Here is a 115,761-nt window from a genome sequence, read left to right on the forward strand (position 1 = left end):
GAGTGAGCCAAGACTGTGCCACTGCACTCTACCCTGGGCAATAGAGCGAGACTCCATCTCAAAAAAAAAAAAAAAAAAAAAAAAAAAAAGATTTCAGTGTTAAAACAAGGAGCTTTCATTTGTGTCCTGTCTTGCCTCTGGTGGAGACGCAAGCATTCTCCAGGTTGGAAGAACCTGATCACAACATCAGCTGCTGGAACGTCTCCTTCTCAGAGTGGCCACTTTGGTCAAGAAGGAAATTTTTCATAGATATCCCATGACTAATGTTTCTATGAGTTTCCCTCTCTGATGACAGGTGCAACAAAATATGGTTTCAAAGATTAAGGTAATGAGATTTTATGGCCTTGGTCCATCAGCTCCATTATTTCACAGACTATTTTAGAGCTATGCATCAGGTAGACACTATTACAGATTCTTCACATACATTATCTCATTTGATTCTCGTATTGTTCCTAGCAAGTCAAGTTTCATTATAGAGACGCCTATCACTTTTTTTTATTCTCACCTTATCATCACATTCCAGGAAGGGGTACAAGACCCTGATCCACTAGGTCACAGTTGACTAGACCAGAGTTAGACACCTGATACCAGGTAAATTGTGCCAATCAAATTCATATTTGTAGGAATTTGCAGTTGAATATATAAAATATTGGAACGAATAAATGCTGTAATTGAGGGGCTATATTTGATCTATTTGTAAGTCTTTAGAGAGAATAAAAAATGATGTTGAGACAAAAGACCATTTGTCTCTAAGACAAACTTACTCAGCACTCACATTAATGCCTGTTTCATTTCCTAGATTGACTTGTTTCTGAGGCCTAACATACTTCATGTCCTTGGGGGTTCACAAGGCACCATGTATCTTTACAGTTATTTCTCCTTTCTTCTTAAATTACCTTGAGTAGATAAGGTCATCTACTGAATACAGTCAATACAACCCAATGGTCTCTAAGAGAGTATTCTTATCCTCATTTTACAGATAAGGAAACAGACAGAGAGTTAACAAGTTACCCGAGATCATGCAGTTGATAAAAAGTGGAATTCAAGCTCAAATCTATGTGACTCCAAAGTTTGTGCTTTTCACCACTAGATTAATTTAGATCCAAAAATTTTAATATATACCTTGCTGTCTGTTAAAGCTGTTTAAATCTAAGCTAGAGGCTTTATGATTTACAAAAGTTATTGCCATGTCTTAAGAGTTTAATATTCAAAACAACTGCTCATTGTAAACAGACAGACACAGAGTATCCATATTTTCATCTACATCATTAAATCTAGGGAAGTGAAACTTCCTTCTTTCTGGCTGAGTTGGCCTTCTTCCAAGGACTCCAATTCTAATTGCTTTTGCAGAACATGTATATTTCCAATATGTTAGACTCATCTGCTTCCAAGGAAAATTTTGATTTTTTTGCTGGTAAATTTGCTATGCACAATTTGTCATCACTAGACCATCCCTATTGTTTATCTTTATGGACAGTTTCCCAGATGAAGCTGACATAGTTTTTTTTTTTCCTCTATCTAGCCATGAAGCTAGAGTTACTCATGTAACTCTTCAACAGCTCAGCTCTGGAGTTTAGCTATTAGCCTTCCTATACGGAGAAAAACACGTCACTTAAGCAATCCTATTATCATTTCTGAGCTGTTTTGGCTCTTATCCTGGGATATGGGGCCTCACCACTCTATCATCCTACATAACTGCTTAGCTTACAAGAATCTGGACTTGGGCCACTCCGATTCAATGATTACTAAAACGGTTTAGGTTTTTATTGAAGTTCAAGCAAAAAAACCATCACTTGCTTTAAATCCATCAATTTTGGTTACTTTAAACTTGTTATACACATAACATTAAAACATCAACAAGAATTGGCAAAAATCATCCAGATGTCCACCACCCCAAGAAATCACCTTCTTTAGTTTTCCTGTATTATTTTGTGTTCTGTTTGTAGACATGTGTACATTTTACCTAGTTTTAATCATAACAGATTGCTACTTTTAGTTAGCTTTCCTTCATATGTTAGCAATTGCTTTTTTGAACTGTTAATTCTTTTAAATTATCATTTGAGTAGCCACATTCAACCATGTCAGATGTTAAACTTTGAGTGTTTCCAGTTACTTCTTTAAACAATGCTAAATCTGGTAACCTAGCCTTTGAGGTGACAAGCTCATGCCTATCCCCCCTCACCATGAGTGTTGACAACCATTGGCCACATGTAAGCAACAGCTAAACTGGCAGCAGGAGAGCTCATCCCAGGATATTGCCAGTTTTTCATTTGCCTGGCAAGGGATCAATATGCACCCATCTCTTCCTTGGCAGTAATCTAGGCAGATTTGGAAGGTTTCCATCATACTTAACTTGGGGTCCAAAAACAACAACAAGAAAAAGCAGCTAGGGATCACTGCAACAACACCTTTCATACTGAGAGCAATATGGGTCAGCAGGCAACACGCAGTGCAAATTAAAACTAGTGTTTTCTATAAGCACTCAAAGTTTTATGCCTCTATCTTATCTCCAAATAGGACCCAAATCTGGTACAGAAAAATCTAGGATGGTATTTTCCCCCTTTGGACTACAGCTGAGGCTCAGAGTGACTTGAGGTCTTTCTGGTACTATTAGAGTGAACATCTTTGAATTTTTCTCCTCTGGATCCTCAGTCAGTGCTTCTAGAACTGCATGCCTCTTTTGGCTACTGGAAAAGGCACAGTGATTTAAACCTGGAGAATGTAAATCCGGGCAACCAACAACCTACCATCTATTCTTAAAACACATATACGCACACTTTTTACACAAGTCAGTTCATTTTCTTGTCAAACGCAAATAAATAGAATCACGCAGTAACAAGAAAAGCAAAGCGGCTGGGGGTAGATAAGAGGTAACGTACATTTCCTAAGGTGTTTATACCGATCATCCCTCAGCCTTACCTTTACAGGGGGAGTCTCTCTTAAGTCAGGTTGCAGTGTTTAAAAAGCTACGCCATTTGCTGCTTTGTTATCAGTTTCCAAAAGCCACAATCTACTCAGTTCACCTGTTCTGAATCTTTCTTGATTCTCAGAGAAGTCTGTCTCTAATGAGCTCCATCCTTCTGGATCACGCTTCCTTCTGATATGGGGCCTCTCTCTTCTGTGAAGATCTCTGTTCTACTCTTTCTGAAGCAACCTGAAGTACCCTTCTTTCTCTGCCTTTTAAAATGGCCACAGTGATGTCACTCTCAGCTGTTTCTGAGCTGGTTCCTAACCTCAAGATTGAAGGAATGACTCAGCTGGAATAAGTAGTAACCTTGCCTCTAAAAGGTCAGACTGTTTTGAACCACAACTACCACAGACAATGAAGTCAACCCATTTACCAGACAGATATAAATTAAATACAGGCATACTAAACGTGTTCTGAATAAAAGACATTTATAAAGGATGGACCATTGTTTGCTAAGAATAAAAAAGTTTTAACTTTGAAATTTCATCACAGTCTGTTGAGAATGGCAGACATTTTTAAGCTGCGAGGGAACTCCCAAAACTAAATTCAGTGGGCTTCCCTCTGACCTCATCTTCCTTGACCACTAGGCCTCAGAGTCCAAAGGCTGGAAGGCCTGAAGTTCTGATGTCCAAAAGGAGACGAAGATTGTTCCAGCTCCAGGATAGAGAGGGGAGGAGAGAGAGAAAGAGACTAGCACTTGATACAATTGTCCCTCTAAACTTCCATTCCTATTTTGGCTTCTCTGACACCCACAAAGCCAACTAGTTTTGTTCTCATTCCTTTTCTGTTCCTTCAGGTAGTTTACCCATGCAAAGTGCCTGCAGTTACCACCTGGATGTAGTTTCTTGGTATTATTTGGGTGTTGCAAGTAATAGAAACCTAACTTGAACTAGCATAGGTTTTAAAAAGATATTTAATGATATTAGGCAAGAATGAATCTGCCTAAATAAAGAATACCTCGGATCAGAGACACAACCATGTGAGTTTTCTACCAATTTTGTTTTCTTTGTCTGTGTGACTGTTTCATTTTCCTGTGTGCAGACTGTTCTGAGTTTATATCTCTTGTTCTAGAGAGCCTGAAGACTGGGTTGCAATGTCTTGATCTCAAATCCAGATTTCTAAGAAAGGATATTTATTAGCTCAGTTTAGGCTTAGGCCTTGAATAAATATCAGCACGAGGTACAGTCAAGGGAAAGGGTGAGGTGATCACCTTGGATCAATCAACCATGGCTAAGTGATCTTAAGAACATGGTGTCTCTAATGTCACTTCCAGCTTAACCTCCCATCTGAGCACATAAAGAATTTGCTATATATTGTTGCATGCTCCCATCTCCAATTTAACAAGCCTGAAACTGATCTCATAATTTCTCACCCAAACTACAGGTCACCTTTACTATTTGTGAATGAATACTATTTGTGAGAGAATTCATCATTCTCTCATCATCCTTGGCCCAAACCTTGACTCATCCTGTCTCATTTCTTTCTACTCCCAGGGCAGTTATCAATTTGTGAAATAGTAATGATTAATATATATATATATATATATATATATATATTTTTTTTTTTTTTTTTTGAGACGGAGTTTCGCTCGTTACCCAGGCTGGAGTGCAATGGCGCGATCTCGGCTCACCGCAACCTCCGCCTCCTGGGCTCAGGCAATTCTCCTGCCTCAGCCTCATAAGTAGCTGGGATTACAGGCACGTGCCACCACGCCCAGCTAATTTTTTGTATTTTTAGTAGAGTTGGGGTTTCACCATGTTGACCAGGATGGTCTCGATCTCTTGACCTCGTGATCCACCCGCCTCGGCCTCCCAAAGTGCTGGGATTATAGGCTTGAGCCACCGCACCCGGCCTAATGATTAATATTAAATGAATATTTACTGTATGCCACTAAATGGTATACGTATTATCTCCTTTAATTCGCAAAACAAACCCCTGAGATAGATTCTATTGGTAAAGCTATTTTAACAGATTAAGAAACTAAAACGTTAGCTTGCTCAAGATCATACAACTACAAAGTAAAGGGATTTAGAAGTAAATTTAAGTCTGTTCAAACTCTGAGCCCAAGTTTTTTTTTTTTTTTTTTTTTTTTTTTTTGAGACCAAGTATCACTCTGTTGCCCAGACTGGAATGCAGTAGCATGATCTTGGCTTGGCTCACTGCAACTCTGCCTCCTGGGTCCAAGTGATCTTCTGCCTCTGCCTCCCAAGTTAGCTGGGACTACAGCCATATGCCACCATGCCTGGCTTTTTTTTTTTTTTTTTGTATTTTTAGTAGAGACAGGTTTTCACCATGTTGGCCAGGCTGGTCTCGAACTCCTGACCTCAGATGATCTGCCGGCCTCAGCCTCCCAAAGTGCTGAGATTACAGGTGTGAGCCACAGTGCCCGGCCTAAGCCAAAGGTTTTAACAATTATGCAATACTGTCTCATCACTTCTCTAACATTTTTGTTACATAGTATTTCTGATATCTCACACCCTACAAATCCCTCCCCAATCAGCTTGTACACCCACAAAAATGCCCTGGCACTGCCATTGCCCTATAGCTGGAAAGCTAAAGTCAAGTGTGAGAAACTCAAACTCTTTCAATGGTTGCAGTGCTATGTTCCTTGACAGTTACATGTTAATTTTGAAAACAATTTGTTCATTTTTTTTTTTTTTTTTTTTTTTGAGACAGGGTCTCAGACCTGTCAACCAGGCTGGAGTACAGTGGCGTGATCATGGCTTACTACAGCCTCGACTTCCTGGGCTTAGGCGATTCTCCCACCTCAAATAGCTGGGACTATAGGTACATGCCACCATGCCCAGCTAATTTTTGTATTTTTTATAGAGACAAGGTTTCGCCACATTGCCTAGGCTGGTCTCAAACTTCTAGGTTCATGTGATCCTCTTGCCTCAGCTTCCAAAAATGTAGGGATAACAGGTGTGATCCATGGTGCCTGGCCAGTTTTTTTTTTTTTTTTTTTTTTTTTTAAGCAGTGAAATGTATTAGCTTGTTCTATTTCCCTTTAGATCATTTATTCCTCTGTTATCTTTTATATTTTTCATTACTCACTGGACACCTACAAAAATTCCGTAGTATAAAGTGCGTTAGATAGATATAACTACTTATTGTTGGCCTATGTGTTGCATGTATCATATTTTCCTTGACTACATGCCCCTCACTGTTAGGATTATTCCTAGGAAAGACTTCCTCATTATGTGCCTCAATTTTCAAGTCTGGTGAACCTCGCAAATCCTCTGCCACGGCACGTTTTCTCTTGGAACATGACAGTGTAGGTATCTTCGCACATACAACCTTTTTGCTGGCCTATGTTGAATTTCTGTTGCTTATGGGTAGTAGTTATAGTAGGGACACTTTTAAATGGTGCCCAATGACCCTCTCCTGATCTTCATTCCTTTGTTTAATCTCTTCTCTCAAGCGTGGGAACCTCATGGCTTGCTTCTACGCAAAAGGATACAGCAGCTGCTGAATGTCACTTCCAAGAGTGGTTACAAAAGATGGTTACTGCTGTCTTGCTAGGAGACTCTGCTTCATTATTGGCTTGTACACTTTGATGAAGCAAGCTGCTACATTGGAGAGGCCCATATAGCAAGGGAATGAGCAAGAAATCAGATCTGCCTATCTACCACTGTAAGCTTGGAACCAAATCCTCCCCAGTCAAGACTTGAAATGACCCTGGAAATATGAAATCCTGCTAAACCCTTCCTAGATTTCTTTACTCACAGAAATTGTTAAATAATAATGTATGGGTTGTCTTAAGCCTCTAGGTTTTATGAACTTTAATAATGTAACAAAATTCAAAACATCAACTCTTCCTCTATCACACTGATGTAATCGTATATTTGACTCCTTAGGAAAAATTATTTTTTACAACTGTTGAACTTTTATTTGGGCCAGACAATAAGTATTTTTGTCCATCCTTAGAGTGTTTTCAGTTGATGACTTCCAGTATCCCATGCTAGGAACAGGGAGAGAGGCCAACATGTGGCTCCTTTTCTCCTAACATGCAAACATTTGAGAAGCTGCAGTGGCAGGTACACCTCCAACATAATTATGTGAGCCTTTCGGTGTGACTTCTTACCAGTCCAAGCTTCCTCAACCAACATCCTTTCTGCCATCAATTTCTTCTTGTAATATTTTTCCTACTAAACACACACTAAAAATTTAAAAAATTTCAAAACTGAAGTATATAGCATATTAGTTTAGAAAACTAATGAGAACAGTAGGGAAAAAATATAATCTGAAATGACTCCAAAATTAATCCCAAAGCGCATACAATTCAGGCTGCCAAGTCATCTATTAGTTATCAGTTGCAGCGAATAAATTATCAACTTCTTCTTATGATGTGATGACAGCTTTGGCTTTAGTGACCATATTCTCTGTGATAATAAAGAGCAAAGAGGCACCCACTACCTGTTTCCTTAGATGTAAAGTGTTGTACTCCTATTTTCACAAATTACAGAAAGATAACTGTTTTTGTGAATTAGTTTCTTGGGAACAGAATTTTCGCACTGATCCTGTCATCAAAGGTTTGTATTCTATATAAAGCAATAACCAAATTTCTGTTTCTGAAGAAGATAAACATTTACTGTTTCTCCCTTTTTCCTCCAAGAAACACCACGTTAAACCATATATGTGTGTGCACCCCCATAAACCATCAAGTATAACATTTGCCGTTAGATGATCTGTTTTAGGGGAGAAAAAGGGTTAGAAGCCAAATAGCATCTGCATGTAAAAAGTACCTTATTTCTCAAAAAAATAAGAAATCTAACTTGAAACTGCATTTTAAAACCAGATCTTTTTTAGTACGCATGCAGGTTTCACTAAGTAATTCCTTGTCTCAGTCACCCCAAGTATCCAACACTGAGACCGACTCTTAACACTCCTCACAAAATATGTTCCTTGTAATAAACTGCAAAAGGCTTTCATGGGATGGACAATTGGTTAGAGACGATGAATCTGTGCCACGGAGTATTTGGCCAACATCAATTCCAGCTCCCACACCACCTGTTATCTTTGGAATCCTGTCTTTGTTTTAACTCATTCTTTCAATGCACATTCGAAAGAAGCACTAAGGAGTGGCAAACCTAATTTGTTGCACTTTTTGTTTTATACCTTGGGAGAATATCTACACAAAGAGATGCTAATATAAAGACAGTATTTTTAATAGAATAGTTGGTTTATGTTCCTCCCATTTGCTCAAAGTACTAACACATCATTAACATTCAACACTGAAAAACTTAGATTGACACACACTTTTATTGTCCAACATAAGTGTTAAGAGAAAGACAGCACAGATTTGCATTCATCTCTTTCCTGTCCCCAGCATAGGTTACTGAGAGCCACAGATTGGAAATATTCCAAGGATGAGCAAAAAGAGCTTACTGTCAGACTCATACATGATAATTAAACATAATTTTGTCCAAAAAACGTTGCTGTGAGTCAATCACAAGTAATATTTTAAAATTTAAAATGTTAAGTCACACAGTATTCCTGAATTTACATTTGATCTTTAATTCATAGTCACACTTAAAAGCAGTATTATCAGGTAGGGCAGTGGCAAAAATCAAATTATGGTTTGAGAGTCTACCAAGGTCTTATTACAAAAAGAGATCTCTGTAGGAAGAATATTATTTTGTATTAAAACTATCAGTTTAAACAGCTGTCAGTTGAAAAGAAATTTACAGCAAAGAATGGTAAGTGATGTATATCTTCTTTTCCTTAGTCAAGACAACACAATTATTTTTAACCACATACAGTGTGAAGGGGCAAATAATTACGTTTCTACATTAAAAGAGGCAAAGTACACAAGAAAGCATGGCAAAAAGCAAAACCAAAAATAAAACAAGTTTCCACTAAGATCTAGGTTCAAGCCAGTTCCCATCACTTGCTAGTCATGTGGCTTTTAAAAATTAACCTCCGTAGATTCTATATTCCTGTTCCAATAAGTAAGATTCCTTCCAGTTCAAAAAGTTCTATATTCTAAATCCTGCTTCAGATTCAGAAAAGCAACGACAGTCTGTAGCTATTGTACTTTCTGTAGATTTCTGTATTCGATAAAATCATTTGTAAGTGGTTAAGCATATTCTAGAAACAACAGACATTAATGCAAATGACATTAATAGTACTTTGTTTTGTGGGCCATAATACAAGCTGGAGTAGGTTTTGGTAAAAACAAAATTATGGCTTGAGAGCTTACCAAGAGTTCTAAAATCTTAATAAATTAAGAGTTTTAAAACTGTTCTAAAAAAAAAATAAAGAAAATGAGAAGTCAGAGGAATGATATATGATATTATAGAAGGAAAAGAAAAAAATTAACTTTTCTCTGAAAAAAAAAAAATCCCCTGAAATACAGTAGTTTTGAGTAAGTGGGGTTTTAAGTGCAACAGGTGCCCTTTATACTATTTTTCATGAGAATTTATTAACTGAATTAATTTATATTTACATCCACATGGATTACGTTTTTCTCATTTTCCCTGCATATTATTCTTATCTGTTCTGCCACTCTCTTCATATTATTTAGGTCTTCTATCACTGTGGTCAAATCGTGGTATTTCTAAACAGAAAATCAAAATAAGTTACTGCTACTTTCAAGTTCAGAAGGTCAAGTTTCAAACATGGAAGTTAATATCAATAATTACACAAAAACCCATGTAAGAAGTCACTCTGGAACAAGATTTTTAGCTGTTGAGCCCTGAGTCTATTTTTATTGTTAAGTATTTCGTGTTTATTTTTTTCTCATACTCTACAAAAAAGCAGAAGTCAGCATGTGATGACCAGCCCTTTTTAAGTTACACTTTTTGCCTTGGGGCATTAGAGGAATTTTGTATGAGTAACTCTCAAAGTGCCTTCCATACTACTACTACTAAGATGCCTCCCACAGCATCTTACTTTCTGGATAGCATGTATTTACTTGGAAAGAAAAAAAGTAACCCATAATTGGCAACACTAATCACTGTTTCAGAAAACACAAAATATTCTAGGTTGCATTAAAAGGTATATAGAATGCATAAAGAATGAGGTATTGGTTTTTGTTTTGATATTAGGCAAATGTTTACTATTACATTTGGAGACTCCATAGCAAAAAACATAATAAAATAATTCAGAAAGGACTGTAAGTAAAATCTCAATAATGAGCAGAATTTTAGGAGGCAAGAATTCATACAAAAAGTTAATTTATTATAACATTTATTTCTATTTTGAAAAGAAGATATTTATCACTTTTTGTACCTTAACATTTATGAGGAGCTCTCTGAATACGATCAATTACATAGATGCTAAAAACAAGCTAAAATTTTTTTTTAAAAAAACTGGCATTTGATTTAGATATGTTAAGTCTCCTTTTTTGGAGATCCTTAAAATAAACATATTCTTTTATTTCAAAGATATCACATGGGCCTTTGGAACAGAGCAGAGAGACGCCCCTCAAAATGCTTTCAAATGCAGTCTTACAATGCTGACAAGATGCAGAAGACCTGTGATTTCCAGGAATCTAGTTAACTTCTCTCTAAACTTCACTTAATGTAATAAGTAAAGTAGAAAGAATATTTGTCTTCCTCACAGGATGATGTATCTGTTAAATTCAATGAACATGAACTGTTAATGTGCAAAACAATAATGCAAAAACATTGTCATAAAACAATCTCTGCTCTCAGTGAGTTTATAATCTAGTAGAAGAGACAAAATGAACAATTCTGATACAAGTCAGAATGACCCAAATACTATCATGGAGGAATAAATGAACAGTGCTATGCAGCTGTCACAGAAATAAAATAATTGTTTTCAGTGTGAAGGGTTGGGGACAGAAAAGGCTGCATTTGAGCTGTACTTTGAGGATAAGTAATAGCTTAAGAAGCAACATGATAGAGTGAAAAGGGCATTAGTCTTCGAGTCAAAAGCCAGAGCTCTGTTCTACTTCTGCCCCTACCACTCACTAGAAACTACCAGGAATTCCTTGCACAGAAGAGGCTGTGAGCATATGGTCTTGCCTGAGTTGCTGTTGTTCAGACAGGAAGAGACAGCTAAGTCCACTTACTGATTTCACAGTGGGCTTAGCTGTTTCTATCCACCTGTGGACAGAATGCTCCTAATGCATGAGATTCTGGCCGGAATCCTAGTATTCATGTTCTACTCTCCAACTGGGGAGCAATCCTGCGTTAAGATGGTAATCCCTGGTCTTGCCAACTACTAAGTTCTCCTAGTAGACCACAGATGCACAATCAGCCATCCAATTTTAGCTGCTTTACATTGGTAAGACTCATTGCTTGGCATTCTGCATGATTCCTTTTAAAGCTGTACTGATATTACTATTTAGCCATTTTCAATTTACAGTGTTATTAAAAGCTTAAAATTTTTTATCTTATTTTCATTCTTAACCTTTAAAGAGAACAGGAAGCAATAACATAATAGGGATGGTACTACAGCTAGTCCTGTCTCAAACAGGGAAAATTAGCATTTTCCAACCCTGGCTTCCTTAGTTAGCTTAGCATAATATTTTCAGGGTTCAGTTTAGATTTCTGACTTGAAAGTGGGCTAAACTCTTTAAACTTGGATCCAGTATTTAGGATCCAAACTTTGTACCTCGAACTAGGGATTACCATTATAATTGATAAAAACATTAAGATCTAGTGGATAAATTGACAAAGAAAAGACAAAGAACATTCATAGAAGACTATGGCTACTAACTATCTAGGGAAAAAATTAAACCTATTATAAACAATATGATAATAATAAAATATTCTATCCTAGGAAGAATAGGAAAGAAGAAATGAGAAATCTCATATATTGCTGGTGGCAATATACCTTGGAATAACCCTTACAAAAATCTATTTGGTTATAAAATGTGCTATCTCTATTTCCACCTTAGGAAATTTACAGAAATCTCATAATCTTCTGGTTTCCATCCCTGCCCCCACCCCCAGCACAATCAGTTTTCAATACAGCAGTGGGAATGATCTGCGTCTTTGTTCAAGACCCTCCAGTGGCTTCTCATTTTACCAGGGTAAAAGGGCAAGTCCTTAGATGGCCCATAGGCCCCACCTGATTTCCCTGCTCCCTCCGGGGCCTCATCTCTGCTTCTCTTCCCTGCTCCCTACACTCCAGACACACAAGCCTCCTTGCTGTTTTTGGACTCTTGCTCTTGGCCTTGCTACTTCTATGCTCTAGCCTGAGACCCACATAGGCTCACTCCTGCTTCTCTTTACCACTGTGCTCAGCTGTCATCTTCCCAACGAGGCCTGCCTTGACCTACTCAATTCAAAATTTAATTCGCTACTTTTACCCCTGAACTCAACCTGGATTCCCAATTTCTCCTTACTCTGTTCTTCCTATCACATATCAGACAAATTATTATGTTTAAGATATGCCTTCCCCACACAAAACGCGAGTTTTACAACAGCAGGGATTTTGTGTGTTTCATGCTCATGTATGCTAAAAACTTAAAATAATAGCACCTGGCACATACACATAGCCAGTCAATAAGTAATGGCTGAATGAATTTTTACAAAAGCATAAATAATAAATCATGTCTAAAAATAGCAGACTTGTGTAATAAAATCATTGTAATGGCACGGCTTCTGGATGGATCCCTCTTATCTTTCTGCCTGATTCAATCTTTTGCAGCCAGGTACTCAAAAGAAGAGAAAGAGCCCCAACTATCTATGTATTGGGTATTCTTGGAGAAGAAACACTGACATTTTTCCTCTCAGGGTGAAAAAGGATCCTTTTAGAGTCTTGCTATTCAGATTATGGTTGACAGATGCATTGTTGGATCTGACACAAAGAGAGCTCAGTTATGTTTTGACTGAAGGAAAGAACAGACTATGCCTTCCTTCCTGACTGCAATGGGCTACTCGTCATATTTTGGAGGGGCATAATTTGAGAAGTGGAGTCTGGTCCTAACAGGTCATCAGAACAGGGTAAAATGTCAGGTCAACCACAGAAACCCTAATCTGTGACTAGGGCTTGCACATTTTACAAAGCTCTTCTATCTTCTGTGGCCACCACTGTCTCCTCTCACATCTGTTAGAGCAGAGCCACCTCTTCACTGTTCTACCTTCTCCAAGGCTACCACATCAGAAACCGAGGCTTATCTCTCATTGCATCCTAGGAAGACATAAGCCTGGGTGTGGAGCTGATAAACAGCCCAATTATATGGGCTTACTTTATCTAACACAGTTTGGTAACTTAGAAAACGAAGTTATTCTCATCAAGTAAATTTTCAAATTTTAACCTAAACCACATTTAATGTTTAATACTAAACTTAGTGCAACTTCCCCCCCCCACCTTTTTTTTTTTTTTAGTACAAGAGATAATGATAATATTCTTTGTATGAATCTACTACAAAGGCAGACATCTCATTTTCTTTCTCCTCTTCTTAGCAGGGAGATAAACTCAAGCAGAACATTAACACTGAAAAATTCCCAATATGATCTATCCTGTGACTATCTAAGCTAATGGGTTTAAAACGTTATAAGACTCATGGAGGGAAAGAAAAATGATTGTGGCCCCACCCCAGAAATTGATTGATTCGATCTTTAGGGAATCCCGGGAATTTGTACTTTAAGAAGCATTCTTGGTGATTTTGATGCTGGTATTTCATAGAGCCCACTGACAAAACAGAATATGGAAAGAAGGATGAAAATAATAGAAGCTAGCCAGAATTTAAAGATTTGATTCACCATGTAAGACATTATAAGACACTATAATAAGATAAACCAGTGGTGGCAAGACATACCTTGGCCTATGGCAAGACAATGAAACCCCTTCTGAAACTAAATCATCATGTTATTAATAAGCCACGTAAACTGCTAAAAATGTATGTAGTCATCGATGGAGGAACAGACTTTAAGTGCTCCTCTGTAGACTGAATAAATGCTACTACATATATCATATATGAAATGATTGTCTTATGAGAACAATAAATGAAAGCTCATAAAAAAATTCAGATATTTGTAGTAATAGCAAGTTTAAGAATGATTCTTGGATACTCCACCCGCTATACTTTTTCACATTCATGGGACTGGCTGTGGCTATTAAAATTGCATCTATGGATCAATTTTAGTTTCCTAATTTGTTTTAGGCAGTTTTAACAATGATTCATTCTGTATTTTCCCAGTAGTTTTCCTTTAAAAGTATTTAGTATAGTATCTATTCAATTTGCTCCATGGGACTGGACTGGCAAAAATTAAATTAACTAGTCTGAAAGACATTCTGAAACAATCATGAAAGAGCCACTCAATGAAATGTAATTGTCATCATAACAGTGATGACTATGTAGCAACATAGAAAGATGCTTATAATTTAAAACACTTTCAAAATTCTATACTAAGATTATTATTATGTAACATCGCATACTATGAAGACAATTATGATTAACTGGAGTAATGTAGACAGATGGTATATTAGTTTGTTTTCGTGTTGCTATAAAGAAATACCTGAGGCTGGGTAATTTATAAAGAAAAGAGGTTTAGTTTGGCTTATCGTCCTGCAGGCTGTATAAGCACAGTGCCAACATCTGCTCAGCTTCTGGTGAAGGCCTCAGGAAGCTTACATTGTGACAGAAGACAAAAAAGGAGCAAGTGTGTCCCATGGTAAGATAACAGGCAAGACAGGGTGGGTGCAATAGAGCAAGAATGGGAGTTGCCAGGCTCTCCCATGTGAGCTCTCACGTGAACTACCAAAGCAAGTGATATGGGCTGGCTGTGTCCTCACCCAAATCTCACATTGAATTGTAATCCAAGTTGCAATCCTGTGTGTTGGGGGAGGAAGATTGTGGGAGGTGATTATATCATGGGGGTAGTTCCCCATGCTGTTCTCCTGGTAGTGAGTTCTCACAAGATCTGATGATTTTATAAGGGGCTTTTCTCCCCTTAGCTCTGCACTTTTCTCTCCTGCCGCCATGTGAAGAAGGATATGTTTGCTTCCCCTTCTGCCATAATTGTAAATTTACTGAGGCCTCCCTAGCCATGTGGAACTGGGAGTCAATTAAAACTCTTTCGTTTATAAGTTACCTCTTTCCTTTATAAATTACCCAGTCTCAGGCAGTTCTTTATAGCAGCATAAAAATGGACTAATACTGTGAGAACTTATTCATTACCATAGAGATTATATTTCACGATGAGATTTGGAGTGAACAAAACATCTACACCGTATCAAATGGATTTACCTGTCTAGCAAGGTTCACTAACTAGGTAGCATCCAAGTTCTACTGACTGTGAGGAGGAGAGGGGGACAAATACTAGCTGTGCCTTGTCCCACAAGAGGACCACCAAACACAGCTTCTCTCTTCCAACTTTTGAGACACTAACATGCCACATGCCATGAATCCATTGTCTATCCCTTGATAAGTCCAGCTTACTTTTTACAACTGTTGTAAGAGTAGTACTCTATTTTCTATCTTTCTATAAGTTTCATTTTCACAATTTAAAATCTTAATATATCAATAAAAGTGAAAAGAATTCATTCTTCTCTTATACTCATTGTTGTCCCTCAAAGAGGTTCCAAAGACACTTCGAGAGAATATTTACTCCTGGAATAATCATTTAAACTCTCTGCACCTATTTTCTTATCTATAAAATAGGAGGGCTCTGAACTTTGCCTATATTACAAGGCAGTTGTATGTGAGAAACTGCATGCATAGAAGGATGAAAAAATCATTCAGAGTCACAGAGTCATGGGTTCTAATCTGGACTCTGAAACTGAACTACCTGTGTGACCCTGGGCAATTTATAGAACTTCTCAGAGCCTCAAGTATGGGGCATATGGGGTATCTATACACATAGTATCTGAAACAGTGCTTATGATATACAATAGATGCTCAATAAACAGTAACTGTTATCATAATAGTGCTTTGTAAACCACAAAGCACTTTTAACCAAATTTAATTTGTTAATGATGATATATAGAAGAAGGGAGAAAAAGTAGTGACAAAACTGGTAAGAGAGAAGTGCAGTATTCGGAGTGTGAGAGTTTAAGATGTGTTTGAGGAATGAGTAGCATTGTATGGCTGCAGGATGGGTTTCCTGACTAAAGGAGAGAGTCTGATTTTTATTATCAAGAATCTAGAAATGGCATTTTGAGAAAAGCATAGCAAAATAGGATCTATGCTTTAGGAAAATCAGTTTAGAAATGTGGAAGATAGCATGGAGGGAGAGAAGTTGGAGGCAGGACAACCACTTGGTTAGGAGGTAAGAGTGCATGATACTGATCTATAGCAATGGGGATAAGGCGAAGGAGCTGGATCTCAACATCATGGAGAAGAGATAGGAGCCTGATAACAAGAGACTAGTGAAGTAAGGGAAAACCAACAAAGTAGGGGTGTCAACAAATGAGGACAACAAATAAACATTTAGATTACCTTCCTGAGTAAAGAGGGGTTCCATATGATTTCAAGGCTTCAAGTGGAAGATCTAGAGAAAGTTATTCCATTGTTCAGGAACAAGGAGAGAGGAGCATATGTGCAAGTGAAGATGAATTCAGGTTTGGACAAGAGAAGTCAAAGGCATTTAAACTGATGACCAATAGGCAGACCCCAGAAACAGATCTGGGCTTCTTATGGAGATTTGGGAGTCATTGCTATCGAGGTCACCACCATAGAAGGAGTCATCACCAGAGAGGGTCATCCCACAGAGGTAATGAGAGTCATCCTGAGAATCATCACCATAAAGGGAATGAATGAGAATAAAAAGGATATTAGGACTTCGAAAACAATAAATTACAGGAAGGACCCTTAATAAATGTTAACGCAGTTACACAGGCACTAATAAGAAAATAGAGGTTGGCTAAATATTTAAAGCCTCTACCAGCAATGGACTTAAAAAAGAATAATGTAGTATGAAAAGGAAAGTAACAGTCATCTACGCAAATTTTTTTCATTTATTGAATTTGTGATTGTTACATCCAGTCTATAGAAATAAAAACTAATAAAATCTTTGGGTTCCTTTAGGTATAGAAACTAGAAATGGTCAACTTAATGCCTCTAAATTTGTGCTATGAAATTAAACAAAATATCAATAAATGCCCAAAGGAGAGTAATTCAAAAATCTTACTGTTTATTTATATATTGCATATCTCAAAAAGTTTGAAAAAAAAAATGAAGTTTTGACAGGAAGTCAGTAAATGCTCATAGACCTGCCTTATCTCTGGCACTTGGGGAAAAAAAAAAAGTCTTGAAGTCCTTAGAAACTGGAATCTTGACAGCAGAATTTCAAATGTTCCAATCACTTGCCAAGGAAGTGCCACACTTGCTCTACATTTAAAATGGGGAAGAGGGCATTAGGGAAGGGATAAAAGAAAAAAGGAGGGAGGAGGGAGGGATTAAATAAATTTAATTTAGGCTTTTAGGAAGTATTTAGGCAGATACAAACAGTCATAAGCTCTCTATTTAAAGCTGCATTTCTCTATTATAAAGGTATTTCCCTTTAAATTTTGTCTTAAGTTCTCTCATTAGGCCCAAGCCTTATATAAAACTACATTAAAAATTCTAGACCCTTCCTACTTTATTTCTTGTATCTTTCTGGGTCTTTTAGTCTCTAGCAGACAACACAAAAGTACTACAGCATGAAAGGTTTAGAAAAAGCCCATACTGTAAAATTTGACTACCCCAAAAATACCTCAAATGGGATAGTATTGCAAAGACACAATTTGTTAGCTTACCATATAAGGAATACAGTTTGCTTTCCCATGAAATCATGTCTATGGATTTACCCCTTTCTAAACATGTCATACTTGACTCACAGTAAAAAGTTCTCATATTTCTTCCAAATTTGCAAGTTGAATATTCTTTCAATATCTTATATTAAAAGAAAAAGCCAAAAACCTTGCAATATTTTGAAAGACAAATGATAGATGCACATGTTTAAATTTTGAAAATTTTACTACAGAGAGCTCTACTTATTAAAATGGGTTCAAATAATGGTAATAAAAATATTGTATTTATTTTTAATCCTACAACAATATAGGTTTTGATTTAAGATCTTCAGCTAAAGTAAGTTATTAATTAAAATAAGATAAATATCTGAATGTAAGAGATATTTATCTCTGAATGTAAGAGTTTTTTTGTTGTTGTTGTTTTTTTTTAAATTAGGTCTTTTAAAATTACATTTATCAGAACTGGCAGAATATCTCAGTACTTCACCAAAAAAAGTCACTGCAAAATCAAATTATTTTCTAGTCTAGAAAAGTAGTTAAATGCTTTCTCCTCATTTTCTGAGAAAACATTTCATCTAAAATTCGAAAATCTTTAAAAATATTTCACTTAGCTCATACAGCTTTTAAATTAATCTATTTTCTTTTATTGGCTTCCACTACTGTAAACAAACATATTTATACACCTCACTCCTCCCAAACCAAAATATACCATACCTTCATTATTACTTTCTTTATTCTTTATCATTGGTGAAGATGATACCTGAAAATAAAAACGGAAAGAATCTCTATTACAATAAATATTTATATGTGGAAAGTACATCCAGAAAAGTTTTTTTCACAAAATTACAGAACAAAGTTTACACACAATGGATCTCTAACCTGAAAAAGGTAAATACTCCCCTTTGCTTTTCATTATCATTGTTCATTCTTTCAGATAAACCACAGAGTTAGAGTAAAATAAAAATACTTGAAAATATTTTTTATCTTAACCCATGGAATCCACTGAAGGTCTTGCAGCCAGGAATGAGAAGAGAGGTTTTCTTCCAATTTCTTCCACAGCTGATGTCTTGAAAGTAAAAATTAAGCACGCCTGTGTGTGTGCACGTGCACACACACACACACACACTCTCTCTCTCTCTTAAATATATATGCTTGCTTATGCACATACACGTGCTATAAAATTTATCTGGCTTCTAGAACTTTAAATTATTGTTTCTATTTATTCTGATGGCTGGGCCAAGGTTCTTGGAACAGACAAGTTTGGAGAAATATTTTTCTGAGACAGTTTTTTTTTCCCCATAAGAACAATATTTTTTAACATTTTGTTGGAAGATCCATTTTCCATAGAGAATAAGCCACAAAGACCATTTAGTTTAAAGGATCATTAGAATTTACATCTATTTTAACCACTATCCAAGTAGAGAAATGAAACTTGCCAGGTCCCTCCCCAGTTATGATTCCTTCCTTCATAGTGATAACCCATCCCTCCATCCTGATTTTATAACATACTTTTCAGATTTCAAATTCGATAATTAATTTCTATTCTCTGAATTTGCTGACCTTCAATACATAGGAAATACCTGGCTCTAATGTTTGGTAAGTCTGGGACAGAGTTACAAATACATATCTAAATATTTAAAAGTTACAATAACTCAGGCTAACGAGTGATTAATATACATGTTGAATGTGTTCCATCCTACCACCTTGATAGAAATACCTTTGTAATGACCAAGAAGCTCTCATTTAGGATTCCAGACGCCTTAAAGACATGGGTCTGGATGTGGCAGAGGAAGGAAAAGAGGCCCTCATGCCACTCCACTTCTCTCCCTATTCCAGGCTCCTTTCTGCATTGTGAGGGCCTCATCTGCAGATGGGGAGAAATTTAGTAGCCCACATATCTAGGCACCTTTTACCTTCAACCAGCCACCCACTCGCCCCTGCAGAAGTATCAGTGGGTAGGAGACGTGTGGCCTGGTTTCTACACAGGCCTCAGAAACAGGCTTGAACCTGTCTGGGCAGAGCATTCCAGGGTCTTGGGCAGCTAGGATGTGGTCTAGAATGGGGGCATACCTCCTGGTGAATCTATAACTTTGGCCCCTTGGTCTTCTTGTCCTATGGTGAGGTATGTGACTGAATATCGACCAAAGCATGACCCTCTAAAAAGGAGTATCTGAGGAAGGCTCTCCATGCTTAAATTTAAAGGCAGTACTGAATAGCTACCATTCCACAAGAAGAAAGATTTACATTTCAGCAATATTAAAATATTCCCTATGATAGCTAATTTTATGTGGCAACTTGGAGGGTGTTTTTAGATGAGATTAATACTTAAATCAGTGAACTCTGATTAATGCAGATTGCCCTTCATAATGTGGGTAGGCCCCATCTGATTAGTTGAAGGCTTTAACAGAACGAAGACTAGACTGTCCCAAGCAAAAGGGAATACTCCAGCAGACGGCCATCAGATTTTATCTGCACAACTGGCTCTCCTGAGTCTCCAGCCTGCCAGCCCAACTGCAGATTTTGGACTTGCCAAGCCACTATAATCATGTAAACCAATTTCTTATAATAAATCTCTTTCTGTACATGAACATCCAATTGGTTCTGTTTCCCTGGAGAATCCTAATACATTCCCCCAAATAATAAATAGTTTAAAGTTATCACCATTTCTACTCTGTTTTAAGAAAAAAGAAAAATGACTTTGTTTTATTTTCTTTATATCAAAGAAAAGGTTGGTGTAACCATGTAAATAAAATTACAATTTTATCTTTTTGTTGTTGTTGTTTTCAAAATGGAGTCTCGCTAAGTTGCCCACGCGGGTCTTGAACTCTTGGGTTCAAACATTCCTCCCACCTTGGTCTCCCAAAGTGCTAGGATTACAGGCATGAGTCACATGCCTGGCCTAAAATTACAATTTTTAAAAACATCCTTTAGTTTTTCAGAGTACTTCAAAAAAAATAAAATCTCTACTCAGCTTGTGCACAAAGAAAAATTATTAATTATCATTGGTTGTAAGGATGGTAGGATTTAAATCTGGGTATGACAGTAACACAACATAAAAACTGTACTCCTTGAGATTAGGCATTTGGGATCTGATGGCTCTATTTTTCTAAACATTCCATAAAACAGGGTAACCTGCTTATTCTATGAAATTGCTATACACTCCTTAAATTGTGCCGGATGCCTATTTGTGTCCTGCACAATTTAAGGAGAGTATAACAATACAAATTTTTTTTTCAAAAATTAGCTGTTTAGATTTCCTGCTTAAAATTAGCAGCTGCTTCTTGTTGGAGCTGCCAAATATTTCAGAAGAATAAAATGTATAGTGTATAAAAATAGAATAATTGAGCAACTTCTCGTTAACCTAAAAAGTATTACAGAAAAGAAATGGGCAAACTACTCTAAAACATTTATCATTACATTTTCTTTTAAAATAATTTCCAGAAATGTTTTATTTATTCATTCTTCAAATATATTTCTCAATTGATATATTCAGAATATAGAAAGTCATATGATATATATTTAAATACACACATACGCATACACACACACACCAACATCATAGGTAAGTTTGACATTCAGAGATAATGACAAAGTTTGAAGGTAATTCAAAAAAACCATATTAAAAGAGAAACTATCATTTAAATTTGAAAAAAACAATAATAACAGATTCATGATAAGCATCAGTTATTTAACTCTTAACCTACAATCAATGATTTCCTGGTGCTTAAACATAATGACAAATATAAGACTTACAGAAAACAGAACAAAGAAATGTATGGAGCGGTACCCCAAAGAGCCCCAATCCCAACTCTTCACTCTCAGGGGATACTATGATTACATTTTCATTTTAAGAAACTAAAAGAAGAACTTTTAGTTATTTCTGATTTCTTTTAATGGAGTTACTTACCTCATCTAATTTCTTAGTAGGAAAAGAATGTGGACATCCTCTACTCATCCAAGATAAATTATCCACACAATAATGAGTATTGTTTTATAGCCTAACTTTAAAAATGCTATCTCCATGGCTGGGTATGGTGGCTTATGCCTGTAATCTTAGCACTTTGGGAAGCCAAGGTAGGTAGATCCACTTGAGACCAGCCTGGGCAGCATAGTGAGGCCTCCTTGGTCTGCCCTCCTTGGTCTCCTTAAATGCTGGGATTACAGGTGTGAGCCACTGCACCCAACCAGTCATTGTCTTTTAACAAAATAAACAAATACATAAATTATAAAAATTATAAAAATACATAAATTTAACAAAATACATACATAAATTATAAAAATGCTATCTACTCCTCTTCCTCATCCCCACAATCTTTCTCATTATCTTTATGTCTTTAATTGCTTTCAAACAAATCTAATGGTTTTATTACCAAAATATTCATTTCTTTTCTATTTATACATAAACTACATTTTAAACTAATATAAACTGTTAATAAAACTGCTCTGTACTTAAGTGTCTCTCTTTCAAATAACTCTATCAGGTCCCTACAAGCATTTTCACATGCAAGTTAAACTTGTTCAAATGAACAGACATGACACACTGAACCAATATAAAGTATCCTGCTTTACTATATGTAACAAAGGGATTGACATTTTGTCATTTTACTAAATGAGTTCAAAATTAAAGGCAAAAAACATGTTTCCAATTTTTCATTCAGGTGATGAAAGGTTTTAGTTGAATTAAAGTGCCTTGGACATTGTCTTTCTTTTTATTTATTTATTTAATTTTGAGGCAGAGTCTCACTCTGTCACTCAGGCTGGAGTGTAGTGGCACAATCTTGGCTCACTGCAACTGCCGCCTCCCAGGTTCAAGAGATTCTTCTGCCTCAGCTTCCCAAGCAGCTGGGACTAGAGGTGTGCGCTACCACGCCCAGCTAATTTTTGTATTTTCAGTATAGACAGGGTTTCACCATATTGGCCAGGCTGGTCTCAAACTCCTGACCTTGTGATCCACCTCCGTCAGCTTCCCAAAGTGCTGGGATTACAGGTGTGAGCCAACGTGCCTGGTCCTTTTTCCTCTCTTTCTTACTTTTTTTTTTTAGAGACAAGGTTTCTACATGTTGACCAGGCTGGTCTCAAGTGATCTGCCCTCCTTGGTCTCCTTAAATGCTGGGATTACAGGTGTGAGCCACTGCACCCAACCAGACATTGTCTTTTTGCATTGCATTTTCATACTTCATAAGGCAGTTATGCTATATTCATTTTACTTTTCATCACACAATGCTTTTCTGATTTTTTGCTTTAGAATCAAAATATGTCCAATTCTTTGTATAAAAGTATTTTAAGCTCTGTAAGATTATTAATACTTCCTCTTCAAGAATGCATTTAAATGGCTAGTGGCTAACTAGATTATTGATTTTACTTTGACTGACTTTGTCTACCATCCAGCAGTAATGCAGAGTAAAATTGTTAAGGGGCAAAAAGAGAAAGAAGAGGCAGAAATAACACTAAAATAATGTCTTTTCTTCATAAGTCAGGGTTTGATTAGAACCAGACCCTGACTTATGAAGAAAAGACATTATTTTAAAATTTTTTCAATGAATTCCCATAAGAACGTTTATTCTCAGGGTCATAAATAAAACAAATCTGCATGACACTGTATTGTGACCTTATTAGAAAATTACATCCAAAGATCAGTTCTACTCATAAAGAAAATACGGTCCTCTTTGATGGAGATATAGTTTTGATTAAAGTGCATGCCCATAGAGGGAAGTATTTCTTGTCTAGGTAGTCTGAGGGGTCAAAGTAACCCTGGTGATAAGAGGGCATCCCAGCCAGACTAACTTCAGAGATTAGTTCTGAGCTGGCTCAATTTCAATAACCAGAAGCCAGGGAATGCCTTCTCCTTGTGGACCATGCAAGGAAGCTGTTACTGTCATATTATCAGGAAAGCCCTAAATAGAGATAAAGGCTAAGCTCAAAGGAACCATTTGAGGAACATGCTGTTACAAGTCCTATCTAAGAACTCGACAATGAACTTCACCATTCTTCTGCTGGTAATTACTTTTCTTACTTATAACTGTTTAAAAATATTAATTAGTATTTTCTTATTAGTATGCAGAATTTCTAAAAGTTTGGTTCTAAGCCTACTGCTTTATTAATCCATCTTGCTGTGATCCTCAGAAAAAATAAAACATGGCTTTAGTGTGAATTGTTTTAAGTGCTATTATTTTTAATGATAACAATGCCTCAGACTCAAATGAAAAGCTTACACTGATGTATTCACTTAAAGTCCTTCACCCGGATTCATCTTTGGGTTTCCACATAAATGCCAATATCCATTTATGGAACCACTGATAACATTTTGGGATGAAACAGATGGCCACACTACATGCTGATGTTAACTGCTTCACATTATGGGCTTCACATTATGGCCTTGGCCTCCTGAATGCACTGCTTTTTTACAATTCAGCTAAGAATTCCTGCATCAACTATACAACAACCATTCAATTTTATATAACACTATGAATACTGTTTCTTTACTGAAGAAATAAGATCTACCAAGTGTAGCCACAAATAACATTATATTGAAGTTCTAATTCCCCCTTGACTTGACTTCAAACCACTATCCATTTTGCATCTCATGTACCATCATCACTATTATTTCTGAGTCTTGTGTGCTGCAGGTTCATTTGAGACTGGTTTTAGTGGAAATCTGTACATGACTAGGCAAAAACAAAGTCAGACTGAGGCTGCTGAGACCTCTCTGGGAGGCATTCTAGGCATTATCTAGAGGCACACCAGGCATTATCTGATTGACAAAAGAGATTCTATCTGCCCAGTTTTAGAAGTCTTTAACCCAGGCGTCGCCAAACTTTTTACACAGGGGGCCAGTTCACTGTCCCTCAGACCGTTGGAGGGCCACCACATACTGTGCTCCTCTCACTGACCACCAATGAAAGAGGTGCCCCTTCCTGAAGTGCGGCAGGGGGCTGGATAAATGGCCTCAGGGGGCCGCATGCGGCCCGTGGGGCCGTAGTTTGGGGATGCCTGCTTTAACCTTTTGAATTTTTTCTATCACTACTATTAGCTAGAGGTTCACAGTGGCACAGATCTGGTTCCCAAGAACTGAGCAAGTGTATAGCTACTTAGTCTTCCTGGCCTGAATTCTAGATTATAAGAGTTTTAAATCCCTGGAGTTAGGCTGAGCACATGTCTGAGGCTGGTCTGGTAATCTTTTAGTACTGAATATGTTTCTCTCCTCAGTTCTATATGCCCTGAGTCTGTGTGTGAAGCCTCATAAAGTTCAATCATTTTTCCAGTAAAATGATTACAGTACCAGGTATCAGAGAACATTACACATTGTTTAATTCAAATTTCCCCCAACTAGAATGTGCCATTTCCTCAAAGAGGAAAGTGCTTAAAGCACAGGGGAGAATTTTGGGGAAAAAAATTCCCAGATGAGAAGAGTAGTTTAACTACTTTTCCCCTCCACCTGTTCCACCTCTTCTTCCCCACTTTCTTCCTATTCGAGTCTGAAAGTAGGACTAATTCTCATATGTCTAGAAAAATTAGTCTGACTTTTCCAATATCCAACAATGGACTGGGTTAACTCACAAGGAAGTGATATTCTCATAACTGGAAGTATTCAAAGAAGAGGCTGGAATAGAAGGGATTTCTCTCTCTGTGGTCAGTTTAACTCAACTATACTTACAGCAGTAACGACAATAAAACACAACATTTATTGAATATTTTCTATCTGCTGGACATTTTTACCTTGATTAGCTCATTCAATTCTCCACAACGGCCTGATAAGACACTATTATGATAAGTCCCATTTTATAAATAAGAAATCCAAGATGTAAATAAATTAAAATTTTCCTCAGATTATAAATTATAGAACTAAGATTTGGACCTAGACAATCAACTACAAGAAAAAAAATTTTCTTTTGAAAAGATGTGTCATTAGACTAACGCTGACCTGAAATAAACTACATGTATTTAAAGTCTGTAATTTGATCAGTTTTGACATACATATACTCATGAAGCCATCAATATAATTAAGATAATAAATATATTCACCATTATTCCTAAAAGTTTCTCTATGCTCTTATAAAAGAGACTGTAAAAATCCCTTCTTCCTGGCTCTCTATGGTTTGCATTATACATTAGCTTACATTTCCTAAAATTTTATATAAATGGTATGATAAATTATGTATGTCTGTTTTCACTCCATATATTTTTTTCAGATTCAGCCATGTTGTGGCATATATCAATAATCTATTCCTTTTTATTACAGAGTAGTAATCCTCATAAGTATACAAGTTGTTTATCCATTCATCCACTAATGAACATTTGGGTTGTTTTCAGTTTCTATTACAAAGAAAGCTGTTGCAAACATTTGTGTACAAGTCTTTGTATGGACATACACTTCATTTTGTCTTGGGTAAATATTTATGAGTGGATGACTTGATTGCATGGTATGTGTATGTTTAACTTTTCAAGAAAATACCAAACTGTTTCCAAATGGTTGTGCCATTTTGCATTCTAACCAGCAGTAAATGAGAACTATAGTTCCTCCATATCCTTGCTAACAATTAGTATCCCCCATCTTTCTACCTTTAGACATTTTAAAAGTGTGTATTAGCATGCACTGTCGTTTTAAATCTGCATTTAATAGCTAAAGTTGAGCATCACTTCATTTTTTTTTTTTTTTGCCTTCTGTATAGCTTTGGTGATCATTCATACATTTTGTACTTTTTAAAAATTCTTTTAAAAATTCATCCATCCATTTACAGAGCTGATTTTGTACATTTTTAAAAAACTTAATGCTTTGTTTTTAAAAAACAGACTGCTTTTTTTTCTTGAGTTGTGAAAGTCCTTTATACATTCTGAATATAAGTCCCTTTGTCAGATATATAATTTTCAAATATTTTCTCATAGTATGTAGCTTCTTTTCATTCTCTCAAGATGTCTTTTGCAGAACAGGAATTTTTTATTTTTATTAGGTCCATTTTATCATTTTAAAGAACAGATTGTACCCTTGGCATCGTAACTAAGAAATACAGTCTAATCCAAAGTCAAAATAGGTTTATAGTTTTGTGCCTTAAATTTAGGTCTAGGATACATTTTAGACAAATATATACAGTGTAAGACTGAAATGTTTTTAAAAATACGAATAACCAATTATTTAAACACTATTTGTTGAAAAAATATTATTTTGAAAATCAGTTGTCCATAGATACGTAGGTCTATGTTTAGACTTGGTTACACTAACCTATCTTTATGCTATTACTATACTCTCATTATTGCAGGTTTTTTTTAAAGCCCTGAAATCAGGAAAAGTTATGATTCTAACTTTGTCCTTTACCAACGTTAGACTATTCTAGGTCCTTAGAATTTATTTATATCAGCTTAATTTCTACAAAAAAGTATATTGGAATTTGATGGACATTGCGCTGAATCTGTAGATCAACTTTATCAAAATTATCAAAATACTGAAATACTGTAATATATTACATGTAATACTGAATACATGAACATTATTAACTCTTCATTTACTTAGTGCTCTAATTTCTGTTGGCAATATTTTATACTTTTCAGGGTACAGGTTCTTTGCATACTTTTGCCAGAGTTATTCCTGTTTCTTTTGTATTTTTGTTACCACTATAAATAATGTATTTTTAATATTATTTTCCAATTGTTGCCAGTATAAAAAAAAGTTGCTTTACACACACACACACACACACACACACACACATATATATATATACACATATAAAAGAACACATATATATACATAAAAGAATGACTCGTTTCCCAGGCTGGAGTGCAATGGTGCGATCTTGGCTCACTGCAACTTCTGCTTCCCAGGTTCAAGTGATTCTCTTGCCTCAGCCTCCCCAGCAGCTGGGATTACAGGCAACCACCACCATGCCTGGCTAATTTTATATATACATATATAGAGAGAGAGACAGAGTCTTGCTCTGTTGCCCAAGCTGGAAAGCAATGGCACGATCTTAGCTCACTGCAGCCTCCACCTCCCAGGTTTAAGTGATTCTCCTGCCTCAGCCTCCCAAGTAGCTAGGTTTACAGGAGTGTGCCACCACGCCCAGCTAATTTCTGTATTTTTAGTAGAGATGTTGTTTCACCATTTTGTCCAGGTTGGTCTTGAACTCCTGACCTCAGATGATCCACCCACCTTGGCCTCCCAAAGTGCTGGGATTATTTGTAGAATTTGTTGAATTTTCTATAGAGACATACATGCCATTTTCCTCATAATCTGAATGCCTTTTCCTTCTTTTTATTGCCTTATTGCACTGGCTACAACCTTCAGTACAAATGCTAAACAAAAGTAGTAGAAACAAATTAGAGTTGTGTTTATAGAAAGGTTTTTAAGTACAAATTTAATTTGTTTATTATACTTACTTCTTCAGTGAGCTTTGGTAGTTTATGTATTTCAAGGCATCTGTCAATTTTATCCAAGCTTCCAAATTTATTGATATAAAATATTTTCACAGTATTTGTCTTATTTTTCTCTTAATATCTGTAGAATTAGCAGTGATATTACTTGTTTTGTGTCTGACTTTGAAAATGTGTCTTCTTTCCTGATCATTTTGCCTAAAGGCTTATCAGTTTTACGGTCTTCTCAAAGAACGACCTTTGGGCTTGATTAATTTTCTTAGATTGTTTTTCTGGGGATACAAATTTTTAAATTATGAAATACTTCAAACATATTCTGTATGCAGAGACCATTATAACACATACCTACTTAGCTATAGAAGAGTTAATATTATTATTTCAGATCTTTATAACTGAAGTCTTTCTCCCTATTTATTAAAAATAAAAATCTTATTTAATCCCCTCTTTTCTCAGAGGTAACTTCTGGCCACCGTGCTGAAATTGATGTTTACTTTTCTTACCTATGTTTCTAAAATGTAATACCTATACGTAGGTATTACATAAAAAATTTTTACATAAAAAATATATGCTATTGCTTTTTAAAAAATACATAAATGGTATATACTGTATGTATCCTGCTATTTTCACCTCATCTCTTATCAATAGACTTTTAATTCAGTTTCTAATTTTTCCATTTCTGATTACATAAACGCATGCATAGTCTCTGTAAGATGTGTACCTAGAAGGCTAATTTCTGAGTAGTGAATTATAAGCATCAAGTTTACTAGAAATTACTTAATGTTCTTCAAAGCAGTTGTAGCCATCTATACTCCTATCATACTATCAAGTATGAAAGGTCCCTTTCTACAGTTGACTAAAAACTCTCGGTATTAACAGACTTTTAAACTTTTGATAACCTACAACTATAAAATTGTATTGTTTTATTTTGATCCCATTGATTACAAGTGAAATAGAGCAAATTATGTTTAGTGGTCATTTTATGTTTCCTCTTTTGTGAACTGTCTATTCATGTTGTTTATACAATTTTTTTCTACTGGGTTATCTTTTTCTGGTGGGTTTGGATAAGTTGCTTATTATTTTAGATGCTAGTCCTTTTATCATTTATATGAAAATATGTCCTTCCAATCAATGACTCATCTTGTAACTTATTTTAAGGTTTTTTGTTTGTTTGTTTGTTTACAGTTTTCCCCCCTTTACTTAAATTTATTAATCCTTTCTAGGTTATTCCTGTCTATGGCCATACCACCCTGAACGTGCCTGATCTCATCTAGGTTATTCCTGGCCCTTTACTATTTCATATACATTTTAGAGTCACCCTGTGAGGTTCAGTGAAAATCTCATTGGAATTCTGATGAAAAAAATAGACTCACTTTATTAATTAACATGGGAAAAATTGCCACCTTCATGATTAAGTATTGTTTTACAAGCCTATTTGGGTTTTCTGTTTATCCTTGATTTAAAATTGGCAATTTATATTTTAAGCAAAATTATCAATTCATCTTTGTTTATAAAGTTATTGTAAAAAGCTTTTCGGTATTCTCTCTGATTATTTAAGTATGTCTTCTGCCTGTAGTTATGTCTTCATTTTAGTTCTTGCTACGTTTTATTTATGCCTATTCTATTTCATCATCCTTCTTGGCACAGGTCTATATAATTAGTCTTAAAAGAAAGAAAAGCCAGCTTTTGCTTTCCTTGATCTTGTCATTATTTCTTTGTTTTCTGTTTCATTAAATATTTACACTACTCATTACAATCTTCTTCTAATATAAAAAGTCAGAAAAATGAACAGAGCAATTGTTAAATTGAACTTCCATAATTATCCTTCATTTCTACCATATTGTATACATTTAATTTCTCAGGAACTATTTTTGCTGCATGACGTAAGTTTTAACATACACTGACTCAGTTGTCTCTCAAATTAAAATATTTTAGTTTTAAATATAAAACATTTATAATTCATTTTATGAGCCCTGACTTACTTACCTTTAAATTTCCAAACACGTGAATTTCTGCTTTTATAATACTTTCATAATTGATTATATTATAGACAGAGGATGTGATATGCATGACAAGTCTTTAGCAACTCTATCTGTGGCCTAATATCTACTCAATTTTTGGAAATGTGTAAATATATTTGAAAAAATGATGTATTCACTAATTACATATATCCATTAGATTAATCTTATACATTTTATTTGAATCTTTTCAATATTCTCAAAATAATATTTAACTAAAGGGTCCTAAAAGTCACATCATAAATTCCAATAGTCAAATAACTTTAAAGACTACCAACAATATTATCTGAAAGGCAAAATCATGTGTTTGCATACACATATACACATGCACACACAAACACTCTTTGTTCTCTATATTTAAGTCTTGCTCCCTGAAATAAAGAGCCAACTGTTGGTCACAAAATTCTCAAGTATTTGGGAAGAATCTCACATCTTTTGGCTGTAAAATCAAGTGAATGTTAAAAACTTTACAAAAAGAAATGTAGGCTGGGTGCAATGGCTTACACCTGTAATCTCAGTGCTTTTGGAGGCTGAGGTGGGAGGACTGCTTGAGGCCAAGAAGTCTGAGGCCAACCTGGGCAATACAGTGAGACCCCATCTCTACCAAAAACGATAAAAAATTCACCGGGTGTGGTGGCACACACCTGTAGTCGCAGCAACTTGGGAGGCTGAGGTGGGAGGATCATTTGAGCCCAGGAAGTCAAGGCTACCATGAACTATATGATCATGCCACTGCACTCCATCCTGGAAGGCAGAGTGAAACACTGTCTCTCAAAAAATACTAATAATAATTGAGTAGTCCTGTAGTGGAACTATTACATACAGAGTATTAGTTCTGTTGCCAGGGCCACATGCTGTAGCCCACTCAGAGCACTCTCTCTGTCTTTTATGGATCCCTAGTGTGTTGGGATCAAATGAAGAAAACTTGTTTATGATAGTCATGCTTTTTGTGATTAAACAGAATTCAAACATCTTACATTTGTAAACAAGCCCAGTAATCATTTTGATCATTTAAATTCTCCTTCTGAAATCTTTTCAGATCTATCCTTCTTAAGATCTCTAACTTAAGTATGATAAATTACTTCTGTAGATATTTTCTATTTTGTTTCTAAGAGGGGTCTTAATAATATTCATCAATTTGTTAGCTTGTATTTTATCTTTCTTGGATAGTCTAACAATATTTTTCAATATTTTTCCTAGCTGATCTGTACATATTGTTGGATGACTAGCAATATTTTTAGCCTCAATGTTACAATTAATTGTGTTTTGATCAGTATATGTTCATCCAGCATATACTTCCTAAAATAGTTCTATTAATTACCCAAAAGTTTAGTCCATTTATTTTGTCTATTTTAAAAGTACAAAGCAGTTAACCGTATTCTAAAATTTCAGTCAACATATCCCGAGTATTCTAGCAATATGCATCTAGAAAGTGAAAACCTCCCTTATTGTCTGGCCTTCTAATGACCATACTTCAGAATCATTTAACATCTACAGGTAGTCTCAAGACAATATTACTTAGGTACTTAGACTTGTTAATTCACTTATTCTAAGCTCGCTAACAAATTTTGGGTCTTCTAATTTGTTTTCTTTGTTTTTTTTTTTTTTTTTTTTTTTTTTGAGACGGAGTTTTTTGCTCTTGTCACCCAGGCTGGAGTGCAATGGCGCAATCTCGGCTCACCGCAACCTCCGCCTCCTGGGTTCAGGCAATTCTCCTGCCTCAGCCTCCTGAGTAGCTGGGATTACAGGCACGTGCCACCATGCCCAGCTAATTTTTTGTATTTTTAGTAGAGACGGGGTTTCACCATGTTGACCAGGTTGGTCTCGATCTCTCGACCTTGTGATCCACCCGCCTCGGCCTCCCAAAGTGCTGGGATTACAGGCTTGAGCCACCGCGCCTGGCCGGGTCTTCTAATTTGTTTCATACAAACCCAGGACTTGATATGGTCTGAATCTGATCAAGTATGACGGATGACTTCTGTGTCTTCAATTATTCTAAGCAATTAGAGTACAAAACAACAACAACAACAACAACAACAACAACAACAACAACAAAAACCTGACAGCACTTTGAAGACTGTACAATATTCGGTATGCAGCAAAATGAAGAAACATGGAAATATACACCTAAATGATTCAGATTCAAACACTTCAATGTGATTCTGAAGAAAGGAAATTATGAGACAAAATGCTTTTATGATAAATAATTTTGCTATTACAAATTAAACTCTATATGAGAAGGTTGTTAACTAATCTGGGCTCTAAGAATCCTGAATCACTAATGAGGGTGCGCTAATAGGGCAATTATTTGACTTACAAATATTAAATAATAAAAACTGGCATACATGAAGTTCCACTGAGCTAGTGAAGAGGGACTTCTTCACTAGCTAAATTGTAAACTGGAAATTTCTAAATTTCTCTAAATTGTAAATTCCTGATGCAGTATTTTCAGTGAAAAATTATTCAGTATAGTACTTTCTTCATTATTGTAAAGCTCAACCAAGTTACCAAGCTGTGTAATTAAAGTCGTATGTTCACCTTTCTGAATTCTAATCTTATGCCTCTAATCTAACTAGATCATATATATGTCCTCCAATTATTTTTTGACTGTTTTGCCACTAATATGACAGAAAACAATGAAAAAGCAAAAAAGAAAAATGTAATATAGAAACTTTAAGCTTGTGACTAATTTTAAGATGAGTATCTACTATATTATTTATGAATCTAAAACTGAAATACGTGAAATAGACTTAATCTGAGATTAGTGAGACAGATTGCTTGTATAAAGATGAAAAGTTTTCGTTTTCCTTTATTTTACCCTTAAATAAGTAACGAAAACCAAATTCTGAATATAATCTACAGAGATACAAAACTGATAACTTGGAGAAAATAATGTGGCCTGCATCATTGTGACAGCTTCCCTGTAACTTCTCTGATCTAATTATGGCCTACAGTCCATTCTCACCAATGCAGCCAGAATAATCTTGTTAAAATCAAAGTAGATTAGACTACTCCTTTGCTGAAAATATTTTAATGGCTCCCTAACTCATTCAGAATAAGAAATGCAATCCTTAAATTACCTGCACAGAGTCTTTCATAATCACCCCCCATCTTTAAACCCAGATCCAAACATTTCCAATCTCATCTCCTCCTTTCTCCCCCATACCTTCTCTACTCTACCAGTCACTATTGTCTCCTTGGGTGTTTTTTTTTTTTTTTTTTTTTTTTGATTGATATAATCTTTATTTCTTTTCCATCTTATTAAAGATTTTAGAAACATTTGGGATCCTATTAATTTTAAACATGAAGCAATTTTCTTCAAATATATAAAACTTAAAAACAATAGCATTTATTGTGGCACATACATGCCATGGAATACTATGCAGCCATAAAAAAGACAGGGTTCATGTCCTTTACAGGGACGTGGATGAAGCTGGAAACCATCATTTTCAGCAAACTAATACAGGAACAGAAAACCAAACACTGCATGTTATCACCCATAAGCGGGAGTTGAACAATGAGAACACAGGGACACAGGGAAGGGAATATCACACATTGGGAACTGTCGGAGGGTGGGAGGCTAGGGGAGGAAGAGCATTAGCAGAAATATCTAATGTAGATGACATGTTGATGGGTGCAGCAAACCACCATGGCACGTGTATACCCATACAACAAACCTGCACGTTCTATACAAGTATCCCAGAACCCAAAGTATAATTTAAAAAATAGCATTTCTATACCTTCTTACTAAATGAATAGAAGAATAAATAATTGAGAAATACATTACTTTTATGACTAACTACAAATTAATAGCTATAAATTTTTTTTTAATTGCATTTTAGGTTTTGGGGTACATGTGAAGAACATGCAAAATTGTTGCATAGGTTCACACATGGCAGTGTGGTTTGCTGCCTTCCTTCCCCTCACCTGTGTCTGTCATTTCTCCCCATGCTATCTCTTCCCACCTCCCCACCCCCGTCCCTCCGCCATTTCCCCCCAACGGACCCCAGTATGTAGTGCTCCCCTCCCTGTGTCCATGTGTTCTCATTGTTCAACACCCGCCCATGAGTGAGAACATGTGGTGCTTGATCCTCTGCTCCTGTGTCAGTCTGCCGAGAATGATGGATTAAAGACTTAAACATCAGACCTAACACCATAAAAACCCTAGAAGAAAATCTAGGCAAAACCATTCAGGACATAAGTGTAGGCAAGGACTTCATGACCAAAACACCAAAAGCCATGGCAACAAAAGCCAAAATAGACAAATGGGACCTAATCAAACTCCACAGCTTCTGCACGGCAAAAGAAACAGTCAGTAGAGTGAATCGGCAACCAACAGAATGGGAAAAAATTTTTGTAGTCTACCCATCTGACAAGGGGCTGATATCCAGAATCTACAAAGAACTAAAACAGATCTACAAGAAAAAAACAAACAAGCCCATTCAAAAGTGGGCAAAGGATATGAACAGACACTTTACAAAGAAGACATACAGGAGGCCAACAAACATATGAAAAAATGCTCATCATCACTGGTCATTAGAGAAATGCAAATCAAAACCACATTGAGATACCATCTCACACCAGTTAGAATGGTGATCATTAAAAAATCTGGAGACAACAGATGCTGGAGAGGATGTGGAGAAATAAGAACACTTTTACACTGTTGGTGGGAGTGTAAATTAATTCAACCATTGTGGAAGACAGTGTGGCGATTCCTCAATGACCTAAAAATAGAAATCCCATCTGACCCAGCAATCCCATTACTGGGTATATATCCAAAGGATTATAAATCATTCTACTATAAGGACACATGCACACGAATGTTCATTGCAGCACTGTTTACAATAGCAAAGACCTGGAACCAACCCAAATGCACATCGATGATACACTGGATAGGGAAAATGTGGTACATGTACACCATGGAATATTACGCAGCCATCCTTGGGTGTTTCTTGAATACCTCAGACATCCTCTTGCCTCAGGGCCTTTGGGAGTGTCGCCTTGAATGCTCTTCTTTCACCTGACTCACGCCCTTACCTTCTACAAATCCTTGCTCATATGTCGGCCCTCTTTGTAGTGAGGCTGTGGCTGACCACCTTTTTAATGATTTCAACTCCCATCCCACTTCTGGCACTTTATCCCTGTGTTCCTGCTCATTTTTCAGAAGCTCTGAAACGTTCATTATTTTACTTGCATATTTCTTTCTTATCCATCTCTCCAGATAAAACGTTAGCTACACAAGGGTAGAGGTTTTTGTATCTTTTCTTTAATACTGCATTCCCAGCACCTAGATCTTACCACATAACAGGCATTAATTAGACAGCTGATACATTAGTGGGAAAAAAAAAAAAAAAAAAAAAAGCAGCCACAGTAATCAACTAACATTTAGGAACATTTTAGTTGTTCTTAATGTAAAGATCTAAATTCACTAGTTTCTAAATCTCATAGTTTTTAAAAACTCTTAATTTGATTCTATCCTAAGATCACTCCTAAATATACTTTATATAAACAATATTACTTGATTATTTGAATATAAATTTTCTTATTTAGTGATCTCCAAATCAGTCATTAATTTACTAATAAATTCAGTTGACTATGCAGCATTATCACTGACATGTAAAAATCCAAGGATATCATCTTAGTTTACAGAAGGAAAGCATGTGAGACAGCTAAACTAAGGGAAATAAAAAGCAAAGAGTCTTACCAATTTTGTTTTTCTTAAAGTGAAAAACATAATTTTATTTTTAATTTTAATTTATTTTCAATTTATTTATTTATTTATTTTTTTGAGACAGAGTCTCACTCTGTCACCCAGGCTGGAGTATAGTGGCACAATCTTAGCTCACTGCAACCTCTGCCTCCCAGTTCAAGTGATTCTTGTGCCTTAGCCTCTTGAGTAGCTGAGATTACAGGCATGTACCACCAGGCCCAGCTAATTTTTTCTATTTTTGGTAGAGATAGGGTTCTGCTACGTTGGCCAGGCTGGTCTCAAACTTCCAGCCTCAAGTGATTCACCCGCCTTGGCCAGGAATGAGCTCCCATGATGGGCCAATTTTATTTTTCTTAACCTGGAACTGTGCCAATAGCTAGTTCCCATGTAGACACTGGACAGAAGATAGTTCATGGAGATATGACAGTACAAAGGAGAACATATTTATATAAACAATAATAAACTGATAAGAAAAACAGCCTCATATGAAATTAACTAAATGGTTAATGTACTTTCAAATGCAGAATTTAAAAAGTCAACTAAAAGGTTTTAAGTTTTTCATTTAAATTCCTTGAATTATAAAAGTAGATTTCAATGTGATTTTTAAGCTTTATCCTTCTCAAAAGGACTCGACACATTTCATTGCTAGAAATTTCAGAATTTCTACTACACTTCCTATGACATTTATAAGACTAAAGGATGTCTTGGATGTTTGCCCCTTACCGATTCAACTAATGATCTTGCTTCCTCTTGAGTGCAATGAAAAGGGCTATCAGATATCTGAACATTTGTGCTGGAGAGGAAAAGAGAATGTTATTATTAAACAGGATAAAAAGAAACAATTACAAAAAAAACCCCAAAAACTAATTCCAAATACTCCATATCAGTTGTATACTTTCAACCAATGAATGGAAACTGAATGTATAAAAATTACGACAATGAAAATTATTGTATATTCTTTCAGGCAAGGTTATAAGTATTGCTTAGTCCACAGCAAAGCACTCTCTAGAATGATGAAAAGATGTTTAAAAGTCTTATTACACAAATCCTAATAATTTCTAGGTATATATAAAAAGCTCCACCACAATTGCACTTCACCTTTACTGAAGAAAAGAGGAACCAAATTTGACCCACAGAATGGGACTACAAAGATAAATTTTTCTCTTAATTGAGGTGACAAACACTGTAATTAGCTACTGAAAGCTGTTGCAGAATCTCTTTCACAGATAAGGATATTAAAGAGAAAACTACATGAACATAAAGTTCGTTTTCTTATACGTAGGGAAGTTCAGCCAGGTATAAGAATAGCAGCTTCTTCCCTGAGTAGGGAAGGCTCCATGGGTCAAATGCCTTTCCTATACCTCTAAAAGCATGCCACTCATTACATATTGCCACCCTCTAGAGGAAAGCAAAAGCATCTTTCCTCTGAAATATATTAAGATTGATTTTTAAAAACTTCATTAAAAGAAAAGACAGATTAAAATGGATATAGAAATCGGTGGTAGAGAAGGGAGTTAAATTTAGCCAAATTAACTTTTTAAATAGAAGAAAAAGTGATTAGCAGATTCCTAAAAGATAACAATAATAGTTAAAACACATGTAAACATACCCCCTCAAGTGAACCTAAGGATATACATTATCAAATCTATTTTCACAATAGCTTGTGAAACATGCTGGGATATTGTGATAAAACATGTGTCTAGATCTGTCTGTAATTGATGACACTGAGTATACGGTGATTATAATAAGTGGTCATTTTGGCTTCTATCCAGACTCATAATGTGGGATCCATTTTCATTCTGGGCATAAATAGAATTTGATGAAAGTTAATGGCAACATCTTTAAGACTGTTTTTTTGCCATCATGGCACATGTTTCCTATATAACAAAACTGCACATCCTGCACCTGTACCTTGAAACTTAAAAGTTGAGGGAAAAAAAAGACAAAGTTTTTTGTGCTCTCTTTTCTACAGCTCATGTTTAAATAAGCTGAAAATGGAAAAAGGTAGAGCCTTGTAAGTCAGATGTTTTCTTGATGAATGTCAAAAATAAATTTTAAAAGAACCAGGCAAAATATTAGACACTGCAAAATCTTAAGTGTCAGTCCTGTGAAGAAAGTATGGCATACAAAGTACTAATTACAATACATACAATGCTTTTAATATTATAACTAAACCAAAGTAAAATATTCCTTGGAAATTCTGGGAAAATGATGGTGAGAGAGCCGGGGGGTCGGGGGGAGCCTTTTCTAGATACAATTACCATATAAAACACAGAACAACCAATTACATTTGAATTTCAAATAAGCAGCAAACTATTTGTTAGTATGAGTATGTTCCAAATATTGAAGGAGACACACACACTTACATGGAAAAATATTTGTTATTCTGAAATTCAAATTTAACTGGTGTCCTGTATTTCTAATCTGATAAATCTGATAACTCTACTTCTAAAGTAATCTGCTACTCTTACAACAAAATGAAACTATGAATGGAATCTTAGAAAAGAATGACAATATTAAAGCCAGCACTGTAAAATTTGAAAATATTTTTTTATTTTAATTTTAAAAATTAAAAAAATTTTAAAAATCTCTCTGATAAAATGTCTTGACAAGTAGCCAGTAGTGATATCCCTTGAGAAAGTAAGCTGACTCTGCTATTTTTCACCTTAAAAAATGTATGAGCAGCCAGGGGTGATGGCTAATGCCTATAATCCCAGAACTTTGGGAGGCCAAGGCCTGAAGTTCAGGAGTTCAAAACCAGCCTGGCCAGCATGGTGAAACCCCATCTCTATTAAAAATACAAAAATTAGCCAGGCGTGATGGTACACCCTTATAATCCCAGCTGCCTGACAGAGCAAGACTCTGTCAGGAAGAAGGGAAGACAGGAAGATAGGAAGAGAGAGAGAAAGAGAGAAAGAAAGAAAGAGAGACAAAAAGAATGAAAGAGAAAGAAAGAATGAAAGAAAGAAAGAATCAGCACCACTGTTTTAAGAATGAAATGGAAAGCATAGACACATGACCTTAATTGTAAGATTCTTACAAGATATACCGATACATAGGATGAAAGATTACAAAGTTCCTTGTTAATATTTCTCAAATAGGCTCTTCTATTAGTCTTTTATCAGCTAAAAACAGTGCCAACAACCTCACTGACATGCTTCTAGTTGATAAAATATGTAATCTGGGTTGTAAGGACATATATGTGTGCAAATATGGGTGTGCATACATATATGTACTTTACCCCCTCTTGGATTTAATAAAGTTATTTGTACTTTGAATGTTTAAAGATGTAATAAAAGGCATGATATGAAGAAATATTTTTATTTTTTTCTGAACCGGCCTTCACATAAAAATAGTTGTTTTACGTTGATTCATATTTATTTGCCAATTCAAAAAATCATACTACATGTCAGGGAGTTTTCCAGATACTGGAGACACAATATTGATTCATGGTGTCCCCAAGGAGCTTTTAATCTTTAAGATTCTTTTTAGTTTTCAAACCATGACTATGACCTGCTGGAGGAAATGCAATATAATCATTTAAAGAACGGATGCTGGAGGAAATGCAATATAATCATTTAAAGGACTGTTAGTGCCTAAGATAAATGAAACTTTATAAAAAAACTAAAAAGAATGCACTGCTTTCCTTTTTATATTAAGATACTAAATATTATATTCTAAATTTATAAATGTTACATAACCTATATGAAACCTTGCTGACTAAAACAAGTAGATGACGTTAGAGCAAAAAATCAATAAAACCAAAAATGCTGTGTACAACAAACCCAAATTACATATAAAAATAATAAAGTATATTAGTAGACAAATAATAGGTAAAATAAGTGAAAAAAATGGAAAATTACCTGCAAATAATAAACAGACAAATAAAAGATGAAATTTACAGGGCCAGTAACATGGAACTTTAATGAAGGGAAAATCATTTTCTTCAAGTAAATTTCAAATCAAACAATGTCTCACACTCATGTGAATCCTCAAAAACAGTGTCCAGGATAAAGACTTGTCAAGACTTCTCATTCTAAAGCAAAATAGTCAAGAAAAAGGGAGAGAGAAAATTTAAAGAAATAAGAATGACAACAATTTTAGACCATAACCTCCAAAGTTTATAGAAGGATGTGACCTTGGGATAAATGTACACAAAGCTAAAACAACTGAGGCTATCAATACGTAAAGAAGTACCAGATTACTGGTACCAAAACAGATATATAGATCAATGGAGCAAAACAGTGACCCCAGAAATAACACCACACATCTACAACTATCTGAACTTCAACAAACCTTGATAAAAACAAGCAATGGGGAAAGAATTCCCTATTCAATAAATGGTGCTGGTAAAACTGGCTGGCCATACACAGAAAACTGAAACTGGACCCCTTCCTTACACCTTATGCAAAAAGTAACTCAAGATGGATTAAAGACTTAAATGTAAAACCCAAAACCATAAAAACCCTAGAAGAAAACCTAGGCAATATCATTCAGGACACAGGTATGGGCAAAGACTTCATGACTAAAACACTAAAAGCAATTGCAACAAAAGCCAAATTTGATAAGTAGGATCTAACTAACTAAAGAGCTTCGGCACAGTGAAAGAAATTAGCATAGAGTGAACAGGCAACCTACTAAATGGGAGAAAATTTTTGCAATCTACCTATCTGACAAAGGTCTAACAGCCAGAATTTTCAAGGAACTTAAACAAATTTACAAGAAAAAAAAACAAACAATCTCATCAAAAAGTGGGCAAAGGATACGAACAGACATTTCTCAAAAGACATTTATGCAGCCAACAAACGTGAACAAAAGCTCATCACTGATCATTAGAGAAATGCAAATCAAACCACAAAATACGATCTCACTCCAGTCAGAATGATAATTATTAAAAAGTCAAGAAACAATAGATGATAGTGAGGCTGTGAAAAAATAGGAACACTTTTACACTGTTGGTGGGAATGTAAATTAGTTCAACCATTGTGGAAGACAGTGTGGCAATTCCTCAAGGACCCAGAACCAGAAATCCCATTTAACCCAGCAATTTCATTACTAGGTTTACAACCAAAGGAATATAAATCATTCTACTATGAAGACACATCCATATATATTTTTACTGCAGCACTATTCACAATAGCAAAGACATGGAACCAACCCAAATGCCCATCAATGATAGACTGAATAAAGAAAATGTTGTGTATATACATCATGGAATACTATGCAGCCATAAAAAGGAATAAGATCATGTCCTTTGCAGGGACATGGATGAAGCTGGAAGCCATCATCCTCAGCAAACTAATGCAGGAGTAGAAAACCAAACACCTCATGTTCTCACTTACCAGTGGAAGCTGAACAGTAAGAACACATAGACACAAGGAAGGGAACAACACACACTGGGGCCTGTCAATGGAGGGAGGGAGGGAGATTATCAGGACAAATGGCTGATGCATGCAGGGCTTAATACCTATGTGATGGGTTGATAGGTGCAACAAACCACCATTGGCACATGTATACCTATGTAACAAACCTGCATGTTCTGCACATGTATCCTGGAACTTAAAGTAAGGGGGGAAAAAAAGTACCAAATACAGCTTTCTCTAGAAATGTAAAAACAAAACAAAACAAAAAACTTCAAGACCTAAATAATTTAGAAGAATTGAATATATTTCTTTATTCAGTAAGCATATTTAGACTACCTACTGTGTCAAGTCCTGTTATCAAGTACTGAGGTAAAAACTCAATAAAAAGTATTAAAAAAAAAATCCACCCCTAGTTCTAGATAGAGATATGTACAGCAGTGATATGACAGCCCAACACAAAAGAAACTGTGCAGAGGTGACATCTAAACTGCTTCCTGAAAAATGAAGCTGTCGGAAGAAAGATAAAGAGATGGGAAGGAATAGCCCATGAGGCTGGAGAGGTAGGTTTGGACATACTAAGTATGGAAGGGTTGGATGAAATTCACATTGTTTAAGGATGGAAGGGTTGGATGAAATCCATATTGTTTAATGATGGAAGGGTTGAATGAAATCCCATATTTGAAGGGAATCATAAGATGTTTTTAGACATAAAAATGATAGTCATATTCATACTTTTGAAAGATCATTCTCGCAGTACTATACAGAATATATTAAACAGGAGAATGACTGTTAATTAAAAAACAGTTTATAAGTAAAGCAATGCTAAGTAACTGAAATAGTTTAGTTTTATAACTAGAAGGCACTCAAGAATCAATCAAAACTTGAAAAATGTATAAGACAGATGGATCAAGATAAATAATGGTTAATAAAGTAGTAAACAGAAGAGTATATTTCTGATTTCTTAGTAAGGTATATCAACTGGTTGAAGAGAGAGTGAGAGAGGACTAAGGAATAAACTCCAATGGCAAAAAATGATTTCCCCCAGAATCGAATTTAAAGTTTTCTTAGGTACGACTAGAAATAATAAAATTCTCTCTTTTAAAAGAATATTTAGCTTACAGAGTAAACATCCAGCAGTGGAAAAAAGAATACGCAACAATAACAAAAAATCTTATTTGGAGAAAGAGAATTTTCAAGGTATCAATTAAAAGAACTTAATAAATCCAGTGCTGCTAAAAAAAAGAAGAGTCACTACCTGGATTAAAGAAAACAAAAACAAAAACAAATGTCTGTTGGCTTTAAAATATTATTCAACAATTTACCCTGACAGATATTTATTGAGTGGCTACTCCATGCCAGGCATTAGGAATATAAAGATGAATCAGGCATTTTTATTCATCTGCTTTTCAGGAACTTATATTCTAGAGAAGAAGACAAATTCATGAACCAAGTGCATTATAACTGTGACAAATGTAATGACACAAATCCAAAGGGGACAAGGAATACAGAGAGTACTGGCACTTAAGCTAGCATGGGGCTATAAGAGGAAATGTTTCCTAGAGAAGACGACATAAAAATTAAATCTTAAAAGATGAGTAACTCGGCCACTTCAAGAAATGAAAAGACAATCATGGCAAAAGAAACAAAATTAGTAAAGGTCTAGAGATCACTACAAGCACAGTGTGTGTAAGGAGTGACAAGTGGCTTTCAGTTGTTGTAACATGAAATAAGAGACAAGAAGTGACGTAAAATGAGGCTAGAAAGGTTATCTAAATCTTGGAAGGCTTTGTTTCTCCATGAGAACAAGTTTGGATTTTATGATTCTTAAGGCCAGGCACCAGTGGCTCATGCCTGTAATCCCAGCACTTTGGGAGGCTGAGGTGGGTGGATTACTTGAACCCAGGAATTCAAGACAATACATAGCAACATACTGAGATCCTGTCTATACAAAAAATTTAAAAAGTAGCCAGGTATGGTGGTGCATGCCTGTAGTCCCAGCTACTTGGGAGACTGAGGTGGGAGGATTGTTTAACTCTGGGAGGTTGAGGCTGCAGTGAGTTATGTTCATGCCCCTGCACTCTAGTCTGGGCAACAGAGCAAGACACTGTCTCAAAATAAATAACAATAATAATAATAATAATAATAATAATAATAATAATAATAATATGGTTCTTAAGCAGAGAGGCTCATCAGAATCACAAAGGGGGCTTTAAAAACATATATGTTTAGACTCTAATTCCTAAAGATATGAATATACTAATTTAAAGAAGGCGACAATGTATCTGAGTTCCATAATAATGTCCCTAGTTAATTCTGTGTATTACATACACATTGAGAGAATGTCTATGATAGTATAGACCTAAACTGAAGTAAGTGAGAAAAACAGGTTTCAAAAAGGAAGGCAGAGGAAGTCTTGTCAATCTATAATGGCAGAGTTTAAGGAATTAAGAAAGATAGGCAATTTATTATATAAAGGCAAAAAAAATAAATAAATAAAAACTAACGACTCTGAATGTATTTTCAAATTAAGATTAAAAAATAAGAGAAATATGGATTAAAATGAGTTAAAATTTTGAAGATCTTAGACTTTAAATTTTCTAGGTGCACATGATTTATATACTGAAACTTATATTCTGAAAATTCTTAGGCTGGGCACGGTGGCTCACACCTGTAATCCCAGCACTTTGGGAGGCTAAGGCAGGCGGATCACGACATCAAGAGATCGAGACCATCCTGGCCAACATGGTGAAACCCCCATCTCTACTAAAAATACAAAAATTAGCCAGGCATGGTGGCACGTGCCTGTAGTCCCAGCTACTTGGGAAGCTGAGGCGGAAGAATTGCTTGAACCTGGGAAGCGGAGGTTGCAGTGAGCTGAGACTGTGCCACTGTGCTCCAGCCTGGTGACAGAGCAAGAATCCATCTCAAAAAATAAATAAATAAATAAAAAAGAAAAAGAAAATTCTTCAACTAAAAAAAGTGATTTTATTGCAAAAATGTAGAGGAGGCAAAAGAATACAGCTATTAAGACTGTAAGGTTTAGGCCAGGTGCAGTGGCTCACGCCTGTAATTCTAGCACTTTGGGAAGACAAGGCGGGCAGATAACTTGAGGCCAGGAGTTCGAGATCAGCCTGGTCAACATGGCAGAACTCTGTTTCTAATAAAAATACAAAAATTAGCGAGGCATGGTTTCAGGCACCTGTAATCCCAGCTACTCGAGAGGCGGAGGCAGGAGAATTGCTAATCACTTTAACCTGGGAGGCGGAAGTCGCAGTAAGCCAAGATCGTGCCACTGCACTCTAACTTGGGTGACAGAGCAAGACTCCACCTCAAAAAAAAGAAAAAGTAAGGTTAAATCCTGGCTCTACCATGCATTGTGTGACCTTAGATAAGTTAACCTAAATATTTATGTGGACTGAATTTCCTCATGTGTAAAATGGAGATAATAACGATACATACTTTATAGGATTCTTGAATATTAATTTCGTAACATACATAAATCACTCAGAACCTGGAACATAGTACAGAGTTAATAAATCTCAACTCTTACTGTTAATGTAATCCTTATCATTACTCAGGAGACGACAGCAAAATGATTCCAGAGCTTAGAAATAAAGTTACCTTCACAGTAAGGAAAATTAGACTCAGCACAGAAGGTATGAACTCAGGTTGTAGAGATACTAATCAAACAAACAGTCTCTAGCTGTGTAGCTGAGGAAACCTGGGGAAATATTCAAGTCTCATCAAAGACTGCATAAGCTTTTTAGAAAGTACAATTAGGAAGGAGACAAGACAGCAAAGAACAAGCAAATATATCTCAGACAGAGACCCCCCCTTCATATTGGAGGTACTCATTACACTGGGAGTTTCACTTTTAGACCATAAAGGATAGCTCAGTCTACCAGTTACTAGGAGAGACAAGACTAGAGGACATTCAATCATATCCAGCTTTGCTGTTAATAAATTATATTATTTAAATTAGAAACAATTATCTACTTTTTAAGATTATGCTTAAGAAAAAAAGAGAGTGCTCTCCATAAGAGGTAACAGGAGAAGGCCAAGGAATTGACAATGTTTCTTTAGTAAGCAAGAGAAACAGAATCAATAAATTGAATGTTCAAGCATTTGTGTTGTAGGTAAAACGGCCCTTCTTAATGACTTAGATAAAATAGTCATTGAAATTAAATAATTCTTTATTCCATCTGATTACCTTATTCTAATGATTTCTTAAACATCCCTCTTGATTCCCAGACCATGCTCAGAGAGCGCAGGGACCCTATCGTATTCATAGCAATATCTTTAGTACCCCCACAGGACCTGCTTTTGCCTCCTATACTTAGACTTACCAAGAGTCAGTTGTTTTTGTTCCTAAATGTGTTTGTCACTTGTACTTGTTACTATAATTTCCTAACTTAGGTATTAATTATGTTCACAGATGAACTGTGAAAAAGTGTGGAAGAACTGTTTCTATAAACATTAAGTAGGTTATAAAAGGATCAAGGCTTTAAACAATACTGAGGCTCTAAAAAGCCTCAATGAAGGTGAATCACTACAGAAACTTGGTGTCAAATTTGGTGTGGATAACAAAATTTAAATGATTTTTTTTTTTTTTTAAAAAAGAACCCTAGGCTGGGCGTGGTGGCTCACGCCTATAATCCCAGCACTTTGGGAGGCCCAGGCGGGTGGATTACGAGGTCAAGAGATCGAGACCATCCTGGTCAACAAGGTGAAACCCTGTCTCTATTAAAAATACAAAAATTAGCTGGGCATGGTGGCGCGCGTCTGTAGTCCCAGCTACTCGGGAGGCTGAGGCAGGAGAATTGCCTGAACCCAGGAGGCGGAGGTCGTGGTGAGCCGAGATCACGCCATTGCACTCCAGCCTGGGTAACAAGAGCGAAACTCTGTCTCAGAAAAGAAAAAACAACCCTAAAAATCTGTCAGAATTTTTAGTTATAAGGAGCTTAAGGATTACAGGATCTTTATTTTTTATCCTATGTTATGTTAGAGTAGGTGTACCCAAACTGCGGCCTGCGGGCTGCATACGGCCCCCTGAGGCAATTTATCTGCCCGCCCCCCCCCCACTCCCCGCCCCCCTGCACTTCAGGAAGGGGCACCTCTTTCATTGGTGGTCAGTGAGAGAAGCACAGTATGTGGCAGCCCTCCAACGGTCTGAGGGACAGTGAACTGGACCCTGTGTAAATAGTTTGGGGACGCCTGTGTTAGAGTATATATAAAATCTCTATGGAATCTGTATTAAAAAGGGCTTAGCCCTATATCCAAAGATGGGTGAATATACATTTAAATGTTTTAAATTAAATATTTGATTTATGTTACTATTACTTAATTCCTCTGAATCAATCAACTAGTGATCATGTTGGATAAGAAGGCTTTTACTTTCTAAGAAATTATAGTAGTTATTAGATAAATAAAATAACCGTATAGATTTGCCTATTGAAAAATTGCATTTTTCATCTTTGCACAATGTATTCAAATTAAATGTCCACTTATTTGTCAGTATTTCCACTAAATTATAAAATTATAAATCCCTTGAGAAAAAAGATCATGTCAATTCCTAGCTTAATAGCGCCCAGCACTCAAATGCCCAATGAATAGGTAGATACTCTGTATTGTTTAAATAAAAAAAACCATGCAATTCTGTTATTAAAAAATCTGAAACTAAGTAGTATTATATGGCTGTTTAACACCAATTAGTAATAAAATAACATTACTTACATAGAAAAGACAAATTCTTACCAATTTATAGTCCCTCCATTACATTTCTTCGTAAGCAATGCTTTCCAACATTGATGAGTGGATTTAACAACTTCAAGAGCAAAAGCCTAGCTCCAAACAAACAAATAAAAAAAGATGTATTTAATATCAGTCACACTGTTATACTAACACAAAACTAATCTTGTGACAACATTTAATCGTTAAGAGCACGAGCTCCAGAGTCAGGCAAAACTTGGTATAAATTCTGGCTTCCCTATTTATCAGCTGTGTGACTTTGGGCAAGTTACTCAGGCTCGCTAAGCCTGTTTCTTCACCTATGAAGTAGAATATAATAGGGATAATCTATATCAGGGGCTGGCAAACTAGGGTCTTTGAGTAAAATCCAGCCTGCCACCTGTAAAATTTTACTGAACAGTCACATTTGTGTTTGGCCTATGGCTGCTCTAGTACTATAACAGCAGAGTTAAATGCCTGTGACAGAAATTATACAATCTGCAAAGCCTAAAATATTTTCTACATGACCCATTACAAAAAAGTTTGCCAACCTCTGCTCTAAGTCACAGAACTGTTGAAAGAATAAATAAGATGACATATGTAAAGTGTTTAACCCAGTACCTGGCTTGTCAGTAAGCATGCACCTATCCCCTTCAGCATCACCAAAACAGCAGGCAGTCTAAATGTAGTTTTGTTCAGTCTAAGTAGTTTTAGACTATCCACTGTCTGAAAATAGTACATCTCCTAGACATTTATGACAGTGTCTAAAAATGCATAATCAACAATACATATACCTCTTGTTAGATATACATCCAGTAAGAACATATGACGAAAAGTTGCTTTATTATTCCAAAGCAGAAAGTTCTTCAGATTCTTTTCCCTCAAAATGTTGTTTGTTTTCCTTAAGGAGAGTCCTTACTGGTTAGTTCACATTAGCTCCTTTCTTCTTCAACAATAACTAAATACATTATGATAACTAAACAAATTATGATAATAAAGAATCTTGGGAACTGAGATATAGTAATAATGGGAAATTTATCCTCTGAAAAGACAAGTTCTCTCAGGTCTACTATTGTCTGTGATGGAGGATGGCTTATTTCTCAATGAGGTAGTGTTGTGGGGTTGTGGGGGGGGGGTCTCACTTCAGATATAGGACAAGAAATCCAATACATTTTCTGATTATATAACGATAGAGTTTTAAATCAAATTATTTGGATAAATGTGATTATTTAGAATCAATTCCAATACTTGCTTAGAGGAGTGGCACAAAAAACCTAGAATAAAAGAAAGGAGCCATCTTTCCAACCATGTTAAAGAGGGACAACTTAATTCTTGAGTTACGCTCTGCTATAGCTTGAGGGAATCTGTCCTCTCAAATCTCGTGTTCAAATTTGATCCCCAGTGTTGGAAGTGAGGCCTAATGGGAGGTGTGTGGATCATGGGGGTGGATTCCTCATGAATGGCTTGATGCCTCCTCAGAGTAGTAAGTGAGTTCTTGCTCTGGTAGTTCTCACAATAACTGATTGTTACAAAGAGCCTGGGTACCTTCCACCTCTCTCACTTGCTTTCCCTCTCAGCCTGTGACATGCCTGCTATCCCTTTGTCTTTTGGCATGACTGGAAGCTTTCTGAGGTCCTTAACAGAAGCAGATGCCAGCAGCACACCACTTGCATAGTCTGCAGGATTGTGAGCTAAATAAACCTCTTTTCTTTATAAATTACCCAGTCTCAGGAATTCTTTCACAGCAATACTAAAGGAACTAAGGCTCTATATTTTAAATAGTAGTAGCAAAAAGCAATGCATAAAACAATTATTTTCTCGAGAGGTTGTATAAGTGACCTCATCTTTATACAGAAAAAAACTGCTATTTGTCAACAACTAAAACAAAACAAAACAAACAAAAAAACTGCCTCATTCTTTACAAATTCATGACTTGGCGGACTTACCTTAGGCAATAAGGAGCCACAAAAATACTATATAGGTTTGAAATTTCAATTATCTCAATAATAAAATGCAAATTTTTTGAAGAAAAAATAATTTATTGTACACATTTTCAATATTTTAAGAAAGAGAATTTAATCTAAAATAATTTTATATTTATATTTAATAATTCCAGACAAAGCCCTCAAGATTTGAAGTGTTCTTTTAATGTGCTTTCAAAAAATATTGAGTCCAGCAATCAGTTCTTTTACAGCAAAATACCCATTATGAATTTTAAGTTTTCATTAACATGCCTTAGTTCACTTAGAAAACATACTTACTGGAATCCAATTAAAAGCTGGTTTCAAATGTTTAATTCACCTAGTGGTAATAACTTAAAAAAAATTCCATGTTTTAGACTTTAATTTCTTGGCCTGTTCTCTCCATTTGTATCATATTAGAGTTACTCTGTGGTAACTCTGTGGTATTCTAATAGAAAAATCCTATGACAGTAAGATAATTCAGGTGTCCATTCAATTGTTAACCAGCTGAGTTCTGTCATGGTAGAATGAACACTTAGAAGGAAGGCTCCTGTGGACTTACGTTAAGGGTGAGTAACTTTCTCTTCCACAAAACAGTAAATAGAAAGTTTTTCTATATACACAATTTGCAAAATTAGACTGATCATAAAATTCCTTCATTTTCTAAGATGAAGGAGCTATAGACAGATAGATGGAAATAGATATTTTTTCAGCCTTGTTGATTCACTTAAAAGAGCTTCTGAAACAAAATTTAAATAATAAAATCATGTTTTTGAATATGTAAGTTTGTTTTTCCTTACCATGTTATATATAGATATTCACCTAAGAAACTCCCCAAGTGAAACGAGTATTGTACAGATATCAGGAGGTACATTTTAAAATACAGATTTTCATCTTCACCTTGTTTTTGAATTCTCCATTGAAAGCAAACTGGTTTTCTGGTTTTCCATCTGGTACCTTATATAATCTAAACCAATTAAGGGTAGCTTCAAGGTAACCCGGTTTGAACTTCTTAACATCATCAATATCTGTAAAGAAAAAACAAAAAAGATGTTTTGTTAAGAACCAACACTCATGCCATTTAATGGCAGAGCATTGGACTAAGGGAGCCAGCAAAGACGGAGCCCAGTCTAAACAGCAGCACAATCGATTAGGATACCTAGGGCAGCAGCACTGTTGACACATACCACCTTCAGACTTTTGTGTTTCTGTATGCATAACACTATTCCCGCTCTCTACAAGCATTTACAAAGCATCTTCAGACAATGTGCTATGCATGGAAAATAAATGGATGAATACAACAAAGTTCTTTTCATCATGATACTCAGAGGTTTAACTCGGGGAAAGAGATAAAGAGGTAACAAATTGCAATTAAAAGGCAATGAGGTTTTAACAGAGATATACACAAGGAATGGAGTAAAAGAAAGCATTATAAAAGTGACAAGTACGCCACTAATTGGACAAGACGGGGAAAGGTAGAAGGAAGAGCACACATAAAAGCAAGGGACTGCATTTCAGAATATACAAAGAAAGATGGGTCTGCATGGCTAGAACATCACTGTCACGTGGGAGTAGAGTGTGATAAGACACCTAAGAAAAGCCAGTCACTGAGGATATACACAGTAATCTCCCTTTATCCATGGTTTTGCTTCAGTTACCCAGTCAACTAAATCCAAAAATATTAAATGGAAAATTCCAAAGACAAACAATTCATAAGTTTTAAATTGCATACCATTCTGAGTAGCCTGATTAAATCTTGTGCTGTCCTGCTTCATCCTGGCCAAGATATGAATCACCCCTTTGTCTAGTGCATCCACATTGTATACACTACCCACCATTAGTCACTTAGCAGCCCTCTCAGCAGATCCACTGTCTTGGTATAGCAGTGCTTGTATTCAATTAACCCTTATTTTACTTCAGAACGGCCACAAAACACAAGAGTAGTGGTGCTGGTAATTTTATTACAGTATACTATTAAAATGATTCTGCTATTATCACAACAAACAGGAATGTTTTGCAAAAATTAATTAATTTTGAGTTCGTCCAACTTATGGTTTTCTTATTCAGAGAGGAAGAAAAATCTTTTAGTCTACTGGCAGTGAATATCTAGAAATGCAATTTAATCAGTGCCCAAGATAAATGATTTTCTAGGCCGGGTGTGGTGTTCACACCTGTAATCCAAGCACTTTGGGAGGTCAAAGCAGGTGCATCACGTGAGGTCAGAAGTTAAGACCAGTCTGGCCAACACGGTGAAACCCCGTATTTAAAAATACAAAAAAATTAGCTGGGCATGGTGGTGCTTGCCTGTTGTCCCAGCTACTCGGGAGGCTGAGGCAGGAGAAATGCTTTAGCCTGGGATGGGGAGGTTGCAGTGAGCAGAGATCACACCATTCCACTCTGGCCTGGGCAACAGAGCGATAAATCATTTTCTGTTGCTTAAATCTGATTTACAACTTTATCACTGTACCTTATTCAAACTATCATTCTCTCTTCCATTGTATGTAACTTATACAAATCATATAACTTTTATATAATTGCTGTTACTTAACTTACTGACTTCCAATGAGAAAGAAAAAGCTAATTATCTAATATCTATCTCAGTCTAGGAGGCTTTCTCCCCAAAAGTTGTAAAGAGGACCTATTAAGCAAAGACACCAATTAGAAAAAAAAAATGAAAATTTTATAACGGAAATAGGAAGTATAATTCTCCAAATCTAAGATAAACTTTTCCATTCTCAACTAATTATACCCTAAGAGAAAACAGCTGCATTTTCCCAAACAACAAAACAAAAAAAATTACAAAAAGAAATGTAAACATTTTTGGCTGGGCAAGGCTGCTCACGTCTGTAATCCCATCACTTTGGGAGGCTGAGGCAGGCAGATCACGAGGTCAAGAGATCAAGACCATTCTGGCCAACATGGTGAAACCCCGTCTCTACTAAAAATACAAAATTAGCTGGGCGTGGTGGCGCACACTTGCAGTCACAGCTATTTGGCACACGGAGGCAGGAGAACTGCTTGAACCCAGCGGGCGGAGGCTGCAGTGAGCTGAGATCGTGTCACTGTACTCCAGCCTGGTGCCTGGCGAAGAAACAAGACTCTGTCTAAAAAAATTAAAAAAAAATTTAAAAATGTAAATATTTTTTAAAACCCCAATAGCAAATGCCTAAAGCCAAATTCTTTTATCTAATGCCAACAGTCAGTTCAATAACCCCTCTGAAATTACAAAAAGTTCTAGCTAAAATGTATAAACTTATTTGTGATTTATGAAAAGTATACATAAATATATATAAAACTTAACTGTTCTTCATGAAATTCCTAAGAGTTAAGAACAAGTATGTTTGTATTCAAGAAAACTACAGATAAGACAGCTTAAAGGTTTGCCAAAATTTATCCAACTCACTCGTGATAGAACTAGTACTATATAAATACCTCCAATTCAATAATTTCTGCTTTTTCTTCTCTACTGCACAGTAACACTGCTCAAAGTTTTTATTTACATTTAAAAAATGTAGTAAAGATGTATTATTTCAGTTCTTTTACTGTGATAAAATATCCATAACATAAAATTTGCCATGTTAACCATTTTTAAGTCTATAATTTAGCGACATTAAGTATGTCTACAATTTTGTGCAACTATCAACACTATCCATTTGTAAGACATCTTTTATTTTTTCTTTCCTCAGCAAGGCAATTTACTTCTATAGAAGGGTGCGGCTCACAGATGGAATAATGGCAAGCACAAACCTATTAGACGTATTTTTTACAATCTATGTTATTTTAAGAAAAGTGGCAATTCTCTAGTAGTCATTTATTCCCACTCTTGGAATTACTTTTATATGAAAGAATTACAGGCAATTATATCATTTATTTTAAAGATGAATTAAGTTAGGATAATCTGAAAAAGCTATATATGTAATCAAGCTAAATCTATTTCAGTTTCTAGTTTTGATTAAAAATTAAGATCTTTTAACTGAACTCTACTTGATCAACTTACTGGACTGAAGACTCTACTTGTGCAGAACATTCTGACTAATGTTCACGTATTATGTATGCTGACTCTGGCAGAGTACTCTAGAATGAAGCCCACATTTCTGCTTCCATCAGTCAAGTTTTAGCTTTACCAAGCATCAGGTATGTTTATTCCCAAAACATTTATGCTAACTGTATCTTTTATTATAATTATGAGATATAATTAAATATTATACACATCAGTGAATTTACGGTTACAAAAAGGTTTTTGTTTTTATGAAGTTAATTTGAATGTTCTGAAAGAATTCAGTAAAAAGCTTCTAAAAATATCTGCTGTCAAATTAAGCCTGCAGCTAGGTGCCATGGCATGCCCCTAATCCCAGCTACTTTGTAAACTGAGGTGGAGGATTGTTTGAGCCTAGGCGTTCAAGACCATTCTGGGCAACACAGTGATACACCCATCTAAAAACAAAAATAAAAAACTAGACCTGGGTAAGAAAACAGTTAAATATTAGGAAAAAAAAAAATCTATAGTTATGCATATAGGCTGCTTTCCAAGTAAGGTAAGAGGAGAATTTTAGATATGAGAGGTTGGATATATCCTCTGATGAAATCATTTTAGTAGAGTCTTGGATGAACTGCGGGAGCAACTCATTCAGGTATCTGAAAGAAGTGCAGTCTGGGAGGAAGAGTTTAAGTGCAAATATTCTGAAGAGTACAATTTTAACATTCAGTGAGAGAGTAAGAAAGTCCTACAGCTACAGCATAGTGAAAAAACAGAAAGTATTAGGCGAGAAGATTAGAGAAGCAGCCACAGGCCAGTCACAAAGGACTCTAGGGGCCATACTAAGGACTACGGCTTTTACTTTGGGATAGTTTTGGGTAGAGTAAATGTTTTAAGATCTTTCTATCTGCTATGTGAAGAAAAGACTATATAGACAAAAAAAAAAAAAAAAGAAGGAAGCTGGAAGTCCAGTAAGAGGCTACTGGGAGAGTCTACTTAGGTGAACTATGGTGAAGGCTTAGATAAATGTAGTTGTATGGAGGTGGTGATGAATGTTAAGATTTTGGATATATTTTAGAAAGTAAAACTGAGAAGAATTACTAATGGGAAAAAAATAACAGTAAAAAACCAGTAAAGATGAGACTTAGATGAGATTCAAAGTATCAAAGAGCAGAAAAGGATAAGTCTATAACATTAATAACCTAAATTATAGTAAAACTAAAAGCAATCCTCAAACTTTTTCTTTTCTTTCTTGCTTTTTTTTTTTTTTTTCCACCTATTGTCTTTTTCTGTCACACAGGCTGAAGTGCAGTGTGCAATCACGGCTCACTACAGCCTCGACCTCCAGGACTCAACCAATTCATCCACTTTTGATTTCCAAGAAGCTTGGACTACAAGTGTGCAAGCACTATGCCTGGCTAAATTTGGTTTATTTTTTTCAGTAGAATTGGGGGTCTAACTTTGTTGCCCAGGCTGGTCTTGAATTCTTGGAATCAAGTGTTGCTCCTACCTTGGCCTCCCAAAGTGTTGGGATTACAGGGTGAGCCATTGTGTCCAGCCTATCACCCCAGATTTTTTAAAACAGCTTTATAAAGTGTGGTAACTTCTGACAAACAGTGTGCAGCAATGATTTACTTTCAAATTTGAAAGTTTAATTAACAAAGATTATATAGAGTCTCCTTAACGGAATTTTTACATTAAAACTATAAAAATATGTTTTATAAATAATCATAGTTTTATATAAACAGATTGGAAATAACTGGTAATAATGAAGCAATATAACAGACAAATCTTAAGGTTACATTGGGTTTTTCCAAGTCCAGAGCTCTCATTTTAATTTAGTTTTTCTTAACTAACTTTGATTTATGTTTCTGTAAAAGAAAATCTAAAATAACTTAATCAAAATCTACCATTTTATCTCTGGAGACACAAGATAAATCTAACACAATATTTTCTAAGAGCAACATTTATGACTTAGTTTTTTCCTTCATGGCCACAATGCATGAACATATGAAAATCTCAGATGAGGAACACAGACTATAAAACTTCAAAAAAAAAAAAAAAAAAAAAAGCAAAAGGAGGAGGATCTGAAATGAAAAATCAGGTAGGCTTAAGAGCAGAACATGGATACAGGGATACTATGTATCTTTCTAACCAAATTTCCTGTGTAAACCAATTCACTTGTTTCTAAAATCTAATTAGAAAAGTCTTTCTACTCTTTTTTTTTTTTTTTTTTTTTTAAATCCAAAAATGCACTCTGTCGCAACAGGGGGAATTTCTTCTAATCACCTATATTTGCTAAGACTTCAATATTCCCCAAACGTCAGAATTAAACATACAAGTAACAGTAACGATATGACTTCAAAAACCAAACTCATAAGGTACATTTTATATAAACAGACCATGAGCAGTATATATGAGAGAGAAATCTAGAAAGAGTATGCAATCTATTTAATCTAGAGACGTATTAAAACAATAAACTTTAAAAATGATTACATACCAAAAACAAATAAAATGTTAAAAAATTTTAAACATGAGAAAACTAACACAATACATTCTATACGTACAATACAATCAATTTAAAGAGCAACAATAAACAAATTTAAAAACTCTTGCCTACTGAAAAAGAACCACCCCCAGTTCCCTGATTTTTAAAAATACTATTGAAACACAAATATTAAGAGCAAATAAAGAAGAAAAAGTCTAACTAAATAATTAATTTTTGGTTCCAAAAGAAAATCAAAACTCTAAAAATATTCAGAAAGTAATGACAGTGAGAACACTCAGGAAGTTTCTAAGAAGAACTAAAGAAAAACATGTTTTGAATCAGACAGCACTAAGTTTAAATTCCAGTTGTGTATCATCTTGGGAAAGCATTGCATCAGCTTGGGAGAATTTACTACTTTGTTTCTTCAAATCCAGAATGGGGAAGAAGAAATCAAGGTTGTTATAGGGATTAAATAATGGGTGAAAATCATCTAATAAAAAGGAATAATTCTTAACAAATATCAATCATTCTCTCTCCATTTCCCAAAAATTTTTCCATGCATGCAGCCAAAGTTATACTTACAGGTAAATGAATAGCCTTATAAGCTTTTATCTTTCAAAAATAAATATAAAAACATGAATTAGTTAGAAAAATACTAAACAGATTTTCATTAATATTGACAGTGACTGTAATTTGTACAATGCTCCTGAAAAAAATCAATATACCTGGGCATAGTAATAAACAAATGCCAACAAAGACTAAAAATAACATATATAAAAAGCATCTGGGCATACATATACACACATACACATGAATACTTATTAATAACCTTTTCCTATAAACATATAGTTTTTCACTTAAAGACTCTAAATGAATTTGTAATTAATTTCTTATTCAACAACAGACACATTTATCTCTAATATTATTACAATTTAGTTCTTACAAATTTATTTTTTCTGATGTGTTGAAATTAAATTAACCCCTTTTTTAAACATTTGGAATGGAGAGGGAATATATAATTATTTGAGTGAAATACCACAAATATTTCTGAAATAAGCCTTTCACTGAGTTCAAGTGTATTAATGAAATTATCAGCAAATAAAAACACTCTTTAAGTTTCCAAAGCATTTTGATTTGGAAAAAATAGAGACCTTTGACAGGAGGGGCTCTAAATTAATGTTTCAATATACTCCCTCTGGCTAACTTACCTAAAATAGATACCTTATAAAAAGATAAAAGTTAAAAAGACTCAAAAACAAGTAACTGCAGACCCAAGAGAGAACAAAAATACAAAACAGATGTGGGACTGCATGCAGGGGCACATAGGAATCCTGATGGTGCAGGCAGGCAGGACGGACTGGAAGGCTGGCTCCTATCAAGTAAAGGCAAGATGACTATGTGATTTATTGTATATACTGGAATATTTCTGAGACTTGTATCAAGAGAAAAAGTAGTCAACAGAAATAATTCCTTACCCAATCTATGCAAACAAGAATTTTAAAGTAGCTATTATGAATATGTGCATGACTTTCAGGAAACATCACCCCAAAGCATGAACATATGAAAATCTCAGATGAGGAATACAAACTATAAAACTTCAAAAAAAAAAAGAACCAAAAGAAGGAGGATCTGAAATGAAAAATCAGGTAGGCTTAACAGCAGAACATGGATATGCAGGAAAAAAACCAGAGAAGTAGAAGACAGACTCACAGAAATTATCCAGTCTAAATAACAGTAAAGAATAAAAAAGATTAAAGAGACAGGAAGAGTGTTAGTGATTTGTAAGACGAGACAATAAAAAGTAGCCTAAAATATGTGTACTTAGTTTCAGAATGCAGGTGAGAGAATGGAGCCCCCAAAGTGAAAAAAAAAAAAACAATGGCAACAATTTCCCAAATATGGTTAAAAAAACATGAACTTACAGATCCACAAAGTTCAGTATACCCTAAGCAGAATAAATACAAAGAAAAGGAAACCTTAGCACAGCATAGAAAAAAAAAATTGCTGAAATCCATGGGAGAAAATCTTTAAAACAGTCTGAGAAAAAATAATACATTATACACTAGTAACAAGGTATACATGAAAGATTACTTCTGGGACTACCACCTGCTCCCTCAAAATCCATGCATACCAAAATCTCACAGTAGCCCTGCAGAAACCAGCTATGTGAAAAGTAGATTCTCATTATACTGGGTTTTGCAACATGAGAATACTGTTATTTTCAATCCATATTTGGTTAAAAGAAATCTATGTATGTACAGTTAAAACCAATGTTGTTCAAGGGTCAACTGACAATACAAATGGCTGTTCACTTCTCATTGGAACCAACAGTGGCTGAAAGAAAATGGAACATCAATATAAAGCTTAAAAAAACCTACAAATTTAAATTCACCATCAAGCAAAACTATATTTCTAAAACAAAGGCAAGAAAAAATATTATTTTAGATAAATACAAATGAAGAAAATTCGCCACCAGCAGGACTCCACTAGCAAACTGACACAAGAGCAGAAAATCAAATATCGCATGTTCTCATGCATAGACTGGTGTTGAACAATGAGAACACATGGACACAGGGAGGGGAGCACTACATGCTGGGGTCTGTTAGGGGGAAATAGGGGAGGGACAGTGAGGGGTAGGGAGTTGGGGAGAGATAGCATGGGGAGAAATGCCAGATATAGGTGATGGGGAGGAAGGCAGCACATCACACTGCCATGTGTGTATCTATGCAACAATATTGCATGTTCTTCACATGTACCCCAAAACCTAAAATGCAATAAAAAAAAAAAGACCAAAAAAAAAAAAAAAAAGAATATGTGAAAGTCCCTGAACTGAAAGAGAACAACACCAGATGGAAACTGAGATCTACAGATCTTCAGGAAGAAATAAAATACATGCTTCTGAAAATGGCAAATATGTGGGCAAATATAAAAGGTACATATGCACAGGCACATATATTTCTCCTAATTTCTTTAAAAAACATTTTGTTATTTAAGACAATCTGTAATAAAATATAAAGAATGAATGGAGATTCTGGGAGCAACTGGATACACTGCTGGTAGAAATACAAAATGCTAGAGCAACCCTGGTAAACAATTTGACAGTTTCTTACAACATTAAACATATAATTACCATTTTACCCAACAATATTATTCCTGAGTAATTTCCCACAGGAAATGAAAACATGTTTACATGAAGATTTATACTTCACTGTTCACAGCAACTTTATTCACATTAGCTCAAAACTGGAAGCCCAAATTTCCACCACCATGTGAATGAATAAACTGCGACATATCTAAAAAATTGGAAAACGATTCAGTAATAAATTAGGAAGAACTACCCTGATACATGCAACAATATGCATACATTTTCAAAGCATTATGCAAGAGAGATAAATCATATACCCGGCCATGTGAATAATGACTGATGCCAGAGTCCATTGATAGGTAATTCTAGAAAAGGCGAACTATTGTGACAGAAAGTAGATCAGTGTTTGCTAATGGCCAAGGGTATGAAGAAGGGATTGACTGTACAGGAGTATGTGGGAATTTTGGGGGTGATGGATATGTTTTGTATTATGATTGTGATAGTTGCTAGAAGACTACATATAGTTATCAAAACTCACTGAATTGTATACTTAAAATGGGGTGAATGTGACTGTATGTAACTTACACCTCAATAAAGCTTGCTAAAAAATAAATATGAGAGATAGTCCCAGCCTGGAAAAAGTCCATAATCTAGATAGGTGGGTAGATAAGGAAACAAACAAATTACAAATCTGTGAAATCAAAGACATTTCACAAAAGCAAACAAAATAGCATGGAAGCAAAAAAAGTGGCAATCAAACAACCGCCTTTGCCTTGCAGAGTTAAAGGCAGTTCATTGAGGGTTGATATTTAAACTTGTTCTCAAAAGATAAGACCAATAAGGTGCAAAAGTACCTGGTATATATAAGAAAGGGAGAAAAGCTCAGTGTGTTAAGAACTTTGGATAAATAGTGGTTAGGAAAAAAAAGTATCTTAATAAGTTAGAGAATCTGGATTTTTCTGTAAGCTACGAGGAGTCAAAAGTTTACTTTTAAAATATGCTTTCTTTAAAATAAGTTAAGTCTGGTAAACAGTATGGAGATAAATTTTTGTGTCAGGAGGCTAACTAGAGAAATGTTAACACTGTTTCAATGGAAAAGTAAGATATGATAGTTTAAGACAACAGGAAGAAGGAGGAAACAGACTTAAAGATATTTGAGCTCAAACTGAGAAAATCTGGTAACAAATTGTGGTACTGACTTAGTAAGAAAGATCACTAAAGACCAAGATGACAAAGTTTAGAATGTATATATGATTAAAATACAACTGCAATAGTTAAAAATGGCACAATTAATTCCAAATACAAATGAATGTTTTCTCCCTTTAAAGTAAGTTCAAACACACCTATTTATTTTCATACTGTGCTAAAAGATATACAAGATAAAAAGACATACAAGAATTCCTGAATAAATCAGAAACATGTATATTATATCACCTGATATAAAAATTAATATTTTAAAGATATCAAAAATCCTTGACAATTGGGATTCTAAAATCTGTACACAAGAATAAAGGCCTAAGAAAAAACAAGTTTGAAAAAGTAGAACAAAAGGTGGAAGATTAGTCTCATATATGTTTAATTACAAGGCTTCATAATTAAAATAACATGACACTGGCAGGGATTCTATCACAGAGAATCCAGAAACAGAGTCCTGTATAATGAAATGTGTAAGAAAGACATTCTGAAACAGTAGAAAGAAAATGACCTTTTCTGTTCAGCAGTGTTGGAAAAAATGTATACACAGAAAAAATAAAAATAAATTCCACATAAATTCAAGACTAGATTGTAAAGATAATAAAATATAAAAGTGAAAAGAAGGTAAAAACATCTTTCTGACCAAGAGGTAAGAAATCTTTAAACAAGAATCAAAACACTAAAGTTATGCATAAAAAGATTGATAAAATGGAATACATCTGTAAGCCAAAAGTCAATATAGCATCTCTGCAGATAGAGAATATTTGCAACCTAAATAATAAAGGATTAATATCCAAAAAACTCTGAAATAACAAAAGAACGTCAACTCCAATATAAAAAGGGCAAACAGTTTATAGAATTCACAGAAAGGAAGATACAAATAGCCAATAAATATATGAGAAAGATTCTCCACCCCCGTAGTAAGCCAAACAGAATTAAAACAAGATACCATCTTTTATGTATCAGATTGCACCCCCCCCCCCAAAAAAAAGTAAAGAGTTATTTAAGAAGCATTTACTCTCATACACTGATGATACAATCACTACAAAAGGCAATTTGGTAATATCTGGTAAACTTTTGAAATATTTTAAACCTATGGCTCAGTAATGTCACCGGATTCTTCAGCTGTCGCTTTTCCAGCTGGAAACCTCTGTGGCTAGTGACATCTTTTCCCCGAGTTTTGCTCACTTCCACCCACTCAGCTGGGCCGGCTGCGCTCCGCTCACGCTAAGCCTGGCGCCCATGCCCGCCAAGGTACGCCAGGCACGGATTGGCAAGGGGCAGGCAGCTCTCGGAGCCAGCACAGGCACTGGCTCCTGCGAGGCCACAAGCGGACCAGGCAAACAGCGCAAGCGGCTTCCACTGCGGGCTCGGGGAAACACGGTGGCACTTAGAAGCTTGGAGATGCCAGGAAGTGCAGAGCCCCCAAGAGGGTGTCACAGCCCTAGAGCAGGGAGCCATTAGTTCTGGGATCCCTGAAGGGGCGCAACTCCTCTCTTCTCCTTGTTGGGGTGGGCAGGATGTGGAGGCGCCATGTTTCAGCCCTGTTTGTGTTAGGGCTCTTTCAGTTCAGCCATTGGCAGGCGGTGGCGGGGCGGGGGCGGGGGGGGGGGTCCCGAATTCTTCTCCCATGTATAGGAAGAATGACGTATCTGGACGACTGGAGAGTGAGCAAGGCAAGGTGCTTTACTGACAGTACAGCTCGCTGGAGATCCGAAGCGGGTAGCGCCTATCCACAAGCAGGTCGTCCCACTGAGCCTGAGACACACTGAACCTGCAGCCCTCAACGGAGAGGAGACCCAGAGTGGGCAGCTCCTATCGGCAGGCAGCTTGTCCCTTCTCCCCTAGTCTGGTTGAATCCAGGGATTTTATGGGCTCAAGAGAGAGGAAATACGTGCTCAATGGTCCATGGGCAGCCATGGATGGGGCCAAAAAGGCAGCATAGGTTCTCACTCCAGGCCGGGGGTTCCACCAGAAAAGACAGCTTGGTTCCGAGCCTTCAGGCCATCCCTGGCTTTAAGGTGGGGCTTCACTGTGGATCCACCCTTTTCCACCCAGGAGCCTGTCTCCACACTCAGCCCCAGCTATCTGTACATCATGCACTGAATCCAGGCGGTTTGTGCCAAGGGGCGCTTGCAGGCCTGCACCAAGCCACCCTTAGCATCCCCTTGGCCCCCCTCCCTTGCACATCAGCACCCAAAGTCCAGGGGAAGCCAAGGCAGCAAGGGGCTGGCTTGTCAGGGAGCTCTGAATGCATCCACCACACCTGGCTGGGAATGCAACAGCACCCAGGCTCGGCCTCGACTTCATTTCAAAATCAGAGTGGGGAGAGTCCAGGCAGCAGTGGCAGGCATTTCCCAGCACGCAGGGGTAGGGAGGGCTTCCCAGGCCCCCCAGAGTGCAGGGATGCCCAGGTCCACAAACGTGGCTGGGTGGCTGCGTGGCTGCAGCTGTGTCCAGCAGGGTGGGGCTCCCATTCAGGTAACTCGGAAGCGGGTGGGTCTCCCGCCTGTTCCTGGCTCCCACAGCTCTGTGGAACACACAGCTCTGGCCGGGCTGCAGCCAGTCTTGGCAGCGGCAGCTCCAGATGGGCTGCTGCTGCCGACAACAGTATGCCATTTAAGCTTCACAACTTGTAAATTAGGTATTGTTTATCTCTTTAATGCAAATGAGTTAGCTGGGACTCTAAAAGGTTAAGTAATTTGCTCAAGATTTCAAAGGGAACCAATATACTAGCTTTAAAAATGGAGTGACAGGTGTGCGAGGGACAAATATCAAATTTAATTAGGTAATTACATCTAAAGGCCTTCTTGTAACTGAATAAATATCAAAATTGTTACCAATTACTCTATATCCAAAACTAGAATGTCCAACCAGCAGAAAAGAACTGTTAATGGAATGGTTCTCAATTTGAAGGAACCTATCAGAATCACCCAGGGAGCTTTATCAGACTACATAAATTCACGTCTTTTAACATTTCTATCCACTTCCAAATATTAAGAACTACCTACACTTCCACAAAGATCAGGAGAAAAAAAAAAAGCATTAAAATGCTGCTTTACCTGAATTATTTCCACCAAACCATAACACAAAGTGAAGAAAACATGCAATTAGCTGAAAATTTTTTATTTTTAGATAAAAATCAGTGACATAAAAGTAATGCCCTATCTTTTTGCCCTTATTCGATAAAAAGGGGAAAAAGACAGCAGCAAATGGCCTTATGCTAAAATTTTGTCCAAAGGGGAGGAAAAAAGAAAAATGAAAAAGGAGTTTCCATTTTACCTGTTTACAATAATTTCATATGATGAATAAAATGAAAACCATACCACTGCCTTGTACATGGAAGATATTAAAATATTTCTAATCTAATTTTTATTTGAAGCATATAACCAAGTGGCTAAATGCACAGGCCTCCGGTCAAACCGACCTCCGTTGAAGTTCCACCTTTGTCACTTAATAGTTACGGTAAAGCACTTAAAAATGTACCCATGTCCCCAAGAAATCTTGTAATCCTTTAATTTAAGCTGGGTCTCCTATAGCACTAACTTGGAAGACAATTTAGATCTTTCTACCAATAGAAGACAACAGGCTAAAAATAATGGACTAAAAATATTTCCGAGAACAAACATTTAGAGATGAGAAAAACCCTAGAGATCTTTTACTGATTAGAAGATCAACTCTACAATTTTAAGAAATAAAGAAACAAAGGTTTTGAGAGGTTATGACTTTTCCAAGGTCAGATAACTAATAAACAAAGGATTTTAGAAATTAGGCCCCCATACTTTACTACATCATGGGAATAACTGAAACCTAAAAAAACTGTAAGAGGTCAAGGTTCAAAAACGAGACAACAGGTTCTTGGTGATTTAATTCCATCTTAATTATAATATATTTAACTCAATTTATCTTTGTTCTTCAACTGCCTCCTCCCACAGCCCATCCTTACACACATACACCTATTAATAAGAGGAGTAAAGATCAAAAGAGCTATCTTTTCACTGGAATCTCTATTATCCCACTGATGCCTAAATTACTTAAGAGCAACGGTCAGTACTCTCAGAAAGCAACAACGTCTAAGGCCACAAATACAGCTGATTACCCCCAGCATTTTTCAGAAGAGTGATGTGATACAGCAATGAAGAACATGGGCTATGGAGCCAGACTGGATTGGAATGGCTGGCCATGTGATTTAGGCTAGTTACTAACCATGCCTTCCACCAAGTGCTTCAGTTTCTCTATCCTTAAAAAAAGAGAATAACATATCTCAATTGAAGTTGTAGGAAGATTAAACATATTCCAAAAGAAGTGCTTAGCATAGTTACTTCCTAGGCATATTGCAATCGTTCAACAAATGTGACAGCTCTTAGGTGGATGATGCTGATATGCAAACCCCTTTCCAAGCCGAAGAGTACATTCTACTGTCTTCTAACAAACACAGGAAAGCAAACTGAACTCTATTATTCTGGTTATAAAACAAGAATATTTGCCTTTAAGATTACTATGCTACTTTTTTTCCCCCTAAATGACAGTATTAAGTTGTGTTTTAGGAAGAAAGAAAATCAAACACTACATTAATTTGCTTATTTTTAAATAATCACAGAAGCACTAGAAGTGTTTACTTAGCAAATGAAAATTTAAGCCAAATAGATTGTGCCTCAACATGTTTATTTTTGCCTTGAAAGAGAGTAAGTAGTTTTGATTTTTAAATTTGCCTAAATATAAGCTGAAATTCTCTCTATATATATAAGACATACCTTAATAATTTTAGGACAAATGTGAAGCCAACCTATGAAAATGTCAGAACTGTCTCATTTTAAATAATTGCTCATATAATTTATTCATCCACAATGTATCTACCATAATATAACTGTTCTAATTTCAAATGTTATAAATCTTTCATTTTTTAAAACTGTAAAATCACTGCACAGGTAAATAGTTATTGCAGCACAACAGACAAGAGTTTTCATTCAAGACCAAACAAAATAAATCTTCATTGGTCTGCAAGCTGAAATAGCATCTAGGCCTAAATTAGATCCTCATGACACTAGCTCTCCTGACATAAGGTCCTTAGGCATCAGTGGCAATTCTGAAGAGGTCCAAACATCTGTTTGGTGAGTATCTGAAGTTCTATATTATAGAAGGTGGTTAATTTAACCATGAGAAAAATTACACATGCCCTAGCATTTCAATCTTCTTAAAAAGTGCTAAACTTGGCTATTTCATAACCAAAGCTATTATCTGCACTGGCCAAGGCATTTTCTAGTAACAATTTAGGTGTCCTGGGAGTCTTATTAACTCTTTTAGGCTACTAGGGTACCAATAAGAGCATTAGGGCCTGAAACCTAATTACAGGGGATAAAATGGTCTTAGTGCTCTGTTAATGAGCCTGCTGAGGTGACCAATTTTCTTTCAGGGAGTACAAGGAGGCTCATTTCAAATGTTATTCTGTCATTTTTTAGATTTTTACAGTTGCTATTCCATTTTTAGAAGGTATAACTAGAAGACTTAAACAGTAATATTAAAGTTACAGAAATATAGCAAGAAAAAGTTTTTTACTAATTGAAAAATGTTCTCTGATGCAATGGCTAGTTTAAGTTCAGTCATTATAGGTAAAAACTGTAAGTATCTAAACAGGATATTATAGCCTACCAAAGTCTGTACATATGTTGATTAGGATCAAAAGTTATTTCATTTTATTTATTTCACAAAAAATAAAAGTTATTTTTTCATAAGTAAAACAACCCCAAAACTTCTTTGAAGAATCACAACCTAAATGTGACTGTATGCGTAGAGTAAAAAGAAAATACACATACATAAGGACATACTATGAACTGAAACAAGCTTCATTTTCAAAAAAGAAAAAAATTGACAACCCATGTCAAATAACAGCTTTTTTTCTTTTTTCTTCTGAGATGGAGTTTTGCTTTTGTTGCCTAGGCTGGAGTATAACGGCATGATCTCAGGCTTACCGCAACTTCCACCTCCTGCCTCCGCCTCCCAGTTAGCTGCGATTACAGGCATGTACTACCACACCTGGTTAATTTTGTATTTTTAGTAGAGATGGGGTTTCTCCATGTTGGTCACGCTGGTCTTGAGCTTCCGACCTCAGGTGATCCACCCACATCAGCGTCTTTGTCTAAAGATAGTAAAAACTAATAGGATGGATTTAATTTTATATTTATTTATTTAATTTTATTTTTACAGAAATGAGGTCTCACTATGTTGCTCAGGCTGGTCGCATGCTCCTGGACTCAAGTGACCCTCCTGTCTCAGCGTCCCAAAGTGCTGGGATTACAGGTTTGAGCCAACATGCCAGCCAAGGATTTACTTTTTAAATGCCTAATAACAATAAAAAAGTATAGGAAATTAAAAAAAAAATCTCTATGTAGTCCTATATTATACATGTACCCAGAAAACTACAGAATTAAAAAAAAATTCCAGATAGCTGCCCTCCTCTAAATGTTTTTAATTTTTCTCATTTATCTAACAAATATGCCAAGAAGTATAGATGACAAATGTTTAAACGGTCATAAAATCACTTATTCCATTGTAATAGAAATTCCAATTTATACACAGTAATTTATATTTAAAGTTACTGCATTAGATATTTTTCGAAAACGGACATCAGCCAACAATAAAAAGAGAAAACTAAAAAGAGGGAATGGTAGAATTAAGAAAGTAGAACTAACCAAGCATTGAAAAGAAACCTGCAGTTGATAGCTATGCAGGAGGCTCAGAAAACAGTGTGTCCAAAGATGTTCATTTAATAAACAGTATGATAAACTAGATGAATAATATTTACATGATAATATTATAAATGCTACTTAGTTTTTAATTTTCAAATTTGACCATGAGTCAAAATATGAAAAACAATTACACTTAACGTAATTTAAACATTATCAATTTTGACATTGTAGAATTGATGATATAACTGAGAGAAGCTAGGTTATAAGGGACAGAAAAGGATAAAAATACAGAAACCAAATACTAAGTTCTAGACTAGGCAGTTAAAGAGTTATCGGTCAAAGTCAATGAGGCAATAAATCCAGCTCAAAGTGTAATATTTAGAGTTATTACGGTAACAGAAGAAATATGGTAAGAATTTAAGAATTTACATTCCTTGTCTTTCAAAGTAATAATTTCAGTCAACAGGGAAAATACATACACTAAGAAATATAAGCGTATCATTTACAGAATAGAAGCAACCATTTAAAAGAACAAAAAACATCTGAGATAAGATATGAGAAGTAAGATGAGGTGGGAGGTAGAAAGCAGAAATTTACTTTTCATTTTATATACCTTTTTTGTACTTCTGAGTTTTTATTTCCAGGTATAAAATTCATTTTATAATTTTTAAAATGCCATTAAAATCCTGTGTTTGGGATCTTAGATGGTAAATATGGAAGAGATAAATACCAAAACATTTTAAAAGTTGCTTGATTTAGGATTAAATATTGTTGGCTAAAGATAATTTTTCAAAATAAAAAGCATTTATACTACTATCTCTTCTTTTTTTCAATTTGTGCCTATGTCAATTTTTTTCCTGAGACTCTGTAAAGTAAGAGAGAAGAAGGAAGAAAAGTCAATAAAGATATGCAGAATATATTAACAATAATGTGAAAGTAAAAGGAATGAGAAAACAATGGATAATTCTTAAAACCCAAACTTGCTGGGCATAGTGGCTCACACCTGTAATCCCAGCACTTTGGGGGCTGAGTCGGGCGGATCCCTTGAGGCCAAGAGTCCTAGACCAGTTTGGTTAACACGGTGAAACCCCATCTCTTCTAAAATACAAAAAATTAGCCAGGCATGGTGGCACATGCCTGAACTCCCACCTACTCAGGAGGCTGAGGCACAACAATCACTTGAACACAGGAGGCAGCAGTTGCAGTGAGCCAAGATCGTGCCACTGCACTCCAGCCTGGAAGACAGAGAGATACTCTGTCTCAAAAAACAATAACAACAACAACAAAAACTACCAAACTTATTTTATAAAATCTAGATAAAGGAGAAGAATACTTTAAGTACTAACTAATGTACTAACACCCTTAAAATAAACAATTGTCATTTTCCCCATATACTTTACTCATTCTAGAAATAAGCACAAAACACAATGTCAGCATGTCATTTCAGAGCAAAACATGTCAATAACATCAACTAGTCTTTTAATTTTAGGATTTCAAAAACATACGAATAAGTTATATTTTTCATGATGAAAATAATACATGTGTTCACTTTTAATACAATGATAAATATACTGTTTTTCTAAAACAATAACATCTTGTTTTAACTATTCAAATCCAATAATTTCTTCTCAACCCAAACCTGCAATTGGTTTTAATGTTTCTGTATATCTCTTCATATAAGCAAACATGAAAGGAATGTAGAAAGATATCCAAAGTGCAAAGTCATCTCCATTCTGAGTACACAACAGAAATAAAATGAACAGAGTGAAAACCTTTTATTCTAACACTTAGGAAACTCAGGGAGTGGCGCTAGGCTTATGTGATCTACTTTCAATACTTCTAGTTACAGATAAGTAAATTACTAGAATCAAGTATGAATTGCTTAGTATAATAGTATAGATGGGCTATTTATTGCTCAATACAGTACTGAGCAATTCACACTTTAGAACCAGACAGAAGTGAGTTCAAACTGTGTACTATTTACATGTTTGCAAACGTGGGCAAGTCACTTAACACTCTGAGCATCTTCTAAATTAAAAATAATATTATCTACTGGAACAGGCACCAGTGCCTGTTATATGCTAGACAGTTAAAAATGTTAAATCACATCTCCAACAGTTACTGAACTATTTCTCTCTAAATAATATTTTCATTTTCATTCAGGTTCTCAGCTTTTTCAGTTTAAAGGGGCATCCCTTAGCACAGTTGCATGACTTTGGTGTGGCAGATCACAAATCAATTAGGTGGATGATTTGTTTTGGCTGCCTGTGGCCCTATTATATTATCAATTCTCATTTGAGGAGCAGTTAAGGTGCTAAGAACATATTTTTAACTGAATAAAATGTATTTACTCTTCTCATATATGTGTATATGAAAAGTATAAAAATAGACAAAATCAGGGTAAAATAATGAGATAAGAAATATATATGGTTTATATACTTGAGGCTCATATTTTAATTGTAGTTTTCACATTTTAGTTTTGACTCTGAGGTTACATGCACTTCACCCTATTAGAACTCTCCCTTTCTCAATTACATGCAAAAATGACAAAAAAAAAAAAAAAAAAAAAGACCCCTCTTGCTGTTTCAAGTGCAAGAAAAGGTATATAAACTAAGAGAGATTAATATATTAAGTGTTTATGAGGCTCAGTCACCTTAGAAATGATAATATTTTCCAGTTTAGAATTGAGGTTTATAAGGAAAAAGGATCCTGAGCAAGAATAAAACAGAAAAGAAAAAATGGAGGAAAAATTGGTCAAAGAATAATAATAGTTGTCATATATTCAACACTGGTATATAAAAGCCAGATGCTTTAAATAAGTCATTTCTTATATTGCCAACAATTTTACAAGTAGGTATAATCATGTCTTTTTAAAGATGAGCAAATGAAATTCAGGAATGATCTACCCAAAGTCACTCAGCCAGGAACCAGTGCAGCCAGAACTTAAACTGGAGTCTGTCTAAACAAATTAAATCATGCTATGCTATTTTCAGAACTTAAAATTTCTAGGACATCAAAATTTCATTAGAGAGCAGTTACTTTTCCTTTCATTTGTACAAGAGACAAAGATGAGGCGCAGAAACAGCTTTGGTCATCAATGAACACTCTTTCCTTAGTTTCTTCTTGTTAGTCATATGAACCAAAGAGATTTCAAGGTAAAAATGCCAGTATTGCATGCTCTTATCCCTAGTCAAAGGATGCTTTCAAAACAATTCCCATCAGCAGTTGGGCCATCAAAATCATGGAAGTAAGGAAAGAAGAAAGGAGGAAAGAAGGTGTGATTGGGAGAGAAGGAGAGTGAGAGAGAGGTGACAGGAGAGGAAAGGAACAGAGAATGGAGGAAAACCAGTAGAATACACTTTCTTTGTTTAAAATATAAATTGTCTGTCTACATCTTTTCCTCTGCCTTACTACTCCTAGCAGTATTACACTTCTCAGACAAAACCATATTGAATTGTCCTTATATTCCATAGGGAGAGATTTTTTTAAAAACTACATTTAACTCACTTATGTGAATTTCTTTTAAGTTCTAAGAATTCCAATGACACACTAATTTGCTTTCACTTTCTGGAAATCAACAGTCTTACCATGAAACTTTGAGGCTTCAGGATCATTCACATTGATAGCAATTAATTTCCAATCTGTTTCACCTTCATCAATAAGAGCCAAAATTCCAAGGATCTTCACTTGAATAACTTCTCCACAAGAAGCAATCTTTAAAGAGAAAAGAAATTCACTATTTTCATGACTGTCAAGAATTTACTCCCATATGACAAAATCCACATAAAAGATTAAAAGAACTATAGACAGAAATAAAACCTCAATAATTAAAAATAATATAAAAATAGCCAAAGTCTGCCTTGCAATGTTCCTTTAGAGTTAACTTTCTCGAAACTTTTCCACCAATGATTGAATTGCTTTATTGATAAACAAACAACTTGTCCTCCCACTGCAAACAACTAAAAAACTGGACAAAATACATGAAATCATTCATTTCAGACATTAAACAACAGGAGGTGCAGTACTGTGACCCTACACAGAAGTAAACAAATAAGGAGAGCCATGTGACTGCCCTGGCTTTCTGCTCAATGCATGTTCCAAACCACAAAAGATAGAAAGGAACCCAATAAGAGAACAGGTATCTCGCTGAGGTTAAAGAACAGAGTTTAAAAAATGGGGAGGAGGCTGGGCATGGTGACTCACACCTATAATCCAGCACTTTGGGAGGCTGAGGCAGGCAGATCACAAGGTGAAGTGATTGAGACCATCCTGGCCAACATGGTGAAACTGTCTCCTAAAACTACAGAAATTAGCTGGGCATGGTAGTGCATGACTATAGCCCCAGCTACTTACGAGGCTGAGGCAGAAGAATCGCTTAAACCCAGAAGATGGAGATTGCAGTGAGCCAAAATCATGCCACTGGAGACAGAGCAAGACTCTGTATTAAAAAAAAAAAAAAAAAAAGGCAGGGGGGAATGAGGTAGCTGCAATTTGTAGGACATGGTACCGGAGATGAGAAATAACGACAGCAATATAATAGGGGTTCCTTTGAGATACTGATTAAATACTAACCTGTATTAGTATTTAATAGTACCTATGGGATGAGACTCCATAAGTCAATGCAAATAACTGCTAGAGGCCTATAAAATGAGTTCCAACCACCCAGGAAAATCTCAGTCAGCACAAGGGGCATTCTTTAGTGAGCCTACACGGGCATGCCTTAGAGTAGGTCTAAACTAACTCTCAAATAAAGGTTACTCTAGACCTGCCCTAACAAAGTTTTAAAAGTACCTGGACACAACTAAACTGACTCACAAGTAACTATGTGCAAAAATAAATATTCTTTAAAGGAAGAAAACAACATCCAGGTACCCAATATAACACAACATCCAATATAACACAACATCTTGGATGTAAGCCCTAAATGGGGAAAAAAGTTAAAAATCATTTAACAGAAACATTTCCAGAAATTTTAGATGATGGAATTTACAGATAGGAACCTTAAAACAACTACTATAAATATGCTTAAAGATTTAAAGAAAAACATGAAATATGAAAGAGAGAAATGAGAAATATAAAAAAGAACCAAATGGGACTTTAAGAGCTAAAACATACATGATCTGAAATGAAAAATCCTCTCAATGAGCTTAACAACAAAATAGACTTTAACAAAGAGAAAATTAGTGAACCTGAAGATACTTTAACAAAAACTTTCCAAAGTGAAGCACAGAAACAAAAAGGATAAGAAAAATTTAACAATGCCAGTGTCCTCTGGGACAACATCCAGCACTCTATCTTATGTATAAATGGAATTCCAGAAGGAGAAGAGGAGGCAGAAAAATATTTGAATAAATAATGTCCAAAAATTTTCCAAATTTGGTGAAAAGTATAAACCCACAGATTGAGAAAACGCACGTGCATGTGCACACACATACACACACACACACACACACACACACACACACACACACACACAGAGACACCCATCAGAACAACAAAAAAAAATCCAAAGTGAGGCACATCAAAATTAAAGTGCTGAAAAACAGTGATAGGGACAGAGAATACATCTTAAAAGCATATAGAAAGGAAAAAAAAGATTATATAAGGGTTGATGATATATCAGTGTCCAGAAAAGATTATAAAAGGGTTGTATATAACAATGACAGCCGATTTCTCTTTGTAACCCACAAGACAAAGAAATGAAATCTTTAAAATTCTTAAAGAAAAACACTACCAACCTAGAATGCCTGGGGTCAGAGAGACTTTACAAAAGGGAAAGGGAGAACTTTCTGGGATCATGGAAATGCTTCACATCTTAATTGAAGGAGAAGGATATGTGTATACATATGTGAAAACTCACTACATACTTAAAATGAGTAAACTCAATTGAAATGGAAGAAATCATGAACAACAAGCAATTCACAGAAGAAATGAAAATAGCCTTGAAGGGTATAAAAAGACGCTCAAGCTCATTCATGATATCACTACTTTGTGGTTTAAATTAATATCCCTCCTTAGTGTTTGCAGAACTCTCACAAAATAGGCTATTGCTTGTCATCTTGATCCTGTCCTCCATATTTTGCTTTCTCTATTCTGGGGGGAATTTCTCTGGCTGTCAGCTCTAAATCTACAAAGGTAGTAATTTTTCTTGTTCCATCCAGAGGAATCAGAAGTTGAAGCAAAATCTTTAATTTCACTCTACTGACCAAAACAAGCCCAGAAATTATGGACATAAGAGAGCACAGGTAAGTGTGGCTAGAAGTGGTAATCTTATTACCAAGAAAATTTAAAGATATATGAGAATCAAGGATGACCAAGAGGCAGAATACAAGAAATGAGCAGATGAGAGTAACTAACTAGGCTGGCACATCTTCCAGTGGCAGCACTACTCCTGTCACTGGCAGCTATCATCATCAAACCTGAGACTTTCTGTACGAGTATAACTTATTCCCTTATGCCTATCTACAAAGTTAATATTGACACATAATAGTCAATATTTTAAAACTGAAAGGTTAGGATAAAGTCATTTTAAGGTCTAAAGACTATTTTTTAATTTAAAAAATTCAGAATCTCATCACATTATGTAAGTAAAAACAATCCGTATATTAAAAAAAAATTAGGCACCAAGAAAGTAGAGCTGTGTATAGTTTCAACGTATTGCAATCTGTGCTGAAACTGAAGTTACTTATGTATCTTGAAATTTAAGGTATCTACTAGGCCTAGAAACTCACACTAAATAGAAAATAAACCTACATGTAAGATTACATAATATAAACTCGACTCCTGTTGCTTGAGGGGAAAAGAGACCTGAGAATACTTTTACACTGATTCATAGTAGCTTTTCTACAAAGCACATTTATCAGTTACAGTGAAAAGTAAAACACATTAGAGCAAAGCCTTAAGAAAATAATGAATGATACTTATAAAGCAGGTTTCATAAAATACTTTAAAAAGATTTTATGAGAAACCCAGAAATAGGAGGACTTAAGCAGATATTCCGTGTGCTTAATAAAGTTATTTCAGTGAGGTTCCCTCAAGCTGCCAATGTCAAGTTTACATGCATGCATTCTTTCTATATCCTTTTATTTTTAAAGGTTTAGTTGGCTATAGATTTTCACTGTAAACCTGGAATCTGAACACATGCTTCAGAATAAAGTTCTTCATAATTCAAAATGCGGTTTTACATTTAGAGAACAAGGTATGTAGAAAAAAAGTCACTTCAGTGTCCAGAAATTATTTGAGGGAAAAAAAATCCAGAATTTTAAGTGATAAAGTCAAATAAATCCTGTCAGAATATTTGGAAGTTGATTCTAAAATCTTAATATAAATCTGTATGGAGTTGTAATTAGTTAACACAACTGACTAACGTGATTGTGTAAACTAAACTGAAATCTGAACTTCAGGGGAATATACACAATTATATTAGCCAGACTCTCACATGCTTAGCTTCTATTAAGTACTCAGCTCTATATTAGGCACTACATATTAACAAAAGAAAGAATTCCTGTTCTCACTGATTTACAATCTTATCTGGGTGACTTAGATACCTCAGGGCAGGACAGAATAATACAAGACTGAACACATGTGAGTTAAAATGTGTCATATCAACACTATTGTGCATCATTTCTCATGGCTGTGCCTTCTTCATTTCCAGTGCCACTGCCCTGATCTAGGCAACAGTGTGTCAAGGTAGGTTCTCCAATATGATAAAAGGACAGGATAGAGGCTATAACAAATCAGAATACTATTATAACACTGTAGATACGAGGTAATTTATATCTAGATTAGGGACGTGACAGTGGATAGTCTAGATACGGGTAATGAAACATTTAAAAGGAAAAAACAAAGAGTGCACAAGGAGAAAAGAAAATGATTTACCAAACACACACTGTGTGATGGGCACTAGAGTATGTCTTTTTTATGTATCATTTTATTCTTCACCTACAGAAACTACTGTACAGTGTAGATATTATCCCTATCTTGGAAATAAAGACACTGGGATTCACACCATTTAAATAATTTTTGTCAGAGACTACAGAACTAGTGAATGGAAGACCTGGGATTCATACCCCAAACTGAGCCAGAGCTGCTTCTCTTGCCAGTCTGTAGTGAGAAAGCAGATCAGTCCTTGCTTGAGGATGGAGGGTTGGGAGAGGCAGACAGAGAGATTACAAAGAAGTGTGAGAAAAATTTGGCGGTGACATATTTTCTTAATTTTGATAATAATTTCGCATGTACTTGTATAAAAAGTAGTCAATTCATACACTTCAACTAGGTACAGTTTATTATATGTCAATTACAACTCAATAAAGCTAGAAAAAAATCTACTTCACATTTATGGCTAAAACTATTATTTAAAAAATGCATTATTTTCTTGGATAAAATAATTATCCACATTTGTTTAAGATAAAATCAGACATAAACTTGTTTTAGTTAAAAAGAATCGTGATACCCCTGGACACAGGGAGGGTAACATCACACACTGGGATCTGTTGGTGGGGGGCTAGCGGAGAAAGTGCAGGGTGGGGAGGTTGGGGAGGAATAGCATGGGGAGAAATGCTAGATATAGGTGACGGGGGGATGGAGGCAGCAAACCACCTTCTCATATATACCTATGCAACAATCCTGTGTGATCTGCACATGTACCTCAGAACCTAAAGTACAATTAAAAAGAAAAAATAAAGAATCATGATACCATTTCACACTCACTAGGATGATTGTTAAAAAACAAAAATGGAAAATAATGAGTACTGGTGAGGATCTGGAGAAACTGGAATCCCTGAATATTGTTAATGGGAGTTAAAATGCTGTGGAAAACTGTTTGGCGTTTCCTCAAAGAGTTAAATTCAGAATTACCGTATGACTCAGCAATTACATTCCTAGGTGAAAAAAAATGGATAAGAGTATTCAAACAAAAACTCGTACACGAATGTTGATAGTGGCACTATTCATAATAGCCAAATGGTAGAAACAAGCCAAATGCCCATCAATTCATGAATGGATAAGTAAAAGGCAGTTATTATCCATCAGTGGAATATTATTCAGCCATAAAAAGGAATGAAGTACTGATATGTTGCTACAACATGGATGAATCTTAAAAGTATGCTAAGTGAAAGGAGCCAGACACAAAAGGTTACATATTATGTGAGACCATTTACAAGAAATATCAAGAGTAGGTAAACCTATAGAGACAGTAAACTAGTGGTTGCCAGGGGCCAGTTGGAGAATGAAATGGGGAGTGACTGCTAAAGGGGATGAGAAGTTTCCTTTTGAGGTCATGAAATGTCTGGGACTAGATAGATCTAGGTGATGGTTGTACGACTTGTGAAAAGTATTAAATGCCACTAATTTTAATATATATTTTTAAATGGTTAATTTTATGTGAATTGTACCTGAATTTAAAAATTTAATCACAAATTGTTTTTGATGGTGGTGGAGGCTGTCACATACATGGTCAAAATGAACCATAATAAAACAGCTCCTAATCCTTAAGTCATCTCTCCCCAAACTCTGTTATCATTAAGTGAATGGTTCACTTCTTTCCAATACCTACTTCAAGTTTATTTTATAATAAACAAAATACTTTTTTGTGTTTAACTACAAAATTGATCAGGTAATTTCTATAAAATGTCAATTAAAAATACAAACATTTATAAAATTAAAGCAAAAGGACACAAACTTTTTGCAGAAAAACTTGTTGCAATGCAGCTGATTTAAAACAAGATTTGAATTAATAGAATATATCTTAATAAAAGTAAATCTCAAAAATTAGAATTCTATCATTTCAAATAATGAGTTGAAATCATATGGCTGTAAACTGCAAATTGTAAATAATATAAGTAAGATGGATATAAATATGTGTATCATTTCTCACAAGTATCAGCACTAGAGGCAGAATGGAATAGGGCAAGCTTGTCCAACCCACGCAGCCTGAGAGCAGCATGTAGCCCAGGATGGCTTTCAATGTGGCCCAACACAGATTTATACACTTTTGTAAAATATTATGAGATTTCACTCACTTACTTTTTAGCTCATCAGCTATTGTCAGTGTTAGTATATTTTATGTGTGGCCCAAGACAATTATTTTTCCAATGTGGACCAGGAAAGCCAAAAGATTGGATGCCCCTGGTGTAGAGACTAGGAACCCAGGCTCCAAAACAAGATATCTGGGATTCTATCCCAATTCTGCCAACTTACTAGCAATGTAAGTTTGGGGAAATCACTTAACTTCCTTGGAATATAATTTATCTAAAATTTGGAAATAAAAATACCTGTTTCACAGGTTAGCAGTTAAGAATAAATAAGGTAATTTCATATACAGCACCTCAAATAAAGGTTTATAGACTAGTACTTTACTATAAGCATGAGTATTAAGTTTGGTTTCCTAAAGGGAATCATTCATTTTTCCCCTTACCATTCTCAGTAAACAAAAATGCTAGGAATTTTTTTTTAAAGTATGCACCTCATGATCCTAAAGGATCAAAGAATCAAATTTTCTGAGGGACTCTTTTTATGTTATTTCCTACAGTGATCCAGTTCTATAAAAGGGCATGTAACTACTGTTTATAGCATTCTTAAAAAAAACACCAAATCTCCAATTTTGTAATCTGTTTTTCTATTTCTTAATAGAAAAAGAAGTTTCATCTTCCTTATGTCTGCAAATTACAGGTAAACAACTAAACTGCTTCCACTCTGACGTTAGACTTCCATTTGAAACTACAAAAAGATGGCTCTGGAGATGGAAAATGGGAGATGTGCAGATTTATCTGGGCTCCTCTGAACTGATTTTGGCATCAACTCACAGAATCCACTGTGTGATTAGCTAAGCTGCTTTTTTTGCATGCCTCCAGGGGTTAATAGCTAAAGCCACATCTGTGAAGGAAATACAATGACAACACTGTCCATGGGAAGAGACATTATGAACAAAGAATGAAACTTCTACAGTTGAGGTCTCAATTGTCTGAAATATTGTCTGTTCCTTTCCCAGTCCCCACCCTCTGGCATGCTTCTTACCAGCTGCAATCACAAACTATTTCTGATACTTGTCCTCAAGTTTGGACTCTGGTTGCTTAAATTCTAGATTCTCAAGTCCAAAAGGAACTTCTGACAAGTAATTATAAAGATATGGATGATATTTGCAGCTCTGAGTATATATCAACACTAAAGTATGCCATAGAAAAATTTTACAACTGCATATGTAAATACTAACTTATACAGGCTGGATCATATTTAGAGAAGAGTGTTTAGCTGTGGTAGTATACTTACTTGTTTATTTATTTATTTATTTATTGACTCAGTCTTACCGTGTTTCCCCGACTGGTCTTAAACTCCTGGGTTCAGGAGATCCTCCTAGCTTGCTTCCCAAAGTGCTGGGATTACGGGCATGAGCCACTGCACCCAGACGACTCCATTCTAACAGAGAAGATCTAGTGAAAAGGAACCAGAGTGGGAAACAATCTAGAAACTGTCAGAAAAGAAACAACTAGAATAAGAAGCCTTGAGAACAGAAGGCTTCAGGAAGGTATGGGTGCACTGGACCAAAAGACCTGTAATATCCTTTATAAAGCAAAAATGTTCAAATTTGAAGTTATTGCAAAATTGCCAGTTTAAAGATGACTATACTGGTTAATTCACACTAGATACACTAAATGAGAGTTTCTCAACTAAAGGCAATTTTGCCCTCTTAGGGGATATTTGGCAATATCTGAAGACATTTTGGGTTGCCACAACTGGGGAGATATTATTAGCATCTAGTAGGAAGAGGCAAGGGATGCTGCAGAGGACAGTTCTCTCATAAAGAATTATCCATCTTTAACGTCAATAGTATCAAAGCTGAGAAACCCTGTAGCTGACTCTGGCAGCAGAGTATCAGAATTCCTCGGAATCACCTACAGCTTTTAAAATGCACATTCTAAATTGTTGTATTCATTTTTATTCATAGAATTTATTTTAAAATTTTAAACAATATAAGAACAGATAAGACATTCATGGGTTATAAAGCAAGCAAGGAAGCATGCCCAGCAGATTACCCAAGTTGCCTCAGAATGAGACATACCCTTTGACTTCACATGCAACAGAAAGGCAAAGTTTTATCTCAAACAAAGCACTATTTCGCTGTAACACCTTTAAAAATTGGAAAGGAAAACTCAATCAAACCAAAAACTACATGCTTAGGAATAAATGGTAGAATTCTTACAAAACCACCACACTTCAATTCAACCTAAACCAATTCAACAAATTTATGCTGAAAGTATAATATTTAGTTGTCTTACACAACGAATGAACAATACAAAATCCCTCAAGGGACTTAGAACATTAAAGTTTTCTATATCTGTGGTTCTAAATCTGTTATCAACTTCCAGGACTCTGCTTCTTTCCCTCTGTCTATTAACAATGTGATGTTAAAGGCAATTTCCTACCACTATGCTTGTTACAGCTGATTCAACCACTCATCTCATAGCCAGGCATGAAAGAAAGAAGCATACCTCTAACAAAGAACTTTCTTTAGATAGGAATATTTATTTCATAATTAGTAAATATTATTTTCAGGTCTTATGAACTAAAGGAACACATGCAAAGAAAACATGCAAATTCATGAAGTGTTCCATATTTTTCACCCAGATACAAGAAATTCAGAGAACACCTGAGAGATACTATGTAAGATGATATCACTAAGGCATATGGTTATCAAGCTCTATCCTAAATATATATGCATGCAACATCAGAGCACCCAGATTAATGAAACAACTACTACTAAACCTAAGAAAACGGAGGGCAATACAATAGTGGGAGGCATCAACACTCCACTAGCATTCTTGTGTCCTTTAAAAAGCACGTTAAAAAATAATTCATCATGATCAAGTAGGGTTTGTTCCAGGAATGCAAGGATGGTTGAACATATATAAATCTATAAATGGACTTGACCACATAAAGAAAACTAAGAAGAAAAACTGTATGATCATCTCAATAGATACTGAAAAAGCATGTAATAAAATCCAATGTTCCTTCATGATAAAAAATCTTCAACAAACTAGGCACTGAAGGAACATACGTCAAGATAAGAAGAGCCATCTGCAACAAACCTATAACCAACATATCAAATGTGGAAAAGCTGAAAGCATTTCCCCTAAGAACCAGAATAAGACAATGATGTCCAATCTCACCACTCCCATTCAACATAGTACTGGAAGTCCTAGCCAGACCAATCAGGCAAGAGAAAGAAGTAAAATGTATCTAAATTGGAAAAGGAGAAGTCAAATTATCTTTGTTCACTAATGACATGATAGTGTACCTAGGAACCCCTAAAGACTCCTCCAAAAGACTCCTAGACTTGATAAACAACTTCAGTAAAGTTTAGGGATACAAAACATATAATATATTTAATCAAATGGGTAAAAGATCTCTGCAAGGAGAACTACAAAATACTGATGAAAGAAATCATAGACGACACAATTAAATGGAAAAACATTCCATCCTCATGGATTGGAAGAATCAATAGTTAAAATGACCATATTGCTCAAAGCAATCTAGAGAGTCAATGTAATTACAATCAAATTACCAATGTCATTTTTTCACAGCATTAGGAAAAAACAATCCTAGTGTTTATATGGAACCAAACAAAAGCCAGAATAGTCAAAGCAATCCTAAACAAAAAACAAATCCGGAGGCATCATATTACTCAGCAACAAATTATACCACATAGCTAAAGTACTGGTACAAAAATAAACACGGTACTGTTACAAAAATAAACACATAGATCAATGGAATGAAACAGAGAACACAGAAATAAAGTCACATATCTATAAGCAACTGATCTTCAATAAAGTCAGTAAGAAAAAAATAATGGGGAAAGAACACTCTATTCAATAAATGGTACTGGGAAAACTGGCGAGCCATAGGCTGAAGAATGAAACTGGACCCCTATATCTCACCACGTACAAAAATTAACTCAAGATGGATTAAAGACCTAAATGTTAAGATCTGAAACTATAAAAAATCCCTGAAGAAAATCTAGAAAAAACTCTCTGGACATCACCTGGGCAAAGAATTTATAATGAAGACCCCAAAAGAAAATGCAATGAAAACAAAAATAGACAAATGGGACTTAAACTGAAAAGCTTCTGCATAGCAAAAGAAATAATCAATAAAGTGAAGAGATAGCCTACAGAATGGCAGAAAATATTTGCAAATTATGCTTCCAACAAAGGACTAAGACAACTCAAACAAACAACTCAACAAGAGAAAAAGAAAACCTTAAAAAGTGGGCAAAGGCCCTGAACCAACATTTGTCAAAAAAAGAAATACAAGTGGCCGAGAAACACATGAAAAATACTCTACATCATTAATCGTCAGAGAAATACAAATTTAAACCACACTGAGAGTTTCTATGTGCTGGTTTCTGAGCTCTACACAATTAAAGATGAGATGCTCCTCTATGAATGAGAAAAAAGGGGGAATAGTTGAATGTCTGCAGAGAACAAGAAATAGTAACAATAAATGTAATAGAAAATAGAACAAAGAACTGACCAAAGATATACAGAAGAATTGACAGGTAGCAACAATCTCTGAGATTGTGTATTTTGTTTTTACTTAGTAGGACATAGCAACCTGAAAGCAGGCACAAAAAAATAAGATAAAGTACCAGTTGACTTTCATGAGTATTGAAGTTTCTGTCTAAATAATAGGCAAAGATGGTGAAGACAAGACTTAGCAAATTTTTCCATAAAGGGTCAGATGGTAAATATAAAATAATAAAATAATAATAAAAGGCTTTGTAGACCATGTAATCTCTGCTACGACTCCTCAACTCTGCTGTCACAGTGTAAAAGCAGTCATAGACAGTATGTACATCAATGGGCACAACTGTGTTATTTATAAAAACAGGTGTTAGGCTGGCTTTGACTTGTCACAGGGCTGTAATTTACCAACCCCTGGTTTAAGACAAGAAAGTGAAGATAAAAGAATGGACTGATATCAGAGAAATCAACAGGCTTGAACTTCGAAGAGTTGAAGAACTGGAGGCTAAAATGAAATTTTATGGCATGAATAAACCAAAACTCATGTTAGAATTAATATAGTCTATAAAACAAACCTTTGAGCCTATTTCACAAACATCAATGGGATCATTATCTCCACAGCAGTTTGTGCTCTTATCCTTTTGATAGGGATCTTCCCAAGTCTAAAATTTAAAACAAAGCAGAAATATAAGTTAATACTATAATGTATTTTAATCTTTCCACTTAATCAAAGTTTCATAGATAACCATAATCCAAAGAAAACATTAACAGAAATTATTTCATAGGCTCAAGGCCAACAGGACAGTATGTCCCTAAGGATTATAATAATTAAAACAGATTTATAGTATTTCCTCCCTCTGTCTTTCAATTGTCTGTATAACTGCATCTGCAAGTGGGTGGTATATCCAGACATACTCATCTTCCAAGTTCAGTAAGGAAATAAATTCACATTTACTTTTTTAGAGTTTCAGTGGATGTTCCCACTGTCTATGTCCTTGTTTCTGTGTTTCCACTGACTGTCTCAACTGTGACTTCCATCATTCATTGCTTCCTTTCACATGGTAACAGCACAGAGGTCTAAATTACTAAAGGAAACCCAGTTTTCCCTTATAAATCAAAGGACAAAACACTACTAAAGAAAATAAAAACCTATTTTGTCTCATTCATTCCATTAAAAAATCCTCTACCTGTCAAATCTCAAGGACCTTAATAAAAACATGAAAAGATGTCAATTCTTTAGTTTACTGGCAAGATTATACCCTGTTGGTTATAAAATACATACATGGGAATTTTTATAAATGAAGACCATAATAGAAAATTTCAAGTAAGAGTAAAGATCCCTTAGGCACTATCCCTCCCCAAAGCCTCAGAATTGCCTGATTCTAAATGTAACTTTATAAGTACTCTAAAATTATTTGCTTTAAATTCAAATTAAAAGGGATATAGAGACTGTCATCCCAAGATTCAGATTAACATTATTAAGATTTCAGATTATCCAAGCTTATTTCCTTTAATTTTATATAGATAATTAAAAATAAACTTATTTGTACCTAAGCACAATAGAAACTCCAATATTTTCCTTCTAGTACTAATTAAGTTTATTCAGAAATAACCTGGCCTAACTTTATTTTTTTAAAAAAAATCAATAAATAAAGTCCAACAACATTTCACTGCACCAAATACCAATACTACTAAGAAAATCTAAGAATAATCACAATTGTTAATCTTACACACTGGTCATAGGTGACACACACTTTCTAGCTGATATATACACACACAATATATACATATATACATACATATCACATGAATAATGTACCATAACGAATTCCATTTTATAGATAAGTAAATTGAAACACAGAGTTTAAACTTGCAGAAACTCACAGTTTCTAAATGGTAAAGACTGTATTAGAACTCATGCAATTAATCATTATTTTTTATGTGCAAATTATAACAATTGAATGGCATTTACTTTCAAATATAACACGATCTACTTTGTGGTTCTCTTCTTTTAAATACCTTCTCTTACTCTAAGAATTTCCTACGTAACTTTCCTAAAGAGGTTCTGTTCTTTCCCAGTCTTACCGTTACTGATGCTTTTTTTCTATTAACAGGTATTCATTCATACAATAAAATATTTGCTGAGTACCTACTTTGGGACAGTAACAGAGATGTACAGGAAACTGTCAATACCCTGGAGAATGTCATGTTAATAAAATTTGTGACAAATGCTATAAAGGTAATCTTAATGTGCTGTGGAAACCAAGATGGGACACCCAGGAATAATCAGAATCAGGCAACCTAATGAGAATCAGAAAATATCTGAGAGGTTCCTCCTTGCTAATACAGAAATTCCATCTCATATTTTTCCTTATTCCTACTCCCACTCCCAAGAGAACAAATGTTAACAGGCTAGAAGTGCCACTGCCCTAAAGGAAAACAGCTAGATTCGACCACAACTATCTTGACTAAACAATCCAGATCTCTTTCTTCACTATTAAGAATAGCTTAGCTGGGCATGGTGGCTCATACCTGTAATCCCAGCACTTCGGGAGGCTGAGGCTGGCGGATCATGAGGTCAGGAGTTCGAGACCAGCCTGACCAACATGGCGAAACCCCATCTCTACCAAAAAAAAAAAAAAAAAAAAAAGAATGGCTTAAATAAGAGGATCTTTAGATACATCCTAGCCCTAAAATGTTAAGATTTTTAGTGCTCATTCACAATCTGCATGAATGCTCCCATTGAACAGGAAGCCCACATACTTATGACCTACTTGTGACCATTTTGATAAACATTAATTTTTTTTAAGTCCTTCCTCACATAGAGACAAAAACTGTCTTGATACTACTTTATATTCAACTTGATTGTGGTGGATATTTCTGTTGGTTGGTTGGTACCTCAGAACTCCAATTTCAACATTACCTAACAATATGGTTACATGTATTGAGGAATTAAGTATCCAAGTGAAAAACTCTTAACTCTACAATATTGTGAAATTTAGAGCCAATTCTTCATGATTTTCCTTACCAGCAAAAATACCAGACTATTTCTCTTTATTTCCAACCTTTAATACTTTACACCTACAGGTCTCAGTTTTTACAACAAAAAGAGATATACACTAAATCACCTCTAATTTAACTTCAAAATACAGTATAATTTCAACAGAAAAGGAAATCTTGAAAAATTTAAGCTTTGGGTTTGCCATCATGTGGAGTCTTAGGTGTAAAACTATTAATACACAACTAGAAAATCACAAAAGCTAGAGAAGAAGTATCAAGAAGCAGAAGTTCAAAATATTAATAATGGTTTCGCAAAAATGACAAAAGATTAGCTTCCTGACTTTAGAAATAATTTTGACAACTAAATAAGAAAAGGGCAACCCAACTAAAACGGGCTAAAGACATGAACAGGTAATTAAAAGAAGGGGAAACATGAATAACTTATAAATTTATGAAAAGATAACTAGTCTGATCAGAGAAATACTAGTTAAAATCACAATAAGATACTATTTCAAAAACTTAAAAATCTTATAATCTCAAGTATTAGTATGGATATAGGGTACCTGGAACCCTATATACTGCTGGCAGGAGTATAAACTGTCAAAATTCCTTCTATAAACAATCTGAGAATACTGAGTAAAGTAAATTGGGTATATAACTCATAGACTAATAGGTATATACTTGTATACACTATCTATACAGAAAAACTTTAGCATAGAAAGACATAAAAGCTACAAAAAACCTATCAACAGAAAAATAGTGTTATAGAAAATATGACTATAAAGCTATGAAAATGAATAAATCAGAATACACATATCACTGTTACACCCTAAAACAAATCCTTCTCATTTTCATGAAGGTCGTTTCGATTATTACTTTACAGTCTATAAATATTGGCCAATACATTTGTAATCACCGTGTTCTGGTCCTTAGATCTCTTTTTAAAAAAGCTGAATCAATGTCATATGCACAGGTGGTCCTTAAGAGTATCTTCCTGATTAACCAGGATTCCTATAACCAAGTCAAAAGAAGAAAGACCTTTGACGTTCCCACTACCTTCCCCCCTTCCCTTTTTTTTTTAAGGTAGGGTTTCACTCTGCCATCCAGGCTGAAGAGCAGTAGTGTTACCACAGCTCAGTGCAATCTTAAACTCCTGGCCTTAAGTGATCCTCCCGTCTCGGCCTCCCAAATAATTGGAATTACAGGGATGAGCCATTACCTATGGTTTCTGAGCTTCAATTTGGAGCAAAAGCCTCTACCAGTGTTTTTATACTAGCAACTAACATCAGTAGCAAGAGTGTCATCATTAAGTTAACATTATTAAGAACTCACTATGGAGCCAATCACCTCTGATCAACTCATTCAATACTCACAATAGCCTTGTGGGGTAGGTAGTATGATCATCCAGATAAACAAACAGGCCTAGAGAGATTCAGTCACTTGTCTCAGGTTATAAAGCTAGTAAGTAGTACTATATATTTGACTGGGGAGGCCAATGAACCAAATTTATAATTAAGTACAAAATAAATATATCAATATTACATTAAGACTGAAGAAATTCTGAATTTAAACTGAATCTACTCTTTTAATATTTTCCAGACAGGTGTTCTAAATATTTACACATTGAAATAACCCATTATATGTGGGCAACATGCATAAACTGGCAGGAAGATGAAGATGATTTTTGCCCAGGCAAGCCTAAACTTTGAGTAAGGCATTATTAGGAGTGTGGGAGAAGCCATTAAGGCTAACAGTCTAGGCAGCTGAAGGTCTGAATAATGATGGCATACTGATGAATCACAAGCTAAGTGGATAGACTACCACTTAAACAGTATTCTGCTGCTTAAATGTTCTTCCAAGCACACAGTTGGCTTGGTAATTGCTCTGTGCAAGTTTCCTGCTGTTACAAGACAAATTATAGAACAGCAAAAGTATCTACACATGCCTATGAAACAAATGTGACATGCATACACAATGCATTAATTTATTCATTTCATAAATATTTCTTGATCACCTACTCCTTGTCAGGCACTAAGCTGGGTAGTTAGAATGTATCAATGAACAAAACAGACAGAATCCCTGACCTCATGAAGTCTGCATTGTAGCTGGGAGAAATTAATAATAAACATAATAAACAAATTATACAGCAGGTTACAATTTGGTAGGTATTATGGAAAAGGGAAATAAAGTATGAGGGGGGAATGGGAGTTGGGTTAAAAGTTTTAAAGGATGGTTGGCAGATACCACGAAGAAGAGCAATTTAAGGAACTTCTGAGCAATTTAAGAAAGCAAGTTGTGTGCATACCTGGGAAAGAGTGTTCCAGGGAGAGGACACAGTGAAGGTGAGGGCTTGAGACAGGAGTGTGCTTCGAGCACCAGAGTGCCAGTGTGGAAGTGAAGAAGCAGAAGGCAGAAGGAGAGTTGGAGGTGAGATTAAAAAGGTAAATGGGACCAGGGGATGGCTTTCATTTTAACAGGGTCACGTCTGAACATCAACAATCAAGCAAAATAATAATAATAATAATTAGGTAAAGCTACCCCTTCCCATAAGCAACTGGCATGATTTCAGCATTCTTTTTAGTTAGTTGTATGTGATTGATGGTATATTCTTTCCCTGAAGACTACACACACACACACACACACACACACACACACACACACATTCTCTCTCTCTCTCTCTCTCTCTCTCTCTCTCTCTTTCTCTAAGATCAGTCAGGTTTTAAAAAAACAGTACAGATCTCTGGATGAAAAAAACACAGAGAATGCAGATCTATTTCTTCTCTTTCACTTCCATTCTAGCCACAATGGCTTCCTTTTTCATACTCACACATGCTAGGTCTATTTCCATCTCAGGACCTTTATATTTGCTGTTTCTTGTTGGACTGCTCTTCCTCTAGATGTCCATACTACTTGTTCCCTCACTTCCTTTAGGTTATTTACTCAAATAACACATTCTCACTGAGATCATCTCCCTGTTTAAATTGCAACAATCCTAACACCCGCAGCCCCATTCCCTGCTTAACTTTTCTTAGCACCTGACATTTTACTTGGGGTTTATTTTGCTTATTGTCTGTTTATATGACTAGAATAAAAATTCCAGGGAATAATTTGTCACTTTTTATCACTGTTTTACCTGCAGTACTTACAAGAACACCTTGCAAATATACAGGCCTTTAATAAATATGTATTGAATGAATGAACAGTTTGGTGAAGGCCTGGTGTGGACACAATGAAGTCAGTTAGAAACACTGAAGAAGACTTTGTGGTGGATAGGAGTGAGAAAGGAGGAATGCTGCAAATGAGGCTAGAGAAGTAAGCAGAGGCCAGATCACGCAGGGTTGAGTAGCAATGTTAAGAATTTTATATTTTATCTTTTAAGCAACAGGAGACCATTAGTGTTCTTATACAGGAAAGGCGTCTGGAAATTTATGTTTTAAAAATATCAATTTGGATGTTGGATGGAGTATGAAACTTAGGAAGGTAATGGTGGATGCAGGATGAATACTGAATTAGGGGACTGCCACAGTCTAATTCTGTTTTATTAATAGAAGAACTACTGTACCTGCTAGATTAATACCACTGTAGAACATCTTGAAATCCAAACACATCCAGAAGAGCAAAAAATTTGGCAGGGTTTTAAACAGAAAACTACAGAAGCTCCTTTTGTTTTTACCTCCATTCCTCCTATTCTCTCCTTCCCATCAATAGGTTTGCTTTTTTATTTTTTCACAATAAAATAATTTTAAATTAGTACTCCCTATTATACCACATAATAACCAGCAGTTTAGTTGTTGATTGTCCCAATCAGACTATAAACAACTTTAGGGAAAGAGCCATATGATAATAAAAGTACCAGTCTTAATTATAATAATAGTAATTGATTATTATATGTTATACACTATTCAAATGCAGTAACTCATTTAATCTCAACAAAAACATAAAAGGTAGGTATTTTATATCTTTATTTTACAGATGAAGAAAGTGAGGAAAAGTATCTTTCCAAAGGTCACATTACTAAAGTGACAATCTTGCTCCCAAACCCACATTTTTTAGTCACTTAGGATTCCTTGATCTATACCAGTATCTCATCTGTCTTTAGATACCCAACACCTAATATCCTGCCTAGCACATAAATCCTCAATAAATGTTTAAAGAAATAAACACATGCACTTTAGTTTATTCTCTAGCTGTTCTACTTACTTCTCTGTTTTTGTCTGTTTCAAATTCAATGGCTTCTTCAGCCTTTCCCTCATCCACATATCTTCTCCTACAGGCTGCATCCCCTAAGCTTTATAGAACTTTTTTAACCGTTTACTGTTGGCTTAAACAGAGTATCTATTTAGGTACCTCGAAAGTTAGAAAACCTGCTTTCATGGTTTCCAAAGGCATTCTCATTCTTAGCACATTACTTTAAAAGTGTCCATTTAATCCAAGAATGTATCCATGTGGGTGGTCTAACTGAATCGGAGACAGCTGACTCTTTAGAAAATAATTTTTTAAAAAAATTTTCCTGTGAATGTTTATTCTACACAGGCAGTTGCTTTTTCGTGTTGGATAAAACAAGACCTCTCTTCTCAGATATTTCCCCAATACCATCTTGAAATGTCATGCAAAATATTAAAATAAATTAAAATATAAAAATTAAATATCCAGAACAGATGGTCTATGGTTTTTATAAACATAAAGGCAGATGGTTCTCTGTGTCCCCAAATCCTAGACTTTTGATTCAGCATATTCTGAGTTTTACTCACTAAATAATCTGGAAGAGTTACCTCTTCCTGGGAGTGAGAAAACACGAGAGGAAAACAAAAGAGATAAAGAAAGGAAGAAAAGCAAGTAGTAAGCTGTTCTCCAACAGGAATGCTACCTTACCAACATTTAGCTCTTGTTTTCTCTGTTTTCCACTTAAAAATTATTAACTAATAACAGTAAATAATATAAGTTGCACAATTCAATTAACAAGTTCCAGGAAAAAAAGCTAATAATTCAAAATACTCATCTGTTAAAGTTTAAAATACAAAATTCATGCTATCATATATGAATGTATATAGAAGTATAACTTGTCATGTTCAAAGGAAAGCCTCACTTAAAAGTTTTTCCCTGACACTTAACAGCCAAGACTGGAAAAATAAAAGTATTCAAAATGTCGAATGTGAACATTCTATCTGCCTAACTCCAAAAACTTGAGTATAGACATACATACAGTTTAAAACAAAAATTTATTGATACACTAAAACTCCACATTAATAAATTCCAAATTTACAAACCTCTCCAAATGACATGTCCTCAGAAACAATTTAAATTCATGTAGTTCACAGGATTTACAAGGCAATGTTTTCAGAAGACAGAAACGTTTTACCATTATAACAAAAATGTTACCTGAGGGAGGGTACCATAATTCCAAATATAACCCTTGTAAGGGAAGATATTCGCGACATAGCGTAGCTTTCCGTCCTTTACATATTGTTTAATGGGATTCAGTGGCTCCTCAGTGGCAATCTAAGCAAATCACAGAAGGAAAAAAAAGAGACAGGATAATAATTAATTAATTCTATATCCAAATAGTATTTTTTAAAATCTGCTATTTTCAGACTAAATATTCATATTCCAACTTAATGATCATATGTACTTTAAAAGAAATTAAGCCAGCTTTTATTACTAATTTATAGTACTATATGAGAAAAACTGCTTGGAAAGGAAACACCAGATTATATATTTAGTCACTCTATTATTTATGTACTCCATTATTTCTAACACAAATAATAAAATGATTGAGATGGCAAGAGGATAAAGATTAATCAACTTGCTTTTTATTACTAATCTCAGGCTTTATTACCATCAGTCTTATGATAGTAAAGCTAACTCAAAGATTCCTACCATATATTCAATAGTGAAACACTGAAAGATTTTCCTCTAAGATTTGGAAAAAGAAAAGAATGCCCACTTTTGCTGCTTTTATTCAACATAGTATTGGACATCCTAGCCAGAGCAATTAAGCAAGAGAAAACAATAAAAGGTATCCAAGTAGGAAAGAAAGAGGTGACATTGTCACAGTTTGCTGACGATATGATCTTATATATAGAACACTTTAGAGACTCCATCAAAAAACACTGGAGATAATATAGAATCAGCCTAAGTGTCCATCAACGAACGGATAAAGAAAATATGGTAGACATACATAATAAAATAGCACTTGGCCTTAAAAAAAGCAGAAAATTCTGTCATTTGTGGCAACATAGATGAAACTGATGAACATTATAGCAAGTGAAATAAGCCAGGCACAGAAACACAAATATCTCATGTTCTCACCTGTATACGGAATTTAAAAAATCAAACTCATACAAGTAGAATTATAGTTACAGAGGGTAAGGATAGGAGGTATAGGGAAATGACAGTCAAAGGATACAAAGTCTCAGACAGGAAGAAAAAGATTTTTTGTTGTTGAGACAACAACACAACTATGAGTACAGTTAATAACGTATGGTACATTTCAAAATTGCTAAGAGTAAATTTCAAAGGTTCTCACAACAAAAAAAGATATGTTATGTGACAGATATATTATTTAGCTTGCTTTAATTATTCCATACTGTATTCGTAAGTCATAATGTCACTTTGTACCCTATAAATACTTATGATTATAAATTGTTAATTTACAATAAAGTTTAAAAATCATCAAAAAAGAGATTCTCACCAACTGATTTTATTTCAGAGTTAAGTTTTCTTTCTTTCTTTCTTTCTTTCTTTTTTTTTTTTTTTTTTTTTTTTTGAGATAGAGTTTCACTCTGTCACCCAGGCTGGAGTGCAGTAGCACAATCTCAACTCAGTGCAACCTCCCCCTCCCGGGTTCAAGCAAATCTCGTGCCTCAGTCTCCCGAGTAGCTGGGATTACAGACATCCACCACCACACAAAAATCTGTGCCCAGCTAATTTTTGTATATTTAGTAGAGATGGGGTTTTGCCATGTTGGCCAGGCTGGTCTCAAACTCCTGGCCTCAAGTGATCTGCCCAGCTTGGCCTCCCAAAGGTCTGGGATTATAGGCATGAGCCACTGTGCCCAGACTCAGTTAGTTTTCTATCAAGTATATTCACATTGCTATTTTTAAAAACTATGCTATATAGGAAACAAACAAACAAAAAATAACAAGCGACATTGAATAAAGAAACACTGCTTAAGTTAGGTAGATTCTCACAATCCTTGGATCCAGCACCTAAATGAGGTAGAGAGTAGCAACAATGATGAAACACCACACATGAAACAACACGAAAAGAAGAATCTCATATCTTTATCTTTTCCTATTAAAGTGTTAACCAAAAATACTGCCAGGACCTGGTGACAGTACTGATAATTCTCTTCCAAATATAAATTCTGAAAAATATATACCTATATAATAATACCTAATTTAATTACTTAAAATATTTGCTATCACACCCAAAGTTATAGAAGGATTATAAAACTAAACAAAGTAACATAAATTAAATTTCACCTAGAACTATAAGGAAGCTTACCTAACTGAAGAAAAAACAATAAAATTCTGAAACGCAAAAGGGAAGTTATTAATAGGTTCAATTCCCAGAAAACTTAAAAAAAAAAAAAAAAAAAAAGCTAACCAAGAAAACAGCAGATGCTCTGTGATAGTCATAAATTAAATTAACTAGGAAATGACTTCTTCCTGGTAGAGTAAAATCTAAAGGAAGGAGTCCTAAGAAATTAAAATTGCCATCAGCCCCAAATAAATGTTTCAGTTACATCTATGAACCTAATATATCTCAGAATCTACATAAATAATCTTTGAAAGTATTTGCCATTTTCAAAGGGGAAGAAAAGGAAAATTAATACAGGTATAACAAACTGAGTGGTAAATGTGAAACACTCTCTGTAAAACCATAATGTATATACTTACCTTTGAGTATTTTTCTCAACTATCTCAAATTCAAAACATTATGCCAAACAACTTGCAACAAAGTTTTATATCATTATAATCATTTCAGTTTTATATTAATAAAATGCATTGGGTACCTCCATTTTAGCATTTGTCCACCGAGGTATTTCTACAATCATATTAAATAGATTCTGCAGTTAAAAACAAAATAAAGAAAGAACATTAAAAATTTTACCTTTTATTTTTTCCATTATATCCTTTACAAGAATGCTTTAGATGTTTCACACACACACACACACACACACACACACACACACACACAATGTTTAGAGTCTGCATCCTACATCTACCTAAGCCTTAAGTTTTTTCTAAAAATTAGAGTTATTTAAAACACAGCCAAATTTAGGCCACCGTATCACTTGAGCACTAATACACAGTGTCAGCAGCTACAAGTCTGAGAACACCTTTGATGTGTAGTGACAAAACTAGAATGGAGTCAAGAAATGTGTTTCAATTTTTATTTTCCAACTAAAATAAAAGTAGAGAACTAGTCCCTCATGTAAGGATTCAGTCTCACTTTTCCAATCTGTAAAGTAAGTGTGATAATCTCTGTTCCACTCATCACACAAGGTTGTTCGGAAGATCAATGAAAATATACAGAAAATTATGAAATAAAATATATTTTTAAATGATAAAACAATAATTAAATCCAAGTTACAATCACAGTGTAAAACCAAGGACATAAGGACGGGCTATTATAGAGTTCACGAAGAGCTACACTAAATATTCTAGACTTAGCTTGCATATCTAGTGAGTTCAGATTCCCTAAAGTTATAAACTGACTATGGCTTCACTGTTTTTTTTTTTTTTTTTTAAATTTCTGAACTTTGTAGAATGCTTACACCGAAGGAGAGCCTAGGTCAATGATGAGTAAAAATAATTTCCTACAGTTTGCCTTCCAAAGAGAAAGTCTTAAGGTAAAGTGATTTGCACACCATTTTGACATCAATACATCAATAACTAACAATTTATCAGAGAAACAACCATGGCTTAAAACACTGTACTCCAAGTGTAGCCAAGGACCAGTGCCAGCTGCAAACTGATTGTTACTGGCTCATTTAGAAACATTTGTAGCAATTTAAAGAGCAATTTTTATACCTGTTGAATCTAATAATCAAAAATTGGAACCTGAATTACACTTTTCTAATAATTCCTCTTGATTATATTTTTTTAAAGTATCAGTTCATAAACAATTAGAAATAAACCAGCCAAAAAAACTAGTCCTTCATACCAAATCATTTGAGAAGCAGTGATTTAACATACTTATTTTCAATCATGTCACACATCAATACCACCTCACCAGCTTCAACCAATTAAAAACAAAAGGTTCCCAGAGCCTCATCTCTCATATACCTGAATTAAATTGCTCTGAGTGGAGCAAGGGCAACTGCTAATTTTTATAGGCTTTCCAAACAATTTTAATATGCAGGCAGAGCTGGACTAAAGCATTGCTCAACAGTATCACAGAGGTTTTCTAGTGTAACACAGAATGCTTTTATTTCAAAGAATGCTATTTACACAATTCAATGTAGATATATGCTGAGCCATAAAAATGATTTATACTAAGTTTTTCTACATAAGACTAAAGGTAACAAATGGCAAAACTGCAAGCCCATAATGAGATAAACAACAAAGGTGAGAATGAATTCTCAATAACTGCTCCTTAGAAGATATGTCCCATACCTATCTCAGCAACCTTACACACAGTCCTACTGTTATGTTTCATTTTCCATGCTCTTTCATGAGGTACCCCTGCACCTGTTTAAATACATCTAAAGTAGCTGTTAAAAAGAAAAACTGAAGTAAATGGCAGATGTTCACATAATTTATTCATCCCTAAAGCCTGGCTATAAGAGAACAAATGCCTGCTGATGAATACTCAGAGGTGACCAAAAATACCAAGCTGGTGACAATCGCTTTACACAATGACACCTACCAAAACCATTCACAGACACTTCACTTAGGCCAAATGAACAATAAAAAAGGTTTGAATTTTAAGCCTGCAAACCACACGCTCCGTCTTCATTTGCTCCTAATCACTAACAGCTTATTTCCAACCTTTGCCCTGTAATTTTTTAAAGCCAATGTTGGCCTGGTTTTCGTAAGATTAACGTTAATTATAAACCAACAATGGTTTGCCAAAATTTATATGAAAATAAAAAAGATAAAAGAAGCACAAGCCAAATCAGAAAGCTGTGTATGTAGCAACAACGGTACTTCGGTCCTTTTCTTTCTCTCCAATTTTTCCTTGTATTTTTGTTGCAGAAATCAAAATAGAAAAACTAATAACACATATGAAAAAGCTTTCAGTATATTTTATACACATGGGGAAAAGACAGGAAGAAATCATTCCTCTTCTTCTCTAATCCTGAAAATTTCAAATAAACTCAAATCAGACAGTCTCTAACATAAAAACTGTACTCGTTTTTTGTTTGAGACAGAGTCTCGCTCTTGTCTCCTGGGCTAGAGTGCAATAACGTGATGTCTGCTCACTGCAACCTCTGCCTCCCAGGTTCAAGCAACTCTAATGCCTCAGCCTCCCAAGTAGCTGGGACGACAGACAGGGTGTGTGCCACCACATCTGGCTAATTTTTGTATTTTTTTTTTTTTTAGTAGAGATAGGGCTTCACCATGTTGGCAGGATGGTCTTGATCTCTTGACCTTGTGATCTGCCCACCTCCGCCTCCCAAAGTGCTGGGATTACAGGCATGAGCCAAGGCACCCAGCCCTGGGCTCAGAATATGTTTTTCCCACTAATGTATTTCATTAACCTGAAATAACTGTTTCAGGTTAATATACTAAATCCCTGGGGATCTCTATAAACCCTTGTTCACTCAGTATCTAGGGCAGTGGTTCCCAAACTTCATGTTTATGATGTAGCTAGAATAACCAGGCCCTATCAAGCAGAGAATCTGATTTAGTAAATATGAGATGGGGCCCAGAATCTGAATTTTTAACAAGTACTCTAAGTGATTCCAGTATAGATGGTTCAAGAACCATTTTGACAAACACCAGTTTAGAAAAATAGAAGATGAATAGCAGGCAAATGTTGTAGGAATTTAAAAGCCCCCACAGGTTATGTTTGGAAGTAGATTCAAATGCTGGAGCTGTAAGTTTCAGTTGGGTAGAGAATAAATGGAAATGAAGCTGGAAAGGTAAAAGAATACAGGAAGGCAACAGGAAAAGCTGCCCAGCATCAGAATCAGAAGGATGAAAGGACACTTGTAGCAGGAGATGGGATGACAGACATCAATCAAATGTTCTAGTCCTAAGTCAAGAACTATTAAAGGTTTGACAGCCACATCTATTTATTTAGATATATTTAGAATATATATTCATTTTATATTTAGACTATATTTATTTTAGCATATAGTTGATATAAATATTTTTCTTCTCCTCTACTCTGAGGAGATTATTGTTCCTGGATTCTAAAACAGCCTCTCAAATCATCTTCTCTCTTATAATAACTTAAAATGAAATACTTCATTTATAATGAAGTACTTTTATTTTAGATCATCTCCCATGAAAATTAACTTACCACTAAAATCTAGGTTCCTGTGCTAATTCTCTCAGCTTTTCAAGCTGTAAAATAAAGCAATCATGAAATAACTAGAACAGTCAAATTCATAGAGACAGAAAGTAGAATAGTGGTTACCAGGGCCTTGGGGAAGGGGGGAAATGAGAGGAGTTGTTGAGTTTCAGTTTGGGATGATGAAAAAGTTCTGGAGATGGATGGTGATGAGGATTCCACAACAATATGAAGGAACTTAATGCCACTGAACGGTACTTTTAAAAAGCTAAAATGAATGTTATGAATATTTTTACCACAATTAAAAAAAAAAATAAATGGCAATAGCTGCCTCAAAGTAAAACATCAGAATGCTTATGAAAGTCTTGCAGGGGTAAAAACCCTATATCGCTTTACAAATGCAAACTATCATCAAGGTCTTCAACAGAAAATAAAAGTGATTCACAAAAATAAAAACTTCTGGATATACCTCATTTTCATCATTTTGCGCTTTCTTTGTAGAAATGCCATTTTCCTATAAAAGACAAGACTGTGTTTATGATCGCAATATTTCATGAAAGTATACAGTGGCACTGCATAGCAATAGAAATATGACTATGGTTCAGACATTCTATACAAGGATTTGTCCACAAATCTGAGTCAACAGAGAACATACCAAATGCCCACTTTGTTTTTCCCTGACCATTTGCATCCCCAGCATAGAGTATCAAAGTGCTTCATAAAATAAATGATCAGAAAAGCTAAATCTCTTTCAACTATATTTACCCAGTTTTTATAAAACAGGTCTTTAAGGAAAGACTGGTGGTTTCCAGTGACTATGCTTAAAACAGTCATTTCATTATTGAAATGAAGCTCCGGGGAGCATGACTAACAAGCCGTGAAAGTACTCAGCTGCACCTTCTGCCTGTGAATTCTACCAAGGTGTGATTACTATGCCTCCATGGAGCACTTTTTTCTCTTTTTCTCTTTTCCCATTACACCAAGCACTTTTAAATTAAAACTGACTTCACGGTGGGTTGGGGAGAAAAATTATGCCATTCACAAATGCTCAACCAGTATGTGTAATGTTCATACACCAAAATGACTACTAATGAAGAAAACAAAACAAACAGAAAAATAATTATTCTAAATCAGCCCTGAAACATTATTTTTGTTCTTAATAAACCACATCCCAAAGCACAAAGCCGGAGTTTTAATCATTACTGAGATCTAGAGAAACCTGTTTACACAACCACCATGGGTACCTATTTCCCTATCTCCAGAATTCACTAGTATATCCTATTGTATTTGCCAGCCCTATTGTCAATTTTGCCTAATCCCAAATTTCATATTCCTCAAAACCCGTCCTCCTTAGACAAAATGTTACTCTCACTGACATGTTTCTAGCTTACTCCCTTTTCCACCTCCACCTTTACTACACGATTCTCAAAAAAAAAAAAAAAATACAGCTTTATTATTATTGTTGTTGTGATGAGGTGTACAGATTTTGTTACACCATATTCCTGACAACACTACCCACCAGTCACATTTTATCTTACATTTTCCTGTTGTATTTGTATATCACTTAACATTACCTGACTGACTTGTTTTACGGTTATCTCCTCCAACTGAGTGAAAACTACATCTATCTTATTTATTACTATACCCACAGTGCCTAGAACAGTGCCTGGCTCATAATGGGCACTCAATGACTATTGACTGAATGAATAAATTAATGAATAAGTGAATGCATGCACTTCTGGCCAAAAGCAAAGAGAGGTGTTGGGAGACATGAGATTTTTAGGTTTGAAAGTTCAGTAGCCAAAACAAAACACAGGAACAGATATGCACACACACTCACACTCTCACATGGACACACACAGTAACATAGAGTTCTTTTTGCCTCTGGTTTCCTTCTACTGTCCTGGAGTTGCACACTTAAAAATGAGCTGGAGGCATTACACAAGAGAAATGAGTACAAACTCTGGAGTTAGAGCACCTAAATTCAATCCCACCTCCAAAACACACTAGATTTGTGATGATCGGCAAGGTTCTTAGCCTTGTTAACAAAATAAGGGTAATAGTAGTAGTGCCAGAAGGATTGAGATAAGCATGTCAAGCAAGGAACACAGTGCCTGGCTAAGCACCACAAGCACTTAATAAATCCCTGATATTATTCTACTAGCAGTTCCTTATTTTGAAGAGCTGGGAAGCAGCATGAATCCTCCTTCACATCCCATAACCTCCATAACCTCACTATGATGCATGATATTCAGCCTCTGAGGTAACCCAGGGTCAAAGGACCCTTGCATCTGAAGCAGCCTCCTCACTTCTTCACTTGCCTCTGCCCCTACATTAATCTCCTCACATCCTACAACATCTAACCCCATTAAGCAGTTCCATATAATTTCAACTGGGAATGTGGTCCTGGTTATTTACTTAACAGCTGTCTCCCCTTAAAAAAATTGGTAATTCATCACTAGGATTTTAAGGAAATAACTTACAACTTAATGATGATCATGAATATCCACTACCAGATATGCCATCTTACCAACTAATCAGGAGAGAGCGCAAAATACTCCAATGATTTTCAGGCCCAAATCAATGATTTTGATTTGATAGCATCAGTTCTCCTGGGACCTTTCACACCCTGACACCTGTCAAGTGATTTTCAGTTCTCAGAGAAGACCTATTCAAACACCATCATTTTTACCCCTGCTTTATTTATCTAGCACCTGTTTCATAGAGTGGTTAAAGATCATGAGCTTTGTGGTCAGAAATACTAATTCAAAAACTGGCTCTGGCACTTACCAGATCTTAGAGAAGTCATTGAAAATGCCTCGAGCCTCAGTGTTCTTGGAGAAGATAAAAGCAATTCGTAACAATTAAATAACATTATGTTCACATAGTGGCTAGCAAAAAAAAAAAAAAAATCCACAAATGTTAGCTAATTATTATTGTAAATAAACATCTTGTTAACTTCCTAAATTACTACTCTTGAATCTTTATTTCCTACCAAATTCTAAGTTTTATGGACCAGTAACATCCCTTTCTACCAATTCCTCATGGAAGAATCCTATTCTCATACAAATTTTAATTCATATAGGAGGCTTATGACCCTGTTATAACAACTCCTGTCTGTCCTCCTGACTTCCAACATTTTTTCCTTTCAAGGTGCTTCCAAAAACCATCTTATGGTGATACTGAAAGTACACATTTTCATTCCCAAAACAAGTAAAAACAATACCTCTTTAGAGTTCACCTTCAGAGGAATATCATGAAAAGGGGAAATGTAGTGACCAGTTACATTCTCTGCAAAGAAAAAAAACAAACAGAATTAAAGCAACAGACACGTTGTTCTTTACAGCAATACTATCTTTATCCACTTTTAAACTTACCTGCTTTTTTCAAAGCTAATTTTAACTCCCAACTTAAAGTTGATTCAACTTTTAAAACCTGACACAATCTAAGGACCAAAAAGAAATATATACCAACTAAACCATGTTTGGGTTGCTGAAATCATTTACTTATCCCTGCGGCTTAAAATAATCAGATATCTATCTTATATCTATCTTAAAATATAAGATAGAGTAAAACCCAAAATATTAAAAACAAAACAAAACAAAAAAACAAAAACTCACTTTTGAAAAAGAGACTCATTAAGCGAATTCTATTAAAACTGATTTCAATTTCCCTTTGGAAAACCTAATAATAGTATTCCCAATTTCCATCTACTATCCATAGGAAAAAAAGTCCAAAGGTCCTATTCAATTAAAAGAAAAGAAACATTGTTTCCAATCAATGTGGTAAGGATGCTAATACTAAAGTAAGCTTAGAACAAAAACAAACTTCAATAACAGAAACTATCCTACCTTAATGAGTATTTTAAATACTTTCAAAAGTATGTATTATTTAAATAAACACGATCCCTTTTAAATAAATACAATGCTCTTTTACTGGAATACATCTGTTTCTAAAAGATAAGCTTAATATTAATAGAGCCCTAAAAATTTTTCACTTTGTAATTTCCTAAATCAGGGTGTTCTGCTTCTGGCCTGCTACCTCTCTGGCATAATTTTCAAATTCAGATTTCAGGAACATTTTAACAAAATAAAACAAAGACTGGCTACATCCCAATAGCAATGAGCACACCAACAACAACATCTTGGTTTTTTTCTTTCTTTTTTTTTGGAGACAAGATCTGGAGTGCAGTGGCATGACCATGGCTCACTGCAGCCTGAATCTCCTGGTCTCAAGCTACCCTCCCACTTCAAGCCTCCAGAGTAGCTGGGACTACAGGTATGCACTACTATACCCAGCTAGGTTTTAAATATTCTATACAGACAGGGTCTTGCTATGTTGCCCAGGTTTGTCTCAAAGTCTTGAGCTCAAGCAATCCACCCACTTTGGGCCTCCCAAAGTGTTGGAATTAGAGGTGTCAGCCACTGCACCTGGCCCAGATTTTGGTTTTGAAATGCCATTCTCCAATAATAGGAACTAGGCCTCCTTGAGAAATGCCTGATTTTAATGCAGGAGCAAAGAATACACAAGAGCCAGGAACATCTTGTTGGGTCAGAAGGCAACCAAGTGCTCAAAAATCAAAAGATTGAAGGTATGGTAAAGGGAAATGTGAACCAATCTGAAACAGCTCCCAAAGACCAAAGCTGGAACAATTTGAGCAACAAAATATAAAATAAATATACCTGAATCCACATGAATACAAATAAATGATAAAATAAATAAATGAGAGAGAAGAAACAAATCCAAGATTGAGAAACTATAACAGATTGGAAGACACTAAGGAAACATGATGACTAAATGCAGTCTGGTATGCTGAACCAGATCCTGGAACAGAAAACTGACATTACTGGAAAAACAATTGAAATCCAAATACAATCTAGTTTAGCTAAAAGTTTAGTTAAGGCCATGTGCCAATGTCAGTCTCTTAGTTTACAATGGCAATGTAAACTAAATTTACAATGGCAATGGTAAATGATGTTAAGATATTAGGGAAAAACTGGGTGAGGGGTATGTTGGAATCTTGCACTAACTTTGCAGCTTAAGCCAATCTAAAACTATTCCAAAATGAAAAGTTTATTAAACAACAACAAAATAAGCCTTTGCATTTGTCCAATAAAAATAGAGGCAGATAACTTTAACAATGAAGTTGTTAATTCCCACCAATATTTTATTTCCCCCTACCATGCTGTATGCTTTACCTTAGCACTTATCACTAGAATTAAGTGCTGGAGTTTTGGTAGTTGTTCATTTTTGTTTGAGCTTTCTACTGGATCTCCAAAATGTAGAAAAAGTACCTGGCACTTAATAAGCATCCAATATATATTTGCTGAGCAAATATGTGTTAGATAAATATCTCTATTACTTTTCTAAACATAATAGATACTAAAGTTGGCCACTTTATTTTTCCCTTTAAACTGTTAACATAATTTTTATTTTCCCACCTTAGCAACAAGGTAATTCCTGAAGGATGTGTGCACAAGGCAGGGATAAAAATAAGAAAGAGCACACAAATGGTGAAGTACATAAAACTCTGGCTATAACCTATAAACCCCTTTTCATCAGTTAAAAGGATGCACTTTAAAAAAAAAAAAAAAGAAACCTTCTCTTTGATATATTACATCAGACTTTCTGCCTGATTTACGAAGTTATCTATGATCAACACAAGAACACAAAAAACAAAATTACCAATTTTTTGCATGTTTATTTTTCTAAACATAATAGATACCACAGTGGGCCATATTTACTTATTTTTGATTAAAATAAAATATGGTGATGGAAACTGGAAATGGTGCACTTGCTTTGGAAAACAGTTTGGTAGTTTCGTGTAAAGATATAATTAGCATGTAACCCAGAAATCGCACTAAGTATTTAACTGAGAAATAAAAACATGTTCACCCAAAAATCTCTAAGTGTTTGTAGTGTGACATTGGTAAAAGCCCCATAAAACTGCATACCTCACCATACCTTGGCTTTCTGTTGAAACTGCTCTCTGTAACCGCTTTATTCAAAAATCACCAAAAAACTGTAAACAACCCAATGTACAACTAGTAAATGGAGAAAAACTATGTTATACTCATATAATATCTTTTAATTATGGTTTATTAATTACTCCACAAAAACGAATGCACAATAAAATGGATGCATCTAAATACATTATATCAAGTGAAAGAAGCTCAATTCAATTCCACTTACATGACATTCTGGAAAAGGCAAATCTACAAGATAAGGAGCAGATCAGTGGCTGGTTGCCAGGGTCTGAGGGTAAGAGAGTAGGCTGACTCTAAAGGAGGCCACTTGGAGGGACAGACTTGCTCTGTACTTTCACTGTGATGCTGTTTACACAAATCTGTGCTCATGTGACAACTCAGAAGTGTTCACAGAAAAAGTAAAATTTACTGTATGTAATTTTAAAAATAAATAAATACGGAGTTGAAAGACAACTAGGAGGATGTTAAGAAGACATACACAGCCCTCTGCATCTGCAGATTCAAACAACTGCAAATAAAAAATATTCTGTATTTTTCTTTAAATACAACAATAAACATAATACAAATAAAACAATACAATATAACAACTATTTACACAGCATTACAAGTTATCAGATATTGTAAGTAATCCAAAGAGGATTTAAAGTAGAGAGGAGGGCTTCTTTCTCTTGGCTTCTTTCCACCCTCCTTCATCCATCAGGAAAAAAAACAACCAGGAATGCATAGGTCATATGTAATTACTATACCATTCTATATCAGGGACTGAACATCTGCAAATTTTGGTATCTATGAGGGTTCTAGAAGCAATCTCCTGCAAATAGAGGGACAACTGTTACATATAAATGGAAGCTCTTGTTCCAAGAACAATCATCAATCTGTGATTGTCCTCTCTTCAAGTCACCAAAGTAAAAAAGGTAGAATTCTGAAGAGAAAAAAATACAATCCCTTTAACAGATTACTTTGATTGTTCATTTGGGACCTATCATTGCAATGAAAATTAACAATAATTTCAGCTGTAAGAATCCAGGAAGTAACACAAACAAGAAAAGTTTTTTATCATGGGGGTAAAAGAAACTTAACAGAAAAGCTAGGCTGCCTTTGCAACTGAGAGTAAATAAGTCTAGGACACTGATTTGGTGTCAAATTTCCCTAAAGATCCAATGCTCTTGTTAACTGTGGACAAGCCCAATAAACTTATTAAGATGTCAGATCGTCTATACACACACACACACACACACACACACACACACACACACACACACACATATGTAGTTTTGTAATTGTCACATGGAAGGTAAAAAGATTACAAATGAGTGAATGGTCTGTATTTACTGACTTACATAACCATACCTACTAGAAGCTATTTCATGAAATAGTATTAATAAAAATGTAATAATGAAAAAAAAGTAAAAATATAACTATTTCTAGAAAACCAATATGGCCTTAGATCTCAGATAATGATAATGCTTTAATGGGTAATATATCTATAAATTTGCACAGGAGCTATGACTAGAAAGGCCAAAAGCCAGACTTCTAGTTACTAAACTTGATAAAAATGGCAACTGAAGAGAATGATGAGGTTCATAAAATTGAAGCAGAGCTTTATTTCTCATAAAGGGGTGCAACCTGCACGCATGCTCAATTGAACTTCATGCTTCTCCATGGGATCATGTTCAAAAAACGGTGGTGGTAGCATGATCTGAGGGTGGAATTTTCAGCTCTCTGATGTCAAAAGGTGAAGCAGAAAACATGAAAACCCTCACTGCACATTCTCCACAGATTTGCCAGAACCACTCTTATCAGGAGGGAATGCTGGTCAGTTGCTTTGTGGAAACCATAAAAGGGAAGGGCAGCAGTCAGGCTTTTAGTTGGTATCATCCAGGGTGTCTTCTGAAAGAGATGGTTTTTATTTAGCACTTAGGGAAGAAAACTTAACGGCACTTAGTGAGTGAAAGGGTGTAAGCAGGCAGGTTTGACCTCCCCATTCCAGTCATGACCAAGAACTCAGTTTTCAAGGTTTCTCTAGCATCCCCCTTGGCCCAAGCCTCCCTGTAAGTTCTTAACTGGCTAATGTTAATACTTTATACCTTAATTCTTTATTCCACCAGATATACTGATATGGTTTGGCTGTGTCCTCACCCAAATCTTATCTTGAATCCTCACGTGTTGTGGGAGGAACCCAGTGGGAGGTAACTGAATCATGGGGGCAAGTCTTTCCCGTGCTGTTCTTGTGATAGTGAATAAGTCTGATGAGATCTGATGATTATATAAGAGGGGGTTTCCCTGCACAAGCTCTCTTCTTGTCTGCCACCATATGAGATGCGCCTTTCACCTTCTATCATGATGGTGAGGTCTCTCCAGCCACATGGAACTGTAAGTCCAATAAACCTGTTTCATTTGTAAATTCCCGAGTCTCAGGTATGTCTTTATCAGCAGCATGAAAATGGACTAATACAATTGGTACCAGTAGAGTAGGGTGCTGCTGAAAAGATAACCTAAAAATGTGGAAGCAACTTTGTAACTGGGTAACAGGCAGAGTCTGGAACAGTTTGGAGGGCTCTGAAGAAGACAGGAAAATGTGGGAAAGTGTGGAACTCCCAAGAGACTTGTTGAATGGCTTTGACCAAAATGCTGATAATGACATGGACAATGAAATCCAGGCTGAGGTGGTCTCACATGGAGATGAGGAACTTGTTGGGAACTAAAGCAAGGGTGATTCTTGTTATGTTTTAGCAAAGAGACTAGCAGCATTACAACCCTGCCCTAGAGATTTGTGGAACTTTGAACTTGAGAGAGATGATTTTAGGATATCTACTGGAGGAAGAAATTTCTAAGCAGCAAAGCATTTAACAGATGACTTGGGTATTATTAAAAGCATTCAGAGCAGGCCGGCCGCGGTGGCTCAAGCCTGTAATCCCAGCACTTTGGGAGGCTGAGGCGGGTGGATCATGAGGTCAAGAGATCGAGACCATCCTGGTCAACATGGTGAAACCCCGTCTCTACTAAAGATACAAAAAATTAGCTGGGCATGGTGGCACGTGCCTGTAATCCCAGCTACTCAGGAGGCTGAGGCAGGAGAATTGCTTGAACCCAGGGGGCAGAGGTTGCGGTGAGCCGAGATCGTGCCATTGCACTCCAGCCTGAGTAACAAGAGTGAAACTCCGTCTCAAAAAAAAAAAAAAAAAAAAAGCATTCAGAGCATAGAAATTTGGAAAATCTGAAGCCTAACAATGTGATACAAAAGAAAATACCATTTTCTGAGAAGAAATTCAAGCTGACTGCAGAAATTTGCATAAGTAATGAGGAGCCAAAAGTTCATCCCCAAGATAATATGAAAATGTCTCCACGGCATGTCAGAGGTCTTCACGGCAGCCCCTCCCATTACAGGCCCAGAGGCCGAGGAAGAAAAGGTGGTTTAGTGGGCTGGGCCCAGGGTCCCTCTACAGTGTGCAGCCTAGGGAGTTGGTGCCCTGAGTACCAGGCAGTCTAGCCATGTCTAAAAGGGGCCAAGGTACAGCTATGGTTTTTGCTTGAGAGGGTGGAAGCCCCAAGCCTTGGAGGCTTCCATGTGGTGTTGAGCCTGTAGGTGCACAGAAGACAAGAATTGAGATTTGGGAACCTCTGCCTAGATTTCAGAAGATGCATGGAAATGCCTGGATGCTCACCAAAAGTTTGCTGCAGGGGCAGGGCCCTCCTGGAGAATCTCTGCTAGAGGAATGTGGAAGGGAAATATGAGGTCAGAGCCCCGACACAGAGTCCCCGCTGGGGCACTGCCAAGTGGAGCTATGAGAAGAGGGCCACTGTCTCTAGACCACAGAATGGTAGATCCACCAACAGCCTGCACCATGTGCCTGGAAAGGCTGCAGACACTCAATGTCAGCCTATGAAAGCAGTAAAGTAGGGGGACTATACCCTGCAAAGCCACAGTGGTGGAGCTGTCCAAGACCATGGGAACTCACCTCTTGTATCAGCATGACCTATATGTAAGACATGTAGTCAAAGGAGATCATTTTGGAGCTTTAAGATTTGATGGCCCTGCTGAATTTTGGATTTGTAAGGGGCCTATAGCCCCTTTGTTTTGACCAATTTATCTCATTTGGAACAGCTATATTTACCCAATACCTGTGCCCCATTGTATCCAGGAAGTAACTAACTTGTTTTTGATTTTACAGGCTCATAGGTGGAAGGGACTTGCCTTGTCTCGGATAAGACTTTGGACTGCTGACTTTGAGTTAATGTTGAAATGAATTAAATTTGGGAGACTATTGGGAAGGCATAATTGGTTTTGAAACATTAAGACATAAGATCTGAGTGGGGCCAGGGGCAAAATAATATGGTTTGGCTGTGTCCCCACCCAAATCTCTTCTTGATTTCCATGTGGGAGGTAATTGAATCATGGGGGCAAGTCCTTCCTATGCTGTTCTCGTGACAGTGAATACGACTTATGAGATCTGATGATTATATGGGTGAATTTCCCTGCACAAGCTCTATTCTCTTGTCTGCCACCAGATGAGATGTGCCTTTCACCTTCTGCCATGACTGTGAGGCCTCCCTAGTCATGTGGAACTCTAAGTCCAATAAACCTCTTTTTTTGTAAATTGCCCAGCCTCAGGTATGTCTTTATCAGCAGCGTGAAAAAGAACTAATAAAAATTTTTGTATTTCTTGACATCAATAACCTGCCTTTTTACCTTTTTTCTCATTCTTCTAATTTTTATCTTCTGTACTTTTATTTTTTCATATCAAGGCTGACAGAATATTCTGTAATCATACTGAATTTTCTATGCTTTCCCTATTATATAGATACAAATTTTCTCTTAGAAAAGAAGAACCTGGAAGTCTTACTATTATGCAGATCCTTGAACCACCATCCTATATCTAGTGAATCAAAATCTCAAGGAGGGAGAAATAGATATCTGTATTTTTGGCAAAAACCCAAAATAATTCTCACACTCAGGTGTATGAGAAGCACTGTCTACGTGTTTATTTTTGATGAGGAGGATGCTATAATTAAATTTCCTTTTTTGTTCAACTTGTATTTTTCTTTGTGCTTCTAATTATCTTTCTTACATTGTCAAAATCACATCTATAAATTATTCCAATGCCTTATAGGTATCATCAAAACTATGGAATCCTCTCTTTACCCAAACAGGTCCCTCAGGAACCCTCTATCCTCAAGCTGCAATTCGAACTGGATGATTTCTGGGCATCCTAAGACTGCTTCTTTGCTCTCCAGCTGTGATCTATCATTTTCTGAATCACGTGCATTCATGTTTTTTTGGTTTACTTACTTGTCTTGCAGGAGCATATCCCTAATTAGTGCTCTGTAAGAACGACTGCACATGAGGCCAATTTCTCAAGTTGTTAAATGTTTAAAATGTCTTTACTCAGTCCTCACTCCAGATTGACAGTTGGCTGAGTAGAGAATTCTAGGAGAAAAATTCTTTACTCTCAGAATTTCAAAGGCATTATTCCAGTCTTCGGGCATTCAGTGTTGCAGGTCTGTTATCTGACCACTCCCCAAGCCCCACCCCCAGCAAGACATGTAGGATACTCTGAACAGCTGTATAATAATGTGACGGAGGAGTCAGAACACTTGGGTCCTTCAATTCTTAGCTTTTTTTTCTATTATCCCTTTTACAATTTCTTCTCCATTTTTCTTTCCTTCTGAAACCCATATGAGCCAAATGTTGGACTTTCCAGATTCAATCTCTATGTTACTTCTTCTTGCCTCCTTTTTCTATCTCTGACATTTTGTTCTACTTTCTGTTAGATTTCTTTACCTTATCTTCTAATTCACCTATATTCATTTCCTAGCACTGCTGTAACAAACTACCACAAACTTCGTGGCCTAAAACAGAACATCATTCAACCCACTACACCTTCTACTGAGTTACTTGTTTTAACAAGTTATTTGTTAAAGGTCTTGGTCTTTGATTGTCATTTCTTAATAGCCCACTCGTCCTTTCCATTATAACAGATGTAATAACTTTAAAAATCTCAGAGAACACTCATTTGACCTTCCAAAATTCAAGTTTCTTGTTTTTCCCATTTCATTTGTAAATTTTCCTTAAATTCATTCATTAAATATTTACTGAACATACACACTACACTAAGCAGGATTCTGGGTACTAGATACAAATTCCAATTCCCAGCTCTTACGGAAATCACATTCTAATTGGGGTGTAGAAGCAATAATTATGTGTTTATTCTATCATGTATCATAAGCACTATAAAGGAAAACAAATTAGAGAAAGTGAAGAACAAAAAATGAAAATGTTACCTGTGACAAATCCCTATGGCTTTGCAACAATCTCAGTTCTTGCCTCCTCAGAAAAAGATTTCAACTGAGGGGCATAAGGCAGGAAAGGTCGAGGCAAGTTTTAGAGATAAAATTAGTTTATTAAAATACAACATTTTAGAGCAGGAACAAAAGGAAGGAAAGTACACTTGGCAGAGAGCAAATAGGCCAGCTTGAAAGACAAATGCACGATCTGACCTTTCAACTTGGGTTTTATAAGTTGGCATACTTCCAGGATCTTGCGTCCCATCTCCCCTGATTCTTCCCTTGGGGCAGGCTGTCTGAATACAGTGGCCTTCTAGCACTTGGGAAGGGGACCATGTGCAAAGTGTTTACTGGAGTTGTACCCATGTTCACTTGAGGTGTTCCCCTTACCAGTAGAATGTCCCTAGGAGCTCCTATACCAAACTCTGCCATTTTGCCTCTTACTGCAAATGCTTGAGCCCACTCACCCAGTTCTTGAGATCTTATGTGAAGATGCTGACCACATTCTGTTTATTTGAAGACTCCCTTTCCCTGGCGCAAGCTGCAACCAATTATTATTTTAGAGAAACAGTTAACAGCTGCCTGACTATCACCTGATCGCTGCCTATCTAGGGCAGAGGAGCCCTCTTCTATCCTGCTCATGCAGGGATGGCAGGAGCACACTGATCAAAAAGAAGAGTAGCAAGCAGTGAATTCAGAGAGAAGTTCAGTATCAGATCCAGTAAGACCTTACACATTATGGTACATATTTCAAAAAATTTGAGTGAAATGGAAAGCCGAGCTTGGACATGATCTGACTTACATTTTGAAAGGATCAAGGTGATTGCTGCATGCAGAGTAGACTACAAGGGGATAAGGGTGGAAGCAGGGTGAAGAATCAGGAGGTTACTACGACTGATCAAGGGAAAGATGATGGTGACACAGACAAAGTGACAAGGGTGGAAGTGGAAAGAAGGAACTGTCTTTTGGTACATTTCAAAAAATATGCTAATAAGTTAGCTGTGGGCTAAGAGCAAAAGTGACATGAATGATTCCCAGGTTATGGGTTAGTGACTAAAGACAGAGAAAGAAACAAGTCTGGGGAGAGGGATGGGGAGGAGGGGATCAGGTGTTCCGTTTTATACTGTTAATCTTGAGTTGCATCTTAACATTTAAGTACCAACACAGAATAGAAAGCTGGGGGTTTAAATCTTGAGTTCAAGAAGAGACTGGGGCTAATGTTATAAATCTGGGAATTGTAAATAGTGTCTAACACTATGGGACCTGATGGGATCACCTCGAGCAACAGCAATGATCAGCAAACTCTGGCTTATGGGCCAAATCTGTCACATGGCCTGGTTTTAGTTTTGTAAGTACAGTTTTACTGGAACATAATCACACCCATACTTTTACTGTCCATGGCTGTATGTTACAGTGACAGAGCTGAGTACTTGTGACAGAGACTGAATGGTTTGCAAAACCAAAAGAATTTATCAGGCCCTTGACAGAAAACTTTGCCAATCTCTGCCCTACAGAAGCAGCACCGAGAAGCAGGCTGAGGATTGAGCCCCGGGCATTTCAAAGGTTACAGCTGGGAAATATGAAAAAGGTTCAACAAGGGAGAATGTGAAGGAGACGCATCGAAACTAAGACAAAGTGCATTCCCAGAGAAATTCCTCTGCGAAAGACAAAAAAAGTATTTCGAAGAAAGTGATCAACTATAAAAAGTACTGTTAATAGGTCATATGAAGACTTCAAACTGACCATTAAGGTTGCAGCATGGAGGTGACAGGTAGCCCTAACAAGCATTTGGGTAGAGTAATAGTGATGAAAACTTAACTTAGGTGATCCTTGGCTATTTTGGTTTATATTAAACAGACTAGAAAAAAAATGACTGGGAACTCTGTGTTACACAGAGATGAATGGGTAGGAGGCTGGCTGTTATGCTGGGGTCTCCAAATGCCACCATGCAGAGCGCTGCTGGGGCACCAACACCACCAGGGGTCCTACTTCCCTCTCATCTAATAATTCAATTTGTATAGAAGAAACTAGCACACCCCTCATGCATTAGACCTGCATGGGAAACGTTTGTGTGCTATTTGTGATAAAACTTAAATTAATCCCCTTGTGTTAAGTTCTACCTCCATTTAACCCTCTATTCTATCTGATATCAACACACCCACAACCTCTCTGAGGTTCTACAGCAGCTCGGCTTCTTCCTAAACTACATCCCCTGAACACACAAACTTCAGCTGGGACTTCTTTCACACTGCTTCATTAATAACCATACCTCCAACAGTTTTTAAACTTTTTATACATATTTCAAAATCTCAAGCTGCGGTGGTTCCTTAGCTGTCGTTTTAGGATTACCCTTTCTTATCCTGATTTACTATCACTTTAATAGGATATTTATTATGGGGGAAAAAAAAATGATTGAGTCACCGTGTCATTTTTGCCTTGGTATTTCACTGTTGTCAAAAATCAGATTGTGTCTTAGGCATTAATTGCTAACCTCTATGAGACCCATCAATATACAGGATATTGCTAAACAGTAGTCAAAATTTTCCCTTCAACTGGTCTGAAATTAGATTTTATTCTAGCATTTTCTAAGTTATCTATGGGATTCTTTCTCTCACAAGAGCAAGTTGTATCAGAATGAAAGTTTATTACTTACACCAGAGCAAGTGAGAAAACTGAATGGAATGTGAAAACTATACCTAATTTTATGTACATATACCAGACAGCTAAATATATACTATATACCAACATACAATTACACACTATTACAAAACCATTTATAGAGATTCTTACTAAAAGCTTTGGCAGTGACTAAAGCTAGCTTTGTTTTATTTTCTGATAAAAAGATTAAAAAATGTAAAAAAGCTTAAAAACTTCAATAAAAATGCTTCCTCTGTTCCACATAGATCACACAATTCATATTTCACAGTATTCATATAGAAAACGTTTAAGGTTTTAGGAACTGAAAATCAAATAAAATACTTTTTCTATATTCATACAGTACCCATTGTGTTCTATTATATCAGTTGAAGTTCTGTGATATAAGCCAACTTTAAAAAGTTGCAGAAACTTATACTTAAGACTCAAACATATTTTGTGGATTATTCATAGGAAGTTCTCTTTGAAGTCCAAAGATATAGGCAGACTCCACCTACTTACCCAAATGACACACTTAAAGAAAACCTACAGTAATTTCAACATAAGCACATGCTTAGTATAAGTGACAAAGCAAATTAATTTTTTAAAACTGCATGGTTCATTTCCAGACTAAATAAAAGCAACTTGAATTATCCTCAGCACTATTTCTGTAAGTAAACCAGTTGTCTATCCCATAATAAGAAAATTCCAAATTGTGGAAAACATAGCTTTTCCCTGTCCTTTGAGAAAAGTTTGGAATCTAAGAGATTTCAAATTATTAACAAAACAAAAACTCCCAAGATATCAAAGGAATACTGGCATGCAATATTAGGTCTTTGGCTTGATATGAGTCTAACTTTATTATGATTTCACAGTTAATTCAAAGGATTCCAAGTACCCATTAAAACTTTAAGACCTAAGAAGACAGGCACCATGGTGCATGCCTGTATCCCAGTTATGGGGAAGTGGAGGTAAGAGGATCGCTTCAGCTGGGGAGGTCAAGGATGCAATGAGTTGTGACAGCACACTGTGCTCCAACTTGGGCAAAAGCGTTGAGACCCCATCCCTAAACAAACAAATGAAAAATAAAATAAAATAAAATGAATGAATAAACAACAAAAACTCTCCGAAACCTATAATAGGAACACTTTCAAAATAATTAATTTTATCCACATCCCCTTGTTTTCTCCCTTTACAGAATGTAACAATAAGGATTTTAGTCTAATGTCTTAAAGTCAAAAGGAAAAATAAATTTTATTAAATACCTATCATGTGTGAGACACTGATAATTAAACACATAATCTCATTTAACTGCCAGAGCAACTACTGCTATCCCCATTTTATTTACAGAGATCTGAGTTACCAGATGTCATCAGAGGTAAGGGATACCATCTGGTGGTTAATTCAGTTGAGTGACTTGTCCAAGACGGTAAAATCAGGACTACAACTTCAGTGGTTTGGCTATTAGTCTAGAACTGTTACAGCACAGTTGCTTCTGGAAGTTGCAGAAATCATAACCCTGGTGTCACTAAGACATTAACAAATGTTCTGAGAAATAAGTACTCTTGCAGTTCAAGTTTTGGACAAGTTATATCAGAATCTTTCGGAACTTAAATATGCACATTACTCTTCAAAAAGGCAATAAAATGGGAAGTGCTCTCATTTATTAAACCACGAAACCTTCTATTTTAAAGAAAACCTAATAATTTCCCATGGGATATCTGTGTTCAACTAAGCAGTTTGGAAAATGATCAGATAGTTCAATCTCCTCATTCCATGATTTGAAAAAATGAGGTGCAGGGAGGTGAAGTGACAGCAACATACTAACAGGACCAGGGCTGGCACCAAGAAGACCTGATGATTCCCACCAGGATGCTCTTTCCCCTAATCATCCTGTCTCGCTGTTTCTACAAAGTTTAACATCAATTTTTTTGTAAGTATTACCTCAATCATTTATTCTAATTTTCCTGAATGACAGTAAAGAGAAACCATTTACAGACATGAAGCTCGAAAATGCTCTGCCTCCCAATGAACTAGTATTTCAGAAACTTGGAATATATTTGGAAATATGTAAAATGATTCCACTTTAGTAACACTGAATAACAATTTTAGGCCAAGTAGTACTATACTCTTATTTTTCTTTGAAGTGAGACATTAGTCCACCCTAATACTGCACACAGACACACTGAGTAAAGAATATCCAATCTGTGACCATCTTTATAAATTAGGACAATTTGTCCATTGCTTTTCCCTTACTTCATTCGCCCGAGGGTGGCTTCCTTTTACTTTGTCCTACCCCTTCTAGCAAATAGTAAACAGTCATGGCCAGTGATGCCATCTGGCGGTTAGTTCAGAAATTGTTTAACCAACACACCTTCCAATCAGGATCCTACTACCTGGACCCTCCAAAACCACACTCCCCTTTCTTTCAATTTTTGCCCATTTATCTTAGTAAAACCGGTTTTCTTCTTTTCTGCTCGTTTTATCCAACTTAATGCAAAAGTATTTTATATGTGGCATTCTAGTTACAGAAAAAATCATGAGTCCTAAGTACATTCGCAGCTAAAGAAACAAACCAACAAACAATGAGAGACCAAAATAATCCCCAAAATGCCCTCATTGGAGATCCTGTCCTATTAGAGATTATTGGAATCTCCATTATTCATCCAATGCCTTCAGGGAATACCAGTGCTGAGAAGGACCTCGAGGATCATCACGTCAAGGTCAAATGCTTCATTTTATAGCTGAAGAAACTGGCTCCAGGAGAAAGAAATAAAGTAATCACCCACCCAACAGGACACAGCAACTTAATAATCCTCAAAATGCCCCCATTAGAAATCCTGTCCTTATAGAGATTATTGGAATCTCCGTTATTCATCCAATGCCTTCAAGGAATACCAGTGCTGAGAAGGACCTTGAGGATCAACACTTCAAGGTCAAATGCTTCATTTTACAGCTGAAGAAACTGGCTCCAGGAGAAAGAAATGAAGTAATCATTCACCTAACAGCACACAGCAAGTTAATGGCAGAGCCATGATTATGACTTGGACTCCCCATTCCAAATCCAGTGCTGGGTAAAGTACTTGATGTGCTCCAGGCTTCTGAAGCTTGCTTCTCCTCAACCAGTGTGTTAATTATAGTAATACTGTGAATTTCCTGAGGGCAATTTCCAAAACTAAATCTCCTCTATACAGTCTCTAGCACACTTTATAAATATTTATTGATTATTTGGGTATCTATTAATTACTGTAGTTCTTGCAAATCTAGAATACTTGCAGTAGACAGGCTTTTTAAAAATTTACTTAAAAAGCGAACTGCTGGCTGGGCATGGTGGCCTGTAATCCCAGCACTTTGGGAGGCCGAGGCAGGCGGATCACCTGAGGTCAGGAGTTCAAGACCAGCCTGACCAATATGATTAAACCTCGTCTCTACTAAAAATGTAAAAATTAGCCAGGCGTGGTGGCCTGTGCTTGTAATCCCAGCTACTCGAAAGGCTGAGACCGGCGAATCGCTTAAACCCCGGAGGCGGGGGTTGCAGTAAGGCAAGATCGCGCCATTACACTCCAGCCTGGGCAAAAAGAGCAACTCTGTCTCAACAACAAAAGTGAACTGCCATTTTGTAACACTGTTTCTATGACTATTCCCATTAATCATCACATGTAACCTTTTGGAACACAATCCATTCAGAAATTTGAGACTTCCTGTTCACCTGATTAGTCTTAACCAAACGAAGATAGAAGAAAATATGTGGCACAGGGTGAAAACTGAAACCAATTTTGAAGATAAAATTCTAGTACTAGTTGCATTGTAATCAGAAGACTTTAGGCAAGTTCCTCTTCTCTCCCAGAAAACAATCCTCGACCCTAACCTCTTGTAGGATAACTGCAAATCTTTCATACAGTACAAATGTCTATAATGCGTAGAGGTATTACTAAAAGTGATTTCTATTTTAGGCCCTGTGACTAACTACTTTACATATACAATGTCATGTAATTCTTGCAGCCCTATTTTACAGATGAGAAAAAACAAGGCTTAGAAACTTAAACTCGTTCAGGGTCAGATGAAGAACTCGAGGGCCAGCTTAGAAGTGAAAGGCTCCAGAGCCAGTGCTCTGAACAGCGGAGCGATAACACAAGGCCCACTTAGATACTACCACTCCATGGCTCTGCAGTCAGTGGGGCGTGAAGGCAAGCGACCAAGATCGCTATTTCCAGGTACAGTTAACGTACATAGTGAAACACTGGAGTACACCGAACAATGAGTCACGAAGACCGGGGTCCTTTCCCTGAACTGGGCAGCTTAGGGACCCCGCAAGTCGCTTGGCACTCTGGGCTTGTCCAACTTGCAGAGAAGGGGCTGCCCCGGAGCCAGCAAGGCTTTTTTGATCGTGGATCACACTCAGGGTGTAAACCTGTGCCTATCAGGTCATGCTTCTGGGAAAGAAGCTTTATCAGATCCCTCCAAAAAAGAAGATCCGCAGGATTAGGCACTTCAAAGTTCCGCTTCCTTCTCCGAGAGCAGGAAGCTCCCGGAAGGAGGCGCTTTCTCACGGCTTTATTGCGCCACCAGAAAGGCCGGCGGGTGGGCGGGCTCTGCCTTCCTTTCCTCACTAAGTGGTGGGAACTGAGAACCGCCGCCGGGCCTGGCTAACCGCCGCGAGCCGCCGCGGGGTGAACGCTCGCACTCCGCCCACCTCTCGGGGTGGGCGGCTGGCAGGGCGCAGGGTGCTGTCTCCCTCCCCCGGCCGCCTGCTGCCCTGCGCCCTTGCGTTCCGCTTTGGGGTCTTGCTCCGCCGCCTCCTCTCTGGCAGTTCTCCTGACTCGGCGCACGATCTCGCGGGCCTGGAGCGCTGGATGACCGCCGAGGACCCCAAAAAGAGAACGAGGAGAGACCGCGCAGGCGCTGCAAGTGCCCCCCGCCCCCCACCCAGGTTTCTCTGGCGCGCCGCGCGGCGAAGCTGCGCGAGCTACTTACTGAAGAAGAGGCGGTAATTATGCGAGCAGGGCTGTCCGCGCTCCTCGGTGTGGTACTGGGCCATAGCACGGCGCGGCCGGGTCCCGGCGCTCGTCGCCAACTGCAGGCGGGCGGCGGCGGGGGCACCCGCGCGCCACCCGCGGCCCGCGCGCAGCACCAGCAGCAGCAGCAGCGCGCTCATGGCGTAGATGGCGGTCCGGCTTGGCGTAGATGGCGGTCCGGCTCTGCGCGGAGGCACTTGAGGGCCCTGCCCGTCCGCGCCGGCGCCCCCTACCGCCGGGAGTCGTCCCTCCTACCCCCGCGCTTGGGCTGCAATCCCGGTCCTTAACCAGTCGAATCTGGGCCACCAGCCAGTTGTGCGCACTGTACCTTCAGCGAGGCTGCGGCTCAAAGAAGGGTCCACCACTCCTGAGGCGCTCACTGGCACTCGTTAATTCATACATTTATTCATGACTTCATTTATCCCGTCAAGATTTACGTCGTGATTTATTAGGGTAATGTAATACTGAGTGATTACTCTGCCGGGAACTGCTCTAGACCCTGTCCATATCGGAGATGAGCGCACACGCACACAGACATCACTATAAGACAAAATGAACAGGCCACCACGTGAAAACGTGACCTTGACACCGACTTATACAACAGAAAACCCTAGGTAGCTTATTCAAATACCATTTTCTCTATGAGGCCATTTCCTAACCCAGTAGCG

At 36.1% G+C, this 115,761-nt stretch overlaps 1 protein-coding gene across 7 annotated transcripts; it reads right to left on the minus strand.

Moving 5' to 3' along the window:
* Positions 1-5,594: 5,594 nt before the first annotated feature.
* PPA2 (inorganic pyrophosphatase 2) lies at positions 5,595-115,300 on the minus strand. Of its 7 annotated transcripts, none has more exons than XM_010340098.3 (12): positions 115,053-115,300; positions 98,399-98,463; positions 95,642-95,686; positions 91,721-91,774; positions 89,083-89,202; positions 81,279-81,365; positions 69,775-69,901; positions 49,659-49,786; positions 46,825-46,910; positions 36,431-36,500; positions 18,335-18,380; positions 5,595-17,219 (listed from the first exon to the last, which is right to left on the minus strand). In XM_010340098.3, the coding sequence occupies exons 1-12, from the start codon at positions 115,231-115,233 to the stop codon at positions 17,191-17,193; spliced, it is 1,038 nt and encodes a 345-aa protein (XP_010338400.2). In that variant the 5' UTR covers positions 115,234-115,300; the 3' UTR covers positions 5,595-17,190. The 7 variants fall into 7 exon arrangements, 3 of the variants coding, with proteins under 3 accessions (XP_010338400.2, XP_074252631.1, XP_039324455.1); XR_012516905.1 differs by lacking the exons at positions 5,595-17,219; positions 18,335-18,380 and adding exons at positions 44,270-44,398; positions 44,692-44,791 and having other exon boundaries at positions 36,428-36,500; XR_012516903.1 differs by lacking the exons at positions 5,595-17,219; positions 18,335-18,380 and adding exons at positions 39,571-39,743; positions 44,692-44,791.
* Between the last annotated feature and the right edge of the window lie 461 nt (positions 115,301-115,761).

This window comes from Saimiri boliviensis, chromosome 3 (genome assembly GCF_048565385.1).
Source record: "Saimiri boliviensis isolate mSaiBol1 chromosome 3, mSaiBol1.pri, whole genome shotgun sequence".
Classification (NCBI taxonomy): Eukaryota; Metazoa; Chordata; class Mammalia; order Primates; family Cebidae; genus Saimiri; species Saimiri boliviensis.

Coding starts and splice junctions, on each gene's coding strand:
- PPA2 (XM_010340098.3), bottom strand. CDS start 115,233: ATGAGCGCGCTGCTGCTGCTGCTGGTGCTGCGCGCGGGCCGCGGGTGG. Junction 98,464..115,052: donor TAATTACCGCCTCTTCTTCA/GTAAGTAGCTCG, acceptor TTTTCTTTGCAG/AGAATGTAACTGGTCACTAC. Junction 17,220..18,334: donor TAAAGAAAGTAATAATGAAG/GTATGGTATATT, acceptor TTTTAAATGTAG/AGCAAGTGTGGCACTTCCTT.